At 53.5% G+C, this 110,636-nt stretch overlaps 4 protein-coding genes across 8 annotated transcripts; 2 read left to right on the top strand and 2 right to left on the bottom strand.

Annotated features, from left to right (window-relative positions):
- Window positions 1-13,587: 13,587 nt before the first annotated feature.
- On the top strand, window positions 13,588-43,067 carry RAD18 (RAD18 E3 ubiquitin protein ligase). Of its 2 annotated transcripts, none has more exons than XM_088061783.1 (13): window positions 13,588-13,693; window positions 14,206-14,287; window positions 15,510-15,571; window positions 16,462-16,532; window positions 20,097-20,428; window positions 21,627-21,726; window positions 23,945-24,129; window positions 25,181-25,257; window positions 25,932-25,992; window positions 28,265-28,399; window positions 31,529-31,685; window positions 38,636-38,698; window positions 39,793-43,067. In XM_088061783.1, exons 1-13 carry the CDS (start codon window positions 13,634-13,636, stop codon window positions 39,893-39,895), a joined length of 1,488 nt encoding a protein of 495 aa, XP_087917909.1. In that variant the 5' UTR covers window positions 13,588-13,633; the 3' UTR covers window positions 39,896-43,067. The 2 variants fall into 2 exon arrangements, with proteins under 2 accessions (XP_087917909.1, XP_005522278.1); XM_005522221.3 differs by having other exon boundaries at window positions 39,790-43,067.
- A 4,115-nt stretch (window positions 43,068-47,182) lies between these two features.
- Window positions 47,183-54,200, top strand: OXTR (oxytocin receptor). Its single transcript, XM_005521958.3, has 2 exons — window positions 47,183-48,345; window positions 52,710-54,200. Exons 1-2 carry the CDS (start codon window positions 47,415-47,417, stop codon window positions 52,949-52,951), a joined length of 1,173 nt encoding a protein of 390 aa, XP_005522015.1. The 5' UTR covers window positions 47,183-47,414; the 3' UTR covers window positions 52,952-54,200.
- A 1,116-nt stretch (window positions 54,201-55,316) lies between these two features.
- CAV3 (caveolin 3) lies at window positions 55,317-60,482 on the bottom strand. Its single transcript, XM_005521959.3, has 2 exons — window positions 60,324-60,482; window positions 55,317-57,637 (listed from the first exon to the last, which is right to left on the bottom strand). The coding sequence occupies exons 1-2, from the start codon at window positions 60,435-60,437 to the stop codon at window positions 57,296-57,298; spliced, it is 456 nt and encodes a 151-aa protein (XP_005522016.1). The 5' UTR covers window positions 60,438-60,482; the 3' UTR covers window positions 55,317-57,295.
- A 28,250-nt stretch (window positions 60,483-88,732) lies between these two features.
- Window positions 88,733-109,955, bottom strand: LMCD1 (LIM and cysteine rich domains 1). 4 transcript variants are annotated; one of them, XM_014251772.2, is made up of 6 exons: window positions 109,745-109,955; window positions 101,256-101,344; window positions 99,824-100,156; window positions 95,608-95,943; window positions 91,466-91,681; window positions 88,733-90,636 (listed from the first exon to the last, which is right to left on the bottom strand). In XM_014251772.2, the coding sequence occupies exons 1-6, from the start codon at window positions 109,806-109,808 to the stop codon at window positions 90,481-90,483; spliced, it is 1,194 nt and encodes a 397-aa protein (XP_014107247.2). In that variant the 5' UTR covers window positions 109,809-109,955; the 3' UTR covers window positions 88,733-90,480. The 4 variants fall into 4 exon arrangements, with proteins under 4 accessions (XP_014107247.2, XP_014107248.2, XP_014107249.2 ...); XM_014251773.2 differs by having other exon boundaries at window positions 99,824-100,075; XM_014251774.2 differs by having other exon boundaries at window positions 99,824-100,079; window positions 109,745-109,838.
- Window positions 109,956-110,636: the final 681 nt, after the last annotated feature.

Raw genomic sequence — 110,636 nt, 5'->3', positions numbered from 1 at the left:
TGACAGCCACGGCCGAGCTGCCACTGGAGCCAGGTGGGGTGAGCTGTGTCCCCGGCCCGCGGAGGGCGGCTGCTCCGGGCAGCTCTGCTGTGCAGTGCAGAGTGAGCGCTGATCTGGGCTTGGCTCCACTGCCCTGCCCTATCCATCCCACCTGTGGTCCTGCTCCATCCATCCATCATCTATCCATCATCCATCCGTCCATCCATCCATCCATCCATCCATCATCTATCCATCATCCATCCGTCCATCCATCCATCCATTATCCATCCATCCATCATCCATCCATCCATCATCCATCCATCATCCATCCATCCATCCATCCATCCATCCATCATCCATCCATCCATCATCCATCCATCATCCATCCATCATCCATCCATCATCCATCCATCCATCATCCATCCATCATCCATCCATCCATCCATCATCCATCCATCCATCCATCATCCATCCATCCATCATCCATCCATCATCCATCCATCATCCATCCATCCATCCATCCATCATCCATCCATCATCCATCCATCCATCCATCATCCATCCATCCATCATCCATCCATCATCCATCCATCATCCATCCATCCATCCATCCATCCATCATCCATCCATCCATCCCACCCATGGCCCTGCTCTGTCCATCCTGTCCCTCCATCCATCCGAGCCGTGGTCCTGCCGTGGTGCTGTTGGGGAGCGCGGTGGGAGCGCGGTGGCACCGCAGCCCTGCCAGGACAGATCCCGGCACCTGAGTGCTCCCAGGGCGGCAATGACTGCACTTTGTCCCTTAGGCTGAAGTCGCTGGTCGGTGGTTTTTGTATGCCAGGAATGTTATTTAAGTAGCAGTGTTGTGGTTCCCGTGGGGCGGCTGTAGATGTCCCGAGTCTGATTTGCTTTGCGTGGCTGGGCTGCGAGGTGTGCTGGGGACGGGGTTGGTTTTGCCGGGAGGCCGTGGGGCACCGCCGGCTGCTGCCCACTGTACCGGTCATCCTCCTCCTCCTCTTCCTCCTCTGGTGTTGTCTCTGTAACGTATGGTGAGATGCCGTCAGCTAGAGTGTCTGAGTGGGTCCTCGTGCGTGCTGGTGATGCCATGTAGATGAAGCCACTGGTTGAGTGTGGACTCATCCTGTTGAATAAACTGCTTAACTTTTCTCAGAAACGTTGTCTGTGGTTTCAGATCTGCTGCCTCTTCCCCTCACCTTCCTACATCCCACAGCATCCTGCCCTGCCTGGGCCATACAGACTGGCTCGTGCCCCTGCAGCTGGGCTTTGGGGCTGTTTATGGCTGCTGGGGGGATAAAAAACTCAGACTCTAAACAAACAGAGCCCTTGGCAGCCAGGCTGTGAGGAGCTGTGCTGGACTCTCAGGCTGGGTTATCTCTTCCCGTTGTTTTTCCTTTTTTTGCTGCTGGTTCGTGGCTTCACTTTGCTCCCATCCTGGCAGTGTGGAGAGGCAGAGCCCTCCCTGATTGCTCCTGCCACCCATGCTCGAGGTGGGGCAGCTGCAGACGCAGCTGGGGATGCTCCAGCAGGGTCTGGGGGGCCATGAGCGGGGGGAGGACCGGGTAAAGCTGCAGCTGGGGCTGGACCTGCATCACTCCGGCTTAAACACGGCCGATGGGCTCGGCCTCAGGGGGAGTGCAGGGTGGGCTCCGCCAGCTCCGCCCTGCTCACAGCCTCTCCTCAGCACGGACAGCAGCCGGCAGCATCAGGGTGCGGCTCTGGCACGACCCGGTACCCACCGGGGCAGCATCCTGGGCCGGGAGCTCCCGGGCACAGCCCCGGGGGAGAGCCCGGGGCGGCTGCAGCCGGTCCTGGGCAGCGGAGACGTGTGGGGGAGCAGGGCCCTGGCCATGCCCCGAGGGTGCCAGCTGTGTGTGACCCCTGTGAGGCCTCTGTGGTGTGTCCAGGTGTGCCAGCTGTGCTCGGTGTGTTCCAGCTGTGTTCCAGATGTGTGCCAGCTGTGCTCCGTGTTCCGCTCGTCCCGTGCTGCCGGGCCCGGTCCCCGCCGTGTCCGCCCGCTGCCGGCAGAGGGCAGCAGCGCCCCGCGCGGGGAGGGGACTCTTTCCTTTCCTTTCCTTTCCTTTCCTTTCCTTTCCTTTCCTTTCCTTTCCTTTCCTTTCCTTTCCTTTCCTTTCCTTTCCTTTCCTTTCCTTTCCTTTCCTTTCCTTTCCTTTCCTTTCCTTTCCTTTCCTTTCCTTTCCTTTCCTTTCCTTTCCTTTCCTTTCCTTTCCTTTCCTTTCCCTTTCCCTTTCCCTTTCCCTTTCCCTTTCCCTTTCCCTTTCCCTTTCCCTTTCCCTTTCCCTTTCCCTTTCCCTTTCCCTTTCCCTTTCCCTTTCCCTTTCCCTTTCCCTTCTTTCTCTTTCTTTCCCTTTCCTTTCCCTTCCCTCCCCTTTCACCGCACAGTTCTGCCACTGAACTGAAATTAATACCTGAACCATTTCTCTCCAGAGGCTCCAGTTACCCGGGTGAGCTGTAATAATCATTAACTCTAAGTGTGAACAATAAACTGACTTTATTTATTTATTAATTTCTATGGGCCGAATGCGGCATTTGCAATTTGCATTTAAATTTCCTTTCCACTGCTGCGGGCTGACGGGTGTGTCGATTCCTTTCTGAAGTTAGAAATACCATTAAAGATTAAATAATCCCCAAGCGCTTTCTGGCACGGGAGCGGCAGGAGGGGGGAGCCGGGCCCGTGGTGTCCCCGGCAGTGCGGGGATGATGCTGTCCCTGGCAGAGCATCCTCCCGTCCCCATCCCGCTGCAGGGGATGAGCGATTTATCAAATGAAAAACTGCTGAAATGCAAAGGCAGGGCGGCCAGAGAGGCTGGGGGCAGCTGCTGTCACACCCTGCTCTCCTCTGAGGAGGAACAGCCCAGCGCTCGCTGCTGCCCCGGGAGCGCTCCCGGGCTGGAGCAGGAGCCTGCAGGGCCAGAGCTCGCCTCTCCAGCGCCTCAGCCAACACCGGAACCCCCGAGCTGAGGAAGGGAACCCTCAGCTCCCTGCACTCATCTCTGCGGTGGGTGAGTGCCAAGGAATGCCCTGAGGGTCACTTGCCTTTAACTTGGCTTGGTGCAGCAGCTCAGTGTGGATGGATCCAAGAGCCACTCCCTGTGTGCTCCGAGGGACACCTGAGGGCACTCTGGCACCTGTCACAGCCAGAGCTGAGGAATGACAAATGACATAGAGATGGAATGTAAAGGAAATGATGCAGAACTTAGTGATTAGTGCTTTAAACCCGGACTCAGAGTGAAACAAGTGCTCTCAGTCCTACTGACTGAATCAAATAATCCAAATTACTGATACATTTTTGTATTATTTTTCGTGTGCAAAGACATTAAAGTGCTTTTAGGAAATGAGGTAAAGATTTTCCATCCACATTTAAAACTAAATGAGAGCAGTTTTGTGGGTGCCCAGAGCCTGCTGTGAGCTCATGGCAAGGGCTGTGTGTGTGCCTGGCTGCCCTGTCCCTCTTCTGGCTTCTGAGTCCAACTGGCCTGGGAATGGCTCTGTCCTGGCAATGGCTCTGTCCCAGGAATGGTTCTGTCCCAGGAATGGCTCTGTCCCGGGAATGGCTCTGTCCCGGGAATGGCTCTGTCCCGGGAATGGCTCTGTCCTGGCAATGGCTCTGTCCCGGGAATGGCTCTGTCCCAGGCACAGATCTATCCCAGGAATGGCTCTGTCCCAGGAATGGCTCTGTCCTGGGAATGGCTCTGTCCCAGGCACGGGCCATGCTGGGGAGCCCAGGGTGCAGAGAGGGACATTCATTCCCAGTGAGATCCGGGGTCGTGTTGGATGGTCTGGAGCCAGCTGAGCCTCAGGGCTCACCCCAGAGTCCCAGTTCAGAGGGATTTTGCAGCCCCTGCTGCTGTTTCAGCTCAGAAATGGCTGCAGATGCCTTTGGGCAGCAGCTCTGACTTGCCTGCAGCTCCCTGCTCTTGTGAGCATTTGAGAGCTGCTCTGTTACAGTGGCTTTGTGGCTGAGGGTGGATATCAATTGCTGAGGGTGTAGATTTATTGCACCCTCATTGCTTGTGGCTGGTCCATGCCCATGTTGGGCCATTTAGGGCCCTTTTTCCTGCCTGATCCCCTCTGCCTGTGGCAGCCTTGGTGTCTGGGGCTGCCCAACAGCTCAGCCCCCCAGGCAGGGCAGAGACTTTCCTGTGTGGATTTGTGTGTGTTTGGAGACATTCCCCGTGAGCCTATGTCTGATTTCCTGTGGAGAGGAGAAAAGACTTGCCAGATGAGACTGATTCCTGAAGCTGGGGAAGTGTTTTTCAGATGTCAGCTGCCCTGGCCCTGCCCAGCCATAGCTCATCAGCGTGGGAGGGACAGTGCTGGCCCCAGCCAGAGCTGCTGTGCTTTTGGTGCGTTCTGAGCTTGCTTTCAATTTTAGTATTTTTCTTTGAATGTTTGGCTCCCTGCTCCAGCACAAGGCAGAGCAATGTCCCCATGTCCCTGGAGCAGAGCCCTTCCCGTGGCTGAGTGACGTGTCTGGAGTGTTCCTGGTGCCCCCAGCTGTCCCCAGCCACCCCCTGCCCAGCTCGGGGCTCCTGTGACCTGCAGCAGCCAGGGCTGAGCGAGCCCACTCCCCTGGGGAGCTTCTGCTGCATCTGTTCCTGAGCTGGCTGCAGGCTCACAAGGAAAAGAAGAGTATTTACACAACTTCTGATAACTTTTTTATTTCCCCTTAATATACACCTACAGCCTCACTATAGAAACACTGGAAAGCAGACTTTAGTAGGCCTGAGAGACTGCAGCATTATCCATCTTCTGTAAATACTGTGGAGCATTTGGAAACCTTTTTACGATCCCAGCTCAGCTGGAAAACAGCACCACATTCCTGCTGTCCTTTGGGATCACTTCCCTTGCTTGTGGATGGGAGGCAGCAGCTGTTGAAGCGTTTTGGTTTAAGTGTTTGATGAGATAAAAGTGTAATTTGTTGGATTTTAAATATCTCACGCATCAGCTCAGTGTAAGTGTTGCAGGTAAACCAGCCTTGCTCTGTTCCACAGAGATGCCTCTTCCCAGGAAACTTCCAGAGACTTGGGCTTGGAGTCCTTGGTGCTGCCAAACCAGTGGATGTTTGTATGTTGGAAATGAAGCTTTGGCTCTGGAGCAAAGCTTTAAATCTAATAACGCCCTCCTGGCAGCATCCAAAGGCCAGGCACCCCCTGACAGCTCCTGATTCCACCCAGGACACTCCTCTCTGGACATGCAAACGCGGCTGGTTCTAGCTAACGAAGATCAGTTTCTTAACTAAGACACACAGCTCCTGGGGCACTCGGAGAGGGCTCTGCAGCCTGGCCAGAGCCCTGTGCTCCCTGCCACTGCACAGGACAGGGCTAGTGCTGGTCACCAGCCCCACCCTTCCCATCCCTCTCAAGGCCAACCAGCTCCTTGGTGTGTCTGGCTGACAAGAAATAACTGTTCTGGCAGCGTTACCCACCCCTGCCTGCTGCTGCTGAGCACTAATGAAACTTATCTTGGGTTTCTGTCTCTAACCCGTCGTTGCACCCATTTTTTTCACCCCCTTTGAGACAGCCTTTATAAAAATAATATATTTAGCAATGACTGGGCAAGTGCTGAAGCTGGCAGAGCTGTGCCATACAGCAGGGCAATGCTGAGCTTGAGGACATGGCAATGGCTGAGGGTGAGGAGGATCTCATCAGGGCTCTAGGGTGAGATGCAGCTTTTTCCACAGAAGAAAGAAAGAAAAAAATTAAATCTTACGTAAGTCAAAACATCTGCTAGCGCATGACTAATGCCTTCCCTCCTCCCTGGTGTGGCAAGTGAAGTCCATGGGAATGATATAAATGATTGTTTCCTGTAAGAAGTTATACATTGTTCATGGGGCTTTTGGGGACAAGCCTGGTGTGCAGCCGCCCCTTCCCTCGTGCTGTTTGCTCCTGGCTTTGGATCCAGCTGCTCCTGGCCCCACTGCACTGCTGCTGTGAGCTGACAGCAGCACAGCCCAAACACCCTGTCCTGGCCCAGCTGGGGCCAGCCTGGATTTATCCCTGCCAAAGTCAGCTTAACTGGGCAATTACCTGTGCTCAGAGCAGGGGTTATTGATGTCCAGGGCGGGCAGCTGAACCAGCTGTGTGTGCTGGGCTCTGGCAGTGTCCTGCTGTGGCAGTGCCCTGGTGACACTGTGCCCTGGTGTGGCAGCCCATGGTGACACTGTGCCCTGGTGTGGCAGCCCATGGTGACGCTGTGCCCTGCTGTGGCAGTGCCCTGGTGACACTGTGCCCTGCTGTGGCAGCCCATGGTGACACTGTGCCCTGCTGTGGCAGCCCATGGTGACACTGTGCCCTGGTGTGGCAGCCCATGGTGACACTGTGCCCTGCTGTGGCAGCCCATGGTGACACTGTGCCCTGGTGTGGCAGCCCATGGTGACACTGTGCCCTGCTGTGGCAGCCCATGGTGACACTGTGCCCTGCTGTGGCAGCCCATGGTGACACTGTGCCCTGGTGTGGCAGCCCATGGTGACACTGTGCCCTGCTGTGGCAGCCCATGGTGACACTGTGCCCTGCTGTGGCAGCCCATGGTGACGCTGTGCCCTGCTGTGGCAGTGCCCTGGTGACACTGTGCCCTGCTGTGGCAGCCCATGGTGACACTGCTGTGCCCTCCAGAGCAGCCTGTGACCCCCAGGCTGCTGGTGCCTTCCACAGGACAGGGCTGCCCTGTGCAGGGACAGACCCAGGATCTGCTTCCCTTTGGGGTGTCAATGTCTTGGTGAGGGCTGCTCTGTCTGAGGGGAATGCAAGGAAATGTTTTACAGACCCAACAGCCAAAGTGGCCCCCAAATGTGGTTTTATTCCCATTCTGGCAGTGGTATTCTGCAGCATCTTTATGACTTTGCTCACTTGTTTTGCTCTTGATTCCAATTTAAACCTTGTGTGGATCTGGTGACCCTGCCCATCCCAAGGCTCCCACCTCCCCACATCCCAGTGGGACTCTGGCTGCCGGTCTTCCCACTGCCACCCAGAGAGAATGGGGCTAATTCACTCCTGTGCTGAATTCCTACTGATATGTCTTGAATTTTGGTTTAGTTTCTGTGCCTGGATCTCAGTTCTGGACACTCTGGGCCTGTGTCTCTGGTCAGAGTGGGAGGAGCTGCTGGCCCTGGCAGATGGATGGATGCAGAATGTCTCTCAGCTTCCAAGCACTGCAGCAGCCATGCTCTGGGTTTCTGCTTGCCGTGGTCTGGGACATTAACTGCTGCCAGAATTACTAATGGGCTTCTGCTTTTAGCCTGAGTGCTGCAGGCTGCTGCTCCAAGGTGGAAATCATGGAGTCAATTAGGTAATTACCTGGTGTTTCAGCTGCCAACACTCGAGAGGTTTTGTTTTTCACCACTGGCGTCAATCCCAACACACATCTCACCCAGACTCATCAGCAGTGGTTTGTGCACTACTAGAGCAGGCTGCTGTGCCAGGGACGGGCTGGAGCTGCTTTTTCTGCAGGTGTTCTGGTGACAAATGGCTCCTCCTCCCTCTGTTTAGTCTCATTCTGGCACATAAATCCAGGCTAAGCTGAGCAGAAGCCAGAATTGTCTCTCAATAGTTCTCTTGCTCTGGTGTTTTACCCTCGCTTACTTGAAGAGCAGCAGTTCAGCAGAGAGAGCTGAGCCATAGGGGACACACGAGGAGCAGCCAGACTCTGCTGGGGCCCCCTGATCCGGGGAAATGCATCTCCAGTGGCTCCTGGGACTCATCAGCCCCTTGGCAAGGCAGTGCTGGAGTGTGCTGATGTGCAGGGACAGGCTGCTGGGAGCCAGGATGGATCCCTGCCCTCGGGCCCCTCTGGACACGAGCTCCAGGGACACAGATTCGTAATCCTTGGCAAAGCATGGAAGCCTTGTTGGTGAAAGTTGTGCTCTTAATTAAATCAGAGTTGGGAAGTGCTGTGGGGGTCAGAGCCCCATGAGGAGCTCTCCATCCGCTCCTGCACTTCCCAGTAATTTATGGGGAGGACAAATGAACCTTCACTGGAGCAGGGACATGGCTGGGAATGTCTTACCCTGGCAGAAAGATGCAGTGGAGGGAGGTCTGCTACCCCTGCACTGCAAAGGCTGAGAACTGCTTCACCTTTAGGAGCAGGGGAAGGCAGCAATGAAGTGATAAATACAGCAGCACAACAACACAAACCGTTTTTAGCAAAGGAATGAAGTCCCAGTGATGGGCATTTTGGTGGCAAATCAGCAGCCATATGGCACAAGGGACTGGGAAAATTTGTATCCAAATCCTGCTCCCAAGTCCCAGCTGAAAAAGGCTAAATCTGTGCAGGAGAGCTGGAATGCCTGCTAAGAAACACCTTTATTAATGTGTTGGCTCTCTTGCCTTTGGACTGCACCTGATTTACCCATTTTCTCTGCATGGGAATGCAAATTGTTGTTTCCTGTTTGTCAGCCCCTGCCTGTGACCTGCAGCACAGGTCTCTGGTGGGACACAGAGCACTGAGCGTGGTGCCCACCAGAGACACAGCATGACTGCTCAGGGAGTCACTGACAGGAACGAGCCCCTGCAAAGTCAGGTCATCTCCTGCTGAGAAGGAAGGGGCTGAGCCTTTCCTGGGGCTGGGATGTTCTTCAGCCTTTCCTGGGGCTGGGATGTTCTTCAGCCTTTCCTGGGGCTGGGATGTTCTTCAGCCTTTCCTGGGGCTGGGATGTGGTTTCTGGGCTCTTGCTGGTACTCTGTCTCAAAAGGCTCAGCCTCCTCATGTTTCTGCAAGCAGCTGAATTAAATTAATTTAACTCAGCTTTTGTTTTTTTTGGGTATTTTTTTGCTTCTTGGTTTATTTTGAGTGGTGGGGAAGGGAATTGCACCCAGGCTAAGACCCAAACAGCCAAAGCGTGACTCTAAGCTGGCAATGGAATGCCAATGTCTCTCTTGGGAGATAATCAAAGGGAATGGAAGGTATTGCAGACCTATCACTGTGTCTGAGTGTGCAAGGATTAGCAGTGTGGGAGTTTTTGTACTGGAGCAGTTTGCAGCTAGTGAGATTACTCATGATTTTTATAACATTTACTGAATCAGCGTCAGTGTCCAAATGGGAGACATCTGCATGTGCAACACAATGTCTGAAACATCAGCAAGTGTCGCTTGTTGTTGTTGGCAGAAGGGCAAAACCAGCCAAGGCCCATTCAGGGCTGGCTCATTCTTTGGCTCCGTGGTCCTGTCCCAGCTCAGGGCTGTGCCTGTCACCCGCTGCCACCTCCCCAGGCTGTGGCTCCAGCAGCCACTGTCACTTCACCCTGCCCTCAGGCCAGGCCCACAGCACTGGTTAGCTATGAAATGCCCAGAATGTTTGATTTACTCATCGTGCCCATCTTAAACCACTCCAGGAGAAAGTTTAAATATTATTTCTGGCTTCTTTGGCTGCTAACTCTCACAACATTTTCATGGAAGTTACCATGCTGCTCTGTAAAACTGTAAGATGCTTTTGGCTGATTTATGTTGGCCTAAAATCATTGCAGTAGACTAAAAAACAACAACAAAATAAATAAAGGATTTAGTTTGTGCTTTGAAGTAATGTCTGTGTGAAGTGGCCTCGTGGAGCTGTGGCACAGCCAAGGCAGCAAAGGTTGGGTTTGAGGGGCCTGCCAGCACAACCTCTGGGTGACAAACGTGCTTCTGCAGGTGGAACATTTTGCCTGGTGCAAGGCTGTCAGCATTTCCCGTGTGCTGGGGAGGCTGGGGCTGAGGCTCCGGGCAGCGCTGGCTGCTGCGCTTGGCTCGCCAAGGAAATGGCAGCGGGCTGCCCTTGCTAAAACAGAGGCTTTTAGCCAAAAACTAATGGCAGGAAATAAAACCCAGCACCTCTGGAGCTGCCTCTGCAGTGTGTCGTGTTTGAATATGGCAGTGCCAAGGAGCAGCAGGTGCTGCAGGGCTGGCCCCACTGCGGTTCCTCACCCCACACATCCCCTGGCTGCCCCAGCCCTGCACCGCTCCCGCTGGGCTGGAGCTCATTTCTTCCAGTGGCTGCCGTGGGGCTGTGTTTGGGATTTGTGCTGAACACAGAGATCATAAATAGAGATGTTTGTGCTCTGAGTAGGGCTCACACAGAGCCAAAGCCTTTCCTGCTCCTCGTACGGCCACGCTGGCAAGAAAGCCGGGAGGGAAACAAGCGGGAAAGCGATCCCAAGTGAGCCAAGGGATGTTCCAGACCACAGCACACCCTGCTCAGCACACAAGGTGGGGGGCTCTGGACTTTGTCTTCCCAAGTAACTGCTGCACGAGACAGAGCCCTGCTGTCCTGGACATGGCTCAACACCCGACTGCCCATGGAAGGTAGTGAATTCATTCCTTTACTTTGCTTTTGTATGTGGCTTTTGTTTCACCTATTAAACTGTCTTTATCTCAACCCACAAGTCTTTTCACTTTTACCCTTCTGATTCTATCACCAGTAGATATCCCACCTCACTGGTGGGAGAGTGAGGGAGTGGCTGTGAGAGGCTTGGATGCTGACTGGGGTTAAACCACGACAACGTGGGATCTTTTTGTTCTGAAAGTCTCAACATCAGACTAAATTTAGTCCTGTAGAAATCAATTGTTCCCAACTTTAACACAAGGGCAGAGCAAGGTCAGTGTTAAATATTTCTGAACAATTTTACCCATGGTTTCAGGTTCTTCTCCTTTCCAGTTGGGAACGACATGATGAGAAACTTTCCACTGCTTTAAATATTAAGGAATCTCTGAAAATACTTAGAAACAATTAACTCAAAATTTTCTCCGGTTTGGGGTTTGATTATTTTCTTTTTAGGTACAGTATGTTCTTCTGCTGATGTCCCATCCAATCTACATGCTGCAGTTCAGAGGCTTGTTTCTGTGTGCGTTTGTACATTTTAATGAAGAATATCCAGTGACAGACACACGAGGCAGACCTTGGTGCAGTGTTAGGTTTTAGTTTCAAGATCTGTGTACTGAAGGCATCTGAGGATGAGCTGTTTGTTGGGATGTGGAGGAAAATAAGAGTTCTGCACGAGGCACTGAGCACCACAGGGGAACAAATGCTCTTTACATTCTTAGGTTGTGCACAACCAGATGGGAATAATAAAAAACTTCACTTAAATATTTTGTCTCAACAACACAAGTGAAAATCAGTAGCTTTTGGAGATTTGCTTTGTGTCAGGCTGCTCCACCTCCTAATAAGCTTTTCCATACATTTCTCTGCTAACAGAATAGGACAACAAGTTTATGAAAATGCAGTTGGGTCCTCACGGTGTTTTAATTTAAATGAGTATTTCAGGGGCTGAGAAGGAGGAGAGATGTTGTGTATAATAACAAGTTGTAACTCGGTCGTTCAGCAAGATAAAGCAGTTTATTGCTGCTACACCAAAGGCCAGAGCACCAGTAAAACAGTGGAAGTGTTCCTCCAGAGGAGGAGAGCTGTCCTCGCTCGGCAGGGCTCCTGGGGATGGGCTCAGGCAGGCTCCAGCCCAGCAGGGAATGCTCTGACCCGGCCAGGAGCCTCCAGCCGTGCTGGGACAGCCCGCAGCACCCATCCCAACGGGAAAGTGCTCACACATCCCTGCGCTCTGCACCCAACCTGAGCAGGCAGATGCTCTCCAGCCTCTGCAGACTGCAGGATTCAGGTGAAAGCACAGATTTTCCCAGATGGAAATAGTTTAAATTGTGTTTTATTCAGCAGCGGTCTGTGTGGATGGTGCTTGGCTGTAAATTCACTTTGCTCCTCACCAGTCCACTTAAACAAAAAATAAATGTGTTGCTGCAGAAATGAACCCGTGAACCCTCTGTGCCCATTCCTGGGTGAGTTAATTCCCATCCAATAAGCTCCTGTCAAAAGCTCCTGTCCCTAACCCTAACCAAGATCTGCCATGTGCATGAGGGAACAAAGAGAACAGAAAATTGCAGGAGCTTGATTCATTAATTAGGTCACAGCTCACAGAGAAAGCAGAAATAGATTCCTTTAGGTGAAAAGAAGAGGCACTTAAGTGGCAATGACACTATTCTGTAAATTCCAGCACTTTTGGCAAGGGACAGGCAGTAATCAGATCCATTCAAATATATAAATCCAGAGACTCACAGTGCCCAAGGCCAGCAGAGACCATTGTGATGGTTTCTTCTGACCTTCATCATGGAGAATGGAGTACCTTTTATACTTTTATTTAGATATATATGAGTGTTACTGTCAGGTGAGGGAGCAGGGCTTGACTGAAAAATCAGACTCGTTCAGATAAGGAGCAAGAGCATGCAAATTGCACTGCTACGAAAAAGCTGATAGGAAAAATCAGGCACAGGTGCCGAGTTTTCAGTTTTCAGGTGCCAGCACGTTTGAGTCAGCGGCAGCTGCAGAAGTGAAGGGCTTGGAACACACCTGTGAAATGAAGCGAGGAGAGGGAGGTACTACTGCTCTGTGGAGTATCATAAAACACGGCTAAATACACTTTGAGTGTGTGTAAAAACCTCTGCTACAGCGAGTTTAGCGACAGGCCCACTGTGACCGCGTGAGGTGTGCCAGGGGAGCGGCCGGGGCGGCTCCCGGGGGCTCCGTGACCATCACCGAGCTCCGGTCCGCTGTCCCCGCTCCCGGTCCGCTACTGCCCTTCCCCATCACCGAGCTCCCGGTCCGCTATTGCCCGTTCCCTATTCCCGGTCCGCTATTGCCCGTTCCCTATTCCCGGTCCGCTATTGCCCGTTCCCTACTCCCGGTCCGCTATTGCCCATTCCCTATTCCTATTCCCGGTCCGCTATTGCCCGTTCCCTATTCCCGGTCCGCTATTGCCCATTCCCTATTCCCGGTCCGCTATTGCCCGTTCCCTATTCCTATTCCCGGTCCGCTATTGCCCATTCCCTATTCCCGGTCCGCTATTGCCCATTCCCTATTCCCGGTCCGCTATTGCCCGTTCCCTATTCCCGGTCCGCTATTGCCCGTTCCCTATTCCCGGTCCGCTATTGCCCGTTCCCTATTCCCGGTCCGCTATTGCCCGTTCCCTATTCCCGGTCCGCTATTGCCCGTTCCCTATTCCCGGTCCGCTATTGCCCATTGCCATCCCCGCTCCGTGACCATCACCGAGCCCCGGGGAGCAGCCGGGGAGCGCTCAGCGAGCACAGAGCCCCACCGAGCTCCCGCTCCGCTATCCCCGCTCCCGGTTCGCTATTGCCTTTCCCGTTCCCGTTCCCGGCAGTTCCCGGCAGTTCCCGGCAGTTCCCGGTTCCCGGCAGTTCCCGGCAGTTCCCGTTCCCGGCAGTTCCCGGTTCCCGTTCCCGGCAGTTCCCGGCAGTTCCCGGTTCCCGTTCCCGGCAGTTCCCGGTTCCCGTTCCCGGCAGTTCCCGGTTCCCGTTCCCGGCAGTTCCCGGTCCCCGTTCCCGGCAGTTCGCGGCCGCTGCCGGAAGCGCTGCCGGAAGCGCGGGGCGCTGCGCGCGCGGGATCCGGGCCCGGCGCCGCTCGGAGCCCCGGGCCGGGCTGAGCCGCACCGAACCGAGCTGGGCCGCACCGAACCGAGCTGAGCCGCACCGAACCGAGCTGAGCCGCACCGAACCGAGCTGGGCCGCACCGAACCGAGCTGGGCCGAGCGGGGCCACACCGAGCCGAGCGGGGCCGTACCGGGCCGGGCCGCACCGAGCCGGGCCGCGCCGAGCCGAGCCGAGCCGGGCCGGGCCGCACCGACATGGCCCTGGCGCTGTCGCCGCTCGAGCCGCCGTGGCCGCCCAGCCTGGCCCCGCTGAAGGTGCGTGCGGGGCCGGAGGACGGGCGGGGTTCCCGGGGCGGCCCTGGGAGCTCACGGGGCTGTTCCGCAGCCTGTGCCGGCACGGCCGCTCAGCCCGGGCCCTTGGGCGGCCACAGCGAGCCCGGGGCTCCCGTCCCTGCCCGGGGCTCCCGTCCCTGCCCGGGGCTCCCGTCCCTGCCCGGGGCTCCCGTCCCTGCCCGGGGCTCCCGTCCCTGCCCGGGGCTCCCGTCCCTGCCCGGGGCTCCCGTCCCTGCCCGGGGCTCCCGTCCCTGCCCGGGGCTCCCGTCCCTGCCCGGGGCTCCCGTCCCTGCCCGGGGCTCCCGTCCCTGCCCGGGGCTCCCGTCCCTGCCCGGGGCTCCCGTCCCTGCCCGGGGCTCCCGTCCCTGCCCGGGGCTCCCGTCCCTGCCCGGGGCTCCCGTCCCTGCCCGGGGCTCCCGTCCCTGCCCGGGGCTCCCGTCCCTGCCCGGGGCTCTCGTCCCGTGCTGACCCCGCTGTCCCCGCTGTCGTTTCAGGCCGTGGATAACTTGCTGCGCTGTGGGATTTGCTTCGACTACTTCAGCATCGCCGTGATCATCCCGCAGTGCTCGCACAGCTGTGAGTGCCGCCGGACACGGCTTGTGCTGTCTCGAGTGTGAGCTGTGGGGAAAGGCTGGGCCGGTCGGGATTGTTCAGCCTGGCAGGGAGAAGAAGGGTCTGGAGCCTGCAGGAAAGACGGACAGAAACTATTTACAAAGGCCCGAAGTACCAGCACAGCGGGGAATGGCTTCCCTCTGACAGAGGACAGGGATAGAATAGAATGGAATGGAATGGAATGGAATGGAATGGTATAGTTAGAATTCAGAAGAAACTGTTCCCTGGGAGGGAGGTGATGCCCTGGCACAGGGTGCCCAGGGAAGCTGTGGCTGTCCCATCCCTGGAAGTGCCCAGGGCCAGGACAGGTTGGACAGGGTTTGGAGCAGCCTGGGATAGTGGAAGGTGTCCCTGCCCATGGTAGGGGGTGGGATGAAATGAGCTTTAAGGTCCCTCCAACCCAAACCATTCTGGGGTTAATTAATGCTTCTGCTGCTTTTCAGATGCATTCCCAAGGGGTCTGTGAAATAGAGATCTCTTTCAGGAGCTGCTGCTGAGTGTGTTCACTGCTGAGACTGGCCCATGATGATTTAGTGAGGGATTGTCTTTTCCTGGAGAATGATGAGACGTTTTAAACCCTTAAGTGGCTGTGAAAGCCATGGATAAATTAACAAAGTGTAACAAACGCAGAAATTGACTGTGACAACATGAAGCTTATGGTGTGTTTCACCACCGAGTTTGTTGAGGCATCCTGTGATGATGAGATGATATCAGGCTGTCTCTCAGCATTTCAGTGCTGTATCCCTTCCTTTTCAGCCTGTTCTTTGAGCAACAAGTTGGTGTTGTTTTGGAAAGGGGCAGAAGAGCCTGGGAAAAAGAGGGCATTGTGGGTTTGTCTGGGCTATGTGGGAAGATGAAAGTGATCAGCATTAGTCACTCAAAAACTCAGCATGGTGAGGGAGTGAGCAGTGCAAACCCTGCTGTGGTGGTGGTGCCTGGTGAAGGCTTTCTTGCCCTGGTATCAGCTTTGGACCGAGGAGCTGATATTTGATGTCGAACCATGTTTGCATAAAATACAGATTCTTTTGTGCCAATGATAATCTCAATTCCATGTAAAAATTGTGTATTTTCAATATTTGTGTATTGTGGAATAGCTTGCATGTATTGTTCAGTAAGGAAATATACAAGCCAGGATGTGGAAATGTATTTGGAATCATGTTCAAAATGGTGTATTTCCTTTTTCCAGATTGTTCCCTTTGTATCCGCAAGTTTTTGTCCTACAAAACGCAGTGTCCAACGTGCTGTGTGGTAAGTGTGGCTTTGGTTTGCTTTTGTCCCCTTCGTTTTTTATCTTTTGGTGAATCTCAGGAGCTTTTCCCTTTGGACTATGGCAAGTAATCAATTCTGACTGCGTGGGCCAAGTGTGGTGCTCTTGCATCTGGAATTCTCCTGTGTCAGTGCAGGCAGAAGGGGATGGAGCATCAGGCCTGGGGTTTGGCTCAGGGCTGTGTTTACAATCTGTCACAAAACATTTAATACTGATTTGTTAAAATACTCCTGTCATTTAAACCAGCAATGCTGAAATGTAAGTGCTTTATTTTCTTTGCGTGTAACCCCATTTAATCTCAAAATAAAATAAAAAAATAATAAAAGCTTTGTTAAAAAGAAGAGCAGAGAGAGTTACAGTGAGATAAAAATCAGAAATTGTTTAAAAATAATTAATTGAATGCACAAAGGCATCTCATAATTCGTATCTTCATTCCATAATAAGAAGATTAACATTTCCCTTCATCAGTTTTCACACTTTGTTGCTTAAGGTTCTTACCACCTTCAGAAGATCTCTAGTTTGGTTTTCAAAATTATTAGACTTGTGCTCAACAAACCATTGTTGGAGCCTGGGTACACTGGGCTTTGTTGCTTTAGCTTTATGCTTTGTTTTTACCTATTACCCTTAATATGTCAGACTTGAGTTCTCAGACAGTTTTTTTAATATGTAATATTTTTTTGGGAAGAAATGTTTATCCTTTAAGCATCTTAATTCCTATAGCACTTTAGTGGGGGTAGTTGAGGCATCGTGCTGAGAAGCAAGTTATTGGTCACTTGAACATTTTCTGGGCACTTGTAGTTTTCACTGCATTTGAATGTTTGTTTGTTTAGGTTTCTTGGTTTTTTTTTCTTTTTCTTTCTTTTTTTAATAGGCAGTCTCAGAATCTGATCTGAAAAACAACCGGATTTTAGATGATCTAGTGAAGAGCTTTAACTCTGCAAGGTATTTATGTAATTTCATGGCTACTCTCTCTGGTTTGGCAGCTGGAAAGGTGTGACCACAGAGCCCTGGAGAGGAGCAGTGTGAGAACTGGGCAAAAAAATTGTGCTGTCACAGAAGCATTGTCAAAGATGAATGTTTGCACTTTGGGAAGATGCTGCAGTGTCCTGGCTGAAGGTTACTGTCCACTCAAGTGATCTGGAGGTTTTACAAGGTCATTTTGGTTCTGCTGCTGGTTAGCTGCTCTGGAAGTTACAGTCCCTGCCAGTGTGGAGGGAGTCAGCAGATATGTCAGGGTTCTGTGGGGAAAATACTGGCAGTAAAGGTTTTCTGCAGGATCCTTCCTCTGTGTGCAGGGGAGATTCTGAACAGAAGGATTTGTCCAGTGGTAATGGTCACCTTGCAAGAGCATTCTTTTGGCTAGGAAAATGATAGGTATTGAAAGATTGAAAATGTGAGTTTTCTTGAGTAAGGAAAGTAATGGAGTACTATGCTTTCAACTTGATTTCTGAGCTACTTTTCTGTTTGTTTGTAATTCAGTTTTTAGCTTCACATCCCTTTAAAAGTCAGCAACAACAGAATAAATAAGACTTGATAAATTCTCACAACAGTAAATACATGAAGCTCCTTGTATTATCTATTTTCTTTTGATAAGAATCTACTCAGTGATTTGCTGGGAATTCTGTGGGTGCTCCTGTCTGTACAGGAGACAAATGCACTTTCAACTTTTTCTCTGAAATTAGTTTGGAGCTGGAAGTCAATGAGACTCTTGGCTTTGTAAGTAACAAGAAGCATAGTTCAATTGATGGCTTTGTATCATGAGAGTTTCTCTGATGAAGATCATAGAATGTAGATAGATCTAATCTTGTATATGACCACTATTAGATTTAGTTGATTTATTTGAGTAATTTAAATCCTAAAGTTCCATCGTTTCAGCTTGAATTCTGGTGCTTCCTAGTGATAAATGGATTACTATTTTTTTGTTAATGCCTACTTTTGTAGGGAGCAAGTAGTGCTGACTTGGATCCATTATGATATTGAATCTTAAATGTTAATTTTTTGGACTGCTTTACTGGATCAGTATAAATCTTACCAGAGAGAGGAGTTCAATAACCTTTCCTTTTGTGACTTGGAGTTGAATCAATTTCTCACATGAAGCTGGATCAGAAGGGCTGTGGAGCCCTGTCTGGCCCTGGTGGCAGGGTGGGAAAGGCTCCCTGCTGGCTGCTTCAGTGGGACAGACTCCCCAGGGGAGTGCAGGCAGCGTCACTGTGGTGTCCCCTGGGGCTGCCCATGCCCTGAGCTGAGGGGACACTGCTTGTCTGGAGAGCATTATGTGCATTGTTCTGTCATAACACCACTGCTCTTCTGTCCTGGTGATGTTGGTACAGGACAGATCTTCTGGCTCCCCTCTCCTTCTCCATCTCGCTTTTTGGCTGTCCCCAAAAACAAACCCACAGTCCAGGTGTTGAAGAGTTCAGCATGTTCAAAAGATCAAGTATGTTCTAACTTGACTTTGAGCTTTGGGTAGCTGGATGTTTATGAAAATAAGGCTTTAAATCTTTTCAGCATTTCACAAAGTGCAAACCCATTTCTTAAGTCAGGCCTGGAGGGGAAGAAAATGGTAATGTTGGTGGCACTTAGCAGAGTGAAAGCTGTGCTCCAAGGTCAGTGTATGCAGGGAATGGGAATCATTCCAACCAGAGTGCTAATCCCATTTGTGCTCTGCTCAGCATTAGGTGTTTGCAGGATGAGCTGTGGTGAATGTGTGGGAATGCAGCTCCCTCTCTGCACAGAGGGTGGGCTCTCAGTGCAAGTGGAGATGTCCTGTCCTCCTTATGGCCGTGGATGTTTGTTTCTCTGTGTGGAAGGGAGAGGAGGGGTTCTGGCCAGGCTTTAATGGGTGTGACTGCACCGTGCCCCCAGTGGGGCAGGAGCCTGGGGGACACTGCCAGCAGCAGCTTTCTGTTCCCTCACCTGTCTGTGCTCTGGGGCAGAACTCATGGTTCTGGCCAGCCCAGGAGAGAAAGATGAGCAGTCTTTGCACCAGCTGTCCTTAATGAAGTGTTCTCTTATCCGTTGCAGGATCTTCAAAAATAACACGTAAAGTTTTGTGTGAAGTGTAAAGAGTTGATTTCATTGCCCTCTACTAAAGAGATCATTTTGAGAAAATTTGTCAGTTCCTGCATCACCTTGTTAGAAACTTTGCAATAGAAATTAGAGTTGTACTTGCCTAAGTAGAAAAGCAGTAGTCCTTGCTGAAAAGAATCTCTGCTGTTCTTCGCCCATAGGGAAGAAAAATGTTTTTACTGTCCAGTTTATCTCTGTTTCCTAGTCAGGGTTACTGGACAGGTAGTGAGTCAGAGGAATAAACCCTGGGTGCTCAGGGAGCAGCTGCTGTCATTGCTGGTGTGGTGACTGAGCCTCCAGCAGGAATGCAGGAGGAATCTCAAGGAGATCCACTGCCTTTAGTGCAGCTGGGACTGTCCTGTGTGAGCTGTTCCTAGGACGAGTCACAGCACTGGCTCTTCCTTGGAATGTATTTATGTGGAAGTCCTGGGTTCCCAACAGCTCTGCCTCAGCGAGAGAGACGTAAACAGACTGTAAATGGGAAGCAGGAGCCTGATGAAGGACACTTGGTTTTTGTGGGTGTTACAGATCTGAAGGAGAAAATGTGGGAAGCTGTTTATGCTGTTGTTGAGGCAGGGTGCTGGAGAGAAGGGTGCTAAGAAACCATCCATCTTTAGTTAGGTGGTTTTTAACTCTGTGCCCTGAGGAGGATGGGTCTCACAGGAGGGTTTGGGTAGTGGCTGTTCTGGTGGATCTGGGCTTGCTGACACCTGCCTGATTCATCTCCCAGCCTTCAGAGGGAAGGACGCTGCTCTGCTCATAAACTGAGCCTTGTCTGCTGTGCTGCAGTTACTGCTTTGTGCCAGGAAGATAAAATTCTGTCAGCTCAGAGCTTACAGCAGTCTGTTAAATTCTTGAGAGTGTCACAGATAACACTGAGACTGTACAAAATATGCAGAGGTTTTTGAACATTGTGTAGAACTGATGTTTGCCATGGGATCAGCTGGTGAGTGGCCAGGCTGGTGATGGCAGAGGCTGGACCCCTCCATCACTGCATGCTTTCTCTGGGCTTGCTGAATGATGGATGAGCTTCCAGTGTGGTCATGCTTGTCCGAATCTCTCCAATCTCTCCTGTCAGAGTTTCTGTGTTTAGTGAGAAAAATGAGTAATTCACTCTGGAGCTGAGGGGAGGGGGTGGCAGGTGACAAAGTGCTGTTGGAGAGCCCAGGGCTGTGCCAGGAGTGTCTGCTGTGCCCTGGCTCTTCTGCCCCTGGGGCTGGGGTGTGGGACCATGAGATGTCATCACCCAGCTGCTCATGAGCCCAAAAAAACACATTTGGGGAGAAGGCAGAGTGGGACTGCTTCCTCCTCTTTTTCCCTCAGTCCCAGCATTTTCTGTAATTGCACACCCAAAAAAGTGTGTGTTGGCACAGAAGTGTCCAAGTTCCTAACACCATGCAGTGTGCTAGCTGTGTGTTTTCTCCTGGGTGCCTGCAGGCAGCAGCTGTTGCAGTTGGTGTTGGATGCTCCCCCGGTTCCGGCCCGTGGCCAGCGTCCGGCTGCCGAGGGCCACAGGAGTTCTCAGCCAGATGCTAAAGAGGCACCAGGGCTTGACAGCTTCTTAAGAAAGGACAAAGTCTGCACCTCCACAAAGGCACATGGCCTGGCATGGACTGGGCAGAAGAGTGTCAAAACTGAGGAACACTGTGACCCTCACAGCGCTTCCGCAGAGGTCGGTGGTAAGGACAAGGACGTGGGATCACAGGAGATTCCTGGGTGCGCTGAAAGTCTTGAAAAGCCTTCTACATCTGTGGTAAAAGACAAGAAAGGTGAGGTGTTTATTTTGTGGGTATGTCCTGCTCTGTCCCCGCTGTGTGGCTGGCTGTAGGTGTTAGAGGACCCTCAGTACGTGGCACTCCTCCCGTTTCTCCGTGTGCCTCTGATGTGTGCTGGCCCGTGCTCCCTTCACACCGCTGCTCCTGTGGGACAGCTCTGCTCCAAGCGTGGTCTTCACCAGAAAGCTTGAGCTGCTGCCAAGGAATTTAATGGAATTCAGCACTTCTGGATCCCTTTGCTTTGAGTAACAACGCTAAAAACAAGAGTTGTGCAACAGTCTTAGTAAAAATGAAGTAATTTCCCCTTCCCCCCAGTGACTAGGCAGACATTGGCATTTATTCTGCTCTTGTATCTGTGAGTAACCAGATGCAGGTTATTTTATAATGTGTTTGTTGTTTGAGGGGTGAGCCTGAACTCAAAATGAGCATAGCAGCCCTTCTGTTAATATTTCTGTTCACACATTCTCCAGAAGAGTAATCTGCGTTATTTTTTTGTAATTCCAGAGAGTTAAGGTGAACTTACTTTGAAGCATAAACATGCCCATTTATACTAATCAACCACAATAAAATGGCAAAATCCTCTTAGTTCTGACATGCTGGCAGCCATCCTATTGACCCAGCTAAAAGCCTAAATTAAAACAAAATACCATGTAGGAGTACACCTCTGGTTCTTATTCAAATTTAGCTGTTCTCTTGTTTAATGATTTATTCATCTGGAACTCTGAAGTTCATGTGTATTCATTAGCTGGATGAATCCTGCTTAAAGAGGTAGCACAGCCAGGAAAGGAGCCACAGGAAGCCTGTCATGATTTTACACATCTGACCTGCTTGTGTTGATAATTTAAAGCTCACGTGAAATTTTACTGCTTGTTTATTTTTGACCAATTAAAACTTGCACTTGCTTCCCATTTTATGATATTTTTGAATCTCTGAGCACACATCACATGGAAAGTATTTCCACAAGTGCAAAGTAGTTGGTCAGATAGTATTTGTGAAACACCTGCAGTGAGACAGTTTAGTGTTAATTGTTCCTGTTCTGAGAACTTCTCAGAGCTCAAATGTAATTTCCAGTACAGTAACAGCTCAGGACTTGTGTGTTTTGTCCCTGTCCCAACTATTAGTTTCTCAGAGGAAAACACTGGCTCTTTGCTGTTATATCCACACTAGTAAATTCCTTCTCCCTTGCTTTCAGTGGAATGTCCTGTTTGTGAGGTTGCTATTCTGGAGCAATACATAAACAAACATCTGGATAGCTGCTTGGCCAGAGAGGAGAAGAAGGACAGCCTGCGAAGGTGAGGAACACCCTGAGAGCTTCCACGTGCGTGTGGCTGCTTTGTGCCCTGCTGAACCGAGAGCTGTTTGCTGCTGGGGTGTAATAGAGGTGGTTTGTGTTTGTTCCTGGCTTCCCTGCTGTGTGGAGCACTCTGAAATCGCTGTGGGGATTGTCCCTCCTTTGGAAAGTGGGTGGATTGCCAGCTCAATTACTCTTTGGCTTTTAGGGGCAAGAAAACAGTGGCCATTGCTTTAAAACATTCAGTGCGAGGAGAACTTCGTGTGTTGTTCTCGTCACCTTTCTGCTCCCTGACATTAAAATTCCCTTCAGATAACACTGATTCCCATTTTTCATTTGGTGAATGAATTGCTTCCTTCGCTTCAGGTGTGCCAAGAGACATTTTCTTCAATAGCTGTCAAGTTAAAGAATAAAAATTGCACCTTTCTCTCCTCTCTGTGGGGCTGTTGAAGTTTCCTGAAGATCTCGATTTCCATAAGATGAATGCATTCCTTTGGCTTTGTGCCCCTGCCCCAGCATTGGTCACGGTCACCACATTCACATCAGAAGTGGAGTTGCAGTTTGTTTTACTTCCAGCAGAAATTTAGGCTGTTGTTATTTCTGACTGATCAGACTGAAGAACTGGGAGAATTTGTACTTCAGTGCTTGTTTTTCCAATTCCCCTGAACCTTGAATTAGGAAGTAATTTTATGCTAAAACTCTTGTTTTGCCCAGTCATGCTTAGAGTGCAATCTATAAGCTAAAGGAATTTCAAGATGAAAAAAGGGTAAATGAGTATTGAAATCTGATGTTACATTTAATTTCCATTTGGAGTGGTTTAGTGCTTTCTCTGTTCATAATAAATGGAAGAATAAGCCAGATCTGTCCTTGGTGTCACTCCACGTCCCCAGCAGGGTTGGAGTTGTGCTTGTCAGCAGTGGCACAGCAGGCACTGGGGGTGCTGGCCAGCCTGCTTCGTGGGCTTTGCTTCTCTGAGGAGTGGGAGCCCAGCTTATCCTCGGTCCAGGCTGTGCTAACAGCTGAGCACTGAGCAGAACTGCTAATTTAGCACCCCAGAGCTGCACAGGGGTAATTCCAATGTGTAAGTGTGTTTCCATAGAGCACTGTGTTTGTCAGGCGTGGGGAAACCCAACCAACATCAGGATTTAAACCTGCTGGGAGCTGTGTTCCTGTGGCTGCCTGCTGGAAAGCTGTCAGCGAGCTTTGGGTCATGCTGCTGGTGAGCTGGAATATGCACCAAGCTTCTGTGGAACTTTCAAAAGATTTAATTTAATTATTCAGTGAAATTTTTTATATTTCCCAAAAGAATCTGAAAAAAGTTTCCCTAAAGGGTGTATTGTGGTAATCCACCTTCTTTTTACCAGCCATGCTACAGGGGCTGGATGAGAGTAAATAAATTATTGACAGTTTTTGTATAAGACTTTTTTTTTTAACCTTGAAATTTTCAATGTGATAAGTCAAAAGTGTTGAATAGTTTTCAAATAAATCTCTCATTTTCACAGTGGAAAGCTGTTAACTGCTCTCTAATCCAGAGTAGTGCAGTTGAGCTTTATTTTGCTACAGAAAGAAAAATGTCTGATTAAATGCTGTTCCTCTGTGAATTACTGCAGTTGCAGAAGATGAGTAAGGCTGTAGATGGGTTTTGGCCACTTTGTTTTTTCTAGTTTGAGAGTATCTCACCAGGAGGTGTAGGGAAGCCTGAGCTAATTTGACAGGAGGAAATGTTCTGCTAATTTTAGGTGACAAAATTTGTACTAGGACTTGAATTTTCTCTGGCAGTTTCCTGTAATTAAGATGTTTTCCCCAGCTGTGCCAGGAATGTTGAGTCCTTCTGACAGAAAGCAGTGGAAAGTAGTAAATTTTGGCTTTAGCTGTTATTCCTCTGAGAGCAGTTACTTATCTTTAATGTCTCTCTCTGTATCACCAAACCTTCTGTTAGCTGGGAACTGCTGCCTTCAGGTACATGACTATTTTTCTCAAAGACATTTTTCCAGAAGGCTGAAAGATCTCCTAATTCAAGTTTTGGCTTGATGTTTTAATGATTTTAATATTTCTCCAGCTGATTCAGGTAAGCCGTGGCCAGTACTGGGGTGGGAAACTCAAGTTTCTTTCATGTGTGTGTTATCCTGAGGGGGTGAAGTACCCTTAAGTAATTGTAAATACCTTGTTTTTCATAGGAGTATTAATTTAATAGAGTCTCTTTTGTTTTCCTTTGGCAGTTCTACTCACAAAAGGAAGCTGATGTCCAAAGTTGTTTATAACTTGCTGTCGGATCGAGATCTGAGGAAAAAGCTCAAGGAACACGGTCTGTCTACCTCTGGGAGCCGCCAGCAGCTCATTAAGAGACACCAGGAGTTTGTGCACATGTACAATGCTCAGTGTGATTCCCTAAACCCCAAATCAGGTGAGAGAGAGCCTGCAGGGAGGTGCTGCCATCACAAACCATCAGTCTGCATTTCCCTTTCTGTTCTCTGGGGTGGGCTCAACACTGGTTTGGCTGTTGGGAGAACTGGAGCTGGAAGGATTTTTCTTGTCTAAGATCAGTGCACAATTCTTGTTTAAGCTGCTGGGGTGGGTACTCGGGGTGAGGCTTCACTCAGTGCTGAGTCTGCCTCGTGCATCCAGAGGAGGGGACAGTTGGGGAGGTGTGGTGTCACTTCAGCTGCCCTCCCCTAAATAATGCCAGACTCTTCCTGTGTTCAGAGCCTGTGCACACAGGGTGAATTATTAAACTCACACTTGATGCAGACGTGCACTTTGGGAGCCTGAGGTCACTGTGTAACACCAACAGCTCAGCCTCTGAGGAAGCACAGGTGCCACATTCCTGCAGTGGGCTTAAACCAGCTTGGAACAGGTTTTATTCTTTCCCAGCTTAAGATGCTTTTGTTCTGCTTCACTGTATGGTGAAGTGTTCATTTTAATAACTGCCCAGAGCTGCCTGGCAGTGCTGTGGAGATGATGAAATGCAGAAACAGATTTGTAAATGTCAAAGTAAACTGTGCAGGGTTCTGCATAGCTGTGGCTCTAGTTAAATGTTACAGTTATGTTGTTTATAGGCTTTGGATGTGTCTGACAATTGTTGAAGTCGGTTGTAATTCCTCTGTGGGCTATGGGCTTTGCCCTTGAGCCTGCACATGCTTCTCTTACTCTGGAAGGTGGTTTGGGGGACAAAGTAAGATAAACAGTAGATGCAATCATTGTGTCTTCCACTGAAACTTCCAGTATGAAATGGAAAATGTCTCTGAATTGTGTGCCACAAGCACTGTTGTGTGCAGGAGTGAGGTTCAGTAGGATTTGGAAAGAGCACATTTGCCTGGGATTGGAGCCTGAGCTTTCCCTCTCAGAGGGCTAATGCTGTTTGTCTTTTAAATTGGGGGTGGTTTCAGTCTGTGCTGTTACAGCTCTTTATTACCCAGCTCCTGTTTCAGTGATCCCTTTCTTGTATTTCCAAACAGTTGCAGAGGTTGTTAAAGAGCTGGAGAAGAATGAGAAGATCCGGGTTCAGCTGGAGTGTAATAAACACAGTGAAAATGTAAGTGACTGATCTGGGTTCTCACTGAGGGGTGGCCAGCAGAAACTGCAGTGAGCACTGACAGTGTCTGCCTGTTGCTGTGGTGTGGGAATTCCCAGGCTGCATGTTAGAATTCACATTTAGCATCCTGTAATGAGCCTGGTTTTCTCACACCACACCTTTGTCGTGGGCAGCCCTGGGTGCACTGCTGCTTTTTGTGCCCAAACCCTTTAAGCAGGAGCAATTTTTGACTGCAATAAAAATTCTTGAGCAATGTTCTCCTTGGCCATACTGGAAGATCTTGACCCTCCATGGCAGTGTGGGGAATATTTTGCTTCCTAGAATTCTCTAGGATTTAGCTAGCAAATTCCATGCTTCTGTATCGACAGCAGTGCCTGCCCTTTTCCCATGACATTTGATACTTTGGTGACTTTTGAAGCCTGTTTGTTGCACAGTGTTAGGAAATATTTTATGGCCCACATGTGCTGGGTGTTACTTGGTCCTGGTGGCTCTGTGGAAGCAGGGCAGGACACTGTGGACACGTTCTGTAAATGTGTGTTGATGTGGTGAGCTACTGAAAGCTGAGGGGGGAAAAACAAACGGTTGCTTCTTCCAGTTTTAAGTCTCTAATTTCAAAGTCTGCAGCTTTATCATTCTTTTTATTTATGTTAAAAACATTTGTGTGATTTCTGTAGAACTTGACCTTCACAAAGGACCAGACAGAGGAAGAAATAGATGAGATCCATGCTGAATATCGTAAGTAACATGCAAATTTCACCTCATTTTGCTTTTAAATTCCCTTTCTTTTTCATTGAGCTGAAATGCACACACTGATTGCCTCCAAAGGCATCTCTATTAATGCACTTTGTTCTGCCATGTTTGCTGGAGATGAAAGCAGAGCAGGGTGTGGGGTGTGCAGCTGAGTGGTGTCACTGGGAGCCCTCTGCAGCAGAACTGCTCTGAAAGGCTTTCCTGAACCCACCTGGGGCCTGGCCTTCCTGATCCTGGTTTTATTTTCTTGGCCTGTTGTACATATTTAGAACAAAAATACATTCATACTGTCTTAATTTTTTCAAAGACAGGTATTTGATTGAGTTTAGATTGCTAAAAGGGCATGGCTACAAAACTGATCACTTGGAGCTCTTGATAGTCTGAAGCAGATTAACTGAAAATTGGAAAATTAAAGATAGGAAAAAGGGGAAGATAGAAAAGTATTTTAATGGGGAGATATGGTTTAAAAACTATTAAAAAATACTGACCAAGAGGCCAATGGTGACTGGTGTCAGTTAATTATTCCCGATAAAATAATAAGGAAGAAATCATAAGCATGAAAAAAAGAACTGTATGTTCAAATTGAAGAACAGTTTGAGATTAAAGAACTCTTATCAAATGCCATTACTTCAGTGTAAAACAGGTGGGCTTCAGAAAGCTTTATTACACAAGGAAGCATTTTTTCCCTTTTATTTTACAGCATTTGCACCTCACACCCTAATTCCCAGCTGAATGAATAAATGAATGAATGAATGAATGAACTCTGGTGTAAATTCTGAATAAAAACCCCCAAATGTACTTTTCTTCTGCTTTTCCATATGAAAAAACACACTGGGGCTGTGAACAGCCTTTGGGGAAGGCAGGACAAAATCTTTGGGAGAAAACACATTTTTTCTGCTTCTTTGCACTTTCCCAGGCTCTTGGCAACTCACACATTGCACTGTTGGCATTTTTTTGTTGTTTATGAAATACCAATTAATACTTTGGCTTGACGAACCTGAGGATGGGAGCTGGCAGTTACAGCCACTGTCATTTCCTTCTGCTCTGCAGGACCTGGGAACACTCTCAGCTCACTCTGCTTTTTTCATGGTCTTTAAATAAAGAGTTAAAAAATCTACAGGAAAGGAAGTACATCTGTGAAAAAAATTTAATTGGTTGTCTTTTCTGCTTATAAATCTTTAATTTGCCATGCTCTTTGGAGGTCTGCTGCTTTGTTTTGTGTTTAAATATTTGTCCTTCTGTCTGGGGCTGGTTTATGTTGCTGCAGTTTGGTGGGATGTGCTTGGGGTGTCATTTCAGCACCACAGTGATTTACAGTGTAGCTGAATAGTGCTTGTGTGCCAGGACATTTCTTTTCCAAAAGCTTTGTAGCTCTGCCATGAGCCAGAACAACAAAAGATAGTAATGCTGGAAAAACTGAAGCACCAAAGGAATTCTGTAATGAGGGTGCAGCGACTCAGACACGACATCTGGGACTGAACTTGCTTTTTATTAACAGAATTTTTGGCCTTATGTGGTGTTTTCAGCTACTCAGGGAAAGGGAGTCAGTGTCAAATCTGTTTCCTTCTGTGGGGCAGAACTTGGTGTTGTTTTATCAAAGAATACATCAAAGAATTTCTTCACTGAAAGGGTGGTCATTCATTGGAATGGGTGACACAACTCTTGACAGTCCTTTCTCAGAAGGAATTCCTGCTCTGTCCACCCTGAGCCTCCCCTGGCCCAGCCTGGGGCTGTTCCCTCTCCTCCTGTCCCTGTTCCCTGGGAGCAGAGCCTGATCCCACCTGGCAGGGCTTCCCTCCCTGCCTGGCCAGGGTTAGGAGATCCATAGCATCCTGCTGGGGACACCAGGTGTTTTCCCAGCCTCTGAGTAAAGCATTTCAAGTGTCCAGGTTAAACAACTCCATTGCTTTGGCTGAGCAGCAGAGAAGTGCTTAAAACATCCCAAGTGATGGAAAGTGCAGAGAGTATTTGCATTATTGACTTAAAGGATCTGAATCCCAGCAGTGTAATGGGCATGACACAGAGCATGAAGTGTTCATCCGTGCCTGTGCTCTGCACTGTGGGCAGCTAAAAAAGCACAGACACGGATTTGGATCATTAATAGAATGTGGAACATATCACAGTGCTGGATTGGTTTTCATCTGCTGTAACAAAAATGCTTTTAATTCAGTTTTTTGTGTCCATTTCTGTTCATGTCCTTTCATGTGCCATACCTTAGTCCTGTGGGGGTGGTCAGTGATGCTCTGTTGCCTTTCAGGAAACAAACACAGGAGTGAATTCAAGTTCTTGGTGGATCAAGTAAATAAACGGTGGAAGAAAACAGGTGAGAGGAAAGCAGAATGTGCTCAAAGCAAAGAGGAAGTCTCTGTCCAAGAGCTGCCAGCAGCCACAGGTCAGTGACATTAGTGTGATCCCCTCTTGGACCGCTCTAAGAAGTGCAGGGTTCCCAAAGAGATGATCTTTCATCTGTTGTTGTTTTTCTAGACCCTTTAAGGGGAAAAAAAAACCCAACAGCATAAAGATCAATCAGACCCTAAAATGATTTATTACTGTTGATTTGAGTGTGGAACATAAGCACGACCCATAATAAATAGGTTTGATTTCTGTGTGGTGTGTGTGGATGTGCTTTGTCTGGAGCACACTCCAGCTGGTTGGAAAGGGCTGTCAGGTCCTGCTTCAGGTTTGCTGGGGGTGCTGAGGGGCAGCCACTTGACCCCTCTGGAAGGAAGGTGAAGGTGGGTGCTGCTTGCTGCCCTTCAGCCTTCCAGCATCCTTCCTGTGAGAGGGGTTGGGAACTGCAGAAGTGTTTGTGGGGATTGGATTCAGGAATTATTCGTCCTGAGACTGAAGCAATAAAATCCTTGGGCTTGCTTTAGGCTGTTGATGCAGGACGTTGCCTCTCTTTGACTTGCTGTGTTTTGTGTTGACATGCTGGAGCACAGTGAGAAGTGGGAATGCATGGCCACAGTTCCTGACTGGCTGGGAGGAAGGAGCAGCCTCCAGCCTGTTCCTTCTCCTTGCTCCCCACAGCCCCAAACACCTCCAGGGTGTGCCCCAGGCGTGCTGCCTGCAGGGTCCTCATCTCCTTTGGGTTGTGTTTCCTGGCTGCTTTGGCAGCAACATCTGTCTTTGAACGTGGGATTTAGAGGAGCATTCCTCAGCCTAATGGAACTTGTGGATTTCTAATCTATTTAAGAGACTGAGTTTTGGCACGAATCCCACTGGCCAAAATGGGACGTGCTGTTGTCTGTACACTGGGGAAAACATGGCAGGGTTGTTTGCCCCAGCTCTCACAAATCCCTGTGCTCTTGAGCTCAGTTAATCTGCGGCTCTCTCCAGTGCTGGCTCTTCCAGCAGAGCTCTGAAGAATAAAAAGAAATGAAGAAAACAGTGTAATAGTATGAATTTTATCCTTATTGTTTCCTGCAGACCTTGATGCCAGTGCATAATCTGTTCTGTGTAAAGGGTAAAAGTTAAGGAATCTCAAGGACAAAATATCTAAAGCTGTTCCTCTTCTATAGCAGAAGGAGAGGCAATGTGTTATTGAGGTCACAGCCTTGATTTCCAGCTCTAGAAGGGAGGGATGGGCTGCTGTGGATTTTGGGGTTTCTGATGTGAGCTGTTGTGTGTGTGCTGCCCTGCAGGCTTTGAGAAGAGCTGAAGTAAAGCCATAGAGTTTCTTCAGAAGAGTGGTCAGGTAGAAAATAACTTGGATCAGATGTATCATGGAAATATCATGGATCAGATGTTCAGAATGTGGCAGCACCTCATTTGGTTCTGGCAAACCTGCACAATTTCCATTACACTTTGTTTTCTGAGCTTCCAATAATCCTTGGAATTTCAGTTTTGAATTTTATGCACAACATCTGCACTTGGATGACTGTTTGTAAACAGCTGAAAAAGCAAAAATTTACAGGGAAGGAACAGATGCCTAAAACCTGTTTCCTTGGGGCTCCTTGTTAACTGAAATTGCCTTTGAATTAAACTGGGAATTACAGCATGTGAAAGGAAGAAGCCAGGAATGGGCTGATGGTAACAGCTGGCAGAGCCAAGGCTTTGTCTGCATTCCTTATCCACTTCCTTTGGCTTCTCGTGGTGGAATTACACAGAGTTAAATCAGATCTTTGGTTTGGTTGGGCTTTTGTTGGTTTGTTCATTTATTTTAATTTCCCCCTCCATCTCTCCCATTGCTCTCTCCTGTACTATTGGTTGATGTAATTTAACCTCATTCTGTTTGTGGTGACATTTTAATCATCTGTTCCTGATTTACATCATCTTGCTTTTCATCTTTAAGATTAAAATATCTGTTTCCCAGTCTTTGTAACTTTTAAACATAGGGCTGTGCTTTGCCTAAGGGGAAGGTGCCATGAGGATTTGATATATATTGGTACTAAATAATTTGATTCAATAAATATTAGCTGTGCTGGGCTGCATTATTGCACAGGCCTTTGCTATTTTTACCCTGCTAATTTCAGAGCTGTGTTTTGTTAGTTGGACAACTGACTCACTGGGATCTGCTGGTTGTTTGTCAGCAGACAAAAATACGCCCCTGATATTTAATTATGCCTGTTAGCGGGAGAGAAAGGGCAAGCTGAGCTGAATCCAAAGATTGTGATGCCCCTCCACTCTCTAATTAAATTTCTGCTTGACCATTTCTGTCCAAAGCATTGCTGGAGGGGCAGAAAAGTCGGAGTGGTTTGAGCAGGAGCATGGCCCTGAGATGGAGCCAGGACGTGTCTGGGACTGTCACCATCAGTTATCAGTGAGATGGGTCTGGGGAGGGCTTAGAGTCCATTTTAAGTTAAGTAACTCACTTGCAAATATTTGTGGGTATGGCATAAGGGTAGTCTGTCTTTTCATACCAGAATTTTTCAGCTGTATCTGTTTTCTCTTTGGAGGGGCAGAAGGTGTCTTTTCAGAGAACTGTTCATCTTCTCATTGAACAAAACACTTGACACAGAATCAGCAGAATGCTTTTCAATTTTTGTCTGTTGCGTTGTCTAGAAATTATTATTCCTGTTGAAATGGAAATGTCAGTGCATTGACCTTGTCTTAGTTGCATAAGGAAGTAAATCACAACTGAAAATAAGCCTGTTAACTTGATCTGTAAAACAGAAAGCTCAAGCTGTCAGATGCAGGGGCTGGAGGGATTTGGTAGCACAAGCAGCCAGCAGCACTCATTTAGAGCTTGCTAATTTCTGAAATAAAGTTACATCCTATGAAATGTGTAACACATCCTCACCCTTCATTTCTCTCCTTGTGTTTAAAACTCAACAGTGAAACATTTCTGGTTCTCAGGGAGTTGTTGGTTGGTTTGGTTTCTTTTTTAAATATACACAAAAAGAAATTCAACCTTTGAAACTGTCAGAGTGTTGGAAAGTAAGTATGTGGGAATGAGAAGTTGGTATTTAAATGTTTATAACTTATTTTTTTCTTAAAAATGTATCTCTAGGCTGCAGAATCCTAAACAATAGTATTTTGCATTATCATTCTTCCTAATCTCTGTCTTTCCTCTTGGTAGAACCTGGGGAAGAGCATCCCACAGCTGTGATCCCTGGAAAAGCCCAGGCACTCCAGTCAGAAATTCCCGATGGCCAAAGGAGTGAATCTCATTGCTTGAGGGATTGGCAGAGATCAGCCTCTCCTGAATTCTCACTGTCACCTGGCTCAAGCAGCAGGTTAGTGAGGGAGTCACTTTGTGCTGGATGGGAGCAGTGCAGGCAGCCAGCTGCACAGGAGGGATGCTGAGCTGTGCTCACAGAGTCACACTCAAATACAGGTAAAATTCACTCAATGGTTTGTAATTCCTTGTAAGGGATTGCTAGTGTAAATGTTCCTTTAGATACAAAACCAGGGAGTGGAATGTCTGGGGAGCCAGGAGTGTGCTTGGTGAGCTCCTTCCACTGCTTCACCTCCCCATCTGCTGGAGGTTTTATTTAGAGAGGTCCCAAAATTGATACAGCCCCAGTCTTTCAAGTAGTATAGCTGTAAGGACCTGTGGCCCCAGCTTCTGGAGAAGAGGTGAAAAAGTCATTGAGAACAAATACAGAATAATTGGGTTTTGCTATGTGTCTAAAAGCAAGAGAGCTAATTTTGTTATCTTGTTGATAACAGAAATGAGAGGAGAATGCAGGAATAAAAGGGTCTCCTGTGTTTTTAGAAGTGGGAGATAATCAGAGGAAGTAGCTGAAGGTCACCAGCTGAGCTAGGAGTGACATTTCTTGATTTCCCACCCCTTAGACCCCTAGTAGCTGCCTCTTCCTCCTTGTTCTGCAAATCCTAAGAGTAAAGCAATGATTGGCTTCACTGTTGAATATTAACAGTTATTAACAATTATTCTATTTGAAATATTTTAACAGAAACCAATTTTCCTAAAGTCATTTAGGTTCACAAAGAGCTTTTAAAACTGATCATGAGGGTTAAAGAGCTTTTAAAAGTCGTCATGAGGGTTCCCTTTTACAGAGGGAAATGTTGAACTGTGAGTGAAAGCCTAGGGGGACTCTGGAATGGGGAGATCAGCTCAGGGGATGAGAGAGCATCAGACAATAAATGTCTTTGTTTTACAGGATCAAACTTGGCTGCCTGTTTCCATTTACTTGAATGAGTGGGAGCACACAGTAAATATTTGTCAGTAAACAGCAATGTGCTGGCTGGCAGAGCTCTTGGGGAGGCAGGAAGGGTCTTTGTTGCCCTTTCAGAATATCACTGCATTTCTGTTTGGCTTCAGACCTGCCTTGCAGACTAATAAAGCCCTTCCCCTCCTGTGGCCTTTCCCCTCTGTGATGTGTCTTTCTGCCTGATCTGGTGCTGTAAAATTGACAAAGGCACATCAGTTTATGTGCTGTTCAATGTGTCACAAGCCTTTAGGGGACCACAGGACTAGATTTATCTCAGTTTCTCAGGCTGCAAATGATGACGACAGTTTTTCCTTCCCTGTGATCCCCTCCCCTCCCCTCCCCTCCCCTCCCCTCCCCTCCCCTCCCCTCCCCTCCCCTCCCCTCCCCTCGTTCTCCTGCTCCTGTGGTTCTCCTGCTCGTGTCTTGGTCACTCCCAGTGCTCTGGAGTCACACAGATCTGCACCTTGGTGTACCCAGTGCTGGAGTGCCTCATTTCCAGGTGTGCTGGAGCAGATTCCCCAGCTCTCAGTGGGGCACAGCCACCTGCAGAGGTTTGGTGACCCTCTGGTCTGACTGCCCAGGGCAGGGGCAGCTGGAGAGGCCCAGGGAGCCTTGGGGCATCACACCCTGCAGCTTCCCCAGCGTTTGGGCTGCACAAAGAGGGTGAGAGCAGCAGCAGTAACGCAGAGAAAGCTCAGCTGGAGTGGCAGATGCTGCCTGGTGATGATGGAGGGTCCCTCTTGTCTGACCACAGTGTTCCTCATGCCAACCTGTACCTTGCTAAGGAGCACTGTAGAGTTCTCCTCTGTTTTTTGGGAAATAAAGGAAGGTTGAAGGGAGTCTCCCTCTTTCCAGGGTAGAGGAACATGTACTGAAAAGAGTCCAGCATGCTCTTTGTGCTCTTGGGAGCTGTTGTGAAGGGGCAGGAGGGCTGCTGGGCTCAGTGCAGTGCCCAGCTTCCTGTGGGGTCCTGCCATGCCCATGGACCAGCTTTGGACTGTGCAGTTCATCCACAACTGCAGCTCTTGCTCCCACGTGTCCAAAGGGCCCTGGGATCTGGCAGCTGGCAGGGGCTGTAGCAACAGGTGTAGTCATTCAAACTGCATGAAAGAAAGACATATTTTATCACTGTGTGGTTACCATGGGGCTGGTATTTTGTTAATTGTAGTGAAATCAATCCAGCACAAATCAAACAAGAATGATTTAGATGCTGATGGTTTTAGTAGTATTGTGGTATTGTATCAAGTAATGGACTTGTGAGGCTGGTGTTTTTCTGATAACGAGAGGGTATCCTTTGCCAAAAGTAAATGTTTTTCACATTGAAATGTCAAAACTGGAAATTTATTTGGAACTCCAAATCTGCATGCTGTGTTCCTGTGAGGAGGGCACTTCGAAATGGAAGGCTTTTGTTTTGATGAATTAAACCAAAATGAGGAAGTTGAGTAGCATATAGAATATAACAGAACAATCTGCAAGTCAGAGTTGAAATGTTTGTTCTGCAAAAAGATCCTGCAAAGAAATCAGTGCTGCTTTCTCCTTCAGTGCTGTTTTCTCCTTCATAAAGTTTGTCCCTTTTCAGTCTCATGTCAACAGCTGCTAAGGGGGAAGTTGGTCAAGATTAGAAATTCATCCATTGTACACCAATCACTGCTGAAATGATATTATTCAAAGGTCTGTGCTAAAACTGAGAAAATGAGAATTTTACTCCTGCAGGAGCAAAGATCCAGGCCAGGTGTGGAGGTTGTAGCAGTGCCCCAAACATGCTTGTGCTCTGGGGAGATTGATGACCCCACCAAGAGAACAAACTGTGTGTTACAGATAAGCACCAAAACACAGCCATGGCTTTGAAAGGGTAATTTTTCAAAGCTCTGAAGTCACAGTTGCACAAGGCTTCAGTGCTCCAGTGCACACTGCTCCACAGGAATAGTCCTGTGGTGTTCTTGGACTTTCTGGGACTGAAGCCAAATTTTAGGCAACTACTTAAACAATAGGAAAATCAGAAAAGAAATTAGGAGGAACAATGATAAGCTAGTTAATGAGCTATGTAAAGGAAATATTCCATTATATGTATTTTATATAATGGGCGTAATATGCAATTTTTAAAGCAAATTGTTTTTTCTTAAAACCGTGTGCAGCACAAGTGTCGGCTCCTGATGGCTAGAGGGAGACTTGAACAGCAGACAGAACCCAACATTGGCCTTGTGTGAGATGCTGAAACACAGTCAGAGTTTTGAAGTCCTGGTGGGAAAGTGCTGTATCCACAGCCTGTATAAATGCCTGTGCTGCTGGAATGCCCAGAGTGCCTGCAGTGTCTGCCAGGAGGGGCTCATGCCCAGGGAAGGGCCCTCATTTGCAATCTCTGGGGCTTTTTGGCAGTGAGTTTGGAAGCCATTGATCAGGATCCAAGATCTGGATTTAGCAGGTCACTTATCCTTGGATTTATGTGCTTTACATAATACAGGCTTTAGTTCTTCAGCAGAAGAAGAGGTAGAAATAGGAGTGCACTGGATGGCAGCAGCCCTCTGAAATGGGTGGCATGGGTTTGGCAAAGCTGGCAGGATGGAGTGTTTGGAAATGCTGTGTGAGCTCTTCCTGGGCAGCTGCCTCAGTCTGAGTTTGAAGTCAGCATTGTCCTGCACCCTTTTCATTGCTGTCAGATGAGAGAAATGTATGAAAATGTGTTGATCAGTACAGTAATTGCCTTTTTCAGTTCTTCAGGACTTTTTAACTTAATAAATCCTGCACTGCTTTGGCTCAGAGATGTTGTATATCACAGTGTTAGACAGGAGTGTTTAATCTGTGAATTTTGGCCTCAAATACGGGTTCCTTGTGAAAGGATGATGATAATTTTCTGCTATTCTGTTGATTCATACTTTTCTTCCCAAAACTTTGAGCTGTAACAAGTGGCAGGAGCTGTAAGGCTCGGTGGTGAGAGTCTGGGGACATTGTCAGGTAGGACCAGCTGGTGGCCTTGGATGTGCCTGGTGGAAGCTCTCACATACAGCCTGTGTCCAGGAGGACATCAGTCCCAGGTCAGGAGCCGTGGGGTGTGGAGCTCTCTGAACCCTGCAAACAGGAGTTGTGGAGCTCTCTGAGCCCTGGGAACAGGAGTTGTGGTGTGGAGCTCTCTGAGCCCTGGGAACAGGAGTTGTGTGGTGTGGAGCTCTCTGAGCCCTGCAAACAGGAGTTGTGGTGGGGAGTGCTCCTGATGCTTCAGCCACCACGTCCCACTGTTGCCATACTCCTGAGGGAAGCAGTTCAGGTGGGTGCAGCAGATCTTTCCCTTTTCCCAAGGCACAGCCTCTAAGTTGTGTTCCTGGGCTGCAGAGGGGGCTGTGGAAAACTAAGGAAGCCTGGGAAAAGTCAAGGAAAACAGCAGGATGGTGGAACTGTGTTGGTTTGGTGCCGACAGGAGCCCTCCACGGGGCAAAGCCAAGGCTGGCAGAGCTCTCCAGAGAAAGGAGGATGGAACCATGGGCACGTGGTGTGAAGGGGAGGCTCTGGAAAGCTGGGGAGGATGTGTTGCACAGCTCATCTTGGACACCACACGGTGCCTGGGCTGCTCCAGCAGCGAGCTCATCGCGTTCGGCACAGGGGACAAAGCGCAGGCAGGAGTGCAAGGGGGACAAAGCTGCTGCCCCTCGCTCCTAGGGACTGGGCATTCACCTCCAGATGACACTGGTGAAACCAGATGGGCTGGAGCTCAACTCTTGTGCCAGCTTTAGGGAAACATGCCCAGAGCCTGGTCCACAGCACACGGCGCGATGGATGGATGGGAGGATGCTGGCTGCTCACACGAGGCTGAGGAGGAACTTTATCTGCCTTAAAATAAACCAATTCAAAGAGCTGCTTGCTCCTCTCAGTTTTAGAACAAGACATGTCATTCACACTTACATCAGCTTTTTTCTCTCTATTTTAGGGTGGTGTGTTTATCTTAAATGAAAAAGCAGGGGGTGGTGGAAGTCAAGCCCAACTGATGGTGAAGAAAGGAAGAGTTGACTCTTGGTTGAGTGTCTGTAAGGGATCAGGGAAACCAATCCTGCAGGAATATGGAGTTGGGCAATTGTCTGAGTCACTGGAGCTGCATTTTTCCCAGCGTGGAGGCACGAATAAATGCAGGATCACCCTGCCACAGGATGCTGGCTGCATCTTGAGCAGCTCATGTGAAGAACTTCAATAGTTTTGCTGTAAAAATTGACTCATCTGGAAATGATGTGTAAAATTGTGGGACAGATTAGTGGCCTTTAGTTAAGAAAAGGACAGAAAAGCTGTTGTGGGAATTTGTCTTGAATTTGGAGTTTGAATAAAGTGTGAAGGGATGTTTTGCTGTGTCTGGATGCAATGTAGGTAGAGACCTGTGGGGCACTGAAAAGGCAGAAAACATCGGAGAAGTGAACAAAACAAAAATTCTAAATTCTGTGATCTCTTTGGATTCTGCAGGCTAAAATTTGTGGAAAAAGCCCTTCAGAATGAGGCAGCTGTTTCTCTCCAATTTAAGGGCTTAATCTTCAATTTAAGGGCTAATCATTTGATGCTAAGAAGAGGGGGGAGTTTTCTTCAGGGAAGGAAATAGCTAATTTAAAATACAAATTCAATTGGTGGTCAAAGTTACTTTTTTTTAATTGACAATGTTTTTTTTGATAACTGTTTTTCAACTGTGACATATTTAAGGACATTTTTTTTTTAATTTTCAAGCACTTCTGTCCCCTGGCATGTGTCAGAAAGCTGTATAATTACCTCAGCTCCAAATCCGGCCTCGCTCAGGCTTCGTAACCGAAATCGATGTCTGGGATGCAGAGAGCTGCTCCAGTGAGTGGCTGGCATGGAGCAGTGGGATGCTGGAAGAGATCCTGGAACAGAGGGCTTTTAGCTCCAGCTGGAAGTTCAGAACCCTGCTTTGTGGAGCTGCTGCAGCTCCTCGGTCTCACACTGCAATTAGGGCGTAGGAGTTAATTGGGTTCTCTGGGGATCGACGGCTGCGGTGTCAAGGGCCCGTTCTCGGCTCCATGCGAAGGCCAAAGGTGGAACTCGCTGCAGGACATTTTGTACTTGGTTTTAAAAAAGTTTGGTAGGCCCAGAGCATGGATTCCACATGGGAATTCTGAGGGCGCGTTCCTGCTTTGAGCGTTAGCCAGATTTTTTCAGTTTTATTGTTTTGGGTGACAAACGTGGCGGGTGATAAATGCTGCAGTTTTCAAGGCAGGGAAGTACATCATGTTCAGGCCTCAAACCTGTTCTTTTTCTATTTTAGGGGACTAAAAGCACACAAATAGCCCTGTGTCCTCTCCAGTTCTTTTTAAAAATGCAGCTGGAACATCAGAATGGGGTTTGGAAATATGATTTGGAAATATGATCATTCCCTGGGCATCCACTTCGTGCACTGAAAATGAGCTTTTGAAGGACTTCTAATTCTGAGAGTAAAAACAATGTTGACTTTCAGAACTTTCCCCATCCATTTTTGGTATCTTTTTCCTTTTTATCTGTATGACTGCATGTGCTGGAGGTTCCTCTAACCTGGTGTTGTTTGTCCAGCCAAGTTCCTGCTGGTTCTGTAGTTATTGCCACAGTAACAGCTGAGGACTCTCACTTCACAGGGGAGACAGAATGGCAAGGGGTAAACTCCTGCTGTCTTACAGAAATTTTATGTCACATGGATTTATTTATGAGAGACTTTAATACAGAAGGTACACTTTACCCCCCAAAACATCTTGCAGATCCTCTCCAGAGCAGCTTTCTGGTGCCTGGGAATACAGAGGTGGTGTTGTACCTGACAGACATAAACATAGAATTGCCTTGTGTGTTAAGTAATGGTAATGACACTCCAGGGATAACTAAAAATGAAGTGGGACAGAAGTTTCTGGGCTGTGCTGTAGGTTGAGGTTACTTCTCATTGCTCTTGCTGCTGGAGGGGTTGGTGTCATCCAGGCCTTCTGCTGCCATTGCAGAGTCAAGCCCTGCATTGCTGTAGGTGCTGCTGAAATAATTTCCATCCGTTTTATTTTCCTCTTCAGCACCAATTCGGACATTCTGACGGATGTGGAAGGGTCTGAGACGTGTTCAGTGTCCTCTGACAGGTGAGTAGAATATCCAAGAGCAGAAATCCTTGGGGTGGGTTTAGGTCTGTAGACTGCAATTGGTGGAATCCTGGAGAAGCAAATGCCTCAGGAAAGCCCTCATCCCAGGGATGCAGGAGATCCATTTCCATCGTGGTGCAGCTCTGAAACACAGCTTGTTCCTGCCAGTGTCTTCAGCGTGTACCTGGTGGTAGTCAGCAGAGGTGGACTTGAGCATCTTGGAGTTTTCCATTGTTATTTTCAGTTGTGAATTCCCACTTTCAGACAAATATATAGTTCCTGCAGGATGGATTCAGCCTAGCAGATGGTATAAAACAGAGTGCACTTAAAAGGAATGTTTAATTAGCAAAAGCTGTTGACAGATTAGCGGCATCTTTCGTGTCAACACTGTGGAATTCTAAGCTCCAAGGCTGAATGATGGAAATCAGCTGTTTCATTTACATACAGCTAGTTTAAGAATTTTTTCTTTAAAATTAACTGTGAGTAAAAATAAAAGAGTTGTTGAATTTTCTGTGGAGAATACTTTGTCCATAAATGAGGAGAGTGCCTGGCAAGGCTGCTGGCCCCAAGCCCTCCTTCAGGGGTGATGCTGACCAACCTCTGGTCCTGCTTCCAGGTGGCTGTGCCCCAAACTGCCTTTTCTGATACATCCTTACGGTTTTGTCAGTGCCAGGGGTTCTCCGCTATGGACAAGGAATCTGGGGGGGTTCCTGCTGTTCCCTGGGTTGCAAACTGGTCTCTGGGGACAGAAGGAGAGGCATTGTGATGACCCTGTTCCTGCAGGCTCGGGGGCTATGGGGTGATTTGTGGTGCTGTCACCTTCTTCAAGTGAGAAGACACGGAAATATTTCTGTCCCCGTCCTTGGAAGTGTCCCAGGCCAGGTTGGACAGGGCTTGGAGAAACCTGGGATAGTGGAAGGTGCTCCTGCCCACGGCAGGGGTGGAATGAGATGATCTTGAGGTCCCTTCCAACCCAAACCATGCCAGGGTTCCCCATCACCTGTACCACGTGCTGCTCACAGTGCTTTGTGCAGCATCAGTGTGTGCTGTGTTCAGGGCACTTGCAAACCCCTGCTTTTCATTTTCCCCAGCAGCAGCAGCTCCGTGGCTCTGCCAGGGAACAAGAGGAGGCTGCGGCGGCCGCGGATCCCCGAGAAGGAGCGAGCGATGCCCCAGGGCAAGCGGAAGAGGAGCTAGTGCCCAGCATGGGAAACACCTCCTGGCTCTCTGCTGCTCTCAGAGTGTCTGGGTACCCAGTGAAACGCTCTGTTCTCACATCACTGCCATTCCAGCTGCCTTAATGAGCAGGCTGGTGGGTTTGCCCACAGCCCTGTGGGCCATTGATGGTTGAGGTTGGGCACAGAGCCCTGCAGGAGCCTGACCTGGCTCCTGTGCCCAGTTCCCTTGCTGGTTCTGTGTGCTGTTCCTGCTTGCATCCTGTGGAAGCCTCACCTGCCCTCCTGGGAGCAGCTGCAGGACAGTGATTTGTTTGGGGGTAGGTGGGTCCTGGTGCTGTGGCACAGCCAGGGGAGGGAGGGATGAGGAATGTGGGGAGATTCTGTCCTACACTCATGGGTTTTTTTATACATGTTTGTGTAAACTTGCTCAGTATTACGTGTCATTATTTCAGTTTGAAGTCCTGAAACTGGAAAGAAGTCAGAAGGCTGTTGGATGTGAAGTATTGTAGCTTCCAAGCAAAAAGTTACATTGAAAAGTCTGATCTTCCTTAGGAGATGGTGGAATTTTGTGATGCAATAAAGCAGTGCAAGAAAATTAAGGAAATGCAAGAAACCTGAACAACAGGGAAGGCTTTGAAAAACAAAGCTTGTAAGCAAAATATGGAAAATACTTCAGGTGCTTTTGCTGAGCCCTGAAGTTTTGGTCAGAGCCTGTCAGTGGGAGCTTGGCAAAGAAGCCGCAAAATCTGGGTGAGATTGAGGGTTGTTGTGTCTTGACTTCAGATTGTAACTGGGAAAACACAGTGTCCTCCCCGTGCTGTCCTGTCCCCTGCTCCCCTGGGCAGCTCTGCTGCTCTGTCACTGAGTCAAGGGGCAAGTGGGAGCAGTCCCTTGTGAACAGCCAGGCTGGGAGCGCAGGGCACGGCCAGAGGAGCTGAGGCAGCGCTGACAGTGCTGGTGCACAGGGTGATGTCCAGTGCTGGGGCTGAGCATGGCCCCATCGAGGGGAAAAACCCCACCCTTGTGTTCTTTGGGTGAGTAATCATAAAGCTGCTGCCTGCTCCTGACACCTTTTCACTGATGGTGACCGATGTTTGTCACATCACCCACAGCTGATGCTGGTTTGGCAGTGCAGGGCTGTGAGGTCCCAGGGACCCTCTGTGGGTCCTGGGGACCCTCCATCCTACCCTGCTGTGGGTCTGCAGCAATTCCCAGAGCAGATCCGAGGCAGATTCCCGATGGCTGGGGCTCTCTGGAGAACTGGAAGGGCAGAAGCTCCCAGGGGAACTGATACTGGCAGCCAGGGTGATGCTGGGCTGGGCTGCCATGGAAAGCTTTGGGAAGGGCTGCTTTGGGCAGGGAATCCATTCAGGAGGAAATTGATTTAGTCACAGAGAGGTCCCTCGTGCCAGGGCAGAAGGGTAAAAGTGGAAACAAAATAATCAAGAAGTAAAAATGTCCTGTTCCCCCAGCCTGGCAGCAGAGCCGTGAGAAAGGCAGCGATCCTGGGGATGGGGGAGAAGCAGAGACACCGTGCTGGACATGGGAGCCCTGCTGGTCCCCACCCCGTGTACCCTCTGAGGTGGCAGCTGGGGCTGAAACAGGAGTTTGGGGCAGGAGCCATCACCTGCTTTTGGCTTTGCAGATGTCAGGGAGTTGCTGCTGGATTGTTCTTGCCAGGCAGGAATGCCTTTGATGGCAAAGGGAATTAGCCCAGACTGTGAGACCTGTTCATTCCTGTCCAGAGCAGCTGCTGCCCTGATGGCAGACTTCTCCTCGAGTTACTGAGTGACCTGGCACACACCTGGGCACTGGTGACTGTCACACACCTGGGCACTCAGTGACTGTCACACACCTGGGCACTCAGTGACTGTCACTGTCACAGTGCTCAGGGCTGGCTCTGCCCAGGACTGGACAGGTTCCCTCGAGGCCAGGACTGGGCAGTGCGAGCTCAGGACGGGTGAGGGCTGAGCACCCTGGGCTGGACCTGCAGCTGCTGGGGACAGGCAGGTGTCAGCAGCTCTCGAGGCTTCTCCCAGGGTGCTGTGTTTGCTGGCAGGAGTTAAAAATAAAAACTCTTTTGGTTGAAGGAGGTTCTGTTCTGATAGAAGAACAGATGTTCTGGAGCTGGAACACCTCACCCAAAGGGAGGAATTGGAGGTGAATCAGTTACCTGCTGGGCAAGCCCAACACCAGGATCTGCTGCCCAGAGGAAAGAAAAATCACAGTTCTGTCCCACTGGCATTGGAGGAGACAGAGGGCCTGAATTCAAAATGATTTGGACAAGTTGGTGAGTTGGCTCCAAAACAACCACCTGGAATTAAATAAAGAAGAGGATGAATTACCACCTTCAGGCAGGAGAAGGTAAACACATTACTGCAAATGGGAAGTAATTAGTGAGGCAGAAAAGTTTGTATAAATGTAGCTGGGCTTCATTTCTGTAGTGGAAGCTCACTGCTCTGGTTAATTGGCCCCAACAGAGGCATTCCTGGAGCCTGGACTGGGGGGGTTCATTGCAGGTACTCAGTGGGAGAGAAATGGGGGCTGTGTGGAAACACCCTCACCTCCGTGGGCATTCCCAGACCCACATCTGCTTAGATACTCGTATACTGAATTATCCTGAGGACTGCAGCCTCCTTCATATCACTTGGCTAAGATTCTGTTGTAGTCATGAGCACCAAGCTTGATTCACTTTCCTTTAAATACACATGCAAATAACAGTAGAGTTTTTATATGAATATATAGCAAAACAGAATATATTCTGGTTTTGTTCTGGCTCTTCTATCTTTACCTAACAAAACCTCAGATAGATCTTGCTATTTATATTTTGTTCAAACAGAAAAGTGCCTCACTTTCCTGGACAGAAACATCAGTGTGTGCAGGGGTTGCAGGCAGTGCTGTGGGTGATCCATAGCTCTGAGTGTGGAAAGGTTTGGTTCATGTGCCAGTCAGCAGGAGGTGACACTCGATATGTCATTGGGTGTGCAGGTGCCATAACAGCTGTCAGTGCTGCAGGTGTGGATCCCAGTGCCACGGGCACAGCCCCAGGGCTCTGGGTCTCAGCAGCTCTGCTTTGCTCTCCATCCCTTGATGGTGAGTGAGAGTTCAGGGCACTGCAGAGAACAGCTTGAAGTTACACACAAATGTACTCATCCCCCTGAAAGCAATAAAATTATTGTATCATCTCCCAACAGCTCCAACCTGAAGCCTTTATTAAAAACCACATGGATACATATTTCATTTATTAACTCCTTGCTCACAGGGTCTGGGCAGGCTCCGTTGGTTTTATGGGCTTTGAGGCCATAATGGGATGAAGCAAGGAACATTTTAGCACAACCAGTGTCCTTGGGAGCCCTGTACAGACCTGGCTGCTCTGGGGCTGCCTGGGGAGAGCCTCTGTCACCCTTGGCTGGGCTTGGATGTGCAGGGCAGCATGGCCTGAGTGTGCTGGGCAGGTGGGAGCGGGGGAATTCCCTCCAGAAACCACAGACATCTACCCTGTGAGGCTCTGCCCAGGGCTGGGTGGGTCTGTCTGCATGATAGGATCAGCCTGGATTATGGGATCAGCAGGATCCATAGCCTGCTCTCGTGGAAATGGGGTTAAGCTTGTTGATTTGATCAGAGCCCTGCAGCAGGAGGTGACATCCCAGTGTGCTCTGGGATGTGTCTGCAGAGGCTCTGCGGGTTTCACGTGGAGTGCCAGTGGTGGTGGGGAGGGAAATGTGTACTGGCATAGTGCCAGGGAATTCAGGCTCTTTTTCCAGGATTTAGCTCCCAAAGCTGGATGAGCCTGACTCAGGCTCCAGTGCTGCTGTGGGCTGGAGGCCATGGGAGCAGAGGCCAATGGATTTCAGTGAGTTGGGGATTCAGAGGAAATGGTTTGAATCCCATAAACCTTTCAGGGACATGATGTGAGAGGTTCTGTAACACTGAGTAAGTTCAGTGTGGTCCCAGATAAACCAAGGGAATAGAAGAAATCATCTCGATACGTGTGTGAACTCATGTAAATTCTCTTTCTGCTGTGAACGCTTTCTAGAACTCCGCTGCAGCATCCAAGGTGATCCTCCCTTCTCCACTTGTCTGCATCCACACAAATCAGCTTCTCTGGCTCCTTTTCCCCTCCCAGTAATGTTCTGATGACTCAATTTACAAACCTTTCCCCAGCCATGGCACGAGTCTGACAGCCAGCTTGTGTGCTGGAATTCTGCAATTCTGGAACTGACCATGGGCTGCAGGTTTTTTCTCCATTTTTTTTTTAAATTGTGATCAGTCTGAGGACTGGGTTTTTGGTTGGGGTGGGTTTTTTATTGTTTTTCAGCTAACAAAAAGAAATACCATGGCCAGAGGACCATGGGGGATGTGATGGATGACACAGCATAACCCAGGAATGTGTCACCTGCATCCAGACACACAACCTGGACTGGCTTATGTTACCCCTGTCAGAGGAACACAGGGGATTTTGTGAATGGGTTTGGGACCAAATAATTCTGTGCATTGCTGGTATTTCCATGTTCCGTCTCCAAGGCCTTGTTTCCTTTGGTACAGAACATTTTACAATATTGATTTTGTATTTTTCTGGAAATCAGCACACCAGCTGGGCAGCCATTCCATGGAGGAATTTGGTATCAGAATTGAGAATTTACTCATGTGTACATCTAAGAAAGATGTGGAAAAGTTGTAATTTACTGTGCCCTTAGTGTGTTCCCAAGCCTGATTCAATGGCCATGGCATTCATCAGCTGTGAATTGAAGCAGATATGCCTTTTCCATGAGAATGTGTCCATGGCACTGCTCATCTCTGATTTTAGCAGGTTTACCTAAGGCTTCCTGCAGGCTGAGTGCAAGAGGTGAGGACTAGGAAAGCATTCTAGGATAAAGAGAAATTCCCATGCAAGAGCAGCCAGGTACCACATCCTGACTCTCCAGCCTGCAGTGCCTGCTGTGGGCTGCAGCTCCATCTGCAAAGCTGTGGCCTGGGCTTGACATTTTGCCAGACCTCTTCTGTCCTGGGGACCATAAAGTTGTGATTCCAGATAGTTATTGGAAAAACAGCTATTTCAGATCCAGCAGTAAACCGAAATGCAATTAAATTTAGCTTTATTTAGTGTTTGTGCTTTTGATTATCCCAAAGCATGTATTTTTAAAATAAAAATGTTTCCAGCTCTATGGCATCCCTGAACATTTAAAACTGGAAGAAGTAGGGGATGACTCAGAAAACCCTTTGATTCTCACAGGATTCTTTGCTTCAAAATCACGTGTGTTTGGGTTTTAGCCATGGAGCAGCTGCAGCTTTGCCTAAGCTGAGGGGCTGCGAGGGGCCACGAGCATCTCTGGCTGCTGGGGACAATGCCCCGACAGGATCAGCCAGGGCAGGGCACTGGGGGCTGGATGTTACCCTGAGCCCCCAGCTGTGGGATCCTCACTGGGCTGCTCCTGCACTCCGAGACGAGGCAGAGTGTCAGAGGATGTGGCCCTGGAGCGGTGTGGCAGTGCCATGGCACAAACAGGCTCAGTCTGGGACAGCTCTCGCCCAGCCGAGCGCCTGTGACGCGCTGCTGACATCTCTGGCACTCCAGAGCCGCACACCGCTCCTGCAGGTGCCCGGCTGCCAGGGGACACAAAAGGGGCTCTGGGCTCTTTCCTGGCGGTCCAGGTGTGCTCTGAAGGGAGCTGGGGTCTGTGCAGTCGTGAGCAACACCTTAAGGTCAGAGAGGAGCGGTGGCTGCTCTGCCTCACCTCAGGCACCATCTCACGGCTGCTGTGCCACATCTGAGTCCCCAAGGACATCCCTCAGTGCCTGCAAGATGCTCAAGGAACCGAGCAGAAGCCGAGAGCAAACCTGTCCTTGTCTGCACTGGAGTCAGGATTTCACCCCGAGTCTCCTCCTCCCCCAGAACTCTCCCAAAACCAGCAGAACAACAAAAAAATGATCGCACGTGGTGAGCTGCGCTCCTCAGAGATCCCCACAGCAGTTTTATTGCCCCAACGAGCAATAACGTGAACCCTGGAGGGGAGAACGTGCCGAAGTATTTAACATTTCTACATCTTTCATGGAGCTAAAGCTTCCCAAAAACCTTTAAAAATAGCTGCAGGGATGTTTGTTCAGGGCCTAAGGCTGGGCTGAGGAGGATTTGAGATATGACTGGAAGTGGGGAGCAGAGGGTGGTGATACTGGGGCTACTGGACTGAGGGGTTCCATACTGGACTGGGAGGCTTCCATGCCCTTCTGAACATCCCAGCTGCACTTTCAGGTTCTGGATCCCTGCTAGGGAGCCTGAAAATGGGGACAACCATTGTGCTGATGAGCTGGTTACAAACGGTCTCACTCACAGTTACTGCTCCTTCTTTTATAGACAAAATACTCCGAAATCTTCCTCCTGAAAGAAAAGGGAAGTTCTTGGTGGGTGTGTTAACAGCCAAGTGACCAAGGCCAGAGCCTGCTCCTTGGACGAGGCTGGGCCGGCACCTGTGGGGGAACCGGGACTGGGGGCCCTTCCCCGGCGGCAGCTCCGGCAGGGCCGGCAGGGCCGGGGCTGAGCCCGGTGCGAGCTCCCTCTCCGCTGGCTCCAGAGAAGCGATACCGGGGGCTTTGGGGCTCTCGGGTGCGCTGCCGGCCCCCGCCCATCGCCGCAGCCTCGCTCCGCCGCTGTCCCGCACCGCACCGCTCCGGGGAACCGGGACTGGGGAACCGGGACTGGGAGAACCGGGACTGGGAGAACCGGGACTGAGAGAACCGGGACTGGGGAACCGGGACTGAGAGAACCGGGACTGAGAGAACCGGGACTGGGGAACCGGGACTGAGAGAACCGGGACTGGGGAACCGGGACTGGGGAACCGGGACTGGGGACGCGGGACTGCCCGAGAGGAGCGGGGCTGGGGGCACCGGGGCCGCCGGGCGGGTGCGGGACCGGCCGCGCTCCGGTGCGGGGCGATGCTGGGGCAGATCCCGGTGCGGGGCGATGCTGGGGCAGATCCCGGTGCGGGGCGATGCTGGGGCGGGTCCCGGTGCGGGGCGATGCTGGGGCAGATCCCGGTGCGGGGCGATGCTGGGGCGGGTCCCGGTGCGGGGCGATGCTGGGGCAGATCCCGGTGCGGGGCGATGCTGGGGCAGATCCCGGTGCGGGGCGATGCTGGGGCGGGCCCCGAGGGGCCGGGCGGGACCCGCCTCTGCCCCCCGCCCCCGGAGCTCGGCCGGCCCCTGCGCCGGGACTGGCGGCGGGGCAGCAGCGGGAGGAGACACCGAGAGAGCGGCGGGGGGACAGGAGGAGCCGGCACCGGGACACGGGGACACGGGGACGGGCGGGCACAGAGAGCCGCACGGCGAGGAGGGAAGCGCCGGGAGGGGGACGCGGAGAGCGGCGGAATATTGAGAACCGGAGAGACACGGACAGAGGGTGGCGGGGACACCCGGCTACCGCACACGAACGCATCGGTAGAGGCTCTGCCCGCTCTGTGCCCGCTCTGTGCCCGCTCTGTGCCCGCTCTGTGCCCGCTCTCTGTCCTCACCTGCCCCAGGCTCGATGCGGGCCGGCGCTGGCCATGGAGAAGCTGTACCTGGCGGGGAGCAGCACCTGGACCATCAACAGCTCCCTGGAGAACGGCAGCCTCCGGCTGGAGAACCCGAGCGCCGGCAGGAACAGCAGCGCCGACCCCCTGAAGAGGAACGAGGACATGGCCAAGGTGGAGGTGACAGTCCTGTGCCTCATCCTGTTCCTTGCCCTGACCGGCAACCTGTGCGTGCTCCTGGCCATCCACACCACCCGCCACAAGCACTCCCGCATGTACTTCTTCATGAAGCACCTGAGCATAGCTGACCTGGTCGTGGCCATCTTCCAGGTGCTGCCCCAGCTCATCTGGGACATCACCTTCAGGTTCTACGGGCCAGACTTCCTCTGCCGCTTGATCAAGTACTTGCAGGTAGTGGGAATGTTTGCTTCCACCTACATGCTCCTGCTGATGTCCCTGGACCGGTGCTTGGCCATCTGTCAGCCGCTGAGGTCCCTGCACAGGAGAGCTGACCGTGTCTCTGTCCTCCTCACCTGGCTGCTGTGCCTGCTGGTCAGCATCCCTCAGATCCACATATTTTCTCTAAGGGATGTGGGCAATGGGGTTTATGACTGCTGGGCAGATTTCATCCAGCCCTGGGGACCGAAAGCCTACGTTACCTGGATCACCCTCATGGTCTATATCATCCCAGTGTTGATGCTGAGCATCTGCTATGGCTTAATCAGCTTCAAAATCTGGCAGAATGTGAAGCTAAAGACGGCTCACGGGCCCAGCGTGGGTCTGGGCTCAGGCTCCCGCGGCAGGATGGTGTTTGCCAGGGTCAGCAGTACCAGGCTCATCTCTAAAGCCAAGATCCGGACGGTTAAAATGACCTTTATCATCGTGCTGGCGTTCATAGTGTGCTGGACTCCGTTCTTCTTCGTGCAGATGTGGTCTGTGTGGGACACCAACGCCCCGCAGGAAGGTACAGCTCCCCTCCCTCGCTCTGCTGGCCTTGGCTCTGCCCAGCGCCCCGGGGACAGCCACGGCACAAACTGCTCCGGGCTGGGTTTGGCGGGTGGCAGGGAGATGGGAGAAAGTCCTGAACACGGAGAAAACCCCCGGCAGGCAGCAGTGGCCGAGCTGCAGCTTCCCCGGGTCAAGGGCTACCGTAGCTCTGGCAAATTCCAGGCCACTGCGGCTCAGGGGCCGGGCATGGAGATGGTGGTGGCTGTCCCTGGGTGGTGACTGTCCCTGCATGGTGGCTGTCCCTGGGGGCTACTCTGGGGTCCCTGGAGATTCACTTCCCACCCTGGGTGCTGGGACATGCTGCAGGCTGGGAGCACAGGAGAAATCTGCACAGCCCGACTTCCTTTCCTTTGTTGTATCATTTTTTCTTCACTGACCTTTTGCTTTCTACTCTTGGCCTCTTCTCCCTCTCCACCCCGGAACTATGCTGCTGTTATTTTATCTCTGTCTGGAGCACGATTCCTGTAGAAAACGCTTGATTTGTGAGCAAAACCTTTTCCTAAAGGTGTGGTGTCACGGATTTGACATTTTTCATATTTGGACTGGCTGCTTCTGTCCCCACTGTCACCCACCCTGGTCTGACACGGCTGGAGCTGGGCAGGTCTGTGCTGTCCCCGGCAGACGGGAGAACCGCCTGGGACACCTTAATGAAAAGCTCTTCGTGACTTTCTGAGGTGGGAGAAAGGGCAGAAAAGTGCACCCAGGGATGCCCTTGGAGCGCCTTGGACAGACTGACCCAGGCTCTAGGGAAGTGCCGAGTCTGCGGGTGCCAAAGTCCGAGGAGGAGCCGCTCCCTCCGCAGCCGAGAGCGCACGGGGCAGCTCCCAGGGCACGGCTGAGTGCCCAGCCCAGCTCTCCGCCCTTCCCGAGCCTGTCCCGGCCGCTCAGCGCCCCGTGTCCCGCAGCCCGTGCGCCTCTGTGCCCCGGGCTGCCCGCACAGCCAGGCAGGCGTGCTTTGCCTCCCCCGCTGCTCCCTGCCCCGTGTATTTCAGGAGAAGTGGAATGTGGCTTATGCACCTCCCTGGGTGCTCCAGGGGTTTTCCATCTGGTCAAAACTTCCACTTCCTAGATGGGCTCTGGGGTGAAGCAGCGGCCCTCCCTCCTGCTGTGTTTTAGTCTCTCGATGGCTGCCCCTCCCTTCCCAGCACACAGCCCTCGGCAGCACCCAAATCTCTGCTGCTTTGCTGACCCTTGTTGGACAGGATTTGTCCATCCCAATCCTTCTGGCTGTGTGGGGAACCTTTCCCTTGCTCGCCCTGTGCAGTAGGACTTGCAGCACTTTTCCCTTTCCCTCTCCCTTTTCCCGTTTAATTTTCCCTCTCCCTTTCCCTCTCCCTTTCCCCTTTTGTTTCCCTCTTTGCTTTAAGGTACCGAGGGATCTCCAGCCCCACCAGGCTGTAGCTCTCCCCTCTCCATCTCGTTCCTGTCTCCGGGCAGCCCGGGGCTGCGGCACAGCCTGGGAGCTCCGCCAGGGCTCTCGCTGGAGGTTTTCATGGCATGGGGAGGAAAAGCCGGGGTGGATGGAAGCTGTGGGAGACCGCAGCCCTTCCCTGCAGGCTCTCCTCCTCCCTGCTGGCTGCCCAGAGGGGTGAGGGGGGCAGCACAGCCAGAGCTCTGTGCAGGGGACACGGCCTCTGCCTGCAGCATTCCCACAGCCTTGCCCTGGTCCCTTCCCTCTGCCCGGGGGCTGCGGCCAGGCAGCACGGTGGGGTGCGGGAGAGCTGTACCCCGTGTTGGGAAGGGAATGTGGCTGTTCCTCACCTCACACCTGTGTGGGCACAGGAGGAGGAGGAGGGCAGGGGTGCCAGCGGCAGTGGGGGCACGACTGCGCCCCAGTGAGCTGCACTGGGGATCAGAGAGGCAGCAGAGATCCCCCTTAGGCGGCCACACAGCCCAGAGCCTCCGCAGGGTGGGTTGGAGCTACACGGTGTTATCCAGGGGCTGGTTTAAGCACTGGGGACCTTCCGCAGACCGCGGCTTGGAAGGAGGCTCCTGCTGCACACACCTCACACCTGCGGGATTGTGAGCTCGGGCTCAGAGCTGGCTCACGGCCCCTGTGGGGACCGCAGCAGGGCTGGGAAACACCACGGCTGCTCTGTCACGACGGCTGGGAGCGATGGATGTGACCCCCCTCATCCCATCCCGCTCCTGTTCTGGGTGTTTGCAGCAGAGCCCCCCCAGCCCTGCTCGGACGCAGCCTGCACCTCTGCCCGCAGCTCCGGACATCCCCGGCAGCGGGGAGTGCCTGGGGACACCCCGGGGACACTGTGTCACACCCCGGGGACACTGTCACACCCCGGGGACACTGTCACACCCCGGGGACACTGTGTCACACCCCGGGGACACTGTCACACCTCGGGGACACTGTGTCACACCCCGGGGACACTGTCACACCCCGGGGACACTGTCACACCTCGGGGACACTGTGTCACACCCCCGGGACACAGCTGGTTGGTCGCAGCACCCCTCGGGGGTCTCTGGTGTTCCAGCCAGGGACGGGAGCAATCCACCCTCCGGACCTGCCCTGCAGCAAGCTCCCTGAAATTCAATTTGCCTCCTGCGGAGAGGGAAGAGCTGAGTCAGCCCTGGCTGGGTGTTTTCTAGTGAGTAGAAACGCTGTGATGTATTTCAGGTCTTGTGCCCAGGATTTGTAACCACTCCACATGGAATTATTTTTTAGCATGCGCTTGAAATTAAAAGTAGTTGGAGCAGACATCACAGGAACAGGAATTACTCATCCATTGGCTAAAGGTGAAATTGGAAGCTAGCATTTATAGTCACATTTCTGCACTGGTCTAAGAACTGCCAGTGGATTTTTGCAGAGGCACGAAGGGGCCAGGAACAGCCAAAGCAAGCATGTTCATCCCCGCTGCTCGTGCGTCCTCTGGGAGCAGAGATGAGCTGGAACACCGGCAGCAGGATAAAGGCTCCATCTCCACCTGCAGCCCCTGCATGGAGGGGACGTCCCCCCTTGTCCCGGTGCCATGGCAGATGCCAGTCCACCATCCCCTTGTCACCAGCAGGTGCTGATCCAGCCCCTCGGGTGGGACAGTCGGTACTTTGTGCTCTGGGGACAGAGAGCAGCAGCCAGAGACTTGATGTCCTGGCACTGCACGGCCACCGCTCCCGGTCAGCGGGGGATGCCAGGCTCCCGGACCTGATCCATGATGTGGGAATGGCTGTTCTTCCTGGCAGAGCGCTGCGTGGGGAAAAATAATGCGGGGAAAGAAAGATGACTGGAGAAAGGTGCTGGGAGAGCACCGGGCAAAGGGCTCGGACAGGCCGGGGCTGGGCTGGGGGGGACGCCCTGCAGCCCTGGCCCCGGGGCTGTCCCGCAGCCCGAGCGGCTGCAAACCGAGAGCCTGTCCCGAATCATTTCAGTGCAGAAATGAGCCTCTATCGTGAGTCTAATCAGACACAGAGCCGCTCCTTGCCATGGCCACTCCAGGGGCTCCCCTCACCTGTGGGCACCTCAAAGGGCGATTGTGCCGCTGCTGCGGGACAGCTCTGACAGACAGACAGCTCTGTCTGCGGGACAGCTCTGTCTGCGGGACAGCTCTGTCTGCGGGACAGCTCTGACAGACAGACAGCTCTGACAGACAGACAGCTCTGTCTGCGGGACAGCTCTGTCTGCGGGACAGCTCTGTCTGCGGGACAGCTCTGACAGACAGACAGCTCTGTCTGCGGGACAGCTCTGTCTGCGGGACAGCTCTGACAGACAGACAGCTCTGACAGACAGACAGATTCTGTCTGCGGGACAGCTCTGACAGACAGACAGCTCTGACAGACAGACAGCTCTGTCTGCGGGACAGCTCTGTCTGCGGGACAGCTCTGACAGACAGACAGCTCTGTCTGCGGGACAGCTCTGACAGACAGACAGCTCTGTCTGCGGGACAGCTCTGTCTGCGGGACAGCTCTGACAGACAGACAGCTCTGACAGACAGACAGCTCTGTCTGCGGGACAGCTCTGACAGACAGACAGCTCTGTCTGCGGGATAGCTCTGTCTGCGGGACAGCTCTGACAGACAGACAGCTCTGACAGACAGACAGCTCTGTCTGCGGGACAGCTCTGACAGACAGACAGCTCTGACAGACAGACAGCTCTGACAGACAGACAGCTCTGTCTGCGGGACAGCCGCCCCGGGGTAACGCCGCTGTTGTGGGGAAAAAGCCGAAAGCCGAGATGGAACCGAGACTCGCCCCCTCCCCTGCTCCGGCTCGCGTTTATTGTTCCTGCGGGCGGGGAGCGGGGGTCGGGCTCTCGGCCGGGGCCACCGCGCCTTGTGCCGTGCCCTGACACCGCCGTGCCTCTGTCCGCAGCCTCCCCCTTCATCATCGCCATGCTCCTGGCCAGCCTCAACAGCTGCTGCAACCCCTGGATCTACATGCTCTACACCGGGCACCTCTTCCACGACCTCAGGCGCCGCTTCCTCTGCTGCTCCACGCGGTACCTGAAGTCGCGGCCGGGGTGTGAGCTGAGCAAGAAGAGCAACTCCTCGTCCTTCGTCCTCAGCTGCAGGAGCACGAGCCAGAGGAGCTTCGTGCAGCCGCCCACCACATGAGGCCATGGGCAGCCGGGACCTGGAGCCTCTGCTGCGCTGCCTCCCCAACCTCCCTGCGGAGAGCTGGGGGCTGTGACCCGGACAAGGAGGGGGTCTATAAACAGGTGTAAATAGGCTGTAAGCATGTGCAGAGGGCATTATTTAACTGAGACGGGATGGGGGAGGAACGCCGTGTCCAAGTTCCAGCGCTGCCTGGGATTAGACAGCAGGAACCTGCTCCTGAGCCCCAAACCTGACATCAATGGCTTACGGATGTACCTGGAGGGACAAATGATCGGGTTCCGCTGGGGCAGGGGCGGTGCATCCCTGAGGGATGGCAGGGGCCGCTGCAGCACGGGGAGATGGGTGTCAGCCCTGCTGCATGGCTGGGCACTGTCCCTCCTCCGCCTGCAGCAGGTCCCGCAGGATGCCAGCGCTGGCACCGCGCTCTCAGCACAGGAGCACTCGCTTCGCTTGCAGCCTGTGGGGCAGGGGCGGCCCTGCAGCCCTGCACCCCTGCAGAATGCCTGCCCTGCATCCCTGCAGCCCTGCACCCCTGCAGAATGCCTGCCCTGCAGCCCTGCAGCCCTGCACCCCTGCATCGTGCCCGCAGCCCCGCAGCCCTGCAGAATGCCTGCCCTGCAGCCCTGCACCGTGCCTGCCCTGCAGCCCTGCAGCCCTGCACTGTGCCCTGCAGCCCTGCAGCCCTGCACTGTGCCCTGCAGCCCTGCAGCCCTGCACTGTGCCCTGCAGCCCTGCACCGTGCCTGCCCTGCAGCCCTGAACTGTGCCCTGCAGCCCTGCACTGTGCCCTGCAGCTCTGCACTGTGCCCTGCAGCCCCGCAGCCCTGCAGCCCTGCACTGTGCCCTGCAGCCCTGCAGCCCTGCAGCCCTGCACTGTGCCCTGCAGCCCCGCAGCCCTGCAGCCCTGCACTGTGCCCTGCAGCCCTGCAGCCCTGCCTGGGCACAGCCAAGGGCACTCCTGGGGACAGCAGGGTGCTGGCCGGAGCCTGGAGCGGGCACGGCCGGCCTGGGCAGCGAGGCCCTGGCCCGGTGTGTTGAGCAGCTCCTGCAGAGGCTCTGGGGGATCCGGGCTGGGCTCCCTGGGCTCTGGCAGGGACACGTCGTGTCCCCAGGGTGTCCCCAAGGCCAGGCTTGGCTCTGGGGTCCCCCCGGATCCCACCAGGTCTCCCATCGCTCCAGTGACGTTCGCTTGCTCTATAGCACACGGGGCATGCTCACGGCATGGATTTTATTGTTAACAAATACTGTAGATAAAGTTTTCTGCCTGTGGCAGGTGGCAGACAGGAGGGAGGTGTGGGGGGAGCGCTGGGCTGAGGGAGTGAAGGGGATGGACAGGAAGCAAGGCTGAAACACCGGAACACAGGAACACCGAAACACCAAAACTCTGAAACACCGGACACTGAAACACCGGACACTGAAACACCGAAACACACTAAAACACCAAAACACTGAAACACACCGAAACACACCGAAACACCAAAACACCGAAACACACCGAAACACCACAGCCAGCTGTGCTCACAGCCACTGCCCCAGCACCGGGACCTGCACTGGTGACACGGAGCTGCTGTGACACAGGCTCTGCATGGGGACGTGGCTGGGCGACGTCATTTGGCCTTTCATGATGGGAATGAACATGAAAAATGCATTTAAATGTGTCTTTTATTTCTTCACTTCACCAGTGGCTCCATTTGCACTTTTCCTATCCTGACATGCCTTTGATTTTTTGGTGGGAGCTCCAAGTGAGCTCTCAGCACGTTTGCTGACTGGTTAAAGTCCTCAGGACATCGTAGAGCATTTTCCTCCCACGTTCACCTTCCTTCTCCTTGAGAGTCACAAACTCCTGCACAAAACAAGGAAGGAGGGGTCTCCTTTTCTGGAGAGTCTGAGGGCCTGGAGCATCCTCCATCTGCCAGGGAGGAACGAGAACAGGGCAGTGGATGTTACCGGGAGCGATGCACGCAGCAGAGAGGGAGCTTTGGGACACCCAGGGAATTGCCCTGCAGCCCTGGCTGCAGTTTCTGGTGGTGTCTGGGGGTCAGGCAGGGCCATGCCCCACGCCTGGAGGTGCTGCAGCTGAGGTGCCATGGCTGAGCTCCTGTGCTGTCCCCAGGCTGCAGCAGAGTGGGGACAGGAGAGCAGCTGTGGGAATGTCCCAGGTGAATGCACGGCCAAACAGCTTTTCAGGAGGGTCAGAAGTGAAACAGAGGTGCTGAAGGGTGAGCAGTGTGTGCCCCAGGGTTGGGAACCCAGGGAGCAATATGGTGGGGACAGGAGCATTTCAGGTTTTTTTGGGTTCAGGCAGTGAACTACTAGAAAAAAACCAACAAATTAGAAGTATAAGCCCATTATACAATTGATTTTAATTATTTTATTCTCACAAAAAATGAAATGGTTTTTGAGGCTTCCCCTCCCCCCATAATTACCTAAATATATTTTTTTCCTAATCACTCCATCCTTCTTGGGCCCTGATGTTGCTGGAGCTTGGGTACCACATTGCTATGGAGTAACAGCACTATGCAATCCCAAGCCCTTGGAAGAGGTCCAGTAGAAAACCTGGCTCCCTCTCACCCTTGGCGTGGCACCAGAGGAGTCTTTGGCTCCAAGACTTTGTTGGAAGCCAAGGGAAGGCGCACATGGAGACAATTGAGAACAGCCTCTGAACAACGAGACCTCCTGGGCCCGGGTTCAGCAAAGCACTTAAGGCTGGAGCCAAAAGACCATTCAAGGGCCTCAAAGTGAAAGTGCAGCTCCGTGGAAGAGGGACCGACAAATTAATTGACAGCACAGGGGAGGAAACAGCTCTGAACTGCACCTTTTGCTCCTCGCTCCTCCCTCCCCGGAGCCGGAGCAGCAGGGGCCCGGCAGAGGCTCCTTCCTCCTCCACTGGGGCGAGCCCGGGATGCTGAGGGAGGGCACTGGTGGGATGTGAGTCCCTCCTGCTGGGCAGAGCCCGAGGGCTCAGCGTGGTCCTGTCCCTCCCGCAGCCCCCCTGGCTCAGTCCCAGCCCCAGGACACAGCGGAGGACCGGCCCTGGCCGCGGGGGAACGCGCACTGCTGTGCCTGGCGCTAACTCGGCATCCACCCAACAGCCGTGCGGTGAGGATTGGCCCTGAGAAACGAACCTAAGCTTTGCTTAGAGCCCAGCTTGTCTGTGAGTGAGGTTCCCAAAAGCTGAGTGTCCCCCCTGCCCTCCCCAGCGCTCGGGGCCACGCTCAGGGCTGGCTCCAGCTGCGCTGTCCTGCTCTGGATCCTGCCCACGCCACTCAACGGCGCTCCACAATTAAGTACATAATTAATTGAGCATCAGAGTGCCACAAGCGGGTTTGCAGCTGGCAGTGGCCCAGGATCAGCTCACGCTCTCAGAGCAGACACAACATGTCATGCATGGCCTGGTCTGGCTCTCACAGCTTGGCCGAAATGCAAGTACACATGAAAGAGAGTTTGGTTTAGCTGTTCTGTCCCTAAAGGTTTTGTGCAGCGGTTTAACGCGGAAGCTCCCACCACAGCAATCGTTTGTCACAAACAGTAACTCCTGTCAGGGAGTTTGTGTCAGTGCCAGCCCAGCCTGAAGGGATGGAGCAGTGGGCAGGATTTGGTCGGTGGCCAGCAGCAGCTCTGCAGCCTCACTGCACACCCGGCACCTGCAGCCAGTGCCCAGGGCTGTGGTCCAGGGGGTGCTGCCGCCCCTCTGCAGGAACTCCTGGGGGTCCTGGAGGGCAGAGGGGTCACTCTGGGCTGTTCCCTGAGCTTTGATGGGCTTCTCTTCTCCTAAGGCTTCTGGCTTTGGGATGGAGTGAGCAGCAGTGTGCCTGCCTCCACGCACAGAGAGCATCCCCGAGAGCCACTGCTGCTGTGGGGTCCTGCCATGATGCATGGTTCCCATGTCACAGGTGTCCCTGTGCAGGTTCCTCACTGTGCAGGGTGTCCGTGTGTCCGTGTGTGGGCTCCTCACTGTGCAGGGCGTCCGTGTGTCCGTGTGTCCCTGTGCAGCCCCCTCACTGCAGGGTGTCCGTGTGTCCGTGTGTCCGTGTGTCCGTGTGTCCCTGTGCAGGCTCCTCACTGTGCAGGGTGTCCGTGTGTCCGTGTGTCCCTGTGCAGGTCCCTCGCTGCAGGGTGTCCGTGTGTCCGTGTGTCCGTGTGTCCCTGTGCAGCCCCCTCACTGCAGGGTGTCCGTGTGTCCGTGTGTCCGTGTGTCCCTGTGCAGGTCCCTCGCTGCAGGGTGTCCGTGTGTCCGTGTGTCCGTGTGTCCGTGTGTCCGTGTGTCCGTGTGTCCGTGTGCCCAGGGCAGGCAGCCTGCACAGAGGGGTTGTGCCAGGGCTGTTGGGGCAGCTGCCAGGACCTAAATCTCCTTCCGGACAGCGACTCGGATGTTGCTGCAGATCTTGGAGAGCGCCTCAAAGAGGGGGTCACAGAAGGTGTGGATGCAGAGGGAGTAGATCCGGCTGACACACTGGATCTCGATCAGGTAGCTCTTGATGCAGGGCACCACTGCCCAGATGTGGCAGAAGGAGATGAGGGCGAAGAGGAAGCCCCAGACGACGGCCAGGGGCACGCCCAGGACGGCAGAGAGCAGCCGGTAGCACCAGTACTTGCTGACGGTGAAGGTGGTGTAGCTGCTTTTCCAGACGCCGTCGAAGCTGTATGTTCCCACGGGCTCAGCTATCACATCCTCAAAATCCACCTGGGAGGAGAGCAGACGGACACGAGGGAGGTTTGGGGGTCAGCAAAGGCCCCGACACAAGGATGAGGGTCTGCACGAGGGGAGAGCAGATCCCGGCTGGAGGGGCCTGGGGAGAGGGGACCGTGCTGGGGGTGCTCCCTGATCCCCACAGCCCCGAGCAGGGATGGAGATGGCTCAGGGCTCCTGGCACTGCCCGGGGCCAGCAGAGGGGGGCTCAGCCCCATGGGTGGGGATGTGAGGGTCACAGTCCCTGTCCCATCCCCTGATCTGGGGAATCAGGTGCGAGGCCAGGCAGGAGCCCTTGGAACAGGAGCTGTGCGGGGGAGTGTTGGCTGCAGCAGCGGCCAGAGCCCATTCCTGCCCTTTTTTAGCATTCAGGGACGGGGCTGCCCACTCGGCAGGAAGGTGTTTGTGCTAATAAAGATCCAGCAGCCCTCTGGATTTATGGATTATTTATTTATACACATAGGATGAGGTGCTCAGTGCTGTCTGTCCATGTTCCTCCTGGGGAAGGAGGAACAAACAGCCCTGCCCTTGCTGTCTGTGCAGGCACTGGGAGTGTCTCCGAGTGACACACACTCCCCAAAAGTCCACGCAGAGACCCCCCTGGGGTGTAATTCACTTCCAGGGAATATAGAAACAGCTATTTGTCTTGAAAAGCAGCCCAGCCTCCCCTCTGGCAGCTGACGTGTCTGTACATTCCTGTTAAATCACAATATTCATTCTGCTTCTGGAAGCACTTGGATCACAAAATCACTCTGTGTCATCTTTAATTTCCTGGAGTGAGCAGGAGGTGCTGAGAGAAGCATTGGCAATGAGGAGACAGCAGCCCCGAGAGCTGGCCCTGAGGTGCCATCAGCAGCCCCTGGAAAGCCCAGGTGTGCTGGGGACTAGCCCAGGTGTGCTGGGGACTAGCCCAGGTGTGCTGGGGACTAGCCCAGGTAACTGCCCGGCTGCCTGGTGAGCTCATAAGGGATCAATGAATGCAGGGAGCAGTGGGATATCAGGCAGAGGCTCTGACCCATTGCTCCTGCTGCCATCACACTGGGAGTGGGTCTGGAGGGGCAGTGGAGGCTCAGAATCAGTCTGAGTCTGGATCCTGGGACCAGCACATGCAGCTACTGTTCCTTTATACATCTGTGGAGCCATTTAGGGTGGGAAAACTCTCCTAAGGTTGCCCAGTCCAGCCAGGCATTGCTCTGTTGCTGTGCATGGAGGAGGTTTGTGAAGCTGTGCAAAGCCTCTGTGGCCAGTGCCACTGCTGTAAGGTGATCCCAAGCTCTGCCTGTTGCTTTGTGATGCTCAGGGTGTTTATCCAGGGCCAGGTGAGCCCTTCATCCTGTGGAGCACTGCAGTTCCTGGCTGGCTGCCTGGCTGTTCCCTGTGCTTCCAGAGCACTCCCTGGGGTTGGATGTGCCTCTGGCTGTCCCTGGGACAGGGTGAGCAGCAGCAGCAGCAGCAGCAGCAGGGTGAGCTGTGCTCCTGTCCCGGGCTGGCTCTGCCCTCCCTCCCCAGCCCTCTCGGCCGGGCTATTTTAAGGTGGAGGAATGCTGAGCTCTGAAAGCTTCCAGTGCTGGTGGGGCAGCAGCGTGGCCACGGGACAGGGTGAGCTTGGAAGGTCTCTTCAGGCTTTGGACATCCTTGAGAGGGAAAAGGCAGGGCTGTGCTGGGAGGGAGGGGCTGGTGAGAGGCCTGTGGATGGCCGGGATGGCACTGGCATCGTCACCAGGAACAGCTGGGGAGCCCCAAAGCGCTGCCTGGCCCTGGGGTGAGCGGGCTGGGGGCTCTCCTGCTCCCTGCTGCCGTGGCAGAGTGCTGCTCCCCTGGCCTTGCCCCTCTCCTGGTGCATGGCAGGGATGTTGGGCACAAGGTGCCGAGGTGTCAGGCAGCTGTCACGGGCAGGTCTCACAGCAAGGAGCCGTCCGTGGCTGTCACTGTCACAGCTCAGCCAAGGGAGTTTGGTTTGACCATGCTGTGGCCATAATGGGCATAATGGTGTTTAATGCCCAAATCCAGGTTTGTGTTTCAGCAGTGCTGTCAAGCCTGTTACAAAGCCTGTGTGAGCAGCTCTGCGCCCATTGTCCCTTCTGCTGTGACAGTCACAAACAGTTTTAACAAAGCCCTTCCACCTCTCCTGTTCTCCTTTGGGCTGGAATTATCTTTGGCTAACAGAGACAAATTTTGTTTGCAATTCTAAGGGAGTCTAGAGAAAGCCCAGGAGTTAGAGTGGGAATTCCTCTCGGTCAGAGAGGGAGGGAGCTGGTGGCTGCTGCACCTCTGGGCTGCCCTGGGGGGAACAATCTCCCACAAACATGACAACACACATCAAACATTCCAGTACTGAGACTGTGGTGTCTTGAAGGCCAGCAGCCTTTTTCCAATATCCCTTAAACTGGTTATGCTTAATTTCTGTGTTATTTTTGGCTGCCAGCTTGTTGGTACAGAGGAAGGCGTCTCCATAAATTTTCAAGCCACAATGAAACTGGAGAGCCCATTCAAGGAATGGGAAATGTGGCGTTAGCTGGAGGCAGAGCTGCCTCCCAGCCAGAGTCTGGGTGCCCAGCCAGCAGGGCTGTCACCTCTGGGGACACACGGACAGGAACCAACAGCCAAACACACACCGAGCTCTGGAACCCAAATCCTGCTTGCAGTGGTGCTTCTCCAGCACAGTGAGGGACAGCCCTACCTTCACCACGTCCTCGTTGATGTGCTTGGGGTCTCTGTTGACCAGGTCGATCTCCTTGGTGTGCTGGTCCTTGATGATGATCCGCTCCTCCAGCTGGCTCCTCTCCTCTGCCATGGCTGTGTGTGCAGGGCCGGGGGCTGTGCTGGGAGCACTGGGACAGCAGCGGGGAGCACTGCCTGCAGCAGCTGCCCTGCGCCCTGGCACTGCTCCAGGCTAAAATTAATGTCCTGGCTCCCGAGCCCGCCCTGCAGTGTCCCTTAAAGGGGCTTTTCTGGGGCCAGCCCCTGTGCTGTCACCTCAGGGGGATGGCATGTGTGTGGGTGGCCGGTGGCCTTTGCGCCAGGGCGGGGGTGGCAGGGGGGGTGTGCAGCCCCCAGCCCAGCTGTGCCGCTGGGATTTTACCCTTGTGTGGGAGAAACAATGCCCAAACTGGGACAGAAGTCCTCAAAAGCCTGAAAGAAACCGTTTATGAATCTGTAAATGAAGCAGCTTGGGGAGACAGGAATCACATCTATAAATATCACCCAGAGAAGCCACACTGCCCTGGGATGGCCAGCGCTCCTCAGGGTCCTTTCAGAGCCCAGGAAAAGGCTTGTGGTGCCAGCCCAGGTTCCTTAGGTTCCAGCTTTTTCATCCATGGAAACTTGAGGAAACCCAAGACCAACCCTCAGAACCATAGTGGTGGAAATATCTCCTCCAGGGACACTCAGTGTATTAATGAAGGTTTATTTAACTTGGGCTGTACTTTGCTAATCCTCCTCCATGTCTCCTCTGAGCTCCTGCCTTTCATGATCTGAAGAGTTGTTTAAAAGTAACGCTTTTGTGAAACAAGCACTCCACACAATAGGGGTAGAGGAGAGGGGTGATTAAATCCCTAAGGAAGGGGCAGAGGGATGGCTGTGTGTCCCTCAGGAAGGGGCAGAGGGATGGCTGTGTGTCCCTCAGGAAGGGGCAGAGGGATGGCTGTGTGTCCCTCAGGAAGGGGCAGAGGGATGGCTGTGTGTCCCTAAGGAAGGGGCAGAGGGATGGCTGTGTGTCCCTAAGGAAGGGGCAGAGGGATGGCTGTGTGTCCCTAAGGAAGGGGGCAGAGGGATGGCTGTGTGTCCCTAAGGAAGGGGCAGAGGGATGGCTGTGTGTCCCTAAGGAAGGGGCAGAGGGATGGCTGTGTGTCCCCTCAAGGACTGGCAGCTCTCTAAGCAGGCTGGAGGTGCCCACGCAAGTGCTGAAGGTGGAAGTGCCACTGCAGAGCCCAAGAGCGTGGCTGGCACTGCACGGGAGGTATTTTAAGGCAAAAGGCTGTGCTGGCTTCCAAAAACATCAGAGCCTGGGCAGGGCTGTCCTTATCAAGCCCTTGTGGCCCCGTCCCTGGAGCTTTCAGCAGCGGGCCATGGTGGTGCCCTGGGGTGTGACATCCTCGGCTCCAGGCGAGGTGAATGAGCTGCTCAGAGACCTCCGTGAGGGCCTGTGGGGACACAAAGGGCAGAACCGGGCACAGAAAGGACGTGAGGCACAGCACCGTGCACAGACACACCTCTGGAGAGGGACACACTCCGGGGACGCTTTGCCTGCCTTTGGTGGCCGGGGCTTTGCCTTGCGGGCAGTGTGTGCGCAGGGACACCCAGGGACACTCGGCCCTGCCCCAGAGCCATTTCTGGTGGCACGAATGAGTCACAGCCCGGCTTTGGCTGTCCCGGGGCTCGGGTGTCCCGGCGTGGTGAGGAGGAGGAGGAGGAGGAGGAGGAGGAGGAGGAGGAGGAGGAGGCAGCCCCGCAGCCCGGCGTGCGGGCACTGAGCGTCTCCCAGCCCCGAGAGGCAGGGGGACATTCTGCTGCTCTGCGGCTGCTATAAATAAATGTATTTCCGAGTACTTTCAGGCTGTGAATGGGACACCGTGTAAAAGTGGAGTCACATAGGCGGGGCAGGGGTGGGCAGAGCGCAGGGACACCTGCTCAGTGCTGCTCCGGCCCATCTGCTGGGCAGATCTGCCCCGAAATAGATGCCGTGGAGGTTCTCCTCACTGAAATCCAAACCTCTCATTGTGAGAACATTTGTTAAGAAAGCCGGTGGCACATTTCCCTCTGCAGAAACGGGGACCATTGCCACCCTGACCTGCCTTGCATGTGCTCTCAGGGGCAGCGCTGCTTTTGGGAACAGACTGTCAGACCTGAGCAGCTTGCAGGACTGGGACTGGGGACCTGGAAGCCTTCTAGAAGTCAGATAAATAACCTGCTGCTAGGACTCAGCAAGTAAAATAGATTTATTTCTCTTGAGCAGAGAAGGATAAAGCAGAAAGGAAGCTCACTGAGATCCAAGCTCCTGTGAAAATGAACAGACCATAAAGGCAGTGAAGGAATAGTGAAGAAAGAGAAATTGGGAGTGTGGCTCTCCTCTCTGTTAGAATCACTGAGGAATCCAGCCCTGCTGGAGCTCTTTGTGCCAGAGCCCTCCTGGGGAAAGTCTTGTTTTGGGCATTGTCCTGGCCCTGCAAGGGGCTCTTGTGTTTAGGTGGTCCCTCAGCCCACCAGGACTGATGAGACAGAGGATGCTGAGGGCAGGGATGTGTTGGCATTAGCTCTGAAGAGGCAGCGGAAATCGTGGCTGGCAAATACCAGTTTGAGCAGAAGCTGTGTCATGTTTAATATCAATTAAAATTAAATTTCACAGAGGAAGTACAGGGGAATGGTAATTTATCATTCGAGTTGTTGTCTTAGTTTGTTTCTATACAAGGAGTCTTGCCCTTTAAAAGAGAGAGAAAGTCTATGAATATCAGATTCCTGCCCCTGTGATCCACAACCAGCAATCTCTCTGCATCCTGGTCTCTGCTGTAAGTAGGGCTGGGGATCCTGGTGGGATGCTGGGGGCTGGTGGCTGCTGCCTCTCTGCAGCCTCTGGAGCAGAGTCTGGGCTGTCCTTGTGGAAATCCTTCTTTATTCTTTTGTGTAGGTTCTTTATTTCTTATGAAGCCCCCCAGTTTAGATGAGGCTGGGAGAGCTCAGCTGTGACACCACATGAGGCTGCATTTCATCCCAGGTCTGGGAGCTACAGCTCTTCCCTTGTGTTAATGTTAAGCCTTACAAGGCTGTGTTTCTGTGGCACTGGGCTGGGGGCCCTGAGGGCAGCAGTAGCCCAAACGGGCAGAGGGGGTACTTGAAGCCAGAGGCAAAAGCTGACAAGTTTGTGAGCACCTAATATCCCAGCTTAGCATGCTGACAGCTGCTGGAAAGCAGGGCTGCAGAGACTGGCAAATATAGCAACACGAGGAGAGCCTCCCGTCCCCCTCTCCATGGGAGGAAGGTTTCATGCGGCAGAGTGTGATGTGCCCCTGGCAAAGCTGCTCAGGTAAAAACCTGCCCCGAGCCCCTGGCAGCAGTTCCTGGGCTGTCAGAGGCAGCAGTTCCTGGGCTGTCAGAGGCAGCAGTTCCTGGGCTGTCAGAGGCAGCAGTTCCTGGGCTGTCAGAGGCAGCAGTTCCTGGGCTGTCAGAGGCAGCAGGGTGCTGCTGCAGGGGTTCCCAGGCTGTCCCAGAGTGAGCTGTGCCCTGCAGGTGCCCTGAGCACAGGGCTGTGCCTGCCCTGGCCGAGCCGTGCCTGTCACGGTTCCAGGGATGCTGAGCAGAGCTCTGGGCTGAGCTGGCTTCCTCCCCCATTTCTGCCTTGGCTCCAGCAGCCCACAGGCCATTCTCACTCCCAGCAGTGACCAACACCAGGAGGAAGTGTTACCTCCACTTTCCCCCCACTTCTAGACCTTATTTATTGAAAGCAAACAAACCACGTGTCTTGGGCAAATATTATGACATTTCATTATTCATACTTGGTGTGATAAGTGAGCTGGTTTAGGGGCTGTGGTTGATGATTTATTTAGTTTGGATGTGGATATAAATCCAGTCTGTGGAGGAAGCACTGTAACTCTGTAGGAATGCGGATGCTCTCGTGTCCATTGGAGCATAGCCAGTACCCAGCACCTAATTTGTGGTGTTTTAATGCAAGCAGGGGACACAAACACATTTGTAATGTTGTAGGAACCAGGTGATTTCAGCAGTGTCCAAGATCTGAGTAGTAGAAGGTGCATATTGGCTTATTAGATGGAGAAGGGAAATTCAATTTAAAAGAAATATTTATTTAGTGTATAAAATTATTGATTTCTCTGCTCAGGATAAAAGGGAGAAATAGAATAAATACTCTTTATTTTGTTCCATTGCCTTTGTCTTGCAGACAGGCTTTGGGGGTTTCAGCTGGGACTGTCCATGTTCATATCAACATCCACGGCAGGCACAGGAGGCTGCACACGGAGCTTGTCCAGGTGTGGTGACAGTGACAATCCCCCTGCCACTGTGCTTCCCCCACGTCTGTCTGGGCACAGCTCTCCTTGCATGGACCAGGGCAGAGTGGCTGACACAGCTGCTCCTATGCCTCACAGCTGGGCCCAAGATGTAATTTTGGCTCAGGGCTTCCTGGGCTCTCTGGGATGGGTATAACTGCATGGCAAGCTGTGTTCTAGGAGAAAAATGCTTCAGCTGCAAGGCAAGCTGCTGAGGGTTGGAAAAAACAACAGGTTTTGGAGCCCCTTTGAGCACACAAGATCCAAACCTTGTGAAGTGCTGGTCCTGCTGCAGGCAAAGCTGCTCAGAGACCCCCAAGGGGCTTGGGCACGCTGAGATCTGTGAGCCTGTTCCAGGGCTGTGCTGGGGCTTTCCAGGAGTTGATGCTGAACTATTTGTATTTTTATGGGTGCTGCTGACTGGGACTATTTATGGCAGAACTAAGGGAATTAATATTCATAACTTCCCCTGACTGTGCCATATAAATCAGGAGTGGCTGTCACAGCGAGCCCGTGTTCCAGCCACAGCGTGGCAGTGGCTCAGAGGTGGCTGGACACTCTTGGTGCACAAATTAAAGCTTTAGGAAAGAGCTCTGCTGCTGCCAAGCCACACCCTCGGTGCCCCCGTGGGGAAGGTGAGCCTCCTCCCGAGGGCAGGTATCCATGGACAGGACATTTCTGGGCTCTCCCGTGCAGACCTGGACCTCCAGGACCTTCCAGGCACGGCACTGGGGCTTTGCAGGTGGATCCCAGCTCTGCAGGACGTGGTGGGAACTGCCCCAGAGCCCTGCCTGGGCCCTGACAGGGCTGAGCCCCTCTGAGGAAGGCAGAGGGTGGTGGGAGAGCCCCAGCAGACTGCCCAGGGGGGTGTGAGCAGGACTGAGTGTGCCTCACACAGCAGCAGAGCTTCGTGGGGACCTCCAAGACAAGAGGTGACACCTGGGGGTGTCTGGGCTGCAGGAACACGGGGATGTGCCCACCTTGCCCTGGGGCTGGAGTGCCCTGATGGCCCCATCTGCACCAGGAGAGGAGGGAGAGGCTGTGGGGGCTCAGAGAAACTGGCTGAGCCTGAACTGGAGGAAAAAGATGGCCAAAAAAGGAATAAGAAAAATAATTATTGATGATATAAGAGATGGGTGGAAAAAATAGAAGAGGGTCAGCAAGATCCCAGCTCTGTCAGAATCAAAAGGGATTATGTTCATGTGTGTAAATCCCCCACTGGAACTGGATTCCATATGTGGAAGAAAAACAATGCTGTTTTTCTCCTTCTACACACTATTTCTGGTGCTCTCTAAAGTCATGCCCCAAGACTCAATGGTATTTCATGAAGAACCTGCTGAGCCCTCAGGACAAGCAGTGCCAGAGTCCAGAAACACAGACACTGCAAGAACCACATGATTGAACAAATGTTATTCTTTCCCTTGTTTTTATTATAAGAAAAGGCATTTGGCAAGAAAGCTTCATCACTTTGAAGACTGACATCTTCCATCATTTAAACTCTACCTATGATATGAGTATATCTATTATACCTTAGATATGGGGAGGGGAAACTGCACATCCCTGAAAAGAAGCAAAGGGTGCTGGAGGTGCTGGAGGAGGGAGCAGGGAGAGCTGGAGCTGGGCACAGCTGCTGATGTTCCCTGTGCTGGCAAAAGCCGCTCCTTGAGCTGGGGCTCGGTGCTTCAGCCTGGCAGTGCAGGGTCACATCCCCACTGACCTGCCCCAGGGGGAATGGTGAGCTCAACCAACCCTGGCCCCAGTGCTGAGGAGTAGCCTGAAGCCCTACTGTGATTGTTGATTTTTTCTTGGAAAAAGCCAAAATTATTTGTCCTTAGGATGTGGTGGTTACAAGCAAAGGGCAACATTTTCCAATATTCTTTTCCCAGAGAAATACAAATACATGTGAGTATTTCGTGTGCTCATGCCTGGTTTGACATGTTCTTGGCTGCAAATGCTCTTCCTCTATTGAACCTGAGCAATCACAAACCCCAGACTGACATTTTCCACTCAATTTTCCCCAATGATAATGTGTGGATGCTTTGAGGATGGGTGCAGGGAGAAGGGATGGCTTTGTTTGCACATCTGTTAGGAGTTCCAGGTTTGCTGTAGCTCATGGGCAGCTTGAGGGGAGCTCTGCCCCAGGGCCAGGTGTCTGCTGAGAGTCCTTTGCTCCCCGGGTTTTTAGTCCATGTGTTTCCACTCTGCTGTCCCATCTCTGTGGCTAAAACAAGGCTATTTGTGACCACCCTGCTGCTGGGGATGGTCTCAAACAGCCCTGGGGCTCTGGGCACTTCCAGGTCTCTGCTTTGGGAATCCACATCACACGTTTTGCAGTTTGGCTCCAGTCTCCAGTTCAGCAGCTGGAGCCAAGGCAGAGGTCCTGGGCTGCTCTGTGCTGCCTTGGACCCAAGCTTTTCCTGCCATTGCTTTGCAGACTGTATTGTCATTGTCTGCTGGCTGTTCAAAGGCTGTACAATGAAAATATGAGTGACCCTCTGATGCTTTGAGCCCAGTGCCTGCTGGGGGTGGAGCTGGCAGCTGCTGCAGTAGGTCCTGCTTTGCTTTGCTGGGCTTTTTCTCCCTGCAGAAACTTAGGGCAAAGACTCTGCCTTGGAAAATCCAGGGGATGAGGAGGGGAAAGGTGCTCACCTGGGCCTCTGGGCTGGGGTATGCTCACAGCCTGGGCATGGAGATGGAAATCACAGGATGGTTTGGGTTGGAAGAGACCTTAAGGATCATCTCATGGGCAGGGACAGCTGCCATGAGAGAACCTTGTTCCAGCCCAGTCTGGAGCGCTGCCAGGGATGGCACATCCGCAGCTCAGCCGGACCCACCTCGCGTCTCCTCTCCCAGCCTGGCTTGCCACCATACCACTTTGTTCCTTTAGGATGAGTGTTTTGGGATGTGCAGAAGCCCAAGAGAGCTGGGGTTACTGCTGGGCTCTCCCTTCCAGGTGCTCCTGGATGTGGCTGCTCTGAGCTGAGCCGTGGCTGGCACCGAGAGTGTGCCCGGTGCTTGAAACAGCATCGCTGTGCTCTGGAGATGGGACAGCCCCTGGGGCTGAGGTGAGGCTTAAAAGGAGCTGTGGCTGTCACAAGCAGAACAGGGTGTTTGGGAACACAACCCTCAGCTTCCCCAGTGGCTGTGGAACCACATCCAGCCCGTGTTCATCAACAGGCCAAGGCTCCTTTTATAGTAAAAGCAAATACTGGAGGGGCTTGGGGCCAAACACCACTTTTTTGTCATTCTGCATTGCTGGTGTGATTTCCAGAGCTCTGAGCTATCAAATCCTGACCAGAGGAGGGAGAAGGGATGATGGTTGGCACCTTTTGGAGCTGGGCTGTGGCACCACCAACCCCCAGGGTCTGGAGCAATCTCCCCTTCCTTATTACATGGACACGGCTCCTCTTACTTTAAAATGTCCTTAATGAGTTCAATATCCTAAAGGGCTGATGCTGCCTGTAGTGTTATATCCTCCTTAAACAAAGGGCATTTTCTACTTGGTGTGGAACACAGAGAAGGGGAAAGAAAGATGTAAGCAAGGAGGAAAGACAGATGTAAACACTTCTGGCTTTATTTTAGACAGTTTAAATGCAGTGGCGGCTGGAGCAGGAGTCTAGAAAATCTCTTTGCACATGTGCAAAGAGTAAGGGCTGGGAATTTAAATTTTATCCTGTGTAGAACTCTGTGAAATTGTCTTTATTTTAAAAAAGTTTTTGTTTTGAACCTTTAAAGTAGGTGGAAAAAAAATGTTTCACAGTAGTAACTGCCGAACAGATGTGCTCCTTGGAGCTTTGAGTAAAAAATGGATGTTGCAATCAATATACCAGCCTTGAATATTTTATCAAACTGGAATTATTTAACTACAGTTTTGATGTTGATCAATAGAGTATGGAAGACTGTAGGACATGTGGGATTTTGAGGCTACTAAAATTGGCAGCCGAGTGAGAGGCTGTGGAGACTGTTCTGCTGTCTCACAGCACCATCTAGTGAGGGCTGCCGGGGAAAGAGCATCCTCCTCCTCCTCCTCCTCCTCCTGAACCCCCGGGAGCTGCCTTCTCCTTTGCCTGGCTCCCGTTTCCCTCGGGGAAAGCTGGATCTGCTGGATTTGCCTCCTAAAGGAATCAGCCCAAGTGTGCTGTGGTTTTTACCAGGAGCAGGCGGCAGAGCCCTCTGCCTGCCTGGGCTAGGGAGCTGTGGGTGGGATGGAGAGCTGGAAGGCTGGAAGGTTGGAAGGTTGGAAAGCTGGAAGGTTGGAAGGTTGGAAAGCTGGGAGGTTGGAAGGTTGGAAGGCTGGAAGGCTGGAAGGCTGGAAGGTTGGAAGGTTGGAAGGTTGGAAGGTTGGAAGGCTGGAAGGTTGGAAGGTTGGAAGGTTGGAAGGTCAGAAGGTTGGAAGGTTGGAAGGTTGGAAGGTTGGAAGGTTGGAAGGCTGGAAGGTCAGAAGGTCGGAAGGTCGGAAGGATGGAAGGCTGGAAGATTGGAAGGTTGGAAGGTTGGAAGGCTGGAAGGCTGGAGGGTTGGAAGGTTGGAAGGCTGGAAGGCGGGAAGGCCAGAAGGCCGGAAGGTTGGAAGGCTGGAAGGTTGGAAGGTTGGAAGGTTGGAAGGTCAGAAGGTCGGAAGGTCGGAAGGTTGGAAAGCTGGAAGGTTGGAAGGTTGGAAGGTTGGAAGGTTGGAAGGTTGGAAGGTTGGAAGGTTGGAAGGCTGGAAGGTTGGAAGGTTGGAAGGCTGGAAGGCTGGAAGGTTGGAAGGTTGGAAGGTTGGAAAGCTGGAAGGTTGGAAAGCTGGAAGGTTGGAAGGTTGGAAGGTTGGAAGGTCAGGAGGTCAGAAGGTCAGGAGGTCGGAAGGTTGGAAGGTTGGAAGGTTGGAAAGCTGGAAGGTTGGAAGGTTGGAAGGTTGGAAAGCTGGAAGGTTGGAAGGTTGGAAGGTCGGAAGGCTGGAAGGTTGGAAGGTTGGAAAGCTGGAAGGTTGGAAGGCTGGAAGGTTGGAAGGTTGGAAGGTTGGAAGGCTGGAAGGTTGGAAGGTTGGAAGGCTGGAAGGCTGGAAGGTTGGAAAGCTGTGAGGTTGGCAGTGGCCTCAGGGAATGGGCTGCTCCTGCCCCTTGAGGAAGAGGGCTGTGTGTGTGTGCAGGGGAGAAAGCCATGCCCTGAAGTGCCGTGGTTCCATCCCGAGTCCCTTCTGCAGGTGTTCGTGCTGAAGCAGAGGTGAGCACACACCTGACTCTGCTGAGGAAGTTCCCTTTAGAGCCCCAATGGCCTGGAGGCACTGTTGGTAAATCTCTGCTGTTGTCCCCTCTCCCTGCAACACCATGTGAAGAAATTTTATGGATCTGAAACCGTAGGAGCTGACACAACTTCCAGTGTTGGCAGGAGGTGTCCAGCCCCAGGAACTGACCCAGGGCAGGGGCAGCTCTGGCCCTGAGCAGTGATGGAGAGAGTGAGGCCCATCAGGAGAGACTCAACAGGCAAGATCTTGTTTTTCTTTAACAGGAGAGACTTCAACAGGCGCTTTTCCCAAAGTGACGTGGCTGTGTGTGGGGTCCCCTGGGCTCCTCAGGCTGCAGAGGCACTGCCAGTGATCCTCACCTCTCCCCTGCCCTGCCAGGTGACCCTGGCGGTGCTCCTGGCACACCGGTGGCAATTTGTCACTCTGGGAGTGTCTCCTGGGCTTTGTCCTGCAGCACCCAACTCTCCCCTGGGCCCAGAGCTTGGCACTATCCCGATATTCCAGCTGCAAATGCCAGAGCACACGTTTGTTTTAAACTCACTGGACTGTAACCTGCAGTTCTGGATTTCTGGGGAAAGGTTCTGCTCCATGGGCCTGTTCTGCCAGAGTTATTGTTACTCGTTAGGACAAGCAGCTATTGGTGCACTTCTATGTTCATTGCTTCTTTCCTTCATGGCTTCATGATGAGAAAAGATAACTCCGGCCCTGGCTTGAAGCTCTGCTCTTCTGCTTGCACTAATAATTGTATTTTAATGGCTCCAGATAAAGGATTAGCACTTGATTTTGGCAAAGATCTGCTTTTACTGCTTAAAATAGTCTGGACTGTACATTTTATATGGGCAAGTGGCATTAAAAATTATTTGTACCCACCAAAAGGAACAAACCCCAACTATTTGTACTCCTGGGATAAGTCATCAGGAAGTGTAGAGATAGGACAAGGAGTGATGGGTGCAGACTGAAAGAGGGGAAATTTAGGTTAGGGAGAAATTGTTCCCAGTCTGTGATTGCAGGGTAAGGGCACCTCAGAGAAGTCAGGAGTGCAGCTGGGCTGTGCTGGGGCTTTGGGCAGCCTGGTGCCTGTGCCCATGTCCCTTTGGGTGGGGTGCACTGAGATGGAAAGATAAAATACCGTGTCACCGGGCAGATTTAGTGCTGTGGCTGGAGCAGAGTGTCAGGACGTGCCTGAAGGTCTGTCACCTGTCACAGGGGGTGCTGAGGTGTTGATAAGGGCCAGCGCACCAATTTCATGCTGAAAGTGCTTCTCCTGTATCTGTAAATATTATTTTAGTGAACTGTCCATCTGTGCTCAGCCCAGTGTCGGGTTTCTAAGCACCCAGAAAGGTCAGGCTGGGTTGTTTTTAGTGCTGTGTTGGATGAGAAGGTGTTTTCCAGCTGTTTGCAGGGCTGGGGTCAGTGCTGCCAGGGCAGTGACATCTGGCAAAGGAAATGCAGAGGGGCTGGAGCAGGGTGAGAGCACCTTGTGCTGCCGGGAGTGTGGCTCCTGCCCACACGGGGGCCCGTGGGGTCAGCACAACCTGAACCTGCAAACCCCAGAGCCTCGTTGCAGCTGTGCTATCACAAGGCCTGTATTTGTATTGTATTTGTACTCCAAAGCAGAATGGATTTCAGGTGTCACAACGGGCCGGTTCATCCTGTCCCGGGGTGACCTGGGCAGAGCTGTCCGAGCTCATCCCAACCCAGCCCCTGGCAGCAGCTCCAGGAGACTCCTGGTACCACATCCAGGAGGAGCTGCCCCGGCTGCTGATGCTGGGCACTGGGTTCTGCTGCTCTGGCCGTGTTCAGGAGCCTCAGCAGCTCCTGCCCAGCCCTGCTAAACCCCCTGTTTAATGCTGTTAAACATAACAAATCAGCCCGTTCCACACCATCGGGGTTTTCCTTTGCTGTTGGTTTGGGGGGCTTTGGTGGCTTGTTCCAGTGAAAGGGAAAAACCAGGATCGGTGTTGTGAGGATCCATCAGGTCCTTCTGTACAGCTTTGTTTTCCCTCGGGTCACGCTGTTCACATGCTCTTAAAGGTGTGAACACTCCTAAGCGCTCGCTGTTTCGAGCTCTTTAGTGTCATTCTCGGCAGTTTTTAACTGTTCACACATTTCAGAGCACAAAAATAGAAAAGGAGCACTCTCCAAAAGTGTCTCCAGCAAAACCGGAGCGGCAGCAGCGAGCCCCTGGCACTGCCGCGGATGCCACGCTGACGAGTCTCTGTTTTTGTGCGGTTGTACTTCTTGACTGAGCTATTCATAAACTGTGCTTTCAAGTAATATGTTAAAAATAACCATTTCCTGAAGCAAACTCTCTCTCCCCGGTGTCGTGGGAGGGGAGGAAAGGGGTGGCACAGGGCTGTGGCCTGAGGTGTCACACACTGCACACTCCCGGGGGCTGAGGAACCTCATCCCTTCCAGCTCAAACCACGTTCCATCGTCTGCCAGCTAATTCTCAAATGTCCTGGGACACTCTCCCCACCCCTTGAGGATGAAGCTCCTGTTTGCTCTGGGTATGACTGAGATGCTGAATCCATTTTACTGATTTACTTCTCACTAGGAAGTTCCTGCAGAGCTCCTTGCTCAGCACCCCTTGGGAACCTGTGCTCCTACAGCTCAAGAACAGCCTCTCCTGCACGAGGGATGTGACATTTCCAGTGAAGTTTGTGGGGTTTTATTTTCATAGGAAGAAATAATGGAGCCATTAATTTTGCTGCCCATGATCCCTGAAGAAAAGTCCAATAAATCAGTAGGTGGATGACACCCTGAGCCTCTCCCTGTGCCGTCAGACCGGGTCCTGTGGCCAGGCTGGCATTTTCTGCCTCCTCTGTGTGCTCTTTTCCTGCCTGGATGGAATTTTTAATCTGCTGCAATATGAAGGTCACTTTCATAGGCTGAATAACATCAAGGAGTTTGGACATCGGGAGGACTGATTGTTCCCAGTGGTTATTTTTAGAGTGATACCTGAGGAAACAAACAGCCCACGTCCCACGAGCAGAATGAAAATAAGTTGGAAACTTAAAGGAAAACGCTGCCAGAGCCGGGGCCTTGGCCCTCACCCCCGTGGTCTCCTGCCTTACAGGTGTGTGTGCAGTGCTGAGCTGTGCACCTGCAGCTTCTCACCTGCTTCCACACAAAGTGGGGCTTTGGAGAGCTCCTGGAGCCTTTCTCTGCCCGGCTGCTCAGCCCTGTCCGGGCTGGGGCTCCGCTCTGGCCATCCAGCAGTCCTGATCTGTGTGGAGATGCTGCAGGATGTGGAGATGGGGGTGCAGATGCTGCAGGATGGGGGTACAGATGCTGCAGGATGGGGGTGCAGATGCTGCAGGATGGGGGTGCAGATGCTGCAGGATGGGGGTTTCACATCATGCAGGATGAGGGCTGGTGTCCCTTGAGCCCTCCGGAGCCCTTGGTGACCGCTCCAGGGCTGTCCTTGGCCCTGCAGGGCTCTGCCACCCGCGCACGGGGTCAGTGTTGCTCCACTCCAGCAGGGCCCGGGCTCCGGGAGCGCAGGACAGGGAAGGGACACAAACCCTGCACGGTGCCCGAGGCACCCTCTGGTCCCTGCAGGCCCGCTCGGTTCCTTGGAACGGGGGGGACCTGCGCCCCAAGCCTGCACGTCCCCTGGTGCCTTCTGTGCCCCTGGGTGGCCGGGTCAGGACAGGGGTGAGTGCGGGGCACTGACTGACTGCTCTGACAGCTCCGGGCCCCGCAGCTCCGCTCGCCAGCCCTGGCTGCAGCTGCCGAGCCGGGACGGGCCAGGTGAGGAGGAGATTCCCACGGCACACCCGGCAGTGCCTGGCACACCTGGCAGTGCCTGGCACACCTGGCAGTGCCTGACACACCTGACAGTGCCTGGCACACCTGGCAGTGCAGGACACACCTGGCAGTGCAGGACACACCTGGCAGTGCCTGGCACACCTGGCAGTGCAGGACACACCTGGCAGTGCAGGACACACCTGGCAGTGCCTGGCACACCTGGCAGTGCAGGACACACCTGACAGTGCAGGACACACCTGGCAGTGCCTGGCACACCTGGCAGTGCAGGACACACCTGGCAGTGCCTGGCACACCTGGCAGTGCCTGACACACCTGGCAGTGCCTGGCACACCTGGCAGTGCAGGACACACCTGGCAGTGCCTGGCACACCTGGCAGTGCAGGACACACCTGGCAGTGCAGGACACACCTGACAGTGCCTGGCACACCTGGCAGTGCAGGGCACACCTGGCAGTGCATTGGCACACCTGGCAGTGCAGGGCACACCTGGCAGTGCAGGACACACCTGGCAGTGCCTGGCACACCTGGCAGTGCAGGGCACACCTGGCAGTGCCTGGCACACCTGGCAGTGCAGGGCACACCTGGCAGTGCAGGACACACCTGGCAGTGCAGGACACACCTGACAGTGCCTGGCACACCTGGCAGTGCAGGGCACACCTGGCAGTGCAGGACACACCTGGCAGTGCAGGACACACCTGACAGTGCCTGGCACACCTGGCAGTGCCTGGCACACCGGGCAGTGCCTGGCACACCTGGCACCCAGGCCATTCCCAGACTGAAGGGGACCCCCAGCTCCTGGGGATGGTGATGGGCACCTCAGTGGAGTTCTCATTTCTGGCTTTTTTCTCATTACGTGCCAGGCAGAACAGTCAGAGACCTCTTCCTGTTGCTTTTTCCTCTGTAAGTTTGGGGACAACTCTTGCCACAGCCTTATCCAGAAGCAGTGCTGGATAATAATCTGTCCTCTTCTAAAGGAAATTCCTTTTCCGACATTAGCAGAACATTTGTTTGTGTGACAGATCCCATTTAGCTTTTGACAAGCTCGCTAGATGGTCAATTTATTTCACTTTTTAAGTGAAATAATTAATAAAGGAAAGGAATTGCTTTCTTTTGCCAGCCCTACAGAGACATTTGCCTTTGTGAAATAATTTTTATTTATGTCTCCTTTAATGGCTGTGTAGCCAATTTTATAGCTTTGGATTGTGTCTGTTAGGAGCAGGATTTTATCACTGAATTTCAATGCTGGAAGCGTGTGTGTGCATAATGCAAGATATCCCAGGTCTGAGCTCCTGTTCCTCTGAGCTCCTGTTCCTGTTCCTCTGAGCTCCTGTTCCTCTGAGCTCCTGTTCCTGTTCCTCTGAGCTCCTGTTCCTCTGAGCTTGGCTGTCTCCTGCCCTCTCTCTGAGCTTTGGGCAGCTGCCGGTACCTCCCGGCTCCCCTGCCCCCCAAATCCCCCGGTGCTCCTGCCTGGTGCTGCCGGGACCCGCAGAGATGCGGAGCTGGGATGTCCAAAGCCTGCCCAGGCAGCACAAACTCCTTACCCCGTGGTGAGGCCACCACAGGCGGGCATGGGGCTGAGAGCAGCTGAACTTTCCTCTGCACCCTGCGAGCGAGGCGAGAGCTCGGGCAGGAGGGGCAGCAACTGCTCCAGAGCCCTTCGGCTTGCTGGGATGGCTCTGGACACAGCTCCTGGGCAGGGGAAACTGAGGCAGAGCTGGGCAGAGGGAACTGAGGCACGGCTGGACAGGGGAACTGAGGCACGGCTGGACAGATCCGTCGGGGACCGGCTGCGCTCGGAGGATTCACGGCCAGCGCAGCCCGGAGAATTATTACCACCCTCTGTTTTATCCAAACAATGATCTTTAAGGGAGGAAAAAAAAAAAGAAGGGACTGTTCTAAAAGTGCTTTGTTTATGCAGCTCCATTAAGTTTGGAATAACAGAGATGGTATCGTGTAATCGAGGCAGTCACTCTAAAGCACAAATCCACCGGGGCCGATGATGGCTCGGAGAGCCCCAATGAATCAGCTGTTAACTGCTGCCCATCCGCGGGATGCTCCTGCATCCGCCACAGCCGGGCCAGCAGCCTCTGCCCAGCCGCACTCACCTCCGCACCGGGGCGAGCTGAGGTTGTCCCCAGTCTCATGGACACGTCCATTCTTTGACTAATCCCGCAGTCACCAGTAGATTCCAGGCTGGCATTTGCCACTTGTTCTTCCCAGGCTGCAAGGCCCGGGGGAGGATGGATGGATGGATGGATGGATGATGGATGGATGGATGATGGATGGATGGATGATGGATGGATGGATGATGGATGGATGATGGATGGATGGATGATGGATGGATGATGGATGGATGATGGATGGATGATGGATGGATGGATGGATGGATGATGGATGGATGGATGATGGATGGATGGATGATGGATGGATGATGGATGGATGATGGATGGATGATGGATGATGGATGGATGATGGATGGATGGATGATGGATGGATGGATGGATGGATGGATGGATGATGGATGGATGATGGATGGATGGATGGATGGATGGATGGATGGATGGATGGATGATGGATGGATGGATGATGGATGGATGGATGGATGGATGATGGATGGATGGATGGATGATGGATGGATGATGGATGGATGGATGGATGATGGATGGATGGATGGATGGATGGATGGATGGATGGATGATGGATGGATGGATGGATGATGGATGGATGGATGGATGATGGATGGATGATGGATGATGGATGGATGGATGGATGATGGATGATGGATGGATGATGGATGGATGGATGATGGATGGATGGATGATGGATGGATGGATGGATGGATGGATGGATGGATGATGGATGGATGGATGATGGATGGATGGATGATGGATGGATGGATGGATGGATGGATGGATGGATGATGGATGGATGGATGATGGATGGATGGATGGATGATGGATGATGGATGGATGATGGATGGATGATGGATGGATGATGGATGGATGGATGATGGATGGATGGATGATGGATGATGGATGATGGATGGATGGATGGATGGATGATGGATGATGGATGGATGATGGATGGATGATGGATGATGGATGGATGGATGATGGATGGATGATGGATGATGGATGGATGGATGATGGATGGATGATGGATGATGGATGGATGGATGGATGATGGATGGATGGATGGATGATGGATGATGGATGGATGGATGGATGATGGATGGATGGATGATGGATGAGGGATGGATGGATGATGGATGGATGGATGGATGATGGATGGATGATGGATGGATGATGGATGGATGATGGATGGATGATGGATGGATGGATGGATGATGGATGGATGGATGGATGATGGATGGATGGATGGATGATGGATGGATGGATGATGGATGATGGATGGATGGATGGATGATGGATGGATGATGGATGGATGATGGATGGATGATGGATGATGGATGGATGGATGATGGATGATGGATGGATGGATGATGGATGATGGATGGATGATGGATGGATGGATGGATGGATGATGGATGGATGGATGGATGATGGATGGATGGATGATGGATGGATGGATGATGGATGGATGGATGGATGATGGATGGATGATGGATGATGGATGGATGATGGATGATGGATGGATGGATGATGGATGATGGATGGATGATGGATGGATGGATGGATGGATGATGGATGATGGATGGATGGATGGATGATGGATGGATGGATGGATGATGGATGGATGATGGATGGATGGATGGATGATGGATGGATGGATGGATAGATGGGGAATCGCTGACTGCTGGAGCCGCACACCCCGAGCCAGGGAATCACCGCGGATCCACGGGTATCAGACACTGCGGGCTCCAGAATCCCCATTAAAATTCCGTGTTTCTGCTTCCACAGGGCAGCAGCGGGGCTTGTGCGACCTGTCCCGGGGAGGAGCAGCTCCAGCAGCCGGGGGTGACCTGCTTGGACCGGCGCCCAGGTCAGTGACTTTCATTCCTGGTTTTATTGGAAGGCTCAGGAGTTCAGCTGGGCTCTCTGGGGGGAAGCTGGGAGGGGATTTGCTGCCTTGGCTCGGCAATCTGCCCCCAGCAGGGGCTTGCAGCTTCATCCCTTGGTGGGGACAGTCCTGTGCTGGGCGCTGAGCTGGGTTCAGAGGCAGGGGATGGTTTGTGGTCAGGCAGGAGCTCAGGGATGGAGCTGGAGCTGCTGAGCCTCTGCCTGGCTCCAGCCCCGCTGCCGGGGCTGGGCTGGGGCAGTGCCGGGCTTCTTTTTCCAGGGTTTCAGTGACAGCTGCTGGAGGTGGTGCTGCTCATTGTATGGGAGCTGCAGCGCTGGAGAGCACAGACAGGGTAGAGGAATCTTGTGGGGTTCAGCAAAAGGCCATTCCTGTCCTGCTGGGCGTTTCCCGAGCACTTCCCACTTCCAAGTGCCCTCAATTGCTCTGTGTGAAGGCCTTTGTTTGTCAAAAGGCATCTCCATCCATCCCGAGAGGCTGGAGCTGGTCCAGCCCTGCTGCTGGGGACACTGGGGGCTGCATGCTGGGGACACTGGGGGCTGCAGGGCCCCGGGGCAGCACAGCTCTGCCAGGGGACACCTCCAGCTCCCCTGGCACCAGCAGCCACAGCCAGGCCCTGCAGGCAATGCAGCAGAAGGGTTCCCTTTGCAAAGGGAACATAAAGCCTCTCCCGCTGGCAGGAGTTAACAGGAGGCTCTGGAATCGCGGTGATCCCCTGGAGATCTCAGTTCGGGACTGTTTATGCAAGAGTCATCTGTTACAAGGTTATTAAGAAGCGAATGTGGGAGTGCACAAATTAGGCAGGATTGGCTATTGTCCTTGGAAATTAGGGAGCATTTGAATACATTCAGGCATTGGGAAAGAGCCTGAGGCAGTTCCAGAGGTTTTGAAGGAACCTTTCCGATTTAGCAGCAGGAGAAGCAGCTGCTGGGGGAAGGTGCCAGTGCATCCCGTTGGGGCACAGAGTCAACAGAGGCAGTTTTTAATGCAGCCTGCCAGCAGCCTCTCCCCGTGGGTGCTGGTTGTGGCTGGGCTGGGGTCAGTTTTCCTCACAGAGGCCAGTGTCTGGGCTTTGGACTGGGACAGAGTGCCCTTTTCCTCTGGAGCTGGTTCTTAGCTGCTGGCTAGGGCTGAGCCATGCCACCGAGCTGTCCTGCACCACGGCAGCACCAACCTCAGCATGGACCCTGTTTTGGGCACTTCTACATTGTGTGGAGAGGGATGGACATCTTTTGGGACTTGGAGCTCTGCATTTGTCCTGAGTATTGCCCAGGTCTTGTCATAACGTGCTGCGAACAGGTGGAATAAATGTGTTTGTGCCAGAGGAGCAGGGTCTTCCTGAGCGCTTGGGTTTGTTCCTTGCAGATGTTCCCCATCACTGACTTTTTAACCTGAGATCCTCCTGGTGTCATGGAGCAGCACTCCCACCTCCTCCTGCATCCTGCAGCAGCTGAGGGGATGTCCTGCTGTCTCCTGGGGTGATTAGTGAGCTTGGGTGAGCACAAGGAGATGTTGAGAACAGTCACCGATTACATTTTTTACTTAGACGTTAGATCTTTGGCAAATGAAAAAGAAATTCTAATTATCAAAGAAATCCCAATTAACAAGCACAATACCAGCAAAATAATTTTTTAGAAATGTATTGAAAGATGAAGGTGACTGGGGTTATTATTGTTCCTTTTGCATTTTCAGAGCCAAGGCAGATGTTATTTATTACCACTATTTCTACCATAGTAGTTAATTTTGAATAAACATTAGGATTCTACTCCATCTGATCCTCACTGGAGTGTTGCAATCTCTGTTGCTGCTGCTGTTGTAAATGTGATTGCAGATGCAAGAGCTCAGCTAGAACATACTGTCTTCACACACAGGAAAGAGAAGGTTTCACAGGAAAAACGCCAGTAAACCAAAAGACCAAAATAAGCTCTTAGTGTGATGCTTTGATTTTCCGTGTGGTCTGTCAAAACCAATTCTTTGGCAAATTCCTGCCTTCCACTTCACTGCAGGCTCTGCCAAGGTCCCCTTGCACCGGGGCACCGGGGGAGCCTCCTGTGGTGGAGCAGGAGCTGAGCTCTCCCCTCCCTGCCAGCCCTGCAGCCCTGCAGCCCTGCCTGCCCTGCAGCCCTGCCTGCCCTGACACAGCCCTGCCTGCCCTGCCTGCCCTGCCAGCCCTGCAGCCCTGCAGCCCTGCCAGCCCTGCCTGCCCTGACACAGCCCTGCAGCCCTGCAGCCCTGCCAGCCCTGCAGCCCTGCAGCCCTGCCTGCCCTGCAGCCCTGCCTGCCCTGACACAGCCCTGCCTGCCCTGCCAGCCCTGCCTGCCCTGCCTGCCCTGACACAGCCCTGCCTGCCCTGCATCCCGGCAGCCCTGCCAGCCCTGCCGGCCCTGCAGCCCTGCCAGCCCTGCCAGCCCTGCCAGCCCTGCCTGCCCTGCAGCCCTGCCTGCCCTGACACAGCCCTGCCTGCCCTGCCTGCCCTGACACAGCCCTGCCTGCCCTGCCTGCCCTGACACAGCCCTGCAGCCCTGCCAGCCCTGCCTGCCCTGACACAGCCCTGCAGCCCTGCCAGCCCTGCCAGCCCTGCAGCCCTGCCAGCCCTGCCAGCCCTGCAGCCCTGCCAGCCCTGCCAGCCCCGCAGCCCTGCCAGTCCTGCCCGGCCTGCCAGCCCTGCAGCCCTGCAGCCCTGCCAGCCCTGCCAGCCCTGCAGCCCTGCCAGTCCTGCCAGTCCTGCCAGCCCTGCAGCCCTGCAGCCCTGCCAGCCCTGCCAGCCCTGCCAGCCCTGCCTGCCCTGCCAGCCCTGCAGCCCTGCCTGCCCTGCAGCCCTGCCAGCCCTGCCAGCCCTGCCAGCCCTGCCTGCCCTGCCAGCCCTGCCAGCCCTGCAGCCCTGCAGCCCTGCCTGCCCTGCCAGCCCTGCAGCCCTGCCAGCCCTGCCAGCCCTGCCTGCCCTGCCAGCCCTGCAGCCCTGCAGCCCTGCCAGCCCTGCCAGCCCTGCAGCCCTGCAGCCCTGCCAGCCCTGCCTGCCCTGCAGCCCTGCAGCCCTGCCAGCCCTGCAGCCCTGCAGCCCTGCAGCCCTGCAGCCCTGCCTCTCTGTGGCTCCTGCCAAACCCTTGGAGAGTCCTGAACAGCAAAAGCTGCCCCTGCAAAGTCATTCCTTCCCAGATATTCACAGATACACAAGAACTTGTACCTGTGTGCTTACAGGCGGGGCTGGAGCTGCCCCGGGGGGCTGCCTCTTGTTTGGAGGTTAAATCTTCAATCTTTTGTCTTGTTTGAAGGGTGAAAGCAGCAGCCCCTCCTGCCCTCCTCCCTGAGCCCCTGCAGCTCGGTGTTAAACCCTCAGGACACGGGAGCTGTGCCTGGCTTGGTGCAGCTGCAGGGGCAGAATTGTCCAGAAGGGAACAGAGAGCACAGAGCTGAAACAGGCTCCATGGCTCAGGCAGGGAGGGGTGCTGGGGAGCAGGGAGATGGGGGATCAGGGGTGGTGGGGAGCAGGGAGATGGGGGATCAGGGGTGCTGGGGAGCAGGGAGATGGGGGATCAGGGGTGGTGGGGAGCAGGGAGAGGGGGGATCAGGGGTGGTGGGGAGCGGGGAGAGGGGGGATGGGGGGGGGTGGGGAGCAGGGAGATGAGGGATCAGGGGTGCTGGGGAGCAGGGAGATGGGGGATCAGGAGTGTGCACCCCTGCAGTGCTGTGGGCACAGGGGCAGGGTCTGGGGCAGCAGCAGTGGCCAGGCTGAATCCAGGGCCGTGTCCTGTCCCATGGTGCCCAGGCCAGCAGTGAAATGTGGCTCACAGGCAGGGCCCCCTCCCCTGTGAAGGGCTGGCTCTGAGGCTGTCGAAGACTCCCTGTGCAATTTGGGATGATCACACAACACCGGCAGGACAGAGAGGAAAAATGGGGAGTTTTTCCCCTGAGCCACCAACAGTGAGGGCCCAGAGAGTTTGGACAAGCTGTCGAAGCTATCCAAATAGCCTAAATACTCATCAGGCCAGATCCTGCTGGCCCCAGCAGTTGCTAGTGGTTGTTCCGAAACAAATACAAACCCAGTTTGCTCTCAGAGTCATTCTTGAAGCACGAGATAAACTTCATCCTCTCCACTGCTGCTGCCAGAGGTCAAGCAGTGACCCCTCAAGGAGCCCCCCGACCCTGCCTGGGTCTGGCTGTCCTCTGCCTGGGACATCCCTGGCTATCCCTGCAGGATCCATCTCGGGGCCTCGCTCTGCTCCAATCCTCCCGTGTTGCCAGGCTCAGGGAGAGGCTGTGCCCACCCAGCCTCACCTGGGCACAGCTGGGGGCAGCTGGAGGCAGTGGTGCCATCACCCCTCCCCACAGCCCCTCCCTGTGCCCCCAGCCCGGGGGATGAGCATCCTGGGATGCAGGCACACTGGCAAGGAGGGACCGGCTCCCGGAGCCGTGTGCCACCTCCCTGCTGCCGGCCGTGGGGTGGGAGTCCCGCCATTCCTGGCAGGTTTTAATAGAACTTCAGCTATATTTAGATGAAAAATAAATACATTCTTGGCTTGCACACATTTTTTGATGGCTGATGAATGAGCAGGACCTCTTTCACAGGAAACTATCACATTCCTGGGGCTCTGCTGGGCGCAGGGAGGGGGCCCTGCCAGCCTGTGCTCGGTGTCGTCACTGCAGAGCACTTTCCATGGCTGTTATTAATAGCTGCACTCTGTATTTATTATTAGTGCTGCATGGGTATGAGGAGAGGCACCTGGGGACGCTGACAGCCTTAGCCTGTGTGTTTGTGAGGGCAGAGGAACCCTGGGTTGGAGTGTCACAGATGCTCCCTGGGGACAGCATCTGAGAGTGGCCCGTTCCAGTGACTAGGGATGCTCAGGGCCTTGGCTTGTTCCTGAATTTCTCCTTATGGACTTGCTGCCCAGGAATTCCCACAGCGTGGTCCTGAGCACACCCAGCCCATGTGTCTGTCCAGCTGCCAGGGGTGCAGATGCCACCGAGGCAGCTGCAGCTGGGGCACAGCTGTGGCTTTGATTAAATTTGCTGTTATTCCAGTCCTCCAGAGTCTGAGCAAGCCCTTGGTAAGGCCCCATCTGTGCCTGAAGGAGAAAATTCTGCTGGGTAAGCCCAAACCTTCCTTCACCGCCCCCCTGGGCCTGGGTCTTGAGGGGCTTTATAAATCAAGTTCAATCTTTTGACTTCAAGATCAATTTCATCCAATAAATATGAAAATCTGGCAGTGCTCATGCTGCCAGCTCAGCCCCTCCTGCCTGGTGTCAGGGGACAGCAGATTCCCAGTGGATTTGGCTGTGGAATCCCTCTGCAGCTCCATCCTTCCCCAGGCTGCTGAGCACACCAGGACCCCCCAGACAGCTCCTCCGTGCCAGGAGCCCTGCACTGAGCCCTGCACTGAGCCCAGCAGCTCGCAGCAGTTCCTGCCCAGCCCTGGGGCTGCTGTAGGCTCCACGCCGCTTCCCCCTTCTGCAGCGCGGTCCCTCCCTGCTTGGCTTCAAACCCCTTTAAATTCACATTTCTTCTATTGCCCAGAACAGGTTCGTTGCTCTGTGCTGAAAAGCCAAAATCACGCAGAAGGAACTCCCCAAAAACAATCTCTTCCCAGGAGAAGAGTTCTCACGGCACCGATGTGTCCATCTCTCACAGCACTGGGATCCTTCCCACGCTGACCTCGTGCCCTGCCTGCGTTTGGGGAGGAGAGAGCTCTGGCTTGGGCTCATTTTCTCTCATCTTTCCACGTCCTGGAGGGATTTTTCCAGCGTTGGGACTGCGCTGGCTCAGGGTTCTCCCCATGGTAATATCATCCCTGTGTTCAGTGCTTGCTGGTCATCAGTCCAGCTCCCATTTTAGGACACATCTTCCCTAAATTGCTGCCTTATTTGGCCTTTCCCTATGTGATGCCAGTGACATCACCCAGCAGGCAGTCACTTCCAGGCCATCACCCTGTCAGGGGCTGCTGTGGGGACAGCAGGGCTGGGGTCCAGTCCCAGACAGAGCTGGGGACAGCAGGGCCAGGGGCCAGGGCTGCAGCACAGCACGGCAGGTTGGGTGTGGGAAGGAGCTCTGACCTCCCAGCACAGGAGATGCCACCTGGCACGTGGCAAAGGACAACATCCTGCAGCAGGCAGGGGGGTGTTTGAGGGCCACCTGCCCCCAGGTCACCTCTGGGCCTGTCACTCGTGGCTCTGTCCCCACGGGGAGCCACAGCTCCCAGCAGATCTGTCCAAAGGGTCCTGAGGGAGGTGTGACAGTGACACCGGTGTGCTGGATGTCAGTAACCTACCCCTGGAACAGGGAAACCAGGAGTTTTCCCACTGGAACAGGGAAACCAGGTGTTTTCCCACTGGAACAGGGAAACCAGGAGTTTTCCCACTGGAACAGGGAAACCAGGAGTTTTCCCACTGGAACAGGGAAACCAGGAGTTTTCCCACTGGAACTGCCACCAAAGTCCTGCCCCTGGCACCAGCAGGGCTCTGCTCCGTGCCTGTGCTCCCATCCCAGGAGTTCCATGAGGAGAACCAGCCCATTTCCCTGGGACACTTTGGGACATTTCCCTGCTCTGGAATTTTCGTCTCACCATGGCAGAAATTCACAGCCCAGCTCAGCTCCTTTTGGCTGAAACCCCGCTATGAAAAACTTCCACGCCAAGAGCTAATTAGAAATAAAAAGACTTATTTTGAAAAATCAGATGAAGGGGATACCTTTGAGTTAGGGATATTTCCTGATTGCATAAACACAAACAACCCAAAACTTGCATATTAATGATTCTCCAGAATCAAATAACCCCATTTGTTTTGCTAATTTAAGAATGGGTCTGAGTCATTCTGTCACCAGAAGTGGTGTTGCCAGCTTGTGCTGCTGGTATTTCCAGGGATAGAATGAGAAATGTTGGGTTCTGGATGTCCACTGGCTGCACCAGGACAGGGTGAGCTGCCCTGAAAACCACTTCATAATGAGAACTAATACAGAATTCTATACATTCTTTCTAATTCCAATTTTCTATACTATTTATGTGGAAAACCATAAGGAAAATCTCCATTTGAGGCAGGATTCGTGAAGCAGCAGCAGGAATTGTGCTCATCCCTTTGGTAACTCCGTGGGGGTTGGAGTTCCCTTGACTTCTTGCATCTATTTTTGACATGGAACCACTCAGATGGTGAAGACATCAGCTGGCCATGCTTGTCCTGCACGACTGAAAACAAGGAAATGACTCTTCCATGTGGGAAGGGAAGGAGAAAAAGGCCCTACAAGTGACTGCAAGGGTACAATAATTGTTTAGGCACTAAGAACATATGAAATAAACCGAATTTCATTTTAGGATCAAGGAGGAAAATCTAGAAGGGGAGGCTCTGAGACAAATCTGAGGCCACATGAGATTTGCAGTTTATTGAAGTGTCTCAGATGTGTTTTTTCTTAACCATTTGGAATTTGTTTTCCCAGAACTGGGATCTCTTTTGGAGATCTGTGACAGGGGCTCACAGACATCGCTCTGAATTTGATACCTCAGAACTAGCTGGGATTGCAGCCCCAGCTGCAGTGCAGGGTGTGTGGGTTACTGCCAGCCCTCCATTCACACGGGTTTTCTGCGGGGGCTCTTCCTTTGCAGCTCTGTCCCGGCTCATTCCCGGTGGAGCCAGCATGGAATTCCCAGGTGCCCGTGGTGCTGAGCACACAAAGTGGCCAGGAGCCCACAGGAGGAGCTCACAGGAGCTGCCCACCAGGAGCTGCCCACCGGCTGAGGTTGCACACCGTGCTGCTGCTGAGCCAGATGTTCCACCAGGGCTCAGTGAGTTCCCCTGCAGCTCAGGGATGGGGATCGGCTCTGCACAGACACCCCAGCAGCTGAACGGACACGGGCCAGGGAATAAAGGTCTCCTTTATAAAAGAAGGCCATTAATGCTTTGCCAAGACCTTCCCTTGGGACTGCCTAGATAAATTTCCTGAGGCTGACAGCGCCTGCAGAGCCGCCCTGTGAGCGCTCGGGGCCTCGGGGCTGCTCAGCTGGGACCTTGGGAGCCTCCGAACCCGCTCGGGCAAGAAAGGTCATTTGTCAAATCCAAGGAAAACTTGTTGTGGCAATTTTTCTTTTCTGGTGACTTTGCAGGGACTGAACATATTCTGGAAATCTCCAAATTAATAACAAGGGGCCTTTAATTAACGAATCTTGATAAACTGACTGTGCCTAATGTTGAGGTGTGTTCACAAAGGCTTTGGGATGGCCCTTCCTGCAGCTGCGAGACCTTAGGGCTGCGACAGGCAGGGGATCCTGGAATCACAGATCCTGGAATCACAGAATGCTTTTGCTTGGGAAAGACCTTAAAGCTCATCTTGGTGTGGAGTTTTACCCCTTTTGTTAAAGGGATAAAGAGCCAAGCTGCTGTCTGTGCTTCCTGCAGCCTCTGCACACGTGCCCGTGCCACAAACCAAAATGAAACCTTTTTGTTCCTCTGCCTGTCACTGCCCAGCGCTTCCCCAGCTGCAGGGGCTGTGTGGGGGCAGACACAGCCCTGGGACTGGGATCCTTCTGTGGCTCTTCCCAGGCCACAGGCTCTTTCCTGTGCCAAACCACAGCTCCTGGGGAGAGGAGAGCCGACACCAAGGGAACAGGACACAAACTGGGAACAGGAAACAAACTGGGAACAGAACCCAAACCTGGGGACAGGACACAAACCTGGGGACAGGACCCAAACTGGGAACAGGACCCAAACCAAGGGAACAGGACCCAAACTGGGGGAACAGGACCCAAACTGGGAACAGGACACAAACTGGGAACAGGACACAAACTGGGAACAGGACACAAACTGGGAAGGTGTTTCAGGGAGGTGTGTCCACACACAGCTCCCTGAGACACCTCCTCTGGCACTGGCCTGGGCTGGGCAGGCAGCAGAGCCCTGGGACAGAGGGGACTTCAGGGGACAGAGGGGACTTCAGGGGACAGAGGGGACTTTAGGGGACAGCAGTGACTTTAGGGGACAGAGGGGACTTTAGGGGACAGCAGTGACTTTAGGGGACAGAGGGGACTTCAGGGGACAGAGGTGACTTCAGGGGACAGAGGGGACTTTAGGGGACAGGCTCCTGCTGCCAGCCCTGGGCCTGTGGCACACGGTGACACTGGCCCCGGGCTGGGCACAGACACAGGGCCTGGCTGGCACCAATCCTTCCCTGGAGCCACAATAAATGTACTTCCTCTTCTTCCTGGTTTGCTCCAGGTGATTTTAGCAGTTTTTGTAACTTTGAAATCAGGCAACGATCTACAAAACCCTCACTGTGGAGAGGGTGATTTTTTGGTGATTTAGCTGAAGAAAGGGAGTTGAGAAGTAAATAAAAGCTCAAATTAGGTTTATATAAACATAACCTCACCTTTTACAGAAGCACACACAGCCATATGGGCTTTCTTTAGCTCTGCCCTAAAGCAGCAGCTGTGCAGGTCTCAGGAAGTTTCCACCCACACCTCATGAATACTTGCTTTTTCACCTCTAAATTTTTCTCTCTGGGGCTTTTAAGCAAGTTTTATTGTAGTGTTTATACAGCCAACTTGCTCTGCCTTTGGTTTATGTTTTTCTCTCCTGCAGCCACTGAATTTTGAGGTTTATTAGTTACAGGTATCTGAAATCACATTTTTTAAAGAATTGACTGCCTAATAAAGCTCCTTAAAAGTTTCTGTTTAAGGCAATTGTCCTCCACCCCAGGATCAGGTTCTCACTGAGTTATACCCAGGATCAACAACTTTTCTGTGGCTGTTTGTTACCACCAAGGTAAATAACAAGAGTCCCATCCACTCCAATAAATCAGGTCTGCATCAGTTCAGCGGAGAAGTCTCCGAGCAGAGTTATTTTGGAAACAAACTGTAAAGGAGAAGGCTGATTGTTTTCTGGCCTGGAATGATAAAACCAGAGCCTGAGCAGCACCAGTCCAAACCCCCAGCCCGGGGCTCTGCTCTCCCCCCAGGACCAGGCACTGCAGGCACAGAGAGCCCACTCAGCTCTTCCCCTTGCATGAGGATTTCCTGCAGGGTCCCAGGGGCTGCAGAGCTGGCTCCAGGCTCCCCACACCTTCTGTGCCCCACGAGGGCTGGGGGTGAGCCTTGCTGAGATGCCAGCCAGCTTCCTCTGGTGGCCTCCTCTGGTGACCCTGCAGTGACAGCTCTGTAATAGTGACTGTCACTGGGAGCTGAGAAATTGAATTGCAAGTTTAATTGTTTGTTTTGGCCTGAATGTTACACATAAACACAAGGAAGCAGCAATGAGGGGCTCTCCCCTCCCTCCCTCCCCTCGGGGTGTGCACCAGCATCGCTCCAGCCAGCGCTCACTGCTGCCTTTCCTGCCCACCTTGGCAGGTGAAGCTCCCAAAGCTCCCTGTGCAGAGTGCAGAGCACAGAAACCTCCCTGGCTGGGGCCGGTCCCTCCTCTGGCCAGCTGGGGATGGCCCTGGTGTCGGGGTTTGTGGGGAGGAGGTGACCCACATGCAGCCACTCTGCCCTGCTTCCACCTCCCCATCACAGACAGACGGGCTCTTTCTCTGCCTGGAATATTGCTTAAAAAAGGGGGGAACCACAAGTGAGACAGCACTGCAAATATTTGCAGATTCAGAGCAGTAAAGCCCTGAAAAACTTCAGCTTGAAAAACCTCAGCTGAAATGTGGCTTCTGCCCAGTCAGTGGTTATTTCTGTGCAGGGAGGCTCTGCTCTTCCCCTCCCCTACCCCTGCTCCTGGCTGGGTGGGCAGTGGGGGAGCAGGTGAAGGATTTTTGTATCCGAAAATACTTTATTTAAAGCTTTAGGAACATTTAAATGTATTGTCAGTCATATTTGAAACAACTATGCGGAAAGCTTGAGTTTAAATTGGAGTTGGATGCTCACACAGGAGGCACAAACTCCCTGTGCTCTGGCCATGGACAGGACATGAAGGGTTTTGTCCTTTGCAGCCCCACAAGTTCAAATCTGTCCTTGCTGGGGGCAGGATCATCTCATGCCTACCCTGAATTTCAGTTCTAATATCAACACTAAAGGCTCCCATATGTTTTGAGCTGTTTGATGCATTAATTTCACGGTTTTGCTCCCGACACTGGAGAGGCACAGGATTTTGTTAAGCTGTTTAATTGCAGTAAATTTCTTTAGCAGACAGTATTTTACGAGCTGCAGAAATACCTGCAAGGCTTGAGCAGGTGCCAGCAGTCCCAAAAGCCTGAAGTGAGTAAGTGTGTGCTGGAACAGGGACTTCTGTGAATTATAATTTATAGATCACAAAATCAGAACTCGGAGCATGCTGCAGTGGGCTGCCACTAGCCCCTGTCCACAGTCCCTGTGCAGCTTTCAGAGTCCCTGGAGGCTCTGGAAGGAATCTACAAGGTCTCCTGGAGTCTTGCGTTGTCCATAAGGTGAACTTGGCCCCCCTCCTGTCAGAGACCACCCCAGGGCAGGGAGGGTGCTGGGGATGACCCAGCCCTGTCCCTGCCAGGCTGGGGGAGAGGAGAGGGCCAGCCCAGTGCTCCCCCAAAAGCCCTCCTCTCCCTGTGCCTCTGCCATTTGCCCAAGCTCTCACCACATTCCTCTGCAGCAGGAACTGCTGGATTTTAACCCTGCCTGGGGTGGAAGGGGATCCCATTTTGCCCCAGAACTCCCCAAGCAGAGGAGGGTTACCCACAAAGACATATTCCACTTCTCTGGCAAATGATGTCAATGCTCAGTATGGAGCAGACTGAGCACAGACACCTGCCAGCCTGCACTACCTGGTGTTTTCAGGGAGTGTCAGAAGCATCACCTGATGTAGGGAACAAATATGACCCGCAGGGACTCAGTGCCAGACCCTGGGATAGTGCCAGACCTGAGAGGCAACGGGAGAGCCCAGGGCAAGGAACAGGGCAGAGCCCAGGGCAAGGAACAGGGCAGAACCCAGGGCAAGGAACAGGGCAGAACCCAGGGCAAGGAACAGGGCAGAGCCCAGGGCAAGGAACAGGGCAGAGCCCAGGGCAATGAACAGGGCAGAACCCAGGGCAAGGAGCTGCTGGCTCCCAGGGCAAGGTACAGCTCCTTGGCACTTGGAAGGGTCACTGAAGAATTGCAGGGAAAAAGTGTCATTGCAGCATCTCAGGGACACACACACACACACACACACACACACACACACGCTGCCCCACCCAAGACAGCAGAGGCTGTAAAGCTGTTTTCCAGAAAATTCTTTCCATTCCAGTTCCAGGTGGCAGCTCCATGGGCTGAGTCAGTCTCTGACCAGGCAGAGCCATGCCCTGCCTCTCTCACCAGGGTGAACCCCTTGCCCTGTGTGCCCACTCCTTGCTTTTGCATCGTTGCACAGGACAAAGCCCCAGCCGCGTGTAGCTGCAATTTTCTATCATTTGCTTTCAGCAAATTGATCAAATTCCTCAAGCCCACTGCCTTGGCACAGTGGCAGCAGCCTGTTAGCCTAATTCCAGGAAAGATTTACAAACCACAAACAGCCCTTGTTTTTGACCACAACTGTAGGTTTAGTATGCCAGAAGTTACTGTTGAGATGGGTTATTTCCAAAAGACTATTGCAGGATCTTAGTCATAAGAAGGTTGGACAGACTTGATAGAAGGCAGTGGAGCCCAGCCCCTCCTTTCCAGTTCCTCCTGGCCAGGTACACCGTGCTCCTCCCACCCACGGGCACAAGGGCTCCCTGGCAGATCCCAGAGGACCCCGGGGAAATTCCTTCCTCAGGCTGTGCTGGATGCAAGGGGACACGGAGCTGCTTGCAAGTGAATAGTCAGACTCTTAAATTTGTAACCTTCCCCTTCTCCTGTGTTTCCAAATGCCCCCAGTCCTGGTGGGACCTCGGGGAGCCCGAGGGGCTCAGACCCTGCTCTGGCTGCAGGTGGTGCACAGGAGGCTGGAGTTGGCCAGGGTGAAGGGTTTGCCCGTCAGCAGCGTCTCGCACTCCAGGCAGGCAAAGTGCTTCTTGTGCCAGGCCAGCCCTTCCACCCGCTGGTAGTCCTCCGAGAAGATGATCTACAGGACAGACACACAGACACACAGCTGCTTATTTCCACCACCCCTCCAAGCTGGAGCGTGGCAGGAGCGGGGAGAACCAGCCCCACACCTCCCACCACACCCATCAGCCGTGGGGTCAGGAATGGGTACACAAAATAATCACAGGACGCTTTCTTTGGGTTGATCTGTAAAGGTCACCTTGTCCCAACCCCCAGCCCTGGGCAGGGACACCTTCCACTAGCCCAGGTTGCTCAGAAGCCCCAGCTGAGCCTGGCACTGGCAGGAGCAGAGGGCAACGGGGCGGTTCCCAGCTGGCACCAGTGGGATCAGAGGTCTCCAGCTGGTCCTGCCCTGGCACAGGGACTCTGGTCACTCCGTGCCCTGGCACAGGGGGTCACAGGGACTCTGGTCACTCCCTGCCCTGGCACAGGGACTCTGGTCACTCCGTGCCCTGGCACAGGGACTCTGGTCACTCCGTGCCCTGGCACAGGGACTCTGGTCACTCCGTGCCCTGGCACAGGGACTCTGGTCACTCCCAGCCCTGGCACAGGGACTCTGGTCACTCCGTGCCCTGGCACAGGGACTCTGGTCACTCCGTGCCCTGGCACAGGGACTCTGGTCACTCCGTGCCCTGGCACAGGGACTCTGGTCACTCCCAGCCCTGGCACAGGGACTCTGGTCACTCTGTGCCCTGGCACAGGGACTCTGGTCACTCCGTGCCCTGGCACAGGGGGTCACAGGGACTCTGGTCACTCAGTGCCCTGACACAGGGGGGTCACAGGGACTCTGGTCACTCCCTGCCCTGGCACAGGGTTTCACAGGGGTCACAGTCTCAGCAGGTCCCTACCTCGTCGCAGCCGGCGCAGCGGGGCCGGAGGCTCTCGCAGTAGTGGCGCCCGCACCAGGTGGCCCCGCTCTTCCAGAAGTAGATGAGGTCTACGAGGGGCTCGGCGCAGCGGCAGCACACGAAACACGCCGGGTGCCACTGCCGGGAGTAACCGGCACGGTCGGCGTACACCACGGGACAGTCCCCGGGCACCGGCTGCTGGCACTTCTCACAGCGCTGCAAGAGAGGGCAGCGCTCACCGGGCTGGGCACAGAGCTGGGCACAGAGCTGGGCACAGAGCTGGGCATGGAGAGCTGGGCATGGAGAGCTGGGCATGGAGAGCTGGGCACTGAGAGCTGGGCACAGAGCTGGGCACAGAGCTGGGCATGGAGAGCTGGGCACAGAGCTGGGCACAGAGCTGTGCATGGAGAGCTGGGCACAGAGACCTGGGCACAGAGCTGGGCACAGAGCTGGGCACAGAGCTGGGCACTGAGAGCTGGGCACAGAGCTGGGCACTGAGAGCTGGGCATGGAGAGCTGGGCACAGAGCTGGGCACAGAGCTGGGCACAGAGCTGGGCATGGAGAGCTGGGCACTGAGCTGGGCACAGAGACCTGGGCACAGAGCTGGGCATGGAGAGCTGGGCACAGAGCTGGGCACTGAGAGCTGGGCATGGAGAGCTGGGCACAGAGCTGGGCACAGAGCTGGGCATGGAGAGCTGGGCATGGAGAGCTGGGCATGGAGAGCTGAGCATGGAGAGCTGGGCACAGAGCTGGGCACAGAGCTGGGCATGGAGAGCTGGGCATGGAGAGCTGGGCATGGAGAGCTGAGCATGGAGAGCTGGGCACTGAGCTGGGCACAGAGCTGGGCATGGAGAGCTGGGCACTGAGAGCTGGGCACAGAGCTGGGCATGGAGAGCTGGGCACTGAGCTGGGCACTGAGCTGGGCACAGAGCTGGGCATGGAGAGCTGGGCACAGAGCTGGGCACAGAGCTGGGCACAGAGCTGGGCACTGAGAGCTGGGCACACAGTGGTCCCCAGGCTGGGCACAGAGGACTGGGCACACAGTGGTATGGTAATAGAACATAGAATGGTTTGGGTTGGAAGGCACCTTACAGATCACCCAGTTCTGGCCCCTGCCATGGGCACAGACACCTTCCACCTGCCCGAGCTGCTCAGGAGGAGACACAAAGCCAAGATTTCTCAGTGTCAAAGTGAACTGACAGCCCCTGAGCTGCAGGCCATCGGGGATGGGGCAGGGATAGAAAAGGGACAATTCCCAGCACTGCCAGCCCTTGCCCCGGCTCACACAGGGGTGCTGGGACACTGCACTGAGTTTCCTTCCCCTCCTTCCTCCTGTTCCACAGCAGAGGCCACGGGACATCTGCACCCCCAGGTGGTTTTCTCTGCTTGCCCACTGATCTTTCCAGCACCCCACGGGTTTCACCATCACCTGGTCCCTCCCTCGGCCGGGATTTCAGCGGCTGAACTTATCTGAAATTATCTTAAATGTAAAGTCAGCCCATGACATTGCCCCATTTCCACCACGCTGGTGGGCACTGCCATTTTCCCAGGAGATCCAGGCTGGAGAGAAGAGGCAGTGCCAGGGACAGAATGTTTCCTGGCCGGGCTGCTCCGTGCAGCTGAAAGGGGAGACGAGTGCTGACACTGCTCCTTCCACCACGGAGGGCTGCAGACACATTTGTGAGCACTGCCACAAGTTCCTGGTCTGGCTGAGGGAGCAGGGCTGGGAGCAGCTGGCACAGCCCACGGGGATGGGATGGACAGAGGGCACCGAGGAGTTCTGCACCCACTGCTCTGGACTGAAGCTTTTCCCTTGGCCCCAGTGCCTCCCTGGGGCACCACATTTGGGGGCAGCCCCAGAGACAGCCCCTGCAGCCCCCAAAGCCACAGAGCCAGCAGCCCAGCCCTGCTTATCTTGCAGGATCTGAAGCAAGAACAAACACAGCAGTTTCCAACCCTGAGATCAAGTTTCTTGCCAACAAGAGCTGTTAAAAAAACAACTTATTTTGTTCTTTCCTTCTGTGGAAATTATTCACGGGGAAAAACTATTCACGGGGCTTTTCCCAAGCATTGTGTAACCTCCATATCCTGCTATTTGCACACTACAAAGAAGAGATTCTTAAAATTTGGGGTGGGATTTCAGCTCGGTGCTCCTTTTACATCTCCATCGTGCAGGCAGAGGAGTAAAGACTTTATTAGCTGAACTACCAGAGGTGTTGGCCAAAAAAGTGTCCTGTTCTCTTTAGCTTTCCCATCCTGCTCATCCCCAGCTCCTGTTCTGCAGTGCCAGGGAAGGAGCTCCCAGACAGCACCAGCACCCTGAGCACTCCCTGCATTGCTGCCTCAAGCTTTTGGGAACAATGACTAATTTGGATCAATTGCCTCAGGATTTGATTTGATTCCAGGGCAGTGACTTGGAACACCAGAGGAGCTCCCAGTTTTGGAGGGGTAAGGATTCTGTCTCTGTGGAGAACACTGGTCTCGTGGGACAGACTTGCAGAGGGATGTGGAGGAAGATGAGGTGGTGAAGGTCTGTGCTCAGCAGGCCAGCAGCCCCACTCCTTCCCCATGCCCTGGGCTGTCCCAGTGGATCTGCCACTGCTGAGAAAGCTGCTCCATTTTCCAGCTGGTGCCTTGAGAGAAATGATGCTTCAAACTAAGGAGAATAACATCACAGTTATGTATTTATTTATCTGAAAGGACAAGCTTGCAGTTTAAGTAAACCCTCATTGCTAGGATGACTTATTGATATGTTTAGAGGAAACCTTCCTTTTTTGGTGATTTTTTATCTTAAAATGCAGTGTTTTGTTGCAATAGTGCAAATCTTTACTGTGTCACTGGATTCAAAGTCAGAAGCACATTTACAGACCATGGCAGAGGGGAGACATTACCCAATAAGGACTGAAAATGAAAACTGCTCTTTACATGTACAACCTCAGTGCAGGAATGGCAGGAAAGAATTTCCTCTTAAAAACACTTGGACACCATTTGCTTTTTCAGCTTTAAATCCTCTGCTGCAAGTCACCCTCATGAGGACCAGGACAAGGTATTTCCACTCACCATATTTTATGACAAGCATCTGTTCAGCAGCCACTCCAGACACTGCTGGGGGAATATAAATCTAAAAGGCTGTTGAGGAATCTCAGCCATTTCTCTGTGGAAATGTATTTGGATGCCCAGGGACCCAGGGCAGCTGTTTACATTTCCCCAGAGCCATTACAGTCCTGGGAACACCATCTCCATGTTCACAGCTCTGTGTTAACTGGACAGAGCCTCCAGCTCCTGCCATTTGTGGTCTTGCTGGGTAAGAAGCCCACCTGGAAATTCTGACTTGCATCACAGAATGGGAAAGGTTGGAAAAGACCTCCAAGATCATCAAGTTTAGCTTTCAACTGAAGACCACCACACACACTACCCGTGTCATCCAGGGACATGTCATGCCCAACCTTTCAGAGCTGCCAAGAAGCCAGAGCTCAAACCAGCTCCCACAGCGAGAATTCCCTGCCCCTGCTGCAGAGAAAGGGAGATGAAGCAGAGGAGAATGCCCCTCATCAGCCCTGCCAGATGGACCCTTGTGCTCAGCAGGGCTGGCTGGGGCAGAGGGTCCCTCCAGGCTCTCACAGCGCTGCTCCCAAGCATTACGATGTGAGCGAGCACCTGCAGCAGCCACGGAGAATCCCCTGGGAGCAGGATGGGGATGAGGCACAGATCACCCTGCCTGGTGTGAGTTTTTGCCCCTTGAGTTGAGACTGAATCTATTTCCAGTGGCTCCCCGAGCCTGGAGCAGTCCCAATGTTGCCATGCCGTGCCGTGCCATGCTGTGCCGTGCCGTCCCATCCCATCCCATGGATCCCATCCCATGGATCCCATCCCATCCCATGGATCCCATCCCATCCCATGGATCCCATCCCATGGATCCCATCCCATCCCATGGATCCCATCCCATGGATCCCATCCCTGTTCCCATGGATCCCATCCCATCCCATGGATCCCATCCCATGGATCCCATCCCTGTTCCCATGGATCCCATCCCATGGATCCCATCCCATCCCATGGATCCCATCCCATCCCATCCCATCCCATCCCATCCCATCCCATCCCATGGATCCCATCCCATCCCACCCCACCCACCCCTCACTCACGTAGTGCCCAGCCCTGGGCTCGCTCTCCAGGGCCCCGTTGGGTGACTCGGTGGCTCTGCCGGGGTCGATGCTCTTGTCCTGGGGTTTCTCCTCCTCCTTGCCACTGCCGCCCTGGCCCGGCAGCGCCACCTCCCCGACTCCCAGCGCCTCGGCCTTGTACTTGCTGACGAACTCCTCCATCAGCTGCTGCTCGCCCTCGGCGAGGCCGCGGCACTGGGCCGGGTCCTGGTCGTGCAGCGGGAGCTGCCGTGCCAGCCGCCGCCGCCGGTGCAGGGCGCCGTCCGTGCCCGCCACGGGCTGCAGCTCCTTGGGGACCAGCTCCATGTACTGCATGGCCTGCCAGGGGACACCATCACACACCTCCACTTGTGTCCCCGAGCAGCAGCAGCAGCAAACCCCTTCCCTCCCTTCTGCCTCTCCAGTGTCTGCGCCCCCCGTGCTGAACTGCCTTGGGTGCCAGCGCTGGCCAGGCTGCTAAAAATCGTTTTCATCCTCAGTTTTATGGTGCTTTACATTACTTTCTGTTGGTTTGTTTTTTAATAAACAAACCCCACTCTGCCCAGGAAAGCAAAGTGGCACAGACAGACAAAATCCCAGCACACCCTCCCTCACTGGCACTACCATCACAATTTCTGTGAAATATGGTAATATAGCTGCTAAGCAGACTAAAACCCCATAAACATCCAAACCCATGAGCAGCTCCCTGCTGCCTTGTGCCGGGGCAGGGAGAGCTGCAGGGAGTGAGTCAAAGGCCACACCGAGCAGCCCAGAGCCCCGTGGGGCTGGTGCAGAGCACTTCACAGTGAAGGATCATCCCTTATCAATTAATGAAATCATCTTAGGACAGGCAAAATCGAGGTAGCAATTGGGTCTGTGACACTGACAGCCACCAATTCCACCTGGCTGCTGATTTCACAGCAGAGGGAAGGTGTTTGGTCACAGATGCCCTGTGACACAGAAAGGAAATGCCCAAAATGAAGCCTTTGACTTAACTGGCCACTACCTTGACAGCAGAATAAACCCCTCAGTCCCAGGCTGGGTTAGTGCTTGTGGGCATGGGGGCTGCACAGTTAACTTCTCCTGGCCAGGAATAAGGGAAGGGAGGTTCCCACTCCGGCATTTTCCTATTGTAGTGTGAAGAGTGGCAGGGCAGCCAGTTGGCTCCCTGCCATTCCCTGTTAGACCAGCATCCAGCTGCATTAGATTTGCTTCTTACTGGATCAGCACTTGAAAACCCCATCTGAAAAAACTTAGCAAAGGGATTTAACCATTTGTGGCACATTGGCTGGTCCTGGCTGGCCTTTTCAACACAGAAATGCTTGCAGAGCACTGAACTCTTCAGCACGTCAGCAAAAACTTCCAAGTCACTTTTACCTTGGCTACTCTGAGCCAGAGAGCAGCGCTGCCGGCCGGAATTCCTGACAGGAAATTTGGAATAGCAGTAGATAATGATTTAATGGAAGCAGGGCTTCTTCCCAAGCCTTGGGGTGCAGGTTACAATCACTGCACACTGGGACATCAGGCACCAACACCCTGTACATCGTGCCCTGTGCAAAGGCCAGGTTGATGTCCAGTTTCTTGGGAAGGTTGGTGCTCTGGGGGAGAAGGTGGTGCTTGGAAACAGCTGCTTGGAGAGCTGTGGGATGCTGGGGCACTGATCTGGTGCACAAATGGCTTTCACAGGTGTGAGGAACCCTAAGAGGAACGTCAGGAGAAAGGCAAGGATTCCCTGACTGCTGCTCCCAGGCTCGCACAGGCACTGCCCCAGAAATGGCCAGGAAAGGGAATTGATGCTGTGGGACCAGACCAGCAGCAGGACAGCATGAGCTCCAGCAGGGCAGCAGCGTGGGGAAATCCTTAATGCACTGATGTGCCAAGACTAATGCACACTTACACCAGAGCAAGGGGCAGCATGGGCACCTGGAGCCTCCTGGTCCGCTCCAGGATCCCCATTCCCAGTACAGTGTTTGTGCTGAGAGCGGGGAAAGCAAAGCCTCAAGGCTTTTTTAAAGGCTTCCTTAAAGCCTGCTCAAGGCCAGGTTTCAGTATCTGCCCAGACATGTAGTGGGATTTTACCCCCTGACCGAGGGAATGCTTAAAGTTATAATTGCAGATGTCATAAAAATTGTGTCCAGAGAAAAGATTAGGGGGCAAAAAAATCCAACCTGACACCAAAAACTGCCATGAAGAATAAGAAAAAGTTGCTGCATCTGCTGCTATCACTTATTGTTTATGGCCAATGCCTCACTACGTTGCCTGAGTGCAGGTAATTGGGAAGAAGAGCATTTTAGTTTTCACTGTTCACTACTGGATCTTTGGGCTATTTTATGATCTGCTCTTTTCACCCTCCCCAAGGACCCAAGTATCTGCTTCATGACTTCTGCAGGCACGGCTTAACGAGAACATGCTCTGAACTTCCTCCTATTATCGACCATCCACTTCAGCAAAACAAGGTTAAAAGCCATCCCAAGTTCCCAGCGTTCCTTCAGGAGGAAACCCCTGGAGCGAGGCAGTTGTGCACTAACAGCTTCTTGGCCCAAACCCCTTTGAAACTATCCCGAGAGAGGCTGACATCCAACACTTCTCCTCAAAGCTTGTCAGGCTGATCTGCAAGCCACAATCTATCAAGGTTGTGTCCAAAGCTCCTGCCTGTTGTTTACTTGAACCAAGGTATATTCCAGCCTGTCCAGGCGCTATAAAGAGATCAAAATCTTTCATAAAGTTTTTGAACCTCCCACGTCAGGAGGGAGGGGAGGGGAAGGGAAAGGGAAAGGGAAAGGGAAAGGGAAAGGGGAAGGGAAGGGAAGGTGCGGGAAGGTGCGGGAAGGTGCGGGAAGGTGCGGGAAGGTGCGGGAAGGTGCGGGAAGGTGCGGGAAGGGAAGGGAAGGGAAGGGAAGGGAAGGGAAGGGAAGGGAAGGGAAGGGAAGGGAAGGGAAGGGAAGGGAAGGACCCTGAGGAAGCATTCCCAGCACACAGCTCATGCCCCACCCAGCCTGTTCAAGGCGCTCAGGGCACAACTGGCTTTTAATCCGAATTAACTGCTCTGGTTCTGGGGGCTCTGGCTGCACTTTCACATCTGTATCCCAGATTATTCTTTAAAAAGGTCTGGTTGCATTTTCAGCAGCTTTCAGCTATTTGTATCAACAGCCTGCAGCTCTTTGTTTCATCTGAGGAGCAGAAACTCTTCACTGCCCGCTCCTGACAGTGGAATATGGAATGGTTTTATACCACAGCACAGCTAAATGCATTCCAGCAAGAAATGCTCTGCTGGCTCTCACTTCCACATGCCAAAAACCACTTCCACCCCTTCCCACACAGCTGGTCCAGATGGAAACCAGGCACAGGAGGGAGGTGGAGCTGGGCTGGGGGCTTGGTTTTGGATCCTGCTCTCAGAACAGGACCACACTCCCTATCTCACCTTTTTACCCTGAGCTCTCTTTAGAACAAATTTTTTCTTTGGACCAGATTATACCTAAACCATAAGGAAAAAAATTCCCAGCTCCAGAGCTTGGTATGAGAGTGGTTCTGGCAGCAGCAGCACCGGGCAGGGCAGACAGGAGCTGCAGGAGGAGCTCCCAGGCACAGAGCTCAGCTCTCGGCCCGGCACAAGGAGCCTCCACTCCTGCTCCTGGGGCAGGAGCTCCTCAAGGCTGCTGGAACGGGCATGGGCTGCAGTTCTCCATCAAAGGGAGCCCGGCAGTGGGGCCTCTGAGCCCACTCTCCAGGGAAGGGCTCCTCCAGCAGCACAGGGATGCTCCTGAGAGCAGGAGAGCCTGAGGCACACCCAGCCAGCTGCTGAGCAGCCCCATGTGCTCACCAGGAACCAAACTCCTCTGCCCAGACACCCCCGGAGGCCTGGAGGAGTTGTTCTCACATCCAGCCTGGGGCTTTGGAGCAGCCGTGGGCTGCAGCCATGGGATCTCTCCTCAGCCATGCTTTTGTTGCAGATGAGCTTTACCAGAAGAGCTTTCTAGTTGTAAAATCCATTCAGACTTCTCCCAGAAATGTAAACAAGCCTATAAAACCCCAAGGCATTGCACCCCTGTCTCCCACCTACTCTGCTTATTTACAGTTTTCCAAAGCACGGAGTGCTCCGTACGTCTCTGCTCTCTGAGGCAAACCACGGTTTGCCATTTCTGTTTCTCCCCAATAACTTTCTTGCAGAGCGGAGTTGTGTTCCCCAGGGAGCGACCCCGGCCCCCGTGGATCCCCTTACCAGTTTCTGGGTGAGCCCCGGGGGAGCCCACTCGTAGGTGATGGTGTCGAAGGTGGGGTCCTTGCCCGAGATGTTGGGGTTGGTGACGATCATGCGGTTCCTCTTGTAGATGCGGCCGCCGTCGCCGCCCTTGAGCCGGGCGGTGAGCGAGGAGTACTTGGAGGCGGAGAGCAGGCGGCCGATCTTGCGGTCATCGTCCAGCTCCGAGCTCAGGCCGTGCTCCTCCTGGCTGCACTTGCACGACTTGCACATCTTCCTGAGCCCAAGAGAGCAGCCCCAGCTGTGAGCTGCGCTGGGCTCGCTCGTGGGGCCTCTCCCAAGGGTCAAACACAGCTTATGGCACGGACAAAAGGCTCAGGATGGGATGGATTGGGTTGGGAGGGACCCCAAATCCCCCCCAGTGCCCCCCAGCCATGGCAGGGACACCTCCCACTGTCCCAGGTGCTCCAGCCCCAATGTCCAGCCTGGCCTTGGGCACTGCCAGGGGTCCCCAGCTGCTCTGGGTACCTGTGCCAGCCCCTGCCCACCCTCCCAGGAACAATTCCTGCCCAAGATCCCATCCAACCCTCCCCTCTGGTGCTGGGAGCCATTCCCTGGGTCCTGGCACTACAAAATCTGCTGGCTCCCACCCATGGGGAGCTGCTGCTGCTGCTTCCCCTGAACTCTGGAAACCCCTTCAAGCATCACTAGAGTGGAGATTAGTCTCCTCACCAGATTCCAGCAGACCAGCACCAGCCTCGCCTATTATGAATCTTTAAATGCCATTAAAAAAGCGACTGCTGGAAGGAACTGATGCTTAATTGACTGTAATTTGAACTATAATAGATATAAATCACACAGACAAGTGTCTAAGGACACTCCTGTGGCCTTCACTGACATCAAACACTAATAGCAAGAGGGGAAAAGTAACTCTGACACAACCCCGAGGATTTCAGCAGGATCTTGGAGCAAGAATGAGTCCAACCAGCCTTTAATGGAGTCAATTAAAGAAAATGGTTGTGCTTCCATCAAATGAGTGCTTTAAAGTTTGGATTCCACACAGGTGAGGTATCACAAGTGGGAGCTGAAGGCATCTGAGGCAGTCCAGCTGCAGCAGCACAGCTGGACCACAGCCTCCCTGCACACCTCCAGGGGAGCTCCCTGGGGGCAGAGAGGAGCCCAGTGTTTGTGAGGCACTAATTCTCTTTTAATTAGTGATAGCTGGATGTCTGCATTCCATTTCAAAGCCCCTTTGTTGTCCTGCTGGGGCAGGGAGCAGCCCTTGCCCTGAGCTGGGCACTGTCCTGCTCTGCTCCCACCAGCTGCTGACATCAGGGGCCATTTACCCAAATTTGTGTTTTTAAGAGGAAAAACTGGAAATAAAGTATGAAATAACGAGCTGTTCTGTCACTGAGCACATTTGAGGCAGGATGCAGGACAGGACCATGGTTACCTCCAGGAGTGTGGCTCGAAGCCTGTGCACAGCCCTCTGCAGCGCAAGCAAGGCACGCCTCTCGCCACCTGTGGCTGGCTCCCCAACATCTGGAAAAGAGCAGGACACCCAGCTGGAAAGGCTTTATCCTCACAGGCCACCTGGGACAGCACTGACAGTGTATACTGTCCTTCACACAGGGATTTCTTCAGCCATTCCTTCTGCCCCATGAAGCCTGAAACCTCCCAAACACCACTCGAGTGTGTCCATGCAACCCTGCTGCAAGTTTATTTAAGGATGCTTGGGATGAAGGCTTTCCCTTCAGAGTGAGGGAGGACGGAGGGGCTGGCACATCAAACCCAGGGAACATGCCCACACACTGGAGAGCTACCTTCCCCTCATCCACAGACAGCTCAGGTCTCATTTGAAGGCAGTTTTGATGCAGTTTATGCAGTTCATACACTGCACATGGATCTGGCATGACATGTGCAGGAGGTCAGGCAGGACACACGGAGCTGCACTGCCATAACCTGATGCTAAACTTGCCTTCCTGCACCTTGGCCCTCCCTGGTCTTTCTCCATTCTTTTGGGAATGTGGCATGTTTCCAGGCCTCTGGAACTGGACTTTTGGGGTGGTTTCCATAGTGAACAGGAGATACAGTGGGGAAATGCTCTGGGGAGGAGAGGTGGTGGTGCAGTGACATGGGGGCTGTGGTTGTGCTGCACTTCTTGCTGCTCACTGAAAACAGATGAAAATCACCCATCCGTGGGTGTTCACTGCTGCTCCCCAGGACTAGATAGAAACTCCTTGTGAGATTTCTGTTTTGGCTTTCTGTGCCTCACAGCATTCTTGCTGCTAGAAGAGAGAAAGCAAGTCAGGGCAGAGGAAATTCTTGGGTAGTGAAATGCTAGGAAGTGGAGGCTGTTCTCCCCACAAAAACATTGCTGAGCAGCGTCAGGAACACGCCAGTAATGCCATGGTTTGCTGTTACAGCGGCCAAAGGCAGGGCATCGTTCACTGAGCAGCTGGAAAACAGAGAGCCTGCAATGACAAGGGACAGGGAAAGAACCCAAACACGGCTCCAGCTTGGTTTAGACCTTGAGGAATCCTCTGGAAGGGATCACTGAGCTTCCCTGGCAGGTCTGGTGAGCTGGAGCAGCTCAGGCTCCAGCTCCACAGCCTGCCCTGTTTGCTGCTCAGCTGAGACTCCACAAGGGTCCTTGTTCTGTCACCTTCTGGCCAGCCAGATCCCAACAGATCCCAGCAGATCACACACAGATCCCAGCACACAGATCCCAGCAGATCCCAGCACAGATCCCAGCACACAGATCCCAGCAGATCACACACAGATCCCAGCACAGCACAGGCAGCACCCCTCTCTCCGAGCACTCTGCTCGGTGCCTGCAGAGCAGGAGTGTCCCAGGGCAGAACCAGGGGAAGGTATCCCAGGGCAGAACCAGGGGAAGGTGTCCCTGGACAGAACCAGGGGAAGGTGTCCCTGGGCAGAACCAGGGGAAGGTGTCCCTGGGCAGACCCAGGGGAAGGTGTCCCTGGGCAGAACCAGGGGAAGGTGTCCCTGGGCAGACCCAGGGGAAGGTGTCCCTGGGCAGAACCAGGGGAAGGTGTCCCTGGACAGAACCAGGGGAAGGTGTCCCAGGGCAGAACCAGGGGAAGGTGTCCCAGGGCAGAACCAGGGGAAGGTGTCCCTGGGCAGAACCAGGGGAAGGTGTCCCAGGGCAGTTTTCCCTCCCAAGTCACCCGTGGCTCTCCAGCCCCAGGAGGGCTTTGGGGACGCGGTGCCACAGCCACAGGCCCAGAAGGGTCTGGCAAAGGGGACCCTCCTGCTTCCACAGAGGCTTCTGGATCCCAAAAGCATTTATTGCACAACACCCTATTTGGGGACTGAAAACGGTGCTGCAGACACGTAACTACCTCAAGTATGTTTTCCCCTCCTTTTTAGGGAGGGAAGAGGAAAAGCTGGTTTCCAAAAAGTTACTCCAAGTTCCCAACAGCCCTCCAGAGCCCAGGTCCTCGTTTCACCTCTCCCCACAGCCAGTGCTCCCCGGGGGCCACCACAGGCTCCGTCCAAACCCTGCAGCACCAGACACCCTACCCTGAATCACAGCTCCAGGGAGTGAGGGACCTCGAGAACCCTCGGGTTTCCTGCAGCTGCAATGAGTTTTGAAGATTTACAACAAACTCTGAAACAAAGCCGTGAACAAAGGAACAGGGAAAAGCCACACAATATTCAGAGGGGTGGGACCAGTGCTCAGCACAACTGCTGAGGGACAGGGACGGACAGCAGATCATTTGCTGCCATTACTTGACTATAACAGAGCTAAGCTTGAATAATAACAGTGGGCTGGCTCAAACTTCCTTAGGGATTTGGGGCTAGCTCCAACTTCCTTGTGGATTGCCAGTAACTGGAGAGTGCAGGGTTCTCATCCAACAGAAGAGTGCCAGCGAGGGAACGCTGCTCTCTCCAGTTCACATGTTGGGCACTTGGTTAATCCCTCCTTTGCTGCTAATGGCCAGCAAACACAATGCTTTGGGCTGCAAGGGACCTTAAAGTTCCTCTGAAGGTGAGGTCCAGCCTCAGGTGTGCTCAGGAACCAGCTCCCAGTCCTGGCACAGAGCAGCCCAGAACAGCCCCTGAAGCTCCTGCAGGAGGGCTCAGCTTGGCTGGGACACCTGGGGCTGCTCTGCATTTCAGGAGAGTTCCTTGACAGCAACTGCAAAGGGAATAAACCTGAGCAAGGCAAACAACTGCCCTCAGAGGTGCATTAACCAATAAACTCACTCACCACTGCAGTGCTGAAAACAGCAAAGCCATGGTTTATTCTCTTCTCATTTTCACAGAAAATATCCATTGTAATCATGACCTGCAAGAAATTTGTTTCCCTGCCAGATTCCAAGCAAGTGTTATCCCAATTACCACACTCACAGGAAAAAATTCCCTTACAAAGGCTGTCTTTCATCTCAAATTCTCTCTACTGGATTTCTTTAAGGCGTTGATGAATGGGTTGATACCATCTGGATACTGGAAGCCCTTATTGTACTAAACTTTGTGGAGTAGGAAGTTTGCTGCCCTTTATTTTAGCAACATAAAGACCAGGCAAAGGCACTGATACTGGAGGGAACTGTTTCAGTGGAGCTGCCAGATCCCAACCTACAGGATGACAGAGCTCCAACAACCAGGGCCTCTGCAAATACCTCCCTCTTCCAAGAGCACATAGCTGGCAGCATTCCTTTCTTCACTAACAATGTGTGAATTAATGATAAGAGGAGGGCAAACGCTGAAAAATCAGATTTTTTCACAAGCCAGACGTGCTTCAGATAATTATAGGCTCAAACCAAGATGTGAGGAAGTGTCTGGAATGGGAAGAACTGCCCCCAGACTGAATTAAACAGCAGATGTGCAGGGCTGCAGAGCACTCAGGTGAGGGTCTCAGGGTGATGTCCCGTTCTGTGCCCTGATCCCATGGCAGGAGCTGAGGGACAGTGCCACCCCAGATCCTGGCAAGACACAGGCAACCATCTCTGGATGCTTTGGAGAGAATTTGCTTTCCTGTGCTCATCAGAGGTAACCAAGCAACAGAGTCAGTGTTGGGAGTAGGTGGGATGGTAAAAGTGTGAGGAATCAGGCTGGTACCAGCATTAGGAAACTCCAGCTCTCCAAAAATTGCAAATAGCTGCCTGGAAATATTCCCCTTTCTCTGAGCCCCATCTCTAAACAGAACAGTAGCTCCAAGATGGGACATCTGAATACTGCCTTTCCTGGATGGCTGAAATACACTATTTCCTTCTTTAAAAAAGAGGAGAAAAACCCCAGCCTAAACAAATACTCCAGACACTGCCTCTCTGCAGGACCAGAGGGATTTTGTAATTTGTAAATTGCATTTTATTGGACTCAGTTTAGCTCTGAGTCCAAGTCCCAGAATAAGGTCTTTAACCCCTGTGCTGCTTTATGATTCCATGTCTATAAAGCCTTGCCCAGAGCAGGTTTCTCCGTTAAGAGCCACATCTGCTTCCCAGTGACAGCTGTGACCTCCCCCGGGCTCCAGCACAGGGACACTGCTCTGTGAGCAGGGATTTCACCCCACGAGGACAAACCAGCTTCCAGGGCCGTCACAGCCACCTCCCCGGGCCACCAGCCACGTGTGACGTGTCCCCAGCGCTGGGACCAAGCTCCTGATCCTCCAGGGTGGCTCTGCAGAGATGGTGCCAGCTCCATAATGAAAGCCAGCTTCTGCTGGAGGCAGCTACAGCCAGACATGATGAGCATGAGCTCTGCAAGGGACAGACAACTCCCAGGGGTGGAACTGCTCACAGGTTCCTGCTCCAGGCCCACAGAGCCAAGATGAAGCTGGTTTTTTACAGCTCTGACAGCGTTTACACCACGGAGCAGCAGCACCTTCGGGCACGGCCTCCACGGCCCCTGGCTCAGCATCCTCACCACCACCCACCCAAACTGCTCACAGAGCTCTGGGACACGACAGAGGCTGCTCAGATGTGTCCCACAGAAAATCTCCCTCTTATTTGGGAGCTGAGCATCCTTCCCACGGAGCCAGGCACCCGCCAGGCTGCAGGAACACCTCGGGGCTCAGCCCAGGCACCCTGTACACCCTGACCAAGGCACTCACCTTATGAGCACATGAGCCACAAAGCTGAGATTCCAAATGGGATGGCAAGTTTATAAAAGCTCCAAGGGACTGGACTTCACCCGAAAGCTCCAGTCCCAAGTCCCATCCACACCTGCAGAGAGCTCTTCAAGCATCCAGGTACTTTGCTGATGAAGAGGGAGCTCCAGCCTCTCCCTGAGGCACCAAGACCCCCAGACCATACCCTGGAGCCCACTTATCCCTGCAGCAGCAGCACTTCCCTGCTGTGCTACAGGTGCTCTGGATGTCTGCAAGTGCCATGCTGAAGAACCAAAGAAAGGAAAAGTTAAAGAACCAAAATCTATATTAACTGAGTAAACTTTCCCTTGGCTTTGATGGGTGCTTTCAGCTCTGTGGGTTATTTTGTTCCCAGAAGGGACAGAGTTTAGTGAGAACAGTACACAAGCCCCAGAGCCTGCCTGGCCAGCTGGGCCTGCTCCAGCCTCGCGCCGTGCCAGCCATCGCCTTCTCCCTGCTTTGAGCTTTAACTCTCCACTCAGAATTTAATCTAAACAAGCCCTGTGCCAAACAGAACGCTGTCCCACTCATGCTGCTTTAATTTCCTCAGAAAGAATCTCAGAATACGCTAGCCAAGACATCAACAATAATTAAACCCAACAGTGATTGAAAATCAAATTTTCGGGGCCTCGCAACAAGCTCTAATGAGTTCCAGACTTGCCTTCCCCGACTTGCTCAGACTGGCTGTGTGACACTGCCAAGCTAAATTAAAATTTGACAGTATTCCACACCATGCCCAGAAAAAGTGCCCGTCTTAGGATTCAGGAAATGAAACAGCCGCCTACTGCAGAGACACCCATTTCTGTTTGGATGTAGATTATTCAGACACTGATACAGGGCCTGTATTATTCTTTTTCCTTGTTTTCATGATGTCATTTCATATCCCTTTTGAAGCAGGAATTAGCTGAGATGTCTCTTTTCATCCTGCAGTGTTCAGGTGAGAGGAGACAGGCAGCAGAGCTGTGGGAGCTGGGGCAGCCCCTGGCCACACAGAGCCACTGAGCCCAGGGAGAGTCCCCCAGCAGAACCACACCTCCCACCGCAGCCTGCCTGCCACTGCCTCGCACTCAAGTGACATTAAAGGTGACATCCTGTCCTCTGCCCTTCCACCAACGGCAGCTGAGCGTCCAGCCGCACATTTTGGGAACTTTCTGATGGTTTCTGCATTCACAAGGCTCTTTGGGGTGCACTGACACACCAGTGTGAGCCCTCCCTGCTGCATCCCCTGCAGATGCTCGAGAAGCTCCTGGGAGATGGCTCTGGTGCAGAAACAGCTCTGCCAGGGTTTATCCCACAGCAGGGATCTGCTCAGCCCTCCTTGCTGTCCCAATCCAGCCCTGCTCCTGCACTGCCCCCCGAGGGACCCCCAGCCTGGGGCTGCTGGCAGGAGCTCGGCCCTGCTCAGACCCCCCTTCTCCAGACAGGGCAGGAATTGAGGCTGAGCACAGCCCAGCAGCCGGCACAGCCGCCTGAAAAAGCCTCAGGTTTCACTCCCGTGGCATCCATCCCCACTGAGCGCCTGGCAAGAGCTTCCCGAGGCTCCGGCTGGCACCCACAGGTGCCCTCCCCACGGCAGCCGGGACCCCGAGGATGTGCCTGAGGTACCAGCAGCGTGCTGGGACAGCACACGTTGCTCTGAGCCTCTGGGGATGCCACACCACGAGGTTCCTCCAGCAGGTCCCACCAAACACCAAACACCAAGCTCCTCCTGCCGGGACAGGGCCACCCCACGGTGCCACCCCGGCGGTGCCTGTCCTTGTCCTGTGCCTACACAGTGTCCCGTGCTGGGCAGCCAGCAGCGTCAGCAGGGAGGGAAGGAAGGAGGTGGGAGGGAAGGAAGAACCCTGAACCCCCAAAGCATGCTGTGTTTCAGGGAGAGCAGGGCAGGAGGATGCTGAGGAGCGGAGCACAGCCCAGTCACCCACACCACGTCAGCCACATCGGCTCCTGCTGCCAAACAGCAAGCTCTGTCTATGCCGCAAGGAACAGCCAGTCCTCAGCTCAAACCCAATGGGACACGAGGTGCTACACCTCGACACAGCCCGGCTGGGCAGGAAACTTCACGGAGAGGGGAGCAAGCCCACACGGCAGGGGCTGAGGTGGCCCAGGGTGGTCGCAGGGCACACACCGGGCACTGCCCAGAGAGATGGGATCACAGCGGGCTGACACGGGGTGCTGAGCTCACCCCCGAAGCACGACAGGAGCAGAGGAGGGAGCAGCTGCTGCCATCGCACTCGCTGCTATCCGGCAATCAGAATCCCTTCCCCGCAGCCCAGTGCCGGCAGCGCCCGGCGGCTCACGGCACCCTGCGGCAACAGCCGCGAATTCCTGCAGCAAACATTTCCAGAGGGTCTGGAGGGGACACGGGAATCCCTCAGTGCCCCGGGAGCGCGGCCCGGCACAGCTCTGCCTACACCACTTAATTCACACATCACATTCTGCTCCGCCGCCACAAGCGGCCGTGGAGCGCCTGCGGCACTAAGTGATCCCGGGGACAGGCGGGGAACCGGGCACGGAACCGGGCACGGAACCGGGCACGGAACCGGGCGGGGAACCGGGCACGGAACCGGGCAGAGAACCGGGCACGGAACCGGGCACGGAACCGGGCAGAGAACCGGGCACGGAACCGGGCACGGAACCGGGCAGAGAACTGGGCACGGAACCGGGCAGGGAGCCGGGCAGCAGGGAAGAACTGCAGGGTGGGCTCTGTCCCCCCGGCCCCTCGCGGCAGGGTTTGCGGTGCCCGGCCGCCGCTACCGGGTGGGCTGCGAGGGCAGGAATGAGGGAGATGAGGGATACTGGGGAAAAATAACCCGGGCGTCGCTCAGCCGTGCTCTGCCCGGGGTACACCCACCCTCCCGGGCACCTCCGGACACGGACACCGCTCCCGGTGTATCCCGGACACGGACACCGCTCCCGGTGTATCCCGGACACGGACACCGCTCCCGGTGTCCCCCGGACACGGACACCGCTCCCGGTGTCCCCCGGACACGGACACCGCTCCCGGTGTCCCCCGGACACGGACACCGCTCCCGGGGTCCCCCGGGCACGGGCACCGCTCCCGGTGTATCCCGGACACGGACATCGCTCCCGGTGTATCCCGGACACGGACACCGCTCCCGGTGTATCCCGGACACGGACATCGCTCCCGGTGTATCCCGGACACGGACACTGCTCCCGATGTTCCCCGGGCTGTCCCGGGTCCGGGATTATTCCCAGGACACGGATCATTCCCGGGACACGGACAATTCCGGGGACATGGACCATTCCCGGGACAGGAACCATTCCCGGGACAGGAACCATTCCCGGGACAGGAACCATTCCCGGGACAGGAACCATTCCCGGACAGGGACCATTCCCGGGACAGGAACCATTCCCGGACAGGGACCATTCCCGGGACAGGGAACACTCCCGGGACAGGAACCATTCCCAGGACAGGGACCATTCCCGGGACAGGGACCATTCCCGGACAGGGACCATTCCCGGGACAGGGACCATTCCCGGGACAGGGACCATTCCCGGGACAGGGACCATTCCCGGGACAGGAACCATTCCCGGGACAGGGACCATTCCCGGGACAGGGACCATTCCCGGACAGGGACCATTCCCGGGACAGGAACCATTCCCAGGACAGGGACCATTCCCAGGACAGGGACCATTCCCGGGACAGGGACCATTCCCGGACAGGGACCATTCCCGGGACAGGGAACACTCCCGGGACAGGAACCATTCCCGGGACAGGAACCATTCCCGGGACAGGGACCATTCCCGGACAGGAACCATTCCCGGGACAGGAACCATTCCCGGGACAGGAACCATTCCTCACTCACCTCCTCCCGCTCCGCTGCTCCCGCGCCGCCGCCGCCGCTCGCGCTGCCCGAGCGCTCCTTTCATTGGAGCTCGCTCGGGCCGCGCGCCGCGCTCAGCCAATCACACACCGGCACGGAACTATCCTGGCCAATGGCGTGCGGGGGCGCGTGCCGCGGCGGGGACGGGGACATGGAAAAGCGGGAATGGGACAGGGAACGGGAACGGGACAGGGAACGGGAACGGGACAGGGAACGGGAACGGGACAGGGAACGGGAACGGGACAGGGAATGGGAACGGGACAGGGACAGGGAACGGGAACGGGACAGGGAACGGGAACGGGACAGGGAACGGGAACGGGAACGGGACAGGGAACGGGAACGGGACAGGGAACGGGAACGGGACAGGGAATGGGAACGGGAACGGGACAGGGAATGGGAACGGGACAGGGAATGGGAACGGGACAGGGAATGGGAACGGGAACGGGACAGGGAACGGGAACGGGACAGGGAACGGGAACGGGACAGGGAACGGGAACGGGACAGGGAACGGGAACGGGACAGGGAACGGGAACGGGACAGGGAATGCGGGACAGGGAATGGGAATGGGACAGGGAATGCGGGACAGGGAATGGGAACGGGACAGGGAATGCGGGACAGGGAATGGGAATGGGAATGGGACAGGGAACGGGAACGGGATAGGGAATGGGAACGGGACAGGGAACGGGAACGGGACAGGGAATGGGAACGGGACAGGGAACGGGAACGGGACAGGGAATGGGAACGGGACAGGGAACGGGAACGGGACAGGGAATGGGAACGGGACAGGGAACGGGAACGGGACAGGGAATGGGAACGGGACAGGGAACGGGAACGGGACAGGGAACGGGACAGGGAATGGGAACGGGAACGGGAC

This window comes from Pseudopodoces humilis, chromosome 13 (genome assembly GCF_049639895.1).
Source record: "Pseudopodoces humilis isolate 2021_Gansu_Grassland_sample_001 chromosome 13, ASM4963989v1, whole genome shotgun sequence".
Taxonomy (NCBI): Eukaryota; Metazoa; Chordata; class Aves; order Passeriformes; family Paridae; genus Pseudopodoces; species Pseudopodoces humilis.
Note: the sequence above shows the minus strand (reverse complement) of the source record. Positions and strands in the feature narration are given on the sequence as shown.

What these genes read in the sequence shown, in the direction of transcription:
- RAD18 (XM_005522221.3), top strand. Translation starts at nt 13,634, where the DNA reads ATGGCCCTGGCGCTGTCGCCGCTCGAGCCGCCGTGGCCGCCCAGCCTG. An exon ending in CCAGCCTGGCCCCGCTGAAG is followed by an intron (nt 13,694 to 14,205) that starts GTGCGTGCGGGG and finishes CTGTCGTTTCAG; the next exon opens with GCCGTGGATAACTTGCTGCG. An exon ending in TGAGATCCATGCTGAATATC is followed by an intron (nt 25,993 to 28,264) that starts GTAAGTAACATG and finishes GTTGCCTTTCAG; the next exon opens with GAAACAAACACAGGAGTGAA.
- LMCD1 (XM_014251772.2), bottom strand. Translation starts at nt 109,808, where the DNA reads ATGAAAGGAGCGCTCGGGCAGCGCGAGCGGCGGCGGCGGCGCGGGAGC. An exon ending in GAGCAGCGGAGCGGGAGGAG is followed by an intron (nt 101,345 to 109,744) that starts GTGAGTGAGGAA and finishes GCTCTTTTCCAG; the next exon opens with ATGTTGGGGAGCCAGCCACA. An exon ending in TTCGAGCCACACTCCTGGAG is followed by an intron (nt 100,157 to 101,255) that starts GTAACCATGGTC and finishes CCGTGCCATAAG; the next exon opens with CTGTGTTTGACCCTTGGGAG.
- CAV3 (XM_005521959.3), bottom strand. Translation starts at nt 60,437, where the DNA reads ATGGCAGAGGAGAGGAGCCAGCTGGAGGAGCGGATCATCATCAAGGAC. An exon ending in TCAACGAGGACGTGGTGAAG is followed by an intron (nt 57,638 to 60,323) that starts GTAGGGCTGTCC and finishes CTCTCCTCCCAG; the next exon opens with GTGGATTTTGAGGATGTGAT.
- OXTR (XM_005521958.3), top strand. Translation starts at nt 47,415, where the DNA reads ATGGAGAAGCTGTACCTGGCGGGGAGCAGCACCTGGACCATCAACAGC. An exon ending in CACCAACGCCCCGCAGGAAG is followed by an intron (nt 48,346 to 52,709) that starts GTACAGCTCCCC and finishes CTCTGTCCGCAG; the next exon opens with CCTCCCCCTTCATCATCGCC.